A 144,179-nucleotide genomic window follows, 5' to 3' on the forward strand; every position below is an offset into this window, starting at 1 on the left:
AGCCTATTTAATGAGCCTAAGTTGCTGAAATGTCTATTTAATAAGTCGATTTAATAAGTCAAAGTTGCTCAAATAAGCCTATTTAATAAGGCTATTTAATAAGCCTAAGTTGCTGAAATAAGCCTATTTAATGAGGCTATTTAATGAGCCTAAGTTGCTGAAAATAGCCGATTTAATAAGCCTAAGTTTCTGAACTAAGCCTATTTAAAGAGGTCTATTTAATAAGTCTAATTTGCTGAAATAAACCTATTTAAAAATGGTATTTAATACGCCCAAGTTGCTGAAATAAACCTTATTAATAAGGCTATTTAATAAGCCTAAGTTGCTGAAATAAGCCTATTTAATGAGGCTATTTAATAAGTCAATTTAATAAGCCTATTTAATAAGCCTATTTAATACGCCTATTTAATAAGCCTATTTAATACGCCTATTTAATAAACCTATTTAATAAGTATTAATGAGCCTATTTATTAAGTCTATTTAATAAGCCTTTTTAATAAGCATATTTAATAAGTCTATTTAATAAGCCTATTTAATAGGCCTATTTAAAAAGTCTAAGTTGCTGAAATAAGCCTATTTAATAAGCCTAAGTTGCTGAATAAACCAATTTAATAAGTCTAAGTTGCTGAAATAAGGCTATTTAATAAGCCTAAGTTGCTGAAATAAGCCTATTTAATAAGCCTACGTTGCTGAAATAAGCCTATTTAATAGGCCTATCTAATAAGTCTAAGTTGCAGAAATAAGCATATTTCATAAGCCTATTTAATGAGCCTAAGTTGCTGAAATGTCTATTTAATAAGTCGATTTAAGAAGTCAAAGTTTCTAAAATAAGCCTATTAATTAAGGCTATTTAATAAGCCTAAGTTGCTGAAATAAGCCTATTTAATGAGGCTATTTAATGAGCCTAAGTTGCTGAAATAAGCCGATTTAATAAGCCTAAGTTTCTGAACTAAGCCTATTTAAAAAGGTCTATTTAATAAGTCTAAGTTGCTGAAATAAACCTATTTAAAAATGGTATTTAATACGCCCAAGTTGCTGAAATAAACCTGATTAATAAGGCTATTTAATAAGCGTAAGTTGCTGAAATAAGCCTATTTAATAAGCCTAAGTTGCTGAAATAAGCCTATTTAATAAGGCTATTTAATAAGTCTAAGTTGCTGACATAAACCTATTTAATAAGCCTAAGTTGCTAAAATAAGCCTATTTAATGAGGCTATTTAATAAGTCCATTTAATAAGAATTTTTAATAAGCCTATTTAATACGCCTATTTAATAAGCCTATTTAATACGCCTAAGTTGCTGAAAAAAGCCTATTTAATAAGTCTAAGTTGCTGAAATAAGGCTATTTAATAAACCTAAGTTGCTGAAATAAGCCTATTTAATAAGCCTAAGTTGCTGAATAAGCCTATTTAATAAGCCTAAGTTGCTGAAATAAGCCTATTGAATAAGTCTAAGTTGCTGAAATAAGGCTATTTAATAAGCCTAAGTTGCTGAAATAAGCCTATTTAATAAGCCTAAGTTGCTGAAATAAGGCTATTTAATAAGTCCAAGTTGCTGAAATAAGCCTATTTAATAAGTCTAAGTTGCTGAAATAAGCCTATTTAATAAGTCTAAGTTGCTGAAATAAGGCTATTTAATAAGTCTAAGTTGCTGAAATAAACCTATTTAAACAGCGTTAGTAGCTAAAATAAGCCTATTTAATAAGCCCAAGTTGCTGAAATAAGCCTATTTAATAAGGCTATTTAATAAGCCTAAGTTGCTGAAAGAAGCCTATTTAATAAGCGTAAGTTGCTGAAATAAGGCTATTTAATAAGTCTAAGTTGCTGAAATAGGCCTATTTAATAAGCCTAAGTTGCTGAAATAAGCCTATTTAATAAGCCTAAGTTGCTGAAATAAGCCTATTTAATAGGCCTATCTAATAATCTAAGTTGCAGAAATAAGCATATTTCATAAGCCTATTTAATGAGCCTAAGTTGCTGAAATGTATATTTAATAAGTCGATTTAATAAGTCAAAGTTGCTCAAATAAGCCTATTTAATAAGGCTATTTAATAAGCCTAAGTTGCTGAAATAAGCCTATTTAATGAGGCTATTTAATGAGCCTAAGTTGCTGAAATAAGCCGATTTAATAAGCCTAAGTTTCTGAACTAAGCCTATTTAAAAAGGTCTACTTAATAAGTCTAAGTTGCTGAAATAAACCTATTTCAAAATGGTATTTAATACGCCCAAGTTGCTGAAATAAACCTGATTAATAAGGCTATTTAATAAGCGTAAGTTGCTGAAATAAGCCTATTTAATAAGCCTAAGTTGCTGAAATAAGCCTATTTAATAAGGCTATTTAATAAGTCTAAGTTGCTGAAATAAACCTATTTAAAAAGCCTAAGTTGCTAAAATAAGCCTATTTAATAAGCCTTTTTAATAAGCCTAAGTTGCTGAATAAGCCTATTTAATAAGCCTAAGTTGCTGAAATAAGCCTATTTAATAAGTCTAAGTTGCTGAAATAAGGCTATTTAATAAGCCTAAGTTGCTGAAATAAGCCTATTTAATAAGCCTAAGTTGCTGAAATAAGGCTATTTAATAAGTCCAAGTTGCTGAAATAAGCCTATTTAATAAGTCTAAGTTGCTGAAATAAGCCTATTTAATAAGTCTAAGTTGCTGAAATAAGGCTATTTAATAAGTCTAAGTTGCTGAAATAAACCTATTTAAACAGCATTAGTTGCTAAAATAAGCCTATTTAATAAGCCCAAGTTGCTGAAATAAGCCTATTTAATAAGGCTATTTAATAAGCCTAAGTTGCTGAAAGAAGCCTATTTAATAAGCGTAAGTTGCTGAAATAAGGCTATTTAATAAGTCTAAGTTGCTGAAATAAGCCTATTTAATAAGCGTAAGTTGCTGAAATAAGCCTATTTAATAAGCCTAAGTTGCTGAAATAAGCCTATTTAATAGGCCTATCTAATAATCTAAGTTGCAGAAATAAGCATATTTCATAAGCCTATTTAATGAGCCTAAGTTGCTGAAATGTCTATTTAATAAGTCGATTTAATAAGTCAAAGTTGCTCAAATAAGCCTATTTAATAAGGCTATTTAATAAGCCTAAGTTGCTGAAATAAGCCTATTTAATGAGGCTATTTAATGAGCCTAAGTTGCTGAAATAAGCCGATTTAATAAGCCTAAGTTTCTGAACTAAGCCTATTTAAAAAGGTCTATTTAATAAGTCTAAGTTGCTGAAATAAACCTATTTAAAAATGGTATTTAATACGCCCAAGTTGCTGAAATAAACCTGATTAATAATGCTATTTAATAAGCGTAAGTTGCTGAAATAAGCCTATTTAATAAGGCTATTTAATAAGTCTAAGTTGCTGACATAAACCTATTTAATAAGCCTAAGTTGCTAAAATAAGCCTATTTAATGAGGCTATTTAATAAGTCCATTTAATAAGAATTTTTAATAAGCCTATTTAATACGCCTATTTAATAAGCCTATTTAATACGCCTAAGTTGCTGAAAAAAGCCTATTTAATAAGTCTAAGTTGCTGAAATAAGGCTATTTAATAAACCTAAGTTGCTGAAATAAGCCTATTTAATAAGCCTAAGTTGCTGAATAAGCCTATTTAATAAGCCTAAGTTGCAGAAATAAGCCTATTGAATAAGTCTAAGTTGCTGAAATAAGGCTATTTAATAAGCCTAAGTTGCTGAAATAAGCCTATTTAATAAGCCTAAGTTGCTGAAATAAGGCTATTTAATAAGTCCAAGTTGCTGAAATAAGCCTATTTAATAAGTCTAAGTTGTGAAAAATAAGCCTATTTAATAAGTCTAAGTTGCTGAAATAAGGCTATTTAATAAGTCTAATTTGCTGAAATAAACCTATTTAAAAATGGTATTTAATACGCCCAAGTTGCTGAAATAAACCTTATTAATAAGGCTATTTAATAAGCCTAAGTTGCTGAAATAAGCCTATTTAATGAGGCTATTTAATAAGTCAATTTAATAAGCCTATTTAATAAGCCTATTTAATACGCCTATTTAATAAGCCTATTTAATACGCCTATTTAATAAACCTATTTAATAAGTATTAATGAGCCTATTTATTAAGTCTATTTAATAAGCCTTTTTAATAAGCATATTTAATAAGTCTATTTAATAAGCCTATTTAATAGGCCTATTTAAAAAGTCTAAGTTGCTGAAATAAGCCTATTTAATAAGCCTAAGTTGCTGAATAAACCAATTTAATAAGTCTAAGTTGCTGAAATAAGGCTATTTAATAAGCCTAAGTTGCTGAAATAAGCCTATTTAATAAGCCTACGTTGCTGAAATAAGCCTATTTAATAGGCCTATCTAATAAGTCTAAGTTGCAGAAATAAGCATATTTCATAAGCCTATTTAATGAGCCTAAGTTGCTGAAATGTCTATTTAATAAGTCGATTTAAGAAGTCAAAGTTTCTAAAATAAGCCTATTAATTAAGGCTATTTAATAAGCCTAAGTTGCTGAAATAAGCCTATTTAATGAGGCTATTTAATGAGCCTAAGTTGCTGAAATAAGCCGATTTAATAAGCCTAAGTTTCTGAACTAAGCCTATTTAAAAAGGTCTATTTAATAAGTCTAAGTTGCTGAAATAAACCTATTTAAAAATGGTATTTAATACGCCCAAGTTGCTGAAATAAACCTGATTAATAAGGCTATTTAATAAGCGTAAGTTGCTGAAATAAGCCTATTTAATAAGCCTAAGTTGCTGAAATAAGCCTATTTAATAAGGCTATTTAATAAGTCTAAGTTGCTGACATAAACCTATTTAATAAGCCTAAGTTGCTAAAATAAGCCTATTTAATGAGGCTATTTAATAAGTCCATTTAATAAGAATTTTTAATAAGCCTATTTAATACGCCTATTTAATAAGCCTATTTAATACGCCTAAGTTGCTGAAAAAAGCCTATTTAATAAGTCTAAGTTGCTGAAATAAGGCTATTTAATAAACCTAAGTTGCTGAAATAAGCCTATTTAATAAGCCTAAGTTGCTGAATAAGCCTATTTAATAAGCCTAAGTTGCTGAAATAAGCCTATTGAATAAGTCTAAGTTGCTGAAATAAGGCTATTTAATAAGCCTAAGTTGCTGAAATAAGCCTATTTAATAAGCCTAAGTTGCTGAAATAAGGCTATTTAATAAGTCCAAGTTGCTGAAATAAGCCTATTTAATAAGTCTAAGTTGCTGAAATAAGCCTATTTAATAAGTCTAAGTTGCTGAAATAAGGCTATTTAATAAGTCTAAGTTGCTGAAATAAACCTATTTAAACAGCGTTAGTAGCTAAAATAAGCCTATTTAATAAGCCCAAGTTGCTGAAATAAGCCTATTTAATAAGGCTATTTAATAAGCCTAAGTTGCTGAAAGAAGCCTATTTAATAAGCGTAAGTTGCTGAAATAAGGCTATTTAATAAGTCTAAGTTGCTGAAATAGGCCTATTTAATAAGCCTAAGTTGCTGAAATAAGCCTATTTAATAAGCCTAAGTTGCTGAAATAAGCCTATTTAATAGGCCTATCTAATAATCTAAGTTGCAGAAATAAGCATATTTCATAAGCCTATTTAATGAGCCTAAGTTGCTGAAATGTATATTTAATAAGTCGATTTAATAAGTCAAAGTTGCTCAAATAAGCCTATTTAATAAGGCTATTTAATAAGCCTAAGTTGCTGAAATAAGCCTATTTAATGAGGCTATTTAATGAGCCTAAGTTGCTGAAATAAGCCGATTTAATAAGCCTAAGTTTCTGAACTAAGCCTATTTAAAAAGGTCTACTTAATAAGTCTAAGTTGCTGAAATAAACCTATTTCAAAATGGTATTTAATACGCCCAAGTTGCTGAAATAAACCTGATTAATAAGGCTATTTAATAAGCGTAAGTTGCTGAAATAAGCCTATTTAATAAGCCTAAGTTGCTGAAATAAGCCTATTTAATAAGGCTATTTAATAAGTCTAAGTTGCTGAAATAAACCTATTTAAAAAGCCTAAGTTGCTAAAATAAGCCTATTTAATAAGCCTTTTTAATAAGCCTAAGTTGCTGAATAAGCCTATTTAATAAGCCTAAGTTGCTGAAATAAGCCTATTTAATAAGTCTAAGTTGCTGAAATAAGGCTATTTAATAAGCCTAAGTTGCTGAAATAAGCCTATTTAATAAGCCTAAGTTGCTGAAATAAGGCTATTTAATAAGTCCAAGTTGCTGAAATAAGCCTATTTAATAAGTCTAAGTTGCTGAAATAAGCCTATTTAATAAGTCTAAGTTGCTGAAATAAGGCTATTTAATAAGTCTAAGTTGCTGAAATAAACCTATTTAAACAGCATTAGTTGCTAAAATAAGCCTATTTAATAAGCCCAAGTTGCTGAAATAAGCCTATTTAATAAGGCTATTTAATAAGCCTAAGTTGCTGAAAGAAGCCTATTTAATAAGCGTAAGTTGCTGAAATAAGGCTATTTAATAAGTCTAAGTTGCTGAAATAAGCCTATTTAATAAGCGTAAGTTGCTGAAATAAGCCTATTTAATAAGCCTAAGTTGCTGAAATAAGCCTATTTAATAGGCCTATCTAATAATCTAAGTTGCAGAAATAAGCATATTTCATAAGCCTATTTAATGAGCCTAAGTTGCTGAAATGTCTATTTAATAAGTCGATTTAATAAGTCAAAGTTGCTCAAATAAGCCTATTTAATAAGGCTATTTAATAAGCCTAAGTTGCTGAAATAAGCCTATTTAATGAGGCTATTTAATGAGCCTAAGTTGCTGAAATAAGCCGATTTAATAAGCCTAAGTTTCTGAACTAAGCCTATTTAAAGAGGTCTATTTAATAAGTCTAATTTGCTGAAATAAACCTATTTAAAAATGGTATTTAATACGCCCAAGTTGCTGAAATAAACCTGATTAATAAGGCTATTTAATAAGCCTAAGTTGCTGAAATAAGCCTATTTAATAAGGCTATTTAATAAGTCTAAGTTGCTGACATAAACCTATTTAATAAGCCTAAGTTGCTAAAATAAGCCTATTTAATGAGGCTATTTAATAAGTCAATTTAATAAGCCTATTTAATAAGCCTATTTAATACGCCTATTTAATAAGCCTATTTAATACGCCTATTTAATAAACCTATTTAATAAGTATTAATGAGCCTATTTATTAAGTCTATTTAATAAGCCTTTTTAATAAGCATATTTAATAAGTCTATTTAATAAGCCTATTTAATAGGCCTATTTAATAAGTCTAAGTTGCTGAAATAAGCCTATTTAATAAGCCTAAGTTGCTGAATAAACCAATTTAATAAGTCTAAGTTGCTGAAATAAGGCTATTTAATAAGCCTAAGTTGCTGAAATAAGCCTATTTAATAAGCCTACGTTGCTGAAATAAGCCTATTTAATAGGCCTATCTAATAAGTCTAAGTTGCAGAAATAAGCATATTTCATAAGCCTATTTAATGAGCCTAAGTTGCTGAAATGTCTATTTAATAAGTCGATTTAATAAGTCAAAGTTTCTAAAATAAGCCTATTTAATAAGGCTATTTAATAAGCCTAAGTTGCTGAAATAAGCCTATTTAATGAGGCTATTTAATGAGCCTAAGTTGCTGAAATAAGCCGATTTAATAAGCCTAAGTTTCTGAACTAAGCCTATTTAAAAAGGTCTATTTAATAAGTCTAAGTTGCTGAAATAAACCTATTTAAAAATGGTATTTAATACGCCCAAGTTGCTGAAATAAACCTGATTAATAAGGCTATTTAATAAGCGTAAGTTGCTGAAATAAGCCTATTTAATAAGGCTATTTAATAAGTCTAAGTTGCTGACATAAACCTATTTAATAAGCCTAAGTTGCTAAAATAAGCCTATTTAATGAGGCTATTTAATAAGTCCATTTAATAAGAATTTTTAATAAGCCTATTTAATACGCCTATTTAATAAGCCTATTTAATACGCCTAAGTTGCTGAAAAAAGCCTATTTAATAAGTCTAAGTTGCTGAAATAAGGCTATTTAATAAACCTAAGTTGCTGAAATAAGCCTATTTAATAAGCCTAAGTTGCTGAATAAGCCTATTTAATAAGCCTAAGTTGCAGAAATAAGCCTATTGAATAAGTCTAAGTTGCTGAAATAAGGCTATTTAATAAGCCTAAGTTGCTGAAATAAGCCTATTTAATAAGCCTAAGTTGCTGAAATAAGGCTATTTAATAAGTCCAAGTTGCTGAAATAAGCCTATTTAATAAGTCTAAGTTGCTGAAATAAGCCTATTTAATAAGTCTAAGTTGCTGAAATAAGGCTATTTAATAAGTCTAAGTTGCTGAAATAAACCTATTTAAACAGCGTTAGTAGCTAAAATAAGCCTATTTAATAAGCCCAAGTTGCTGAAATAAGCCTATTTAATAAGGCTATTTAATAAGCCTAAGTTGCTGAAAGAAGCCTATTTAATAAGCGTAAGTTGCTGAAATAAGGCTATTTAATAAGTCTAAGTTGCTGAAATAGGCCTATTTAATAAGCCTAAGTTGCTGAAATAAGCCTATTTAATAAGCCTAAGTTGCTGAAATAAGCCTATTTAATAGGCCTATCTAATAATCTAAGTTGCAGAAATAAGCATATTTCATAAGCCTATTTAATGAGCCTAAGTTGCTGAAATGTATATTTAATAAGTCGATTTAATAAGTCAAAGTTGCTCAAATAAGCCTATTTAATAAGGCTATTTAATAAGCCTAAGTTGCTGAAATAAGCCTATTTAATGAGGCTATTTAATGAGCCTAAGTTGCTGAAATAAGCCGATTTAATAAGCCTAAGTTTCTGAACTAAGCCTATTTAAAAAGGTCTACTTAATAAGTCTAAGTTGCTGAAATAAACCTATTTAAAAATGGTATTTAATACGCCCAAGTTGCTGAAATAAACCTGATTAATAAGGCTATTTAATAAGCGTAAGTTGCTGAAATAAGCCTATTTAATAAGCCTAAGTTGCTGAAATAAGCCTATTTAATAAGGCTATTTAATAAGTCTAAGTTGCTGAAATAAACCTATTTAAAAAGCCTAAGTTGCTAAAATAAGCCTATTTAATAAGCCTTTTTAATAAGCCTAAGTTGCTGAATAAGCCTATTTAATAAGCCTAAGTTGCTGAAATAAGCCTATTTAATAAGTCTAAGTTGCTGAAATAAGGCTATTTAATAAGCCTAAGTTGCTGAAATAAGCCTATTTAATAAGCCTAAGTTGCTGAAATAACGCTATTTAATAAGTCCAAGTTGCTGAAATAAGCCTATTTAATAAGTCTAAGTTGCTGAAATAAGCCTATTTAATAAGTCTAAGTTGCTGAAATAAGGCTATTTAATAAGTCTAAGTTGCTGAAATAAACCTATTTAAACAGCATTAGTTGCTAAAATAAGCCTATTTAATAAGCCCAAGTTGCTGAAATAAGCCTATTTAATAAGGCTATTTAATAAGCCTAAGTTGCTGAAAGAAGCCTATTTAATAAGCGTAAGTTGCTGAAATAAGGCTATTTAATAAGTCTAAGTTGCTGAAATAAGCCTATTTAATAAGCGTAAGTTGCTGAAATAAGCCTATTTAATAAGCCTAAGTTGCTGAAATAAGCCTATTTAATAGGCCTATCTAATAATCTAAGTTGCAGAAATAAGCATATTTCATAAGCCTATTTAATGAGCCTAAGTTGCTGAAATGTCTATTTAATAAGTCGATTTAATAAGTCAAAGTTGCTCAAATAAGCCTATTTAATAAGGCTATTTAATAAGCCTAAGTTGCTGAAATAAGCCTATTTAATGAGGCTATTTAATGAGCCTAAGTTGCTGAAATAAGCCGATTTAATAAGCCTAAGTTTCTGAACTAAGCCTATTTAAAGAGGTCTATTTAATAAGTCTAATTTGCTGAAATAAACCTATTTAAAAATGGTATTTAATACGCCCAAGTTGCTGAAATAAACCTGATTAATAAGGCTATTTAATAAGCCTAAGTTGCTGAAATAAGCCTATTTAATAAGGCTATTTAATAAGTCTAAGTTGCTGACATAAACCTATTTAATAAGCCTAAGTTGCTAAAATAAGCCTATTTAATGAGGCTATTTAATAAGTCAATTTAATAAGCCTATTTAATAAGCCTATTTAATACGCCTATTTAATAAGCCTATTTAATACGCCTATTTAATAAACCTATTTAATAAGTATTAATGAGCCTATTTATTAAGTCTATTTAATAAGCCTTTTTAATAAGCATATTTAATAAGTCTATTTAATAAGCCTATTTAATAGGCCTATTTAATAAGTCTAAGTTGCTGAAATAAGCCTATTTAATAAGCCTAAGTTGCTGAATAAACCAATTTAATAAGTCTAAGTTGCTGAAATAAGGCTATTTAATAAGCCTAAGTTGCTGAAATAAGCCTATTTAATAAGCCTACGTTGCTGAAATAAGCCTATTTAATAGGCCTATCTAATAAGTCTAAGTTGCAGAAATAAGCATATTTCATAAGCCTATTTAATGAGCCTAAGTTGCTGAAATGTCTATTTAATAAGTCGATTTAATAAGTCAAAGTTTCTAAAATAAGCCTATTTAATAAGGCTATTTAATAAGCCTAAGTTGCTGAAATAAGCCTATTTAATGAGGCTATTTAATGAGCCTAAGTTGCTGAAATAAGCCGATTTAATAAGCCTAAGTTTCTGAACTAAGCCTATTTAAAAAGGTCTATTTAATAAGTCTAAGTTGCTGAAATAAACCTATTTAAAAATGGTATTTAATACGCCCAAGTTGCTGAAATAAACCTGATTAATAAGGCTATTTAATAAGCGTAAGTTGCTGAAATAAGCCTATTTAATAAGGCTATTTAATAAGTCTAAGTTGCTGACATAAACCTATTTAATAAGCCTAAGTTGCTAAAATAAGCCTATTTAATGAGGCTATTTAATAAGTCCATTTAATAAGAATTTTTAATAAGCCTATTTAATACGCCTATTTAATAAGCCTATTTAATACGCCTAAGTTGCTGAAAAAAGCCTATTTAATAAGTCTAAGTTGCTGAAATAAGGCTATTTAATAAACCTAAGTTGCTGAAATAAGCCTATTTAATAAGCCTAAGTTGCTGAATAAGCCTATTTAATAAGCCTAAGTTGCTGAAATAAGCCTATTGAATAAGTCTAAGTTGCTGAAATAAGGCTATTTAATAAGCCTAAGTTGCTGAAATAAGCCTATTTAATAAGCCTAAGTTGCTGAAATAAGGCTATTTAATAAGTCCAAGTTGCTGAAATAAGCCTATTTAATAAGTCTAAGTTGCTGAAATAAGCCTATTTAATAAGTCTAAGTTGCTGAAATAAGGCTATTTAATAAGTCTAAGTTGCTGAAATAAACCTATTTAAACAGCGTTAGTAGCTAAAATAAGCCTATTTAATAAGCCCAAGTTGCTGAAATAAGCCTATTTAATAAGGCTATTTAATAAGCCTAAGTTGCTGAAAGAAGCCTATTTAATAAGCGTAAGTTGCTGAAATAAGGCTATTTAATAAGTCTAAGTTGCTGAAATAGGCCTATTTAATAAGCCTAAGTTGCTGAAATAAGCCAATTTAATAAGCCTAAGTTGCTGAAATAAGCCTATTTAATAGGCCTATCTAATAATCTAAGTTGCAGAAATAAGCATATTTCATAAGCCTATTTAATGAGCCTAAGTTGCTGAAATGTATATTTAATAAGTCGATTTAATAAGTCAAAGTTGCTCAAATAAGCCTATTTAATAAGGCTATTTAATAAGCCTAAGTTGCTGAAATAAGCCTATTTAATGAGGCTATTTAATGAGCCTAAGTTGCTGAAATAAGCCGATTTAATAAGCCTAAGTTTCTGAACTAAGCCTATTTAAAAAGGTCTACTTAATAAGTCTAAGTTGCTGAAATAAACCTATTTAAAAATGGTATTTAATACGCCCAAGTTGCTGAAATAAACCTGATTAATAAGGCTATTTAATAAGCGTAAGTTGCTGAAATAAGCCTATTTAATAAGCCTAAGTTGCTGAAATAAGCCTATTTAATAAGGCTATTTAATAAGTCTAAGTTGCTGAAATAAACCTATTTAAAAAGCCTAAGTTGCTAAAATAAGCCTATTTAATAAGCCTTTTTAATAAGCCTAAGTTGCTGAATAAGCCTATTTAATAAGCCTAAGTTGCTGAAATAAGCCTATTTAATAAGTCTAAGTTGCTGAAATAAGGCTATTTAATAAGCCTAAGTTGCTGAAATAAGCCTATTTAATAAGCCTAAGTTGCTGAAATAAGGCTATTTAATAAGTCCAAGTTGCTGAAATAAGCCTATTTAATAAGTCTAAGTTGCTGAAATAAGCCTATTTAATAAGTCTAAGTTGCTGAAATAAGGCTATTTAATAAGTCTAAGTTGCTGAAATAAACCTATTTAAACAGCATTAGTTGCTAAAATAAGCCTATTTAATAAGCCCAAGTTGCTGAAATAAGCCTATTTAATAAGGCTATTTAATAAGCCTAAGTTGCTGAAAGAAGCCTATTTAATAAGCGTAAGTTGCTGAAATAAGGCTATTTAATAAGTCTAAGTTGCTGAAATAAGCCTATTTAATAAGCGTAAGTTGCTGAAATAAGCCTATTTAATAAGCCTAAGTTGCTGAAATAAGCCTATTTAATAGGCCTATCTAATAATCTAAGTTGCAGAAATAAGCATATTTCATAAGCCTATTTAATGAGCCTAAGTTGCTGAAATGTCTATTTAATAAGTCGATTTAATAAGTCAAAGTTGCTCAAATAAGCCTATTTAATAAGGCTATTTAATACGCCTAAGTTGCTGAAATAAGCCGATTTAATGAGGCTATTTAATGAGCCTAAGTTGCTGAAATAAGCCGATTTAATAAGCCTAAGTTTCTGAACTAAGCCTATTTAAAGAGGTCTATTTAATAAGTCTAATTTGCTGAAATAAACCTATTTAAAAATGGTATTTAATACGCCCAAGTTGCTGAAATAAACCTGATTAATAAGGCTATTTAATAAGCCTAAGTTGCTGAAATAAGCCTATTTAATAAGGCTATTTAATAAGTCTAAGTTGCTGACATAAACCTATTTAATAAGCCTAAGTTGCTAAAATAAGCCTATTTAATGAGGCTATTTAATAAGTCAATTTAATAAGCCTATTTAATAAGCCTATTTAATACGCCTATTTAATAAGCCTATTTAATACGCCTATTTAATAAACCTATTTAATAAGTATTAATGAGCCTATTTATTAAGTCTATTTAATAAGCCTTTTTAATAAGCATATTTAATAAGTCTATTTAATAAGCCTATTTAATAGGCCTATTTAATAAGTCTAAGTTGCTGAAATAAGCCTATTTAATAAGCCTAAGTTGCTGAATAAACCAATTTAATAAGTCTAAGTTGCTGAAATAAGGCTATTTAATAAGCCTAAGTTGCTGAAATAAGCCTATTTAATAAGCCTACGTTGCTGAAATAAGCCTATTTAATAGGCCTATCTAATAAGTCTAAGTTGCAGAAATAAGCATATTTCATAAGCCTATTTAATGAGCCTAAGTTGCTGAAATGTCTATTTAATAAGTCGATTTAATAAGTCAAAGTTTCTAAAATAAGCCTATTTAATAAGGCTATTTAATAAGCCTAAGTTGCTGAAATAAGCCTATTTAATGAGGCTATTTAATGAGCCTAAGTTGCTGAAATAAGCCGATTTAATAAGCCTAAGTTTCTGAACTAAGCCTATTTAAAAAGGTCTATTTAATAAGTCTAACTTGCTGAAATAAACCTATTTAAAAATGGTATTTAATATGCCCAAGTTGCTGAAATAAACCTGATTAATAAGGCTATTTAATAAGCGTAAGTTGCTGAAATAAGCCTATTTAATAAGCCTAAGTTGCTGAAATAAGCCTATTTAATAAGGCTATTTAATAAGTCTAAGTTGCTGACATAAACCTATTTAATAAGCCTAAGTTGCTAAAATAAGCCTATTTAATGAGGCTATTTAATAAGTCCATTTAATAAGAATTTTTAATAAGCCTATTTAATACGCCTATTTAATAAGCCTATTTAATACGCCTAAGTTGCTGAAAAAAGCCTATTTAATAAGTCTAAGTTGCTGAAATAAGGCTATTTAATAAACCTAAGTTGCTGAAATAAGCCTATTTAATAAGCCTAAGTTGCTGAATAAGCCTATTTAATAAGCCTAAGTTGCTGAAATAAGCCTATTGAATAAGTCTAAGTTGCTGAAATAAGGCTATTTAATAAGCCTAAGTTGCTGAAATAAGCCTATTTAATAAGGCTATTTAATACGCCTAAGTTGCTGAAATAAGGCTATTTAATGCGCCTAAGTTGCTAAAATAAGCCTATTTAATAAGCCGAAGTTTCTGAACTAAGCCTATTTAAAAAGGTATATTTAATAAGTCTAAGTTGCTGAAATAAACCTATTTAAAATGCTATTTAATAAGCCTAAGTTGCTGAAATAAACCTGTTTAATAAGGCTATTTAATAAGCATAAATTGCTGAAATAAGCCTATTTAATAAGCCTAAGTTGCTGAAATAATCCTATTTAATAAGGCTATTTAATAAGTCTAAGTTGCTGAAATAAACCTATTTAAAAAGCCTAAGTTGCTAAAATAAGCCTATTTAATAAGCCTTTTTAATAAGCCTAAGTTGCTGAATAAGCCTATTTAATAAGCCTAAGTTGCTGAAATAAGCCTATTTAATAAGTCTAAGTTGCTGAAATAAGGCTATTTAATAAGCCTAAGTTGCTGAAATAAGCCTATTTAATAAGCCTAAGTTGCTGAAATAAGGCTATTTAATAAGTCCAAGTTGCTGAAATAAGCCTATTTAATAAGTCTAAGTTGCTGAAATAAGCCTATTTAATAAGTCTAAGTTGCTGAAATAAGGCTATTTAATAAGTCTAAGTTGCTGAAATAAACCTATTTAAACAGCGTTAGTTGCTAAAATAAGCCTATTTAATAAGCCCAAGTTGCTGAAATAAGCCTATTTAATAAGGCTATTTAATAAGCCTAAGTTGCTGAAAGAAGCCTATTTAATAAGCGTAAGTTGCTGAAATAAGGCTATTTAATAAGTCTAAGTTGCTGAAATAGGCCTATTTAATAAGCCTAAGTTGCTGAAATAAGCCTATTTAATAAGCCTAAGTTGCTGAAATAAGCCTATTTAATAGGCCTATCTAATAATCTAAGTTGCAGAAATAAGCATATTTCATAAGCCTATTTAATGAGCCTAAGTTGCTGAAATGTCTATTTAATAAGTCGATTTAATAAGTCAAAGTTGCTCAAATAAGCCTATTTAATAAGGCTATTTAATAAGCCTAAGTTGCTGAAATAAGCCGATTTAATGAGGCTATTTAATGAGCCTAAGTTGCTGAAATAAGCCGATTTAATAAGCCTAAGTTTCTGAACTAAGCCTATTTAAAAAGGTCTACTTAATAAGTCTAAGTTGCTGAAATAAACCTATTTAAAAATGGTATTTAATACGCCCAAGTTGCTGAAATAAACCTGATTAATAAGGCTATTTAATAAGCGTAAGTTGCTGAAATAAGCCTATTTAATAAGCCTAAGTTGCTGAAATAAGCCTATTTAATAAGGCTATTTAATAAGTCTAAGTTGCTGAAATAAACCTATTTAATAAGCCTAAGTTGCTAAAATAAGCCTATTTAATGAGGCTATTTAATAAGTCCATTTAATAAGCCTATTTAATAAGCCTATTTAATACGCCTATTTAATAAGCCTATTTAATAGGCCTATTTAATAAACCTATTTAATAAGTATTTAATGAGCCTATTTATTAAGTCTATTTAATAAGCCTTTTTAATAAGCCTATTTAATAAGTCTATTTAATAAGCCTATTTAATAGGCCTATTTAATAAGTCTAAGTTGCTGAAATAAGCCGATTTAATAAGCCTAAGTTTCTGAACTAAGCCTATTTAAAGAGGTCTATTTAATAAGTCTAATTTGCTGAAATAAACCTATTTAAAAATGGTATTTAATACACCCAAGTTGCTGAAATAAACCTGATTAATAAGGCTATTTAATAAGCCTAAGTTGCTGAAATAAGCCTATTTAATAAGGCTATTTAATAAGTCTAAGTTGCTGACATAAACCTATTTAATAAGCCTAAGTTGCTAAAATAAGCCTATTTAATGAGGCTATTTAATAAGTCAATTTAATAAGCCTATTTAATAAGCCTATTTAATACGCCTATTTAATAAGCCTATTTAATACGCCTATTTAATAAACCTATTTAATAAGTATTAATGAGCCTATTTATTAAGTCTATTTAATAAGCCTTTTTAATAAGCATATTTAATAAGTCTATTTAATAAGCCTATTTAATAGGCCTATTTAATAAGTCTAAGTTGCTGAAATAAGCCTTTTTAATAAGCCTAAGTTGCTGAATAAACCAATTTAATAAGTCTAAGTTGCTGAAATAAGGCTATTTAATAAGCCTAAGTTGCTGAAATAAGCCTATTTAATAAGCCTACGTTGCTGAAATAAGCCTATTTAATAGGCCTATCTAATAAGTCTAAGTTGCAGAAATAAGCATATTTCATAAGCCTATTTAATGAGCCTAAGTTGCTGAAATGTCTATTTAATAAGTCGATTTAATAAGTCAAAGTTTCTAAAATAAGCCTATTTAATAAGGCTATTTAATAAGCCTAAGTTGCTGAAATAAGCCTATTTAATGAGGCTATTTAATGAGCCTAAGTTGCTGAAATAAGCCGATTTAATAAGCCTAAGTTTCTGAACTAAGCCTATTTAAAAAGGTCTATTTAATAAGTCTAAGTTGCTGAAATAAACCTATTTAAAAATGGTATTTAATACGCCCAAGTTGCTGAAATAATCCTATTTAATAAGGCTATTTAATAAGCGTAAGTTGCTGACATAAACCTATTTAATAAGCCTAAGTTGCTAAAATAAGCCTATTTAATGAGGCTATTTAATAAGTCCATTTAATAAGAATTTTTAATAAGCCTATTTAATACGCCTATTTAATAAGCCTATTTAATACGCCTAAGTTGCTGAAAAAAGCCTATTTAATAAGTCTAAGTTGCTGAAATAAGGCTATTTAATAAACCTAAGTTGCTGAAATAAGCCTATTTAATAAGCCTAAGTTGCTGAATAAGCCTATTTAATAAGCCTAAGTTGCTGAAATAAGCCTATTGAATAAGTCTAAGTTGCTGAAATAAGGCTATTTAATAAGCCTAAGTTGCTGAAATAAGCCTATTTAATAAGGCTATTTAATACGCCTAAGTTGCTGAAATAAGGCTATTTAATGCGCCTAAGTTGCTAAAATAAGCCTATTTAATAAGCCGAAGTTTCTGAACTAAGCCTATTTAAAAAGGTATATTTAATAAGTCTAAGTTGCTGAAATAAACCTATTTAAAATGCTATTTAATAAGCCTAAGTTGCTGAAATAAACCTGTTTAATAAGGCTATTTAATAAGCATAAATTGCTGAAATAAGCCTATTTAATAAGCCTAAGTTGCTGAAATAATCCTATTTAATAAGGCTATTTAATAAGTCTAAGTTGCTGAAATAAACCTATTTAAAAAGCCTAAGTTGCTAAAATAAGCCTATTTAATAAGCCTTTTTAATAAGCCTAAGTTGCTGAATAAGCCTATTTAATAAGCCTAAGTTGCTGAAATAAGCCTATTTAATAAGTCTAAGTTGCTGAAATAAGGCTATTTAATAAGCCTAAGTTGCTGAAATAAGCCTATTTAATAAGCCTAAGTTGCTGAAATAAGGCTATTTAATAAGTCTAAGTTGCTGAAATAAGCCTATTTAATAAGTCTAAGTTGCTGAAATAAGCCTATTTAATAAGTCTAAGTTGCTGAAATAAGGCTATTTAATAAGTCTAAGTTGCTGAAATAAGCCTATTTAAACAGCGTTAGTTGCTAAAATAAGCCTATTTAATAAGCCCAAGTTGCTGAAATAAGCCTATTTAATAAGGCTATTTAATAAGCCTAAGTTGCTGAAAGAAGCCTATTTAATAAGCGTAAGTTGCTGAAATAAGGCTATTTAATAAGTCTAAGTTGCTGAAATAGGCCTATTTAATACGCCTAAGTTGCTGAAATAAGCCTATTTAATAAGCCTAAGTTGCTGAAATAAGCCTATTTAATAGGCCTATCTAATAAGTCTAAGTTGCAGAAATAAGCATATTTCATAAGCCTATTTAATGAGCCTAAGTTGCTGAAATGTCTATTTAATAAGTCGATTTAATAAGTCAAAGTTGCTCAAATAAGCCTATTTAATAAGGCTATTTAATAAGCCTAAGTTGCTGAAATAAGCCTATTTAATGAGGCTATTTAATGGGCCTAAGTTGCTGAAATAAGCCGATTAAATAAGCCTAAGTTTCTGAACTAAGCCTATTTAAAACGGTCAATTTAATAAGTCTAAGTTGCTGAAATAAACCTATTTAAAAATGGTATTTAATACGCCCAAGTTGCTGAAATAAACCTGATTAATAAGGCTATTTAATAAGTGTAAGTTGCTAAAATAAGCCTATTTAATAAGCCTAAGTTGCTGAAATAAGCCTATTTAATAAGGCTATTTAATAAGTCTAAGTTGCTGAAATAAACCTATTTAATAAGCCTAAGTTGCTAAAATAAGCCTATTTAATGAGGCTATTTAATAAGTCCATTTAATAAGAATTTTTAATAAGCCTATTTAATACGCCTATTTAATAAGCCTATTTAATACGCCTAAGTTGCTGAAAAAAGCCTATTTAATAAGTCTAAGTTGCTGAAATAAGGCTATTTAATAAACCTAAGTTGCAGAAATAAGCCTATTTAATAAGCCTAAGTTGCTGAATAAGCCTATTTAATAAGCCTAAGTTGCTGAAATAAGCCTATTGAATAAGTCTAAGTTGCTGAAATAAGGCTATTTAATAAGCCTAAGTTGCTGAAATAAGCCTATTTAATAAGGCTATTTAATACGCCTAAGTTGCTGAAATAAGGCTATTTAATGCGCCTAAGTTGCTAAAATAAGCCTATTTAATAAGCCGAAGTTTCTGAACTAAGCCTATTTAAAAAGGTATATTTAATAAGTCTAAGTTGCTGAAATAAACCTATTTAAAATGCTATTTAATAAGCCTAAGTTGCTGAAATAAACCTGTTTAATAAGGCTATTTAATAAGCATAAATTGCTGAAATAAGCCTATTTAATAAGCCTAAGTTGCTGAAATAATCCTATTTAATAAGGCTATTTAATAAGTCTAAGTTGCTGAAATAAACCTATTTAAAAAGCCTAAGTTGCTAAAATAAGCCTATTTAATAAGCCTTTTTAATAAGCCTAAGTTGCTGAATAAGCCTATTTAATAAGCCTAAGTTGCTGAAATAAGCCTATTTAATAAGTCTAAGTTGCTGAAATAAGGCTATTTAATAAGCCTAAGTTGCTGAAATAAGCCTATTTAATAAGCCTAAGTTGCTGAAATAAGGCTATTTAATAAGTCCAAGTTGCTGAAATAAGCCTATTTAATAAGTCTAAGTTGCTGAAATAAGCCTATTTAATAAGTCTAAGTTGCTGAAATAAGGCTATTTAATAAGTCTAAGTTGCTGAAATAAACCTATTTAAACAGCGTTAGTAGCTAAAATAAGCCTATTTAATAAGCCCAAGTTGCTGAAATAAGCCTATTTAATAAGGCTATTTAATAAGCCTAAGTTGCTGAAAGAAGCCTATTTAATAAGCGTAAGTTGCTGAAACAAGGCTATTTAATAAGTCTAAGTTGCTGAAATAGGCCTATTTAATAAGCCTAAGTTGCTGAAATAAGCCTATTTAATAAGCCTAAGTTGCTGAAATAAGCCTATTTAATAGGCCTATCTAATAATCTAAGTTGCAGAAATAAGCATATTTCATAAGCCTATTTAATGAGCCTAAGTTGCTGAAATGTCTATTTAATAAGTCGATTTAATAAGTCAAAGTTGCTCAAATAAGCCTATTTAATAAGGCTATTTAATAAGCCTAAGTTGCTGAAATAAACCTATTTAATGAGGCTATTTAATGAGCCTAAGTTGCTGAAATAAGCCGATTTAATAAGCCTAAGTTTCTGAACTAAGCCTATTTAAAAAGGTCTACTTAATAAGTCTAAGTTGCTGAAATAAACCTATTTAAAAATGGTATTTAATACGCCCAAGTTGCTGAAATAAACCTGATTAATAAGGCTATTTAATAAGCGTAAGTTGCTGAAATAAGCCTATTTAATAAGCCTAAGTTGCTGAAATAAGCCTATTTAATAAGGCTTTTTAATAAGTCTAAGTTGCTGAAATAAACCTATTTAATAAGCCTAAGTTGCTAAAATAAGCCTATTTAATGAGGCTATTTAATAAGTCCATTTAATAAGCCGATTTAATAAGCCTATTTAATACGCCTATTTAATAAGCCTATTTAATAGGCCTATTTAATAAACCTATTTAATAAGTATTTAATGAGCCTATTTATTAAGTCTATTTAATAAGCCTTTTTAATAAGCCTATTTAATAAGTCTATTTAATAAGCCTATTTAATAGGCCTATTTAATAAGTCTAAGTTGCTGAAATAAGCCGATTTAATAAGCCTAAGTTTCTGAACTAAGCCTATTTAAAGAGGTCTATTTAATAAGTCTAATTTGCTGAAATAAACCTATTTAAAAATGGTATTTAATACACCCAAGTTGCTGAAATAAACCTGATTAATAAGGCTATTTAATAAGCCTAAGTTGCTGAAATAAGCCTATTTAATAAGGCTATTTAATAAGTCTAAGTTGCTGACATAAACCTATTTAATAAGCCTAAGTTGCTAAAATAAGCCTATTTAATGAGGCTATTTAATAAGTCAATTTAATAAGCCTATTTAATACGCCTATTTAATACGCCTATTTAATAAGCCTATTTAATACGCCTATTTAATAAACCTATTTAATAAGTATTAATGAGCCTATTTATTAAGTCTATTTAATAAGCCTTTTTAATAAGCATATTTAATAAGTCTATTTAATAAGCCTATTTAATAGGCCTATTTAATAAGTCTAAGTTGCTGAAATAAGCCTTTTTAATAAGCCTAAGTTGCTGAATAAACCAATTTAATAAGTCTAAGTTGCTGAAATAAGGCTATTTAATAAGCCTAAGTTGCTGAAATAAGCCTATTTAATAAGCCTACGTTGCTGAAATAAGCCTATTTAATAGGCCTATCTAATAAGTCTAAGTTGCAGAAATAAGCATATTTCATAAGCCTATTTAATGAGCCTAAGTTGCTGAAATGTCTATTTAATAAGTCGATTTAATAAGTCAAAGTTTCTAAAATAAGCCTATTTAATAAGGCTATTTAATAAGCCTAAGTTGCTGAAATAAGCCTATTTAATGAGGCTATTTAATGAGCCTAAGTTGCTGAAATAAGCCGATTTAATAAGCCTAAGTTTCTGAACTAAGCCTATTTAAAAAGGTCTATTTAATAAGTCTAAGTTGCTGAAATAAACCTATTTAAAAATGGTATTTAATACGCCCAAGTTGCTGAAATAATCCTATTTAATAAGGCTATTTAATAAGCGTAAGTTGCTGACATAAACCTATTTAATAAGCCTAAGTTGCTAAAATAAGCCTATTTAATGAGGCTATTTAATAAGTCCATTTAATAAGAATTTTTAATAAGCCTATTTAATACGCCTATTTGATAAGCCTATTTAATACGCCTAAGTTGCTGAAAAAAGCCTATTTAATAAGTCTAAGTTGCTGAAATAAGGCTATTTAATAAACCTAAGTTGCTGAAATAAGCCTATTTAATAAGCCTAAGTTGCTGAATAAGCCTATTTAATAAGCCTAAGTTGCTGAAATAAGCCTATTGAATAAGTCTAAGTTGCTGAAATAAGGCTATTTAATAAGCCTAAGTTGCTGAAATAAGCCTATTTAATAAGGCTATTTAATACGCCTAAGTTGCTGAAATAAGGCTATTTAATGCGCCTAAGTTGCTAAAATAAGCCTATTTAATAAGCCGAAGTTTCTGAACTAAGCCTATTTAAAAAGGTATATTTAATAAGTCTAAGTTGCTGAAATAAACCTATTTAAAATGCTATTTAATAAGCCTAAGTTGCTGAAATAAACCTGTTTAATAAGGCTATTTAATAAGCATAAATTGCTGAAATAAGCCTATTTAATAAGCCTAAGTTGCTGAAATAATCCTATTTAATAAGGCTATTTAATAAGTCTAAGTTGCTGAAATAAACCTATTTAAAAAGCCTAAGTTGCTAAAATAAGCCTATTTAATAAGCCTTTTTAATAAGCCTAAGTTGCTGAATAAGCCTATTTAATAAGCCTAAGTTGCTGAAATAAGCCTATTTAATAAGTCTAAGTTGCTGAAATAAGGCTATTTAATAAGCCTAAGTTGCTGAAATAAGCCTATTTAATAAGCCTAAGTTGCTGAAATAAGGCTATTTAATAAGTCCAAGTTGCTGAAATAAGCCTATTTAATAAGTCTAAGTTGCTGAAATAAGCCTATTTAATAAGTCTAAGTTGCTGAAATAAGGCTATTTAATAAGTCTAAGTTGCTGAAATAAACCTATTTAAACAGCGTTAGTAGCTAAAATAAGCCTATTTAATAAGCCCAAGTTGCTGAAATAAGCCTATTTAATAAGGCTATTTAATAAGCCTAAGTTGCTGAAAGAAGCCTATTTAATAAGCGTAAGTTGCTGAAATAAGGCTATTTAATAAGTCTAAGTTGCTGAAATAGGCCTATTTAATAAGCCTAAGTTGCTGAAATAAGCCTATTTAATAAGCCTAAGTTGCTGAAATAAGCCTATTTAATAGGCCTATCTAATAATCTAAGTTGCAGAAATAAGCATATTTCATAAGCCTATTTAATGAGCCTAAGTTGCTGAAATGTCTATTTAATAAGTCGATTTAATAAGTCAAAGTTGCTCAAATAAGCCTATTTAATAAGGCTATTTAATAAGCCTAAGTTGCTGAAATAAACCTATTTAATGAGGCTATTTAATGAGCCTAAGTTGCTGAAATAAGCCGATTTAATAAGCCTAAGTTTCTGAACTAAGCCTATTTAAAAAGGTCTACTTAATAAGTCTAAGTTGCTGAAATAAACCTATTTAAAAATGGTATTTAATACGCCCAAGTTGCTGAAATAAACCTGATTAATAAGGCTATTTAATAAGCGTAAGTTGCTGAAATAAGCCTATTTAATAAGGCTTTTTAATAAGTCTAAGTTGCTGAAATAAACCTATTTAATAAGCCTAAGTTGCTAAAATAAGCCTATTTAATGAGGCTATTTAATAAGTCCATTTAATAAGCCTATTTAATAAGCCTATTTAATACGCCTATTTAATAAGCCTATTTAATAGGCCTATTTAATAAACCTATTTAATAAGTATTTAATGAGCCTATTTATTAAGTCTATTTAATAAGCCTTTTTAATAAGCCTATTTAATAAGTCTATTTAATAAGCCTATTTAATAGGCCTATTTAATAAGTCTAAGTTGCTGAAATAAGCCGATTTAATAAGCCTAAGTTTCTGAACTAAGCCTATTTAAAGAGGTCTATTTAATAAGTCTAATTTGCTGAAATAAACCTATTTAAAAATGGTATTTAATACACCCAAGTTGCTGAAATAAACCTGATTAATAAGGCTATTTAATAAGCCTAAGTTGCTGAAATAAGCCTATTTAATAAGGCTATTTAATAAGTCTAAGTTGCTGACATAAACCTATTTAATAAGCCTAAGTTGCTAAAATAAGCCTATTTAATGAGGCTATTTAATAAGTCAATTTAATAAGCCTATTTAATAAGCCTATTTAATACGCCTATTTAATAAGCCTATTTAATACGCCTATTTAATAAACCTATTTAATAAGTATTAATGAGCCTATTTATTAAGTCTATTTAATAAGCCTTTTTAATAAGCATATTTAATAAGTCTATTTAATAAGCCTATTTAATAGGCCTATTTAATAAGTCTAAGTTGCTGAAATAAGCCTTTTTAATAAGCCTAAGTTGCTGAATAAACCAATTTAATAAGTCTAAGTTGCTGAAATAAGGCTATTTAATAAGCCTAAGTTGCTGAAATAAGCCTATTTAATAAGCCTACGTTGCTGAAATAAGCCTATTTAATAGGCCTATCTAATAAGTCTAAGTTGCAGAAATAAGCATATTTCATAAGCCTATTTAATGAGCCTAAGTTGCTGAAATGTCTATTTAATAAGTCGATTTAATAAGTCAAAGTTTCTAAAATAAGCCTATTTAATAAGGCTATTTAATAAGCCTAAGTTGCTGAAATAAGCCTATTTAATGAGGCTATTTAATGAGCCTAAGTTGCTGAAATAAGCCGATTTAATAAGCCTAAGTTTCTGAACTAAGCCTATTTAAAAAGGTCTATTTAATAAGTCTAAGTTGCTGAAATAAACCTATTTAAAAATGGTATTTAATACGCCCAAGTTGCTGAAATAATCCTATTTAATAAGGCTATTTAATAAGCGTAAGTTGCTGACATAAACCTATTTAATAAGCCTAAGTTGCTAAAATAAGCCTATTTAATGAGGCTATTTAATAAGTCCATTTAATAAGAATTTTTAATAAGCCTATTTAATACGCCTATTTAATAAGCCTATTTAATACGCCTAAGTTGCTGAAAAAAGCCTATTTAATAAGTCTAAGTTGCTGAAATAAGGCTATTTAATAAACCTAAGTTGCTGAAATAAGCCTATTTAATAAGCCTAAGTTGCTGAATAAGCCTATTTAATAAGCCTAAGTTGCTGAAATAAGCCTATTGAATAAGTCTAAGTTGCTGAAATAAGGCTATTTAATAAGCCTAAGTTGCTGAAATAAGCCTATTTAATAAGGCTATTTAATACGCCTAAGTTGCTGAAATAAGGCTATTTAATGCGCCTAAGTTGCTAAAATAAGCCTATTTAATAAGCCGAAGTTTCTGAACTAAGCCTATTTAAAAAGGTATATTTAATAAGTCTAAGTTGCTGAAATAAACCTATTTAAAATGCTATTTAATAAGCCTAAGTTGCTGAAATAAACCTGTTTAATAAGGCTATTTAATAAGCATAAATTGCTGAAATAAGCCTATTTAATAAGCCTAAGTTGCTGAAATAATCCTATTTAATAAGGCTATTTAATAAGTCTAAGTTGCTGAAATAAACCTATTTAAAAAGCCTAAGTTGCTAAAATAAGCCTATTTAATAAGCCTTTTTAATAAGCCTAAGTTGCTGAATAAGCCTATTTAATAAGCCTAAGTTGCTGAAATAAGCCTATTTAATAAGTCTAAGTTGCTGAAATAAGGCTATTTAATAAGCCTAAGTTGCTGAAATAAGCCTATTTAATAAGCCTAAGTTGCTGAAATAAGGCTATTTAATAAGTCTAAGTTGCTGAAATAAGCCTATTTAATAAGTCTAAGTTGCTGAAATAAGCCTATTTAATAAGTCTAAGTTGCTGAAATAAGGCTATTTAATAAGTCTAAGTTGCTGAAATAAGCCTATTTAAACAGCGTTAGTTGCTAAAATAAGCCTATTTAATAAGCCCAAGTTGCTGAAATAAGCCTATTTAATAAGGCTATTTAATAAGCCTAAGTTGCTGAAAGAAGCCTATTTAATAAGCGTAAGTTGCTGAAATAAGGCTATTTAATAAGTCTAAGTTGCTGAAATAGGCCTATTTAATAAGCCTAAGTTGCTGAAATAAGCCTATTTAATAAGCCTAAGTTGCTGAAATAAGCCTATTTAATAGGCCTATCTAATAAGTCTAAGTTGCAGAAATAAGCATATTTCATAAGCCTATTTAATGAGCCTAAGTTGCTGAAATGTCTATTTAATAAGCCGATTTAATAAGTCAAAGTTGCTCAAATAAGCCTATTTAATAAGGCTATTTAATAAGCCTAAGTTGCTGAAATAAGCCTATTTAATGAGGCTATTTAATGGGCCTAAGTTGCTGAAATAAGCCGATTAAATAAGCCTAAGTTTCTGAACTAAGCCTATTTAAAACGGTCAATTTAATAAGTCTAAGTTGCTGAAATAAACCTATTTAAAAATGGTATTTAATACGCCCAAGTTGCTGAAATAAACCTGATTAATAAGGCTATTTAATAAGTGTAAGTTGCTAAAATAAGCCTATTTAATAAGCCTAAGTTGCTGAAATAAGCCTATTTAATAAGGCTATTTAATAAGTCTAAGTTGCTGAAATAAACCTATTTAATAAGCCTAAGTTGCTAAAATAAGCCTATTTAATGAGGCTATTTAATAAGTCCATTTAATAAGAATTTTTAATAAGCCTATTTAATACGCCTATTTAATAAGCCTATTTAATACGCCTAAGTTGCTGAAAAAAGCCTATTTAATAAGTCTAAGTTGCTGAAATAAGGCTATTTAATAAACCTAAGTTGCTGAAATAAGCCTATTTAATAAGCCTAAGTTGCTGAATAAGCCTATTTAATAAGCCTAAGTTGCTGAAATAAGCCTATTGAATAAGTCTAAGTTGCTGAAATAAGGCTATTTAATAAGCCTAAGTTGCTGAAATAAGCCTATTTAATAAGGCTATTTAATACGCCTAAGTTGCTGAAATAAGGCTATTTAATGCGCCTAAGTTGCTAAAATAAGCCTATTTAATAAGCCGAAGTTTCTGAACTAAGCCTATTTAAAAAGGTATATTTAATAAGTCTAAGTTGCTGAAATAAACCTATTTAAAATGCTATTTAATAAGCCTAAGTTGCTGAAATAAACCTGTTTAATAAGGCTATTTAATAAGCATAAATTGCTGAAATAAGCCTATTTACTAAGCCTAAGTTGCTGAAATAATCCTATTTAATAAGGCTATTTAATAAGTCTAAGTTGCTGAAATAAACCTATTTAAAAAGCCTAAGTTGCTAAAATAAGCCTATTTAATAAGCCTTTTTAATAAGCCTAAGTTGCTGAATAAGCCTATTTAATAAGCCTAAGTTGCTGAAATAAGCCTATTTAATAAGTCTAAGTTGCTGAAATAAGGCTATTTAATAAGCCTAAGTTGCTGAAATAAGCCTATTTAATAAGCCTAAGTTGCTGAAATAAGGCTATTTAATAAGTCCAAGTTGCTGAAATAAGCCTATTTAATAAGTCTAAGTTGCTGAAATAAGCCTATTTAATAAGTCTAAGTTGCTGAAATAAGGCTATTTAATAAGTCTAAGTTGCTGAAATAAACCTATTTAAACAGCGTTAGTAGCTAAAATAAGCCTATTTAATAAGCCCAAGTTGCTGAAATAAGCCTATTTAATAAGGCTATTTAATAAGCCTAAGTTGCTGAAAGAAGCCTATTTAATAAGCGTAAGTTGCTGAAATAAGGCTATTTAATAAGTCTAAGTTGCTGAAATAGGCCTATTTAATAAGCCTACGTTGCTGAAATAAGCCTATTTAATAAGCCTAAGTTGCTGAAATAAGCCTATTTAATAGGCCTATCTAATAATCTAAGTTGCAGAAATAAGCATATTTCATAAGCCTATTTAATGAGCCTAAGTTGCTGAAATGTCTATTTAATAAGTCGATTTAATAAGTCAAAGTTGCTCAAATAAGCCTATTTAATAAGGCTATTTAATAAGCCTAAGTTGCTGAAATAAGCCTATTTAATGAGGCTATTTAATGAGCCTAAGTTGCTGAAATAAGCCGATTTAATAAGCCTAAGTTTCTGAACTAAGCCTATTTAAAAAGGTCTATTTAATAAGTCTAATTTGCTGAAATAAACCTATTTAAAAATGGTATTTAATACACCCAAGTTGCTGAAATAAACCTGATTAATAAGGCTATTTAATAAGCCTAAGTTGCTGAAATAAGCCTATTTAATAAGGCTATTTAATAAGTCTAAGTTGCTGACATAAACCTATTTAATAAGCCTAAGTTGCTAAAATAAGCCTATTTAATGAGGCTATTTAATAAGTCAATTTAATAAGCCTATTTAATAAGCCTATTTAATACGCCTATTTAATAAGCCTATTTAATACGCCTATTTAATAAACCTATTTAATAAGTATTAATGAGCCTATTTATTAAGTCTATTTAATAAGCCTTTTTAATAAGCATATTTAATAAGTCTATTTAATAAGCCTATTTAATAGGCCTATTTAATAAGTCTAAGTTGCTGAAATAAGCCTATTTAATAAGCCTAAGTTGCTGAATAAACCAATTTAATAAGTCTAAGTTGCTGAAATAAGGCTATTTAATAAGCCTAAGTTGCTGAAATAAGCCTATTTAATAAGCCTACGTTGCTGAAATAAGCCTATTTAATAGGCCTATCTAATAAGTCTAAGTTGCAGAAATAAGCATATTTCATAAGCCTATTTAATGAGCCTAAGTTGCTGAAATGTCTATTTAATAAGTCGATTTAATAAGTCAAAGTTTCTAAAATAAGCCTATTTAATAAGGCTATTTAATAAGCCTAAGTTGCTGAAATAAGCCTATTTAATGAGGCTATTTAATGGGCCTAAGTTGCTGAAATAAGCCGATTAAATAAGCCTAAGTTTCTGAACTAAGCCTATTTAAAACGGTCAATTTAATAAGTCTAAGTTCCTGAAATAAACCTATTTAAAAATGGTATTTAATACGCCCAAGTTGCTGAAATAAACCTGATTAATAAGGCTATTTAATAAGTGTAAGTTGCTAAAATAAGCCTATTTAATAAGCCTAAGTTGCTGAAATAAGCCTATTTAATAAGGCTATTTAATAAGTCTAAGTTGCTGAAATAAACCTATTTAATAAGCCTAAGTTGCTAAAATAAGCCTATTTAATGAGGCTATTTAATAAGTCCATTTAATAAGAATTTTTAATAAGCCTATTTAATACGCCTATTTAATAAGCCTATTTAATACGCCTAAGTTGCTGAAAAAAGCCTATTTAATAAGTCTAAGTTGCTGAAATAAGGCTATTTAATAAACCTAAGTTGCTGAAATAAGCCTATTTAATAAGCCTAAGTTGCTGAATAAGCCTATTTAATAAGCCTAAGTTGCTGAAATAAGCCTATTGAATAAGTCTAAGTTGCTGAAATAAGGCTATTTAATAAGCCTAAGTTGCTGAAATAAGCCTATTTAATAAGGCTATTTAATACGCCTAAGTTGCTGAAATAAGGCTATTTAATGCGCCTAAGTTGCTAAAATAAGCCTATTTAATAAGCCGAAGTTTCTGAACTAAGCCTATTTAAAAAGGTATATTTAATAAGTCTAAGTTGCTGAAATAAACCTATTTAAAATGCTATTTAATAAGCCTAAGTTGCTGAAATAAACCTGTTTAATAAGGCTATTTAATAAGCATAAATTGCTGAAATAAGCCTATTTAATAAGCCTAAGTTGCTGAAATAATCCTATTTAATAAGGCTATTTAATAAGTCTAAGTTGCTGAAATAAACCTATTTAAAAAGCCTAAGTTGCTAAAATAAGCCTATTTAATAAGCCTTTTTAATAAGCCTAAGTTGCTGAATAAGCCTATTTAATAAGCTTAAGTTGCTGAAATAAGACTATTTAATAAGTCTAAATTGCTGAAATAAGGCTATTTAATAAGCCTAAGTTGCTGAAATAAGCCTATTTAATAAGCCTAAGTTGCTGAAATAAGGCTATTTAATAAGTCTAAGTTGCTGAAATAAGCCTATTTAATAAGTCTAAGTTGCTGAAATAAGCCTATTTAATAAGTCTAAGTTGCTGAAATAAGGCTAATTAATAAGTCTAAGTTGCTGAAATAAGCCTATTTAAACAGCGTTAGTTGCTAAAATAAGCCTATTTAATAAGCCCAAGTTGCTGAAATAAGCCTATTTAATAAGGCTATTTAATAAGCCTAAGTTGCTGAAAGAAGCCTATTTAATAAGCGTAAGTTGCTGAAATAAGGCTATTTAATAAGTCTAAGTTGCTGAAATAGGCCTATTTAATAAGCCTAAGTTGCTGAAATAAGCCTATTTAATAAGCCTAAGTTGCTGAAATAAGCCTATTTAATAGGCCTATCTAATAAGTCTAAGTTGCAGAAATAAGCATATTTCATAAGCCTATTTAATGAGCCTAAGTTGCTGAAATGTCTATTTAATAAGTCGATTTAATAAGTCAAAGTTGCTCAAATAAGCCTATTTAATAAGGCTATTTAATAAGCCTAAGTTGCTGAAATAAGCCTATTTAATGAGGCTATTTAATGGGCCTAAGTTGCTGAAATAAGCCGATTAAATAAGCCTAAGTTTCTGAACTAAGCCTATTTAAAACGGTCAATTTAATAAGTCTAAGTTGCTGAAATAAACCTATTTAAAAATGGTATTTAATACGCCCAAGTTGCTGAAATAAACCTGATTAATAAGGCTATTTAATAAGTGTAAGTTGCTAAAATAAGCCTATTTAATAAGCCTAAGTTGCTAAAATAAGCCTATTTAATGAGGCTATTTAATAAGTCCATTTAATAAGAATTTTTAATAAGCCTATTTAATACGCCTATTTAATAAGCCTATTTAATACGCCTAAGTTGCTGAAAAAAGCCTATTTAATAAGTCTAAGTTGCTGAAATAAGGCTATTTAATAAACCTAAGTTGCTGAAATAAGCCTATTTAATAAGCCTAAGTTGCTGAATAAGCCTATTTAATAAGCCTAAGTTGCTGAAATAAGCCTATTGAATAAGTCTAAGTTGCTGAAATAAGGCTATTTAATAAGCCTAAGTTGCTGAAATAAGCCTATTTAATAAGGCTATTTAATACGCCTAAGTTGCTGAAATAAGGCTATTTAATGCGCCTAAGTTGCTAAAATAAGCCTATTTAATAAGCTGAAGTTTCTGAACTAAGCCTATTTAAAAAGGTATATTTAATAAGTCTAAGTTGCTGAAATAAACCTATTTAAAATGCTATTTAATAAGCCTAAGTTGCTGAAATAAACCTGTTTAATAAGGCTATTTAATAAGCATAAATTGCTGAAATTAGCCTATTTAATAAGCCTAAGTTGCTGAAATAATCCTATTTAATAATGCTATTTAATAAGTCTAAGTTGCTGAAATAAACCTATTTAAAAAGCCTAAGTTGCTAAAATAAGCCTATTTAATAAGCCTTTTTAATAAGCCTAAGTTGCTGAATAAGCCTATTTAATAAGCCTAAGTTGCTGAAATAAGCCTATTTAATAAGTCTAAGTTGCTGAAATAAGGCTATTTAATAAGCCTAAGTTGCTGAAATAAGCCTATTTAATAAGCCTAAGTTGCTGAAATAAGGCTATTTAATAAGTCCAAGTTGCTGAAATAAGCCTATTTAATAAGTCTAAGTTGCTGAAATAAGCCTATTTAATAAGTCTAAGTTGCTGAAATAAGGCTATTTAATAAGTCTAAGTTGCTGAAATAAACCTATTTAAACAGCGTTAGTAGCTAAAATAAGCCTATTTAATAAGCCCAAGTTGCTGAAATAAGCCTATTTAATAAGGCTATTTAATAAGCCTAAGTTGCTGAAAGAAGCCTATTTAATAAGCGTAAGTTGCTGAAATAAGGCTATTTAATAAGTCTAAGTTGCTGAAATAGGCCTATTTAATAAGCCTAAGTTGCTGAAATAAGCATATTTAATAAGCCTAAGTTGCTGAAATAAGCCTATTTAATAGGCCTATCTAATAATCTAAGTTGCAGAAATTAGCATATTTCATAAGCCTATTTAATGAGCCTAAGTTGCTGAAATGTCTATTTAATAAGTCGATTTAATAAGTCAAAGTTGCTCAAATAAGCCTATTTAATAAGGCTATTTAATAAGCCTAAGTTGCTGAAATAAGCCTATTTAATGAGGCTATTTAATGAGCCTAAGTTGCTGAAATAAGCCGATTTAATAAGCCTAAGTTTCTGAACTAAGCCTATTTAAAAAGGTCTACTTAATAAGTCTAAGTTGCTGAAATAAACCTATTTAAAAATGATATTTAATACGCCCAAGTTGCTGAAATAAACCTGATTAATAAGGCTATTTAATAAGCGTAAGTTGCTGAAATAAGCCTATTTAATAAGCCTAAGTTGCTGAAATAAGCCTATTTAATAAGGCAATTTAATAAGTCTAAGTTGCTGAAATAAACCTATTTAAAAAGCCTAAGTTGCTAAAATAAGCCTATTTAATAAGCCTTTTTAATAAGCCTAAGTTGCTGAATAAGCCTATTTAATAAGCCTAAGTTGCTGAAATAAGCCTATTTAATAAGTCTAAGTTGCTGAAATAAGGCTATTTAATAAGCCTAAGTTGCTGAAATAAGCCTATTTAATAAGCCTAAGTTGCTGAAATAAGGCTATTTAATAAGTCCAAGTTGCTGAAATAAGCCTATTTAATAAGTCTAAGTTGCTGAAATAAGCCTATTTAATAAGTCTAAGTTGCTGAAATAAGGCGATTTAAACAGCGTTAGTTGCTAAAATAAGCCTATTTAATAAGCCCAAGTTGCTGAAATAAGCCTATTTAATAAGGCTATTTAATAAGCCTAAGTTGCTGAAAGAAGCCTATTTAATAAGCGTAAGTTGCTGAAATAAGGCTATTTAATAAGTCTAAGTTGCTGAAATAGGCCTATTTAATAAGCCTAAGTTGCTGAAATAAGCCTATTTAATAAGCCTAATTTGCTGAAATAAGCCTATTTAATAGGCCTATCTAATAATCTAAGTTGCAGAAATAAGCATATTTCATAAGCCTATTTAATGAGCCTAAGTTGCTGAAATGTCTATTTAATAAGTCGATTTAATAAGTCAAATTTGCTCAAATAAGCCTATTTAATAAGGCTATTTAATAAGCCTAAGTTGCTGAAATAAGCCTATTTAATGAGGCTATTTAATGAGCCTAAGTTGCTGAAATAAGCCGATTTAATAAGCCTAAGTTTCTGAACTAAGCCTATTTAAAGAGGTCTATTTAATAAGTCTAATTTGCTGAAATAAACCTATTTAAAAATGGTATTTAATACGCCCAAGTTGCTGAAATAAACCTGATTAATAAGGCTATTTAATAAGCCTAAGTTGCTGAAATAAGCCTATTTAATAAGGCTATTTAATAAGTCTAAGTTGCTGACATAAACCTATTTAATAAGCCTAAGTTGCTAAAATAAGCCTATTTAATGAGGCTATTTAATAAGTCAATTTAATAAGCCTATTTAATAAGCCTATTTAATACGCCTATTTAATAAGCCTATTTAATACGCCTATTTAATAAACCTATTTAATAAGTATTAATGAGCCTATTTATTAAGTCTATTTAATAAGCCTTTTTAATAAGCATATTTAATAAGTCTATTTAATAAGCCTATTTAATAGGCCTATTTAATAAGTCTAAGTTGCTGAAATAAGCCTATTTAATAAGCCTAAGTTGCTGAATAAACCAATTTAATAAGTCTAAGTTGCTGAAATAAGGCTATTTAATAAGCCTAAGTTGCTGAAATAAGCCTATTTAATAAGCCTACGTTGCTGAAATAAGCCTATTTAATAGGCCTATCTAATAAGTCTAAGTTGCAGAAATAAGCATATTTCATAAGCCTATTTAATGAGCCTAAGTTGCTGAAATGTCTATTTAATAAGTCGATTTAATAAGTCAAAGTTTCTAAAATAAGCCTATTTAATAAGGCTATTTAATAAGCCTAAGTTGCTGAAATAAGCCTATTTAATGAGGCTATTTAATGAGCCTAAGTTGCTGAAATAAGCCGATTTAATAAGCCTAAGTTTCTGAACTAAGCCTATTTAAAAAGGTCTATTTAATAAGTCTAAGTTGCTGAAATAAACCTATTTAAAAATGGTATTTAATACGCCCAAGTTGCTGAAATAAACCTGATTAATAAGGCTATTTAATAAGCGTAAGTTGCTGAAATAAGCCTATTTAATAAGCCTAAGTTGCTGAAATAAGCCTATTTAATAAGGCTATTTAATAAGTCTAAGTTGCTGACATAAACCTATTTAATAAGCCTAAGTTGCTAAAATAAGCCTATTTAATGAGGCTATTTAATAAGTCCATTTAATAAGAATTTTTAATAAGCCTATTTAATACGCCTATTTAATAAGCCTATTTAATACGCCTAAGTTGCTGAAAAAAGCCTATTTAATAAGTCTAAGTTGCTGAAAAAAGGCTATTTAATAAACCTAAGTTGCTGAAATAAGCCTATTTAATACGCCTAAGTTGCTGAATAAGCCTATTTAATAAGCCTAAGTTGCTGAAATAAGCCTATTGAATAAGTCTAAGTTGCTGAAATAAGGCTATTTAATAAGCCTAAGTTGCTGAAATAAGCCTATTTAATAAGGCTATTTAATACGCCTAAGTTGCTGAAATAAGGCTATTTAATGCGCCTAAGTTGCTAAAATAAGCCTATTTAATAAGCCGAAGTTTCTGAACTAAGCCTATTTAAAAAGGTATATTTAATAAGTCTAAGTTGCTGAAATAAACCTATTTAAAATGCTATTTAATAAGCCTAAGTTGCTGAAATAAACCTGTTTAATAAGGCTATTTAATAAGCATAAATTGCTGAAATAAGCCTATTTAATAAGCCTAAGTTGCTGAAATAATCCTATTTAATAAGGCTATTTAATAAGTCTAAGTTGCTGAAATAAACCTATTTAAAAAGCCTAAGTTGCTAAAATAAGCCTATTTAATAAGCCTTTTTAATAAGCCTAAGTTGCTGAATAAGCCTATTTAATAAGCCTAAGTTGCTGAAATAAGCCTATTTAATAAGTCTAAGTTGCTGAAATAAGGCTATTTAATAAGCCTAAGTTGCTGAAATAAGCCTATTTAATAAGCCTAAGTTGCTGAAATAAGGCTATTTAATAAGTCCAAGTTGCTGAAATAAGCCTATTTAATAAGTCTAAGTTGCTGAAATAAGCCTATTTAATAAGTCTAAGTTGCTGAAATAAGGCTATTTAATAAGTCTAAGTTGCTGAAATAAACCTATTTAAACAGCGTTAGTTGCTAAAATAAGCCTATTTAATAAGCCCAAGTTGCTGAAATAAGCCTATTTAATAAGGGTATTTAATAAGCCTAAGTTGCTGAAAGAAGCCTATTTAATAAGCCTAAGTTGCTAAAATAAGCCTATTTAATGAGGCTATTTAATAAGTCCATTTAATAAGCCTATTTAATAAGCCTATTTAATACGCCTATTTAATAAGCCTATTTAATACGCCTATTTAATAAGCCTATTTATTGAGCCTATTTAATAAGCCTATTTAATAAGCCTATTTAATAAGGCTATTTAATGAGCCTAAGTTGCTGAAATAAGCCTATGTAAAAAGCCTAAGTTTCTGAACTAAGCCTATTTAAAAAGGTATATTTAATAAGTCTAAGTTGCTGAAATAAACCTATTTAAAAATGCTATTTAAAAAGCCTAAGTTGCTGAAATAAACCTGTTTAATAAGGCTATTTAATAAGCGTAAGTTGCTGGAAAAAGCCTATTTAATATGCCTAAGTTGCTGAAATAAGCCTATTTAATAAGGCTATTTAATAAGTCTAAGTTGCTGAAATAAACCTATTTAATAAGCCTAAGTTGCTAAAATAAGCCTATTTAATGAGGCTATTTAATAAGTCCATTTAATAAGCCTATTTAATAAGCCTATTTAATACGCCTATTTAATAAGCCTATTTAATACGCCTATTTAATAAGCCTATTTATTGAGCCTATTTAATAAGCCTATTTAATAAGCCTATTTAATAAGCCTATTTATTGAGCCTATTTAATAAGCCTATTTATTGAGCCTATTTAATAAGTCTATTTAATAAGCCTATTTAATAAGCCTATTTAATAAGCCTATCTATTGAGCCTATTTAATAAGCCTATTTAATAAGCCTATTTATTGAGCCTATTTAATAAGTCTATTTAATAAGCCTATTGAATAAGCCTATTTAATAAGTATTTAATGAGCCTATTTAATAAGTCTATTTAATAAGCCTATTTAATAGGCCTATTTAATAAGTCTAAGTTGCTGAAATAAGCCTATTTAATAAGCCTAAGTTTCTGAATGAGCCTATTTAATAAGCCTAAGTTGCTGAAATAAGCCTATTTAATAAGCCTAAGTTGCTGAATAAGCCTATTTAATAAGCCTAAGTTGCTGAAATAAGCCTATTTAATAAGTCTAAGTTGCTCAAATGAGGCTATTTAATAAGCCTAAGTTGCTGAAATAAGCCTATTTAATAAGCCTAAGTTGCTGAAATAAGGCTATTTAATAAGTCTAAGTCGCTGAAATAAATCTATTTAAAAATGCTATTTAATAAGCCTAAGTTGCTGAAATAAACCTGTTTAATAAGGCTATTTAATAAGCATAAGTTGCTGAAATAAGCTTATTTAATAAGTCTAAGTTGCTAAAATAAGCCTATTTAATGAGGCTATTTAATAAGTCTATTTTATAAGCCTATTTAATAAGCCTATTTAATAATCCTATTTAATACGCCTATTTAAGAAAACTATTTAATAAGTATTTAATGAGCCTATTTAATAAGTCTATTTAATAAGCCTTTTTAATAAGCTTATTTAATAAGCCTATATAATAAGCCTATTTAATAAGTCTATTTAATAAGCCTATTTAATAAGTATTTAATGAGCCTATTTAATAAGCCTATTTATTGAGCATATTTAATAAGCCTATTTATTGAGCCTATTTAATAAGCCTATTTATTGAGCCTATTTAATAAGCCTATTTATTGAGCCTATTTAATAAGTCTATTTAATAAGCCTTTTTAATAAGCCTATTTAATAATCCTATCTATTGAGCCTATTTAATAAGCCTATTTAATAAGCCTATTTATTGAGCCTATTTAATAAGTCTATTTAATAAGCCTATTGAATAAGCCTATTTAATAAGTATTTAATGAGCCTATTTAATAAGTCTATTTAATAAGCCTATTTAATAGGCCTATTTAATAAGTCTAAGTTGCTGAAATAAGCCTATTTAATAAGCCTAAGTTTCTGAATGAGCCTATTTAATAAGCCTAAGTTGCTGAAATAAGCCTATTTAATAAGCCTAAGTTGCTGAATAAGCCTATTTAATAAGCCTAAGTTGCTGAAATAAGCCTATTTAATAAGTCTAAGTTGCTGAAATGAGGCTATTTAATAAGCCTAAGTTGCTGAAATAAGCCTATTTAATAAGCCTAAGTTGCTGAAATAAGGCTATTTAATAAGTCTAAGTCGCTGAAATAAATCTATTTAAAAATGCTATTTAATAAGCCTAAGTTGCTGAAATAAACCTGTTTAATAAGGCTATTTAATAAGCATAAGTTGCTGAAATAAGCTTATTTAATAAGCCTAAGTTGCTGAAATAAGCCTATTTAATGAGGCTATTTAATAAGCCTATTTAATGAGCCTATTTAATACGTCTATTTAATAAGCCTATTTAATAAAGCTATTTAATGAGCCTAAGTTGCTGAAATAAGCCTATTTAATAAGACTATTTGATAGGCCTATTTAATAAGTCTAAATTGCTGAAATAAGCCTATTTAATAAGCCTAAGTTTCTGAATGAGCCTATTTAATAAGCCTAAGTTGCTGAATAAACCTATTTAATAAGACTAAGTTGCTGAATAAGCCTTTTTAATAAGCCTAAGTTGCTGAAATAAGGCTATTTAATAAGTCTAAGTTGCTGAAATAAGCCTATTTAATAAGCCTAAGTTGCTAAAATACGCCTATTTAATGAGGCTATTTAATAAGTCTATTTTATAAGCCTATTTAATAAGCCTATTTAATAATCCTATTTAATACGCCTATTTAAGAAAACTATTTAATAAGTATTTAATGAGCCTATTTAATAAGTCTATTTAATAAGCCTTTTTAATAAGCTTATTTAATACGCCTATATAATAAGCCTATTTAATAAGTCTATTTAATAAGCCTATTTAATAAGTATTTAATGAGCCTATTTAATAAGCCTATTTATTGAGCATATTTAATAAGCCTATTTATTGAGCCTATTTAATAAGCCTATTTATTGAGCCTATTTAATAAGCCTATTTATTGAGCCTATTTAATAAGTCTATTTAATAAGCCTATTTAATAAGCCTATTTAATAAGCCTATCTATTGAGCCTATTTAATAAGCCTATTTAATAAGCCTATTTATTGAGCCTATTTAATAAGTCTATTTAATAAGCCTATTGAATAAGCCTATTTAATAAGTATTTAATGAGCCTATTTAATAAGTCTATTTAATAAGCCTATTTAATAGGCCTATTTAATAAGTCTAAGTTGCTGAAATAAGCCTATTTAATAAGCCTAAGTTGCTGAAATAAGCCTATTTAATAAGCCTAAGTTGCTGAATAAGCCTATTTAATAAGCCTAAGTTGCTGAAATAAGCCTATTTAATAAGTCTAAGTTGCTGAAATGAGGCTATTTAATAAGCCTAAGTTGCTGAAATAAGCCTATTTAATAAGCCTAAGTTGCTGAAATAAGGCTATTTAATAAGTCTAAGTTGCTGAAATAAGCCTATTTAATAAGCCTAAGTTGCTAAAATAAGCCTATTTAATGAGGCTATTTAATAAGTCTATTTTATAAGCCTATTTAATAAGCCTATTTAATAATCCTATTTAATACGCCTATTTAAGAAAACTATTTAATAAGTATTTAATGAGCCTATTTAATAAGTCTATTTAATAAGCCTTTTTAATAAGCTTATTTAATAAGCCTATATAATAAGCCTATTTAATAAGTCTATTTAATAAGCCTATTTAATAAGTATTTAATGAGCCTATTTAATAAGCCTATTTATTGAGCATATTTAATAAGCCTATTTATTGAGCCTATTTAATAAGCCTATTTATTGAGCCTATTTAATAAGCCTATTTATTGAGCCTATTTAATAAGTCTATTTAATAAGCCTATTTAATAAGCCTATTTAATAAGCCTATCTATTGAGCCTATTTAATAAGCCTATTTAATAAGCCTATTTATTGAGCCTATTTAATAAGTCTATTTAATAAGCCTATTGAATAAGCCTATTTAATAAGTATTTAATGAGCCTATTTAATAAGTCTATTTAATAAGCCTATTTAATAGGCCTATTTAATAAGTCTAAGTTGCTGAAATAAGCCTATTTAATAAGCCTAAGTTTCTGAATGAGCCTATTTAATAAGCCTAAGTTGCTGAAATAAGCCTATTTAATAAGCCTAAGTTGCTGAATAAGCCTATTTAATAAGCCTAAGTTGCTGAAATAAGCCTATTTAATAAGTCTAAGTTGCTGAAATGAGGCTATTTAATAAGCCTAAGTTGCTGAAATAAGCCTATTTAATAAGCCTAAGTTGCTGAAATAAAGCTATTTAATAAGTCTAAGTCGCTGAAATAAACCTATTTAAAAATGCTATTTAATAAGCCTAAGTTGCTGAAATAAACCTGTTTAATAAGGCTATTTAATAAGCATAAGTTGCTGAAATAAGCTTATTTAATAAGCCTAAGTTGCTGAAATAAGCCTATTTAATAAGGCTATTTAATAAGCCTATTTAATGAGCCTATTTAATAAGTCTATTTAATAAGCCTATTTAATAAAGCTGTTTAATGAGCCTAAGTTGCTGAAATAAGCCTATTTAATAAGACTATTTGATAGGCCTATTTAATAAGTCTAAATTGCTGAAATAAGCCTATTTAATAAGCCTAAGTTGCTGAATAAGCCTATTTAATAAGCCTAAGTTGCTGAATAAACCTATTTAATAAGACTAAGTTGCTGAATAAGCCTTTTTAATAAGCCTAAGTTGCTGAAATAAGGCTATTTAATAAGTCTAAGTTGCTGAAATAAGCCTATTTAATAAGCCTAAGTTGCTAAAATAAGCCTATTTAATGAGGCTATTTAATAAGTCTATTTTATAAGCCTATTTAATAAGCCTATTTAATAATCCTATTTAATACGCCTATTTAAGAAAACTATTTAATAAGTATTTAATGAGCCTATTTAATAAGTCTATTTAATAAGCCTTTTTAATAAGCTTATTTAATAAGCCTATATAATAAGCCTATTTAATGAGTCTATTTTATAAGCCTATTTAATAAGTATTTAATGAGCCTATTTAATAAGCCTATTTATTGAGCATATTTAATAAGCCTATTTATTGAGCCTATTTAATAAGCCTATTTATTGAGCCTATTTAATAAGCCTATTTATTGAGCCTATTTAATAAGTCTATTTAATAAGCCTATTTAATAAGCCTATTTAATAAGCCTATCTATTGAGCCTATTTAATAAGCCTATTTAATAAGCCTATTTATTGAGCCTATGTAATAAGTCTATTTAATAAGCCTATTGAATAAGCCTATTTAATAAGTATTTAATGAGCCTATTTAATAAGTCTATTTAATAAGCCTATTTAATAGGCCTATTTAATAAGTCTAAGTTGCTGAAATAAGCCTATTTAATAAGCCTAAGTTTCTGAATGAGCCTATTTAATAAGCCTAAGTTGCTGAAATAAGCCTATTTAATAAGCCTAAGTTGCTGAATAAGCCTATTTAATAAGCCTAAGTTGCTGAATAAACCTATTTAATAAGACTAAGTTGCTGAATAAGCCTTTTTAATAAGCCTAAGTTGCTGAAATAAGGCTATTTAATAAGTCTAAGTTGCTGAAATAAGCCTATTTAATAAGCCTAAGTTGCTAAAATAAGCCTATTTAATGAGGCTATTTAATAAGTCTATTTTATAAGCCTATTTAATAAGCCTATTTAATAATCCTATTTAATACGCCTATTTAAGAAAACTATTTAATAAGTATTTAATGAGCCTATTTAATAAGTCTATTTAATAAGCCTTTTTGATAAGCTTATTTAATAAGCCTATATAATAAGCCTATTTAATAAGTCTATTTAATAAGCCTATTTAATAAGTATTTAATGAGCCTATTTAATAAGCCTATTTTTTGAGCATATTTAATAAGCCTATTTATTGAGCCTATTTAATAAGCCTATTTATTGAGCCTATTTAATAAGCCTATTTATTGAGCCTATTTAATAAGTCTATTTAATAAGCCTATTTAATAAGCCTATTTAATAAGCCTATCTATTGAGCCTATTTAATAAGCCTATTTAATAAGCCTATTTATTGAGCCTATTTAATAAGTCTATTTAATAAGCCTATTGAATAAGCCTATTTAATAAGTATTTAATGAGCCTATTTAATAAGTCTATTTAATAAGCCTATTTAATAGGCCTATTTAATGAGTCTAAGTTGCTGAAATAAGCCTATTTAATAAGCCTAAGTTTCTGAATGAGCCTATTTAATAAGCCTAAGTTGCTGAAATAAGCCTATTTAATAAGCCTAAGTTGCTGAATAAGCCTATTTAATAAGCCTAAGTTGCTGAAATAAGCCTATTTAATAAGTCTAAGTTGCTGAAATGAGGCTATTTAATAAGCCTAAGTTGCTGAAATAAGCCTATTTAATAAGCCTAAGTTGCTGAAATAAGGCTATTTAATAAGTCTAAGTTCCTGAAATAAGCCTATTTAATAAGCCTAAGTTGCTGAAATAAGCCTATTTAATGAGTATAAGTTGCTAAAATAAGGCTATTTAATAAGTCTAAGTTGCTGAAATAAGCCTTTTTAATCAGCGTAAGTTGCTGAAATAAGCCTATTTAATAAGCCCAAGTTGCTGAAATAAGCCTATTTAATAAGCGTGAGTTGCTGAAATAAGGCTATTTAATAAGTCTAAGTTGCTGAAATAAGCCTATTTAATAAGCCTATTTACTAAGCCTAAGTTGCTGAAATAAGCCTATTTAATAAGCCTATTTAATAAGCCTATTTAATAGGCCTATTTAATAAGTCTAAGTTGCTGAAATAAGCCTATTTAATAAGCCTATTTAATAGGCCTATTTAATAAGTCTAAGTTGCTGAAATAAGCCTATTTAATAAGCCTAAGTTGCTGAATGAGCCTATTTAATAAGCCTAAGTTGCTGAAGAAGCCTATTTAATAAGTCTAAGTTGCTGAAATAAGGCTATTTAATAAGCCTAAGTTGCTGAAATAAGGCTATTTAATAAGTTTAAGTTGCTGAAATAAGCCTATTTAATAAGCCTAAGTTGCTGAAATAAGCCTATTTAATAAGGCTACTTAATGAGCCTAAGTTGCTGAAATAAGCCTATTTAATAAGGCTGTTTAATAAGTCTAAGTTGCTGAAATAAACCTATTTAATAAGCCTAAGTTGCTAAAATAAGCCTATTTAATGAGGCTATTTAATAAGCCTAAGTTGCTGAAATAAGACTATTTAATAAGCCTAAGTTGCTGAAATAAGGCTATTTAATAAGTCTAAGTTCCTGAAATAAGCCTATTTAATAAGCCTAAGTTGCTGAAATAAGCCTATTTAATGAGTCTAAGTTGCTGAAATAAGCCTATTTAATAAGTCTAAGTTGCTGAAATAAGCCTATTTAATAAGCGTGAGTTGCTGAAATAAGGCTATTTAATAAGTCTAAGTTGCTGAAATAAGCCTATTTAATAAGCCTAAGTTGCTGAAATAAGCCTATTTAATAAGCCTATTTACTAAGCCTAAGTTGCTGAAATAAGCCTATTTAATAAGCCTATTTAATAGGCCTATTTAATAAGTCTAAGTTGCTGAAATAAGCCTATTTAATAAGCCTAAGTTGCTGAATGAGCCTATTTAATAAGCCTAAGTTGCTGAAGAAGCCTATTTAATAAGTCTAAGTTGCTGAAATAAGGCTATTTAATAAGCCTAAGTTGCTGAAATAAGGCTATTTAATAAGTTTAAGTTGCTGAAATAAGCCTATTTAATAAGCCTAAGTTGCTGAAATAAGCCTATTTAATAAGGCTACTTAATGAGCCTAAGTTGCTGAAATAAGCCTATTTAATAAGCATAAGTTTCTGAACTAAGCCTATTTAAAAAGGTATATTTAATAAGTCTAAGTCGCTGAAATAAACCTATTTAAAATGCTATTTAATAAGCCTAAGTTGCTGAAATAAACCTGTTTAATAAGGCTATTTAATAAGCATAAGTTGCTGAAATAAGCTTATTTAATAAACCTAAGTTGCTGAAATAAGCCTATTTAATAAGGCTATTTAATAAGTCTAAGTTGCTGAAATAAACCTATTTAATGAGCCTAAGTTGCTAAAATAAGCCTATTTAATGAGGCTATTTAATAAGTCTATTTAATAAGCCTATTTATTAAGCCTATTTAATAAGCCTATTTAATAAGCCTATTTAATACGCCTATTTAATAAACATATATAATAAGTATTTAATGAGCCTATTTAATAAGTCTATTTATTAAGCCTTTTTAATAAGCCTATTTAATAAGCCTATTTAATAAGCCTATTTAATAAGTCTATTTAATAAGTCTATTTAATAAGCCTATTTAATAAGTATTTAATGAGCCTATTTAATAAGCCTATTTATTGAGCCTATTTAATAAGCCTATTTATTGAGCCTATTTAATAAGCCTATTTAATGAGCATATTTAATAAGCCTATTTATTGAGCCTATTTAATAAGCCTATTTAATAAGTCTATTTAATACGCCTATTTAATAAGCCTATTTAATACGCCTATTTATTGAGCCTATTTAATAAGCCTATTTAACAAGCCTATTTATTGAGCCTATTTAATAAGTCTATTTAATAAGCCTATTTAATAAGTATTTAATGAGCCTATTTAATAAGTCTATTTAATAAGCCTATTTAATAAGGCTATTTAATGAGCCTAAGTTGCTGAAATAAGCCTATTTAATAAGCCTATTTGATAGGCCTATTTAATAAGTCTAAGTTGCTGAAATAAGCCTATTTAATAAGCCTAAGTTTCTGAATGAGCCTATTTAATAAGCCTAAGTTGCTGAAATAAGCCTATTTAATAAGCCTAAGTTGCTGAATAAGCCTATTTAATAAGCCTAAGTTGCTGAAATAAGGCTATTTAATAAGTCTAAGTTGCTGAAATAAGCCTATTTAATAAGCCTAAGTTGCTAAAATAAGCCTATTTAATGAGGCTATTTAATAAGTCTATTTTATAAGCCTATTTAATAAGCCTATTTAATACGCCTATTTAAGAAAACTATTTAATAAGTATTTAATGAGCCTATTTAATAAGCCTATTTAATAAGTCTATTTAATAAGCCTATTTAATAAGTATTTAATGAGCCTATTTAATAAGCCTATTTATTGAGCCTATTTAATAAGCCTATTTATTGAGCCTATTTAATAAACCTATTTATTGAGCCTATTTAATAAGCCTATTTATTGAGCCTATTTAATAAGTCTATTTAATAAGCCTATTTAATAAGCCTATTTAATAAGCCTATCTATTGAGCCAATTTAATAAGCCTATTTAATAAGCCTATTTATTGAGCCTATTTAATAAGTCTATTTAATAAGCCTATTTAATAAGCCTATTTAATAAGTATTTAATGAGCCTATTTAATAAGTCTATTTAATAAGCCTATTTAATAGGCCTATTTAATAAGTCTAAGTTGCTGAAATAAGCCTATTTAATAAACCTAAGTTTCTGAATGAGCATATTTAATAAGCCTAAGTTGCTGAAATAAGCCTATTTAATAAGGCTGTTTAATAAGTCTAAGTTGCTGAAATAAACCTATTTAATAAGCCTAAGTTGCTGAAATAAGCCTATTTAATAAGGCTACTTAATGAGCCTAAGTTGCTGAAATAAGCCTATTTAATAAGGCTGTTTAATAAGTCTAAGTTGCTGAAATAAACCTATTTAATAAGCCTAAGTTGCTAAAATAAGCCTATTTAATGAGGCTATTTAATAAGCCTAAGTTGCTGAAATAAGACTATTTAATAAGCCTAAGTTGCTGAAATAAGGCTATTTAATAAGTCTAAGTTCCTGAAATAAGCCTATTTAATAAGCCTAAGTTGCTGAAATAAGCCTATTTAATGAGTCTAAGTTGCTGAAATAAGCCTATTTAATAAGTCTAAGTTGCTGAAATAAGCCTATTTATTAAGCGTGAGTTGCTGAAATAAGGCTATTTAATAAGTCTAAGTTGCTGAAATAAGCCTATTTAATAAGCCTAAGTTGCTGAAATAAGCCTATTTAATAAGCCTATTTACTAAGCCTAAGTTGCTGAAATAAGCCTATTTAATAAGCCTATTTAATAGGCCTATTTAATAAGTCTAAGTTGCTGAAATAAGCCTATTTAATAAGCCTAAGTTGCTGAATGAGCCTATTTAATAAGCCTAAGTTGCTGAAGAAGCCTATTTAATAAGTCTAAGTTGCTGAAATAAGGCTATTTAATAAGCCTAAGTTGCTGAAATAAGGCTATTTAATAAGTTTAAGTTGCTGAAATAAGCCTATTTAATAAGCCTAAGTTGCTGAAATAAGCCTATTTAATAAGGCTACTTAATGAGCCTAAGTTGCTGAAATAAGCCTATTTAATAAGCATAAGTTTCTGAACTAAGCCTATTTAAAAAGGTATATTTAATAAGTCTAAGTCGCTGAAATAAACCTATTTAAAATGCTATTTAATAAGCCTAAGTTGCTGAAATAAACCTGTTTAATAAGGCTATTTAATAAGCATAAGTTGCTGAAATAAGCTTATTTAATAAACCTAAGTTGCTGAAATAAGCCTATTTAATAAGGCTATTTAATAAGTCTAAGTTGCTGAAATAAACCTATTTAATGAGCCTAAGTTGCTAAAATAAGCCTATTTAATGAGGCTATTTAATAAGTCTATTTAATAAGCCTATTTATTAAGCCTATTTAATAAGCCTATTTAATAAGCCTATTTAATACGCCTATTTAATAAACATATATAATAAGTATTTAATGAGCCTATTTAATAAGTCTATTTATTAAGCCTTTTTAATAAGCCTATTTAATAAGCCTATTTAATAAGCCTATTTAATAAGTCTATTTAATAAGTCTATTTAATAAGCCTATTTAATAAGTATTTAATGAGCCTATTTAATAAGCCTATTTATTGAGCCTATTTAATAAGCCTATTTATTGAGCCTATTTAATAAGCCTATTTAATGAGCATATTTAATAAGCCTATTTATTGAGCCTATTTAATAAGCCTATTTAATAAGTCTATTTAATACGCCTATTTAATAAGCCTATTTAATACGCCTATTTATTGAGCCTATTTAATAAGCCTATTTAACAAGCCTATTTATTGAGCCTATTTAATAAGTCTATTTAATAAGCCTATTTAATAAGTATTTAATGAGCCTATTTAATAAGTCTATTTAATAAGCCTATTTAATAAGGCTATTTAATGAGCCTAAGTTGCTGAAATAAGCCTATTTAATAAGCCTAAGTTGCTGAATAAGCCTATTTAATAAGCCTAAGTTGCTGAAATAAGGCTATTTAATAAGTCTAAGTTGCTGAAATAAGCCTATTTAATAAGCCTAAGTTGCTAAAATAAGCCTATTTAATGAGGCTATTTAATAAGTCTATTTTATAAGCCTATTTAATAAGCCTATTTAATACGCCTATTTAAGAAAACTATTTAATAAGTATTTAATGAGCCTATTTAATAAGCCTATTTAATAAGTCTATTTAATAAGCCTATTTAATAAGTATTTAATGAGCCTATTTAATAAGCCTATTTATTGAGCCTATTTAATAAGCCTATTTATTGAGCCTATTTAATAAACCTATTTATTGAGCCTATTTAATAAGCCTATTTATTGAGCCTATTTAATAAGCCTATTGAATAAGCCTATTTAATAAGTATTTAATGAGCCTATTTAATAAGTCTATTTAATAAGCCTATTTAATAGGCCTATTTAATAAGTCTAAGTTGCTGAAATAAGCCTATTTAATAAGCCTAAGTTTCTGAATGAGCCTATTTAATAAGCCTAAGTTGCTGAAATAAGCCTATTTAATAAGCCTAAGTTGCTGAATAAGCCTATTTAATAAGCCTAAGTTGCTGAAATAAGCCTATTTAATAAGTCTAAGTTGCTGAAATGAGGCTATTTAATAAGCCTAAGTTGCTGAAATAAGCCTATTTAATAAGCCTAAGTTGCTGAAATAAGGCTATTTAATAAGTCTAAGTCGCTGACATAAACCTATTTAAAAATGCTATTTAATAAGCCTAAGTTGCTGAAATAAACCTGTTTAATAAGGCTATTTAATAAGCATAAGTTGCTGAAATAAGCTTATTTAATAAGCCTAAGTTGCTGAAATAAGCCTATTTAATAAGGCTATTTAATAAGCCTATTTAATGAGCCTATTTAATAAGTCTATTTAATAAGCCTATTTAATAAAGCTGTTTAATGAGCCTAAGTTGCTGAAATAAGCCTATTTAATAAGACTATTTGATAGGCCTATTTAATAAGTCTAAATTGCTGAAATAAGCCTATTTAATAAGCCTAAGTTGCTGAATAAGCCTATTTAATAAGCCTAAGTTGCTGAATAAACCTATTTAATAAGTCTAAGTTGCTGAAATAAGCCTATTTAATAAGCCTAAGTTGCTAAAATAAGCCTATTTAATGAGGCTATTTAATAAGTCTATTTTATAAGCCTATTTAATAAGCCTATTTAATAATCCTATTTAATACGCCTATTTAAGAAAACTATTTAATAAGTATTTAATGAGCCTATTTAATAAGTCTATTTAATAAGCCTTTTTAATAAGCTTATTTAATAAGCCTATATAATAAGCCTATTTAATGAGTCTATTTTATAAGCCTATTTAATAATTATTTAATGAGCCTATTTAATAAGCCTATTTATTGAGCATATTTAATAAGCCTATTTATTGAGCCTATTTAATAAGCCTATTTATTGAGCCTATTTAATAAGCCTATTTATTGAGCCTATTTAATAAGTCTATTTAATAAGCCTATTTAATAAGCCTATTTAATAAGCCTATCTATTGAGCCTATTTAATAAGCCTATTTAATAAGCCTATTTATTGAGCCTATTTAATAAGTCTATTTAATAAGCCTATTGAATAAGCCTATTTAATAAGTATTTAATGAGCCTATTTAATAAGTCTATTTAATAAGCCTATTTAATAGGCCTATTTAATAAGTCTAAGTTGCTGAAATAAGCCTATTTAATAAGCCTAAGTTTCTGAATGAGCCTATTTAATAAGCCTAAGTTGCTGAAATAAGCCTATTTAATAAGCCTAAGTTGCTGAATAAGCCTATTTAATAAGCCTAAGTTGCTGAATAAACCTATTTAATAAGACTAAGTTGCTGAATAAGCCTTTTTAATAAGCCTAAGTTGCTGAAATAAGGCTATTTAATAAGTCTAAGTTGCTGAAATAAGCCTATTTAATAAGCCTAAGTTGCTAAAATAAGCCTATTTAATGAGGCTATTTAATAAGTCTATTTTATAAGCCTATTTAATAAGCCTATTTAATAATCCTATTTAATACGCCTATTTAAGAAAACTATTTAATAAGTATTTAATGAGCCTATTTAATAAGTCTATTTAATAAGCCTTTTTGATAAGCTTATTTAATAAGCCTATATAATAAGCCTATTTAATAAGTCTATTTAATAAGCCTATTTAATAAGTATTTAATGAGCCTATTTAATAAGCCTATTTTTTGAGCATATTTAATAAGCCTATTTATTGAGCCTATTTAATAAGCCTATTTATTGAGCCTATTTAATAAGCCTATTTATTGAGCCTATTTAATAAGTCTATTTAATAAGCCTATTTAATAAGCCTATTTAATAAGCCTATCTATTGAGCCTATTTAATAAGCCTATTTAATAAGCCTATTTATTGAGCCTATTTAATAAGTCTATTTAATAAGCCTATTGAATAAGCCTATTTAATAAGTATTTAATGAGCCTATTTAATAAGTCTATTTAATAAGCCTATTTAATAGGCCTATTTAATGAGTCTAAGTTGCTGAAATAAGCCTATTTAATAAGCCTAAGTTTCTGAATGAGCCTATTTAATAAGCCTAAGTTGCTGAAATAAGCCTATTTAATAAGCCTAAGTTGCTGAATAAGCCTATTTAATAAGCCTAAGTTGCTGAAATAAGCCTATTTAATAAGTCTAAGTTGCTGAAATGAGGCTATTTAATAAGCCTAAGTTGCTGAAATAAGCCTATTTAATAAGCCTAAGTTGCTGAAATAAGGCTATTTAATAAGTCTAAGTTCCTGAAATAAGCCTATTTAATAAGCCTAAGTTGCTGAAATAAGCCTATTTAATGAGTATAAGTTGCTAAAATAAGGCTATTTAATAAGTCTAAGTTGCTGAAATAAGCCTTTTTAATCAGCGTAAGTTGCTGAAATAAGCCTATTTAATAAGCCCAAGTTGCTGAAATAAGCCTATTTAATAAGCGTGAGTTGCTGAAATAAGGCTATTTAATAAGTCTAAGTTGCTGAAATAAGCCTATTTAATAAGCCTATTTACTAAGCCTAAGTTGCTGAAATAAGCCTATTTAATAAGCCTATTTAATAAGCCTATTTAATAGGCCTATTTAATAAGTCTAAGTTGCTGAAATAAGCCTATTTAATAAGCCTATTTAATAGGCCTATTTAATAAGTCTAAGTTGCTGAAATAAGCCTATTTAATAAGCCTAAGTTGCTGAATGAGCCTATTTAATAAGCCTAAGTTGCTGAAGAAGCCTATTTAATAAGTCTAAGTTGCTGAAATAAGGCTATTTAATAAGCCTAAGTTGCTGAAATAAGGCTATTTAATAAGTTTAAGTTGCTGAAATAAGCCTATTTAATAAGCCTAAGTTGCTGAAATAAGCCTATTTAATAAGGCTACTTAATGAGCCTAAGTTGCTGAAATAAGCCTATTTAATAAGGCTGTTTAATAAGTCTAAGTTGCTGAAATAAACCTATTTAATAAGCCTAAGTTGCTAAAATAAGCCTATTTAATGAGGCTATTTAATAAGCCTAAGTTGCTGAAATAAGACTATTTAATAAGCCTAAGTTGCTGAAATAAGGCTATTTAATAAGTCTAAGTTCCTGAAATAAGCCTATTTAATAAGCCTAAGTTGCTGAAATAAGCCTATTTAATGAGTCTAAGTTGCTGAAATAAGCCTATTTAATAAGTCTAAGTTGCTGAAATAAGCCTATTTAATAAGCGTGAGTTGCTGAAATAAGGCTATTTAATAAGTCTAAGTTGCTGAAATAAGCCTATTTAATAAGCCTAAGTTGCTGAAATAAGCCTATTTAATAAGCCTATTTACTAAGCCTAAGTTGCTGAAATAAGCCTATTTAATAAGCCTATTTAATAGGCCTATTTAATAAGTCTAAGTTGCTGAAATAAGCCTATTTAATAAGCCTAAGTTGCTGAATGAGCCTATTTAATAAGCCTAAGTTGCTGAAGAAGCCTATTTAATAAGTCTAAGTTGCTGAAATAAGGCTATTTAATAAGCCTAAGTTGCTGAAATAAGGCTATTTAATAAGTTTAAGTTGCTGAAATAAGCCTATTTAATAAGCCTAAGTTGCTGAAATAAGCCTATTTAATAAGGCTACTTAATGAGCCTAAGTTGCTGAAATAAGCCTATTTAATAAGCATAAGTTTCTGAACTAAGCCTATTTAAAAAGGTATATTTAATAAGTCTAAGTCGCTGAAATAAACCTATTTAAAATGCTATTTAATAAGCCTAAGTTGCTGAAATAAACCTGTTTAATAAGGCTATTTAATAAGCATAAGTTGCTGAAATAAGCTTATTTAATAAACCTAAGTTGCTGAAATAAGCCTATTTAATAAGGCTATTTAATAAGTCTAAGTTGCTGAAATAAACCTATTTAATGAGCCTAAGTTGCTAAAATAAGCCTATTTAATGAGGCTATTTAATAAGTCTATTTAATAAGCCTATTTATTAAGCCTATTTAATAAGCCTATTTAATAAGCCTATTTAATACGCCTATTTAATAAACATATATAATAAGTATTTAATGAGCCTATTTAATAAGTCTATTTATTAAGCCTTTTTAATAAGCCTATTTAATAAGCCTATTTAATAAGCCTATTTAATAAGTCTATTTAATAAGTCTATTTAATAAGCCTATTTAATAAGTATTTAATGAGCCTATTTAATAAGCCTATTTATTGAGCCTATTTAATAAGCCTATTTATTGAGCCTATTTAATAAGCCTATTTAATGAGCATATTTAATAAGCCTATTTATTGAGCCTATTTAATAAGCCTATTTAATAAGTCTATTTAATACGCCTATTTAATAAGCCTATTTAATACGCCTATTTATTGAGCCTATTTAATAAGCCTATTTAACAAGCCTATTTATTGAGCCTATTTAATAAGTCTATTTAATAAGCCTATTTAATAAGTATTTAATGAGCCTATTTAATAAGCCTATTTGATAGGCCTATTTAATAAGTCTAAGTTGCTGAAATAAGCCTATTTAATAAGCCTAAGTTTCTGAATGAGCCTATTTAATAAGCCTAAGTTGCTGAAATAAGCCTATTTAATAAGCCTAAGTTGCTGAATAAGCCTATTTAATAAGCCTAAGTTGCTGAAATAAGGCTATTTAATAAGTCTAAGTTGCTGAAATAAGCCTATTTAATAAGCCTAAGTTGCTAAAATAAGCCTATTTAATGAGGCTATTTAATAAGTCTATTTTATAAGCCTATTTAATAAGCCTATTTAATACGCCTATTTAAGAAAACTATTTAATAAGTATTTAATGAGCCTATTTAATAAGCCTATTTAATAAGTCTATTTAATAAGCCTATTTAATAAGTATTTAATGAGCCTATTTAATAAGCCTATTTATTGAGCCTATTTAATAAGCCTATTTATTGAGCCTATTTAATAAACCTATTTATTGAGCCTATTTAATAAGCCTATTTATTGAGCCTATTTAATAAGTCTATTTAATAAGCCTATTTAATAAGTATTTAATGAGCCTATTTAATAAGTCTATTTAATAAGCCTATTTAATAAGGCTATTTAATGAGCCTAAGTTGCTGAAATAAGCCTATTTAATAAGTCTAAGTTGCTGAAATAAGCCTATTTAATAAGCGTGAGTTGCTGAAATAAGGCTATTTAATAAGTCTAAGTTGCTGAAATAAGCCTATTTAATAAGCCTAAGTTGCTGAAATAAGCCTATTTAATAAGCCTATTTACTAAGCCTAAGTTGCTGAAATAAGCCTATTTAATAAGCCTATTTAATAGGCCTATTTAATAAGTCTAAGTTGCTGAAATAAGCCTATTTAATAAGCCTAAGTTGCTGAATGAGCCTATTTAATAAGCCTAAGTTGCTGAAGAAGCCTATTTAATAAGTCTAAGTTGCTGAAATAAGGCTATTTAATAAGCCTAAGTTGCTGAAATAAGGCTATTTAATAAGTTTAAGTTGCTGAAATAAGCCTATTTAATAAGCCTAAGTTGCTGAAATAAGCCTATTTAATAAGGCTACTTAATGAGCCTAAGTTGCTGAAATAAGCCTATTTAATAAGCATAAGTTTCTGAACTAAGCCTATTTAAAAAGGTATATTTAATAAGTCTAAGTCGCTGAAATAAACCTATTTAAAATGCTATTTAATAAGCCTAAGTTGCTGAAATAAACCTGTTTAATAAGGCTATTTAATAAGCATAAGTTGCTGAAATAAGCTTATTTAATAAACCTAAGTTGCTGAAATAAGCCTATTTAATAAGGCTATTTAATAAGTCTAAGTTGCTGAAATAAACCTATTTAATGAGCCTAAGTTGCTAAAATAAGCCTATTTAATGAGGCTATTTAATAAGTCTATTTAATAAGCCTATTTATTAAGCCTATTTAATAAGCCTATTTAATAAGCCTATTTAATACGCCTATTTAATAAACATATATAATAAGTATTTAATGAGCCTATTTAATAAGTCTATTTATTAAGCCTTTTTAATAAGCCTATTTAATAAGCCTATTTAATAAGCCTATTTAATAAGTCTATTTAATAAGTCTATTTAATAAGCCTATTTAATAAGTATTTAATGAGCCTATTTAATAAGCCTATTTATTGAGCCTATTTAATAAGCCTATTTATTGAGCCTATTTAATAAGCCTATTTAATGAGCATATTTAATAAGCCTATTTATTGAGCCTATTTAATAAGCCTATTTAATAAGTCTATTTAATACGCCTATTTAATAAGCCTATTTAATACGCCTATTTATTGAGCCTATTTAATAAGCCTATTTAACAAGCCTATTTATTGAGCCTATTTAATAAGTCTATTTAATAAGCCTATTTAATAAGTATTTAATGAGCCTATTTAATAAGTCTATTTAATAAGCCTATTTAATAAGGCTATTTAATGAGCCTAAGTTGCTGAAATAAGCCTATTTAATAAGCCTATTTGATAGGCCTATTTAATAAGTCTAAGTTGCTGAAATAAGCCTATTTAATAAGCCTAAGTTTCTGAATGAGCCTATTTAATAAGCCTAAGTTGCTGAAATAAGCCTATTTAATAAGCCTAAGTTGCTGAATAAGCCTATTTAATAAGCCTAAGTTGCTGAAATAAGGCTATTTAATAAGTCTAAGTTGCTGAAATAAGCCTATTTAATAAGCCTAAGTTGCTAAAATAAGCCTATTTAATGAGGCTATTTAATAAGTCTATTTTATAAGCCTATTTAATAAGCCTATTTAATACGCCTATTTAAGAAAACTATTTAATAAGTATTTAATGAGCCTATTTAATAAGCCTATTTAATAAGTCTATTTAATAAGCCTATTTAATAAGTATTTAATGAGCCTATTTAATAAGCCTATTTATTGAGCCTATTTAATAAGCCTATTTATTGAGCCTATTTAATAAACCTATTTATTGAGCCTATTTAATAAGCCTATTTATTGAGCCTATTTAATAAGTCTATTTAATAAGCCTATTTAATAAGCCTATTTAATAAGCCTATCTATTGAGCCAATTTAATAAGCCTATTTAATAAGCCTATTTATTGAGCCTATTTAATAAGTCTATTTAATAAGCCTATTTAATAAGCCTATTTAATAAGTATTTAATGAGCCTATTTAATAAGTCTATTTAATAAGCCTATTTAATAGGCCTATTTAATAAGTCTAAGTTGCTGAAATAAGCCTATTTAATAAACCTAAGTTTCTGAATGAGCATATTTAATAAGCCTAAGTTGCTGAAATAAGCCTATTTAATAAGGCTGTTTAATAAGTCTAAGTTGCTGAAATAAACCTATTTAATAAGCCTAAGTTGCTGAAATAAGCCTATTTAATAAGGCTACTTAATGAGCCTAAGTTGCTGAAATAAGCCTATTTAATAAGGCTGTTTAATAAGTCTAAGTTGCTGAAATAAACCTATTTAATAAGCCTAAGTTGCTAAAATAAGCCTATTTAATGAGGCTATTTAATAAGCCTAAGTTGCTGAAATAAGACTATTTAATAAGCCTAAGTTGCTGAAATAAGGCTATTTAATAAGTCTAAGTTCCTGAAATAAGCCTATTTAATAAGCCTAAGTTGCTGAAATAAGCCTATTTAATGAGTCTAAGTTGCTGAAATAAGCCTATTTAATAAGTCTAAGTTGCTGAAATAAGCCTATTTATTAAGCGTGAGTTGCTGAAATAAGGCTATTTAATAAGTCTAAGTTGCTGAAATAAGCCTATTTAATAAGCCTAAGTTGCTGAAATAAGCCTATTTAATAAGCCTATTTACTAAGCCTAAGTTGCTGAAATAAGCCTATTTAATAAGCCTATTTAATAGGCCTATTTAATAAGTCTAAGTTGCTGAAATAAGCCTATTTAATAAGCCTAAGTTGCTGAATGAGCCTATTTAATAAGCCTAAGTTGCTGAAGAAGCCTATTTAATAAGTCTAAGTTGCTGAAATAAGGCTATTTAATAAGCCTAAGTTGCTGAAATAAGGCTATTTAATAAGTTTAAGTTGCTGAAATAAGCCTATTTAATAAGCCTAAGTTGCTGAAATAAGCCTATTTAATAAGGCTACTTAATGAGCCTAAGTTGCTGAAATAAGCCTATTTAATAAGCATAAGTTTCTGAACTAAGCCTATTTAAAAAGGTATATTTAATAAGTCTAAGTCGCTGAAATAAACCTATTTAAAATGCTATTTAATAAGCCTAAGTTGCTGAAATAAACCTGTTTAATAAGGCTATTTAATAAGCATAAGTTGCTGAAATAAGCTTATTTAATAAACCTAAGTTGCTGAAATAAGCCTATTTAATAAGGCTATTTAATAAGTCTAAGTTGCTGAAATAAACCTATTTAATGAGCCTAAGTTGCTAAAATAAGCCTATTTAATGAGGCTATTTAATAAGTCTATTTAATAAGCCTATTTATTAAGCCTATTTAATAAGCCTATTTAATAAGCCTATTTAATACGCCTATTTAATAAACATATATAATAAGTATTTAATGAGCCTATTTAATAAGTCTATTTATTAAGCCTTTTTAATAAGCCTATTTAATAAGCCTATTTAATAAGCCTATTTAATAAGTCTATTTAATAAGTCTATTTAATAAGCCTATTTAATAAGTATTTAATGAGCCTATTTAATAAGCCTATTTATTGAGCCTATTTAATAAGCCTATTTATTGAGCCTATTTAATAAGCCTATTTAATGAGCATATTTAATAAGCCTATTTATTGAGCCTATTTAATAAGCCTATTTAATAAGTCTATTTAATACGCCTATTTAATAAGCCTATTTAATACGCCTATTTATTGAGCCTATTTAATAAGCCTATTTAACAAGCCTATTTATTGAGCCTATTTAATAAGTCTATTTAATAAGCCTATTTAATAAGTATTTAATGAGCCTATTTAATAAGTCTATTTAATAAGCCTATTTAATAAGGCTATTTAATGAGCCTAAGTTGCTGAAATAAGCCTATTTAATAAGCCTAAGTTGCTGAATAAGCCTATTTAATAAGCCTAAGTTGCTGAAATAAGGCTATTTAATAAGTCTAAGTTGCTGAAATAAGCCTATTTAATAAGCCTAAGTTGCTAAAATAAGCCTATTTAATGAGGCTATTTAATAAGTCTATTTTATAAGCCTATTTAATAAGCCTATTTAATACGCCTATTTAAGAAAACTATTTAATAAGTATTTAATGAGCCTATTTAATAAGCCTATTTAATAAGTCTATTTAATAAGCCTATTTAATAAGTATTTAATGAGCCTATTTAATAAGCCTATTTATTGAGCCTATTTAATAAGCCTATTTATTGAGCCTATTTAATAAACCTATTTATTGAGCCTATTTAATAAGCCTATTTATTGAGCCTATTTAATAAGCCTATTGAATAAGCCTATTTAATAAGTATTTAATGAGCCTATTTAATAAGTCTATTTAATAAGCCTATTTAATAGGCCTATTTAATAAGTCTAAGTTGCTGAAATAAGCCTATTTAATAAGCCTAAGTTTCTGAATGAGCCTATTTAATAAGCCTAAGTTGCTGAAATAAGCCTATTTAATAAGCCTAAGTTGCTGAATAAGCCTATTTAATAAGCCTAAGTTGCTGAAATAAGCCTATTTAATAAGTCTAAGTTGCTGAAATGAGGCTATTTAATAAGCCTAAGTTGCTGAAATAAGCCTATTTAATAAGCCTAAGTTGCTGAAATAAGGCTATTTAATAAGTCTAAGTCGCTGACATAAACCTATTTAAAAATGCTATTTAATAAGCCTAAGTTGCTGAAATAAACCTGTTTAATAAGGCTATTTAATAAGCATAAGTTGCTGAAATAAGCTTATTTAATAAGCCTAAGTTGCTGAAATAAGCCTATTTAATAAGGCTATTTAATAAGCCTATTTAATGAGCCTATTTAATAAGTCTATTTAATAAGCCTATTTAATAAAGCTGTTTAATGAGCCTAAGTTGCTGAAATAAGCCTATTTAATAAGACTATTTGATAGGCCTATTTAATAAGTCTAAATTGCTGAAATAAGCCTATTTAATAAGCCTAAGTTGCTGAATAAGCCTATTTAATAAGCCTAAGTTGCTGAATAAACCTATTTAATAAGTCTAAGTTGCTGAAATAAGCCTATTTAATAAGCCTAAGTTGCTAAAATAAGCCTATTTAATGAGGCTATTTAATAAGTCTATTTTATAAGCCTATTTAATAAGCCTATTTAATAATCCTATTTAATACGCCTATTTAAGAAAACTATTTAATAAGTATTTAATGAGCCTATTTAATAAGTCTATTTAATAAGCCTTTTTAATAAGCTTATTTAATAAGCCTATATAATAAGCCTATTTAATGAGTCTATTTTATAAGCCTATTTAATAATTATTTAATGAGCCTATTTAATAAGCCTATTTATTGAGCATATTTAATAAGCCTATTTATTGAGCCTATTTAATAAGCCTATTTATTGAGCCTATTTAATAAGCCTATTTATTGAGCCTATTTAATAAGTCTATTTAATAAGCCTATTTAATAAGCCTATTTAATAAGCCTATCTATTGAGCCTATTTAATAAGCCTATTTAATAAGCCTATTTATTGAGCCTATTTAATAAGTCTATTTAATAAGCCTATTGAATAAGCCTATTTAATAAGTATTTAATGAGCCTATTTAATAAGTCTATTTAATAAGCCTATTTAATAGGCCTATTTAATAAGTCTAAGTTGCTGAAATAAGCCTATTTAATAAGCCTAAGTTTCTGAATGAGCCTATTTAATAAGCCTAAGTTGCTGAAATAAGCCTATTTAATAAGCCTAAGTTGCTGAATAAGCCTATTTAATAAGCCTAAGTTGCTGAATAAACCTATTTAATAAGACTAAGTTGCTGAATAAGCCTTTTTAATAAGCCTAAGTTGCTGAAATAAGGCTATTTAATAAGTCTAAGTTGCTGAAATAAGCCTATTTAATAAGCCTAAGTTGCTAAAATAAGCCTATTTAATGAGGCTATTTAATAAGTCTATTTTATAAGCCTATTTAATAAGCCTATTTAATAATCCTATTTAATACGCCTATTTAAGAAAACTATTTAATAAGTATTTAATGAGCCTATTTAATAAGTCTATTTAATAAGCCTTTTTGATAAGCTTATTTAATAAGCCTATATAATAAGCCTATTTAATAAGTCTATTTAATAAGCCTATTTAATAAGTATTTAATGAGCCTATTTAATAAGCCTATTTTTTGAGCATATTTAATAAGCCTATTTATTGAGCCTATTTAATAAGCCTATTTATTGAGCCTATTTAATAAGCCTATTTATTGAGCCTATTTAATAAGTCTATTTAATAAGCCTATTTAATAAGCCTATTTAATAAGCCTATCTATTGAGCCTATTTAATAAGCCTATTTAATAAGCCTATTTATTGAGCCTATTTAATAAGTCTATTTAATAAGCCTATTGAATAAGCCTATTTAATAAGTATTTAATGAGCCTATTTAATAAGTCTATTTAATAAGCCTATTTAATAGGCCTATTTAATGAGTCTAAGTTGCTGAAATAAGCCTATTTAATAAGCCTAAGTTTCTGAATGAGCCTATTTAATAAGCCTAAGTTGCTGAAATAAGCCTATTTAATAAGCCTAAGTTGCTGAATAAGCCTATTTAATAAGCCTAAGTTGCTGAAATAAGCCTATTTAATAAGTCTAAGTTGCTGAAATGAGGCTATTTAATAAGCCTAAGTTGCTGAAATAAGCCTATTTAATAAGCCTAAGTTGCTGAAATAAGGCTATTTAATAAGTCTAAGTTCCTGAAATAAGCCTATTTAATAAGCCTAAGTTGCTGAAATAAGCCTATTTAATGAGTATAAGTTGCTAAAATAAGGCTATTTAATAAGTCTAAGTTGCTGAAATAAGCCTTTTTAATCAGCGTAAGTTGCTGAAATAAGCCTATTTAATAAGCCCAAGTTGCTGAAATAAGCCTATTTAATAAGCGTGAGTTGCTGAAATAAGGCTATTTAATAAGTCTAAGTTGCTGAAATAAGCCTATTTAATAAGCCTATTTACTAAGCCTAAGTTGCTGAAATAAGCCTATTTAATAAGCCTATTTAATAAGCCTATTTAATAGGCCTATTTAATAAGTCTAAGTTGCTGAAATAAGCCTATTTAATAAGCCTATTTAATAGGCCTATTTAATAAGTCTAAGTTGCTGAAATAAGCCTATTTAATAAGCCTAAGTTGCTGAATGAGCCTATTTAATAAGCCTAAGTTGCTGAAGAAGCCTATTTAATAAGTCTAAGTTGCTGAAATAAGGCTATTTAATAAGCCTAAGTTGCTGAAATAAGGCTATTTAATAAGTTTAAGTTGCTGAAATAAGCCTATTTAATAAGCCTAAGTTGCTGAAATAAGCCTATTTAATAAGGCTACTTAATGAGCCTAAGTTGCTGAAATAAGCCTATTTAATAAGGCTGTTTAATAAGTCTAAGTTGCTGAAATAAACCTATTTAATAAGCCTAAGTTGCTAAAATAAGCCTATTTAATGAGGCTATTTAATAAGCCTAAGTTGCTGAAATAAGACTATTTAATAAGCCTAAGTTGCTGAAATAAGGCTATTTAATAAGTCTAAGTTCCTGAAATAAGCCTATTTAATAAGCCTAAGTTGCTGAAATAAGCCTATTTAATGAGTCTAAGTTGCTGAAATAAGCCTATTTAATAAGTCTAAGTTGCTGAAATAAGCCTATTTAATAAGCGTGAGTTGCTGAAATAAGGCTATTTAATAAGTCTAAGTTGCTGAAATAAGCCTATTTAATAAGCCTAAGTTGCTGAAATAAGCCTATTTAATAAGCCTATTTACTAAGCCTAAGTTGCTGAAATAAGCCTATTTAATAAGCCTATTTAATAGGCCTATTTAATAAGTCTAAGTTGCTGAAATAAGCCTATTTAATAAGCCTAAGTTGCTGAATGAGCCTATTTAATAAGCCTAAGTTGCTGAAGAAGCCTATTTAATAAGTCTAAGTTGCTGAAATAAGGCTATTTAATAAGCCTAAGTTGCTGAAATAAGGCTATTTAATAAGTTTAAGTTGCTGAAATAAGCCTATTTAATAAGCCTAAGTTGCTGAAATAAGCCTATTTAATAAGGCTACTTAATGAGCCTAAGTTGCTGAAATAAGCCTATTTAATAAGCATAAGTTTCTGAACTAAGCCTATTTAAAAAGGTATATTTAATAAGTCTAAGTCGCTGAAATAAACCTATTTAAAATGCTATTTAATAAGCCTAAGTTGCTGAAATAAACCTGTTTAATAAGGCTATTTAATAAGCATAAGTTGCTGAAATAAGCTTATTTAATAAACCTAAGTTGCTGAAATAAGCCTATTTAATAAGGCTATTTAATAAGTCTAAGTTGCTGAAATAAACCTATTTAATGAGCCTAAGTTGCTAAAATAAGCCTATTTAATGAGGCTATTTAATAAGTCTATTTAATAAGCCTATTTATTAAGCCTATTTAATAAGCCTATTTAATAAGCCTATTTAATACGCCTATTTAATAAACATATATAATAAGTATTTAATGAGCCTATTTAATAAGTCTATTTATTAAGCCTTTTTAATAAGCCTATTTAATAAGCCTATTTAATAAGCCTATTTAATAAGTCTATTTAATAAGTCTATTTAATAAGCCTATTTAATAAGTATTTAATGAGCCTATTTAATAAGCCTATTTATTGAGCCTATTTAATAAGCCTATTTATTGAGCCTATTTAATAAGCCTATTTAATGAGCATATTTAATAAGCCTATTTATTGAGCCTATTTAATAAGCCTATTTAATAAGTCTATTTAATACGCCTATTTAATAAGCCTATTTAATACGCCTATTTATTGAGCCTATTTAATAAGCCTATTTAACAAGCCTATTTATTGAGCCTATTTAATAAGTCTATTTAATAAGCCTATTTAATAAGTATTTAATGAGCCTATTTAATAAGTCTATTTAATAAGCCTATTTAATAAGGCTATTTAATGAGCCTAAGTTGCTGAAATAAGCCTATTTAATAAGCCTATTTGATAGGCCTATTTAATAAGTCTAAGTTGCTGAAATAAGCCTATTTAATAAGCCTAAGTTTCTGAATGAGCCTATTTAATAAGCCTAAGTTGCTGAAATAAGCCTATTTAATAAGCCTAAGTTGCTGAATAAGCCTATTTAATAAGCCTAAGTTGCTGAAATAAGGCTATTTAATAAGTCTAAGTTGCTGAAATAAGCCTATTTAATAAGCCTAAGTTGCTAAAATAAGCCTATTTAATGAGGCTATTTAATAAGTCTATTTTATAAGCCTATTTAATAAGCCTATTTAATACGCCTATTTAAGAAAACTATTTAATAAGTATTTAATGAGCCTATTTAATAAGCCTATTTAATAAGTCTATTTAATAAGCCTATTTAATAAGTATTTAATGAGCCTATTTAATAAGCCTATTTATTGAGCCTATTTAATAAGCCTATTTATTGAGCCTATTTAATAAACCTATTTATTGAGCCTATTTAATAAGCCTATTTATTGAGCCTATTTAATAAGTCTATTTAATAAGCCTATTTAATAAGTATTTAATGAGCCTATTTAATAAGTCTATTTAATAAGCCTATTTAATAAGGCTATTTAATGAGCCTAAGTTGCTGAAATAAGCCTATTTAATAAGTCTAAGTTGCTGAAATAAGCCTATTTAATAAGCGTGAGTTGCTGAAATAAGGCTATTTAATAAGTCTAAGTTGCTGAAATAAGCCTATTTAATAAGCCTAAGTTGCTGAAATAAGCCTATTTAATAAGCCTATTTACTAAGCCTAAGTTGCTGAAATAAGCCTATTTAATAAGCCTATTTAATAGGCCTATTTAATAAGTCTAAGTTGCTGAAATAAGCCTATTTAATAAGCCTAAGTTGCTGAATGAGCCTATTTAATAAGCCTAAGTTGCTGAAGAAGCCTATTTAATAAGTCTAAGTTGCTGAAATAAGGCTATTTAATAAGCCTAAGTTGCTGAAATAAGGCTATTTAATAAGTTTAAGTTGCTGAAATAAGCCTATTTAATAAGCCTAAGTTGCTGAAATAAGCCTATTTAATAAGGCTACTTAATGAGCCTAAGTTGCTGAAATAAGCCTATTTAATAAGCATAAGTTTCTGAACTAAGCCTATTTAAAAAGGTATATTTAATAAGTCTAAGTCGCTGAAATAAACCTATTTAAAATGCTATTTAATAAGCCTAAGTTGCTGAAATAAACCTGTTTAATAAGGCTATTTAATAAGCATAAGTTGCTGAAATAAGCTTATTTAATAAACCTAAGTTGCTGAAATAAGCCTATTTAATAAGGCTATTTAATAAGTCTAAGTTGCTGAAATAAACCTATTTAATGAGCCTAAGTTGCTAAAATAAGCCTATTTAATGAGGCTATTTAATAAGTCTATTTAATAAGCCTATTTATTAAGCCTATTTAATAAGCCTATTTAATAAGCCTATTTAATACGCCTATTTAATAAACATATATAATAAGTATTTAATGAGCCTATTTAATAAGTCTATTTATTAAGCCTTTTTAATAAGCCTATTTAATAAGCCTATTTAATAAGCCTATTTAATAAGTCTATTTAATAAGTCTATTTAATAAGCCTATTTAATAAGTATTTAATGAGCCTATTTAATAAGCCTATTTATTGAGCCTATTTAATAAGCCTATTTATTGAGCCTATTTAATAAGCCTATTTAATGAGCATATTTAATAAGCCTATTTATTGAGCCTATTTAATAAGCCTATTTAATAAGTCTATTTAATACGCCTATTTAATAAGCCTATTTAATACGCCTATTTATTGAGCCTATTTAATAAGCCTATTTAACAAGCCTATTTATTGAGCCTATTTAATAAGTCTATTTAATAAGCCTATTTAATAAGTATTTAATGAGCCTATTTAATAAGTCTATTTAATAAGCCTATTTAATAAGGCTATTTAATGAGCCTAAGTTGCTGAAATAAGCCTATTTAATAAGCCTATTTGATAGGCCTATTTAATAAGTCTAAGTTGCTGAAATAAGCCTATTTAATAAGCCTAAGTTTCTGAATGAGCCTATTTAATAAGCCTAAGTTGCTGAAATAAGCCTATTTAATAAGCCTAAGTTGCTGAATAAGCCTATTTAATAAGCCTAAGTTGCTGAAATAAGGCTATTTAATAAGTCTAAGTTGCTGAAATAAGCCTATTTAATAAGCCTAAGTTGCTAAAATAAGCCTATTTAATGAGGCTATTTAATAAGTCTATTTTATAAGCCTATTTAATAAGCCTATTTAATACGCCTATTTAAGAAAACTATTTAATAAGTATTTAATGAGCCTATTTAATAAGCCTATTTAATAAGTCTATTTAATAAGCCTATTTAATAAGTATTTAATGAGCATATTTAATAAGCCTATTTATTGAGCCTATTTAATAAGCCTATTTATTGAGCCTATTTAATAAACCTATTTATTGAGCCTATTTAATAAGCCTATTTATTGAGCCTATTTAATAAGTCTATTTAATAAGCCTATTTAATAAGCCTATTTAATAAGCCTATCTATTGAGCCAATTTAATAAGCCTATTTAATAAGCCTATTTATTGAGCCTATTTAATAAGTCTATTTAATAAGCCTATTTAATAAGCCTATTTAATAAGTATTTAATGAGCCTATTTAATAAGTCTATTTAATAAGCCTATTTAATAGGCCTATTTAATAAGTCTAAGTTGCTGAAATAAGCCTATTTAATAAACCTAAGTTTCTGAATGAGCATATTTAATAAGCCTAAGTTGCTGAAATAAGCCTATTTAATAAGGCTGTTTAATAAGTCTAAGTTGCTGAAATAAACCTATTTAATAAGCCTAAGTTGCTGAAATAAGCCTATTTAATAAGGCTACTTAATGAGCCTAAGTTGCTGAAATAAGCCTATTTAATAAGGCTGTTTAATAAGTCTAAGTTGCTGAAATAAACCTATTTAATAAGCCTAAGTTGCTAAAATAAGCCTATTTAATGAGGCTATTTAATAAGCCTAAGTTGCTGAAATAAGACTATTTAATAAGCCTAAGTTGCTGAAATAAGGCTATTTAATAAGTCTAAGTTCCTGAAATAAGCCTATTTAATAAGCCTAAGTTGCTGAAATAAGCCTATTTAATGAGTCTAAGTTGCTGAAATAAGCCTATTTAATAAGTCTAAGTTGCTGAAATAAGCCTATTTATTAAGCGTGAGTTGCTGAAATAAGGCTATTTAATAAGTCTAAGTTGCTGAAATAAGCCTATTTAATAAGCCTAAGTTGCTGAAATAAGCCTATTTAATAAGCCTATTTACTAAGCCTAAGTTGCTGAAATAAGCCTATTTAATAAGCCTATTTAATAGGCCTATTTAATAAGTCTAAGTTGCTGAAATAAGCCTATTTAATAAGCCTAAGTTGCTGAATGAGCCTATTTAATAAGCCTAAGTTGCTGAAGAAGCCTATTTAATAAGTCTAAGTTGCTGAAATAAGGCTATTTAATAAGCCTAAGTTGCTGAAATAAGGCTATTTAATAAGTTTAAGTTGCTGAAATAAGCCTATTTAATAAGCCTAAGTTGCTGAAATAAGCCTATTTAATAAGGCTACTTAATGAGCCTAAGTTGCTGAAATAAGCCTATTTAATAAGCATAAGTTTCTGAACTAAGCCTATTTAAAAAGGTATATTTAATAAGTCTAAGTCGCTGAAATAAACCTATTTTAAATGCTATTTAATAAGCCTAAGTTGCTGAAATAAACCTGTTTAATAAGGCTATTTAATAAGCATAAGTTGCTGAAATAAGCTTATTTAATAAACCTAAGTTGCTGAAATAAGCCTATTTAATAAGGCTATTTAATAAGTCTAAGTTGCTGAAATAAACCTATTTAATGAGCCTAAGTTGCTAAAATAAGCCTATTTAATGAGGCTATTTAATAAGTCTATTTAATAAGCCTATTTATTAAGCCTATTTAATAAGCCTATTTAATAAGCCTATTTAATACGCCTATTTAATAAACATATATAATAAGTATTTAATGAGCCTATTTAATAAGTCTATTTATTAAGCCTTTTTAATAAGCCTATTTAATAAGCCTATTTAATAAGCCTATTTAATAAGTCTATTTAATAAGTCTATTTAATAAGCCTATTTAATAAGTATTTAATGAGCCTATTTAATAAGCCTATTTATTGAGCCTATTTAATAAGCCTATTTATTGAGCCTATTTAATAAGCCTATTTAATGAGCATATTTAATAAGCCTATTTATTGAGCCTATTTAATAAGCCTATTTAATAAGTCTATTTAATACGCCTATTTAATAAGCCTATTTAATACGCCTATTTATTGAGCCTATTTAATAAGCCTATTTAACAAGCCTATTTATTGAGCCTATTTAATAAGTCTATTTAATAAGCCTATTTAATAAGTATTTAATGAGCCTATTTAATAAGTCTATTTAATAAGCCTATTTAATAAGGCTATTTAATGAGCCTAAGTTGCTGAAATAAGCCTATTTAATAAGCCTATTTGATAGGCCTATTTAATAAGTCTAAGTTGCTGAAATAAGCCTATTTAATAAGCCTAAGTTTCTGAATGAGCCTATTTAATAAGCCTAAGTTGCTGAAATAAGCCTATTTAATAAGCCTAAGTTGCTGAATAAGCCTATTTAATAAGCCTAAGTTGCTGAAATAAGGCTATTTAATAAGTCTAAGTTGCTGAAATAAGCCTATTTAATAAGCCTAAGTTGCTAAAATAAGCCTATTTAATGAGGCTATTTAATAAGTCTATTTTATAAGCCTATTTAATAAGCCTATTTAATACGCCTATTTAAGAAAACTATTTAATAAGTATTTAATGAGCCTATTTAATAAGCCTATTTAATAAGTCTATTTAATAAGCCTATTTAATAAGTATTTAATGAGCCTATTTAATAAGCCTATTTATTGAGCCTATTTAATAAGCCTATTTATTGAGCCTATTTAATAAACCTATTTATTGAGCCTATTTAATAAGCCTATTTATTGAGCCTATTTAATAAGCCTATTGAATAAGCCTATTTAATAAGTATTTAATGAGCCTATTTAATAAGTCTATTTAATAAGCCTATTTAATAGGCCTATTTAATAAGTCTAAGTTGCTGAAATAAGCCTATTTAATAAGCCTAAGTTTCTGAATGAGCCTATTTAATAAGCCTAAGTTGCTGAAATAAGCCTATTTAATAAGCCTAAGTTGCTGAATAAGCCTATTTAATAAGCCTAAGTTGCTGAAATAAGCCTATTTAATAAGTCTAAGTTGCTGAAATGAGGCTATTTAATAAGCCTAAGTTGCTGAAATAAGCCTATTTAATAAGCCTAAGTTGCTGAAATAAGGCTATTTAATAAGTCTAAGTCGCTGACATAAACCTATTTAAAAATGCTATTTAATAAGCCTAAGTTGCTGAAATAAACCTGTTTAATAAGGCTATTTAATAAGCATAAGTTGCTGAAATAAGCTTATTTAATAAGCCTAAGTTGCTGAAATAAGCCTATTTAATAAGGCTATTTAATAAGCCTATTTAATGAGCCTATTTAATAAGTCTATTTAATAAGCCTATTTAATAAAGCTGTTTAATGAGCCTAAGTTGCTGAAATAAGCCTATTTAATAAGACTATTTGATAGGCCTATTTAATAAGTCTAAATTGCTGAAATAAGCCTATTTAATAAGCCTAAGTTGCTGAATAAGCCTATTTAATAAGCCTAAGTTGCTGAATAAACCTATTTAATAAGACTAAGTTGCTGAATAAGCCTTTTTAATAAGCCTAAGTTGCTGAAATAAGGCTATTTAATAAGTCTAAGTTGCTGAAATAAGCCTATTTAATAAGCCTAAGTTGCTAAAATAAGCCTATTTAATGAGGCTATTTAATAAGTCTATTTTATAAGCCTATTTAATAAGCCTATTTAATAATCCTATTTAATACGCCTATTTAAGAAAACTATTTAATAAGTATTTAATGAGCCTATTTAATAAGTCTATTTAATAAGCCTTTTTAATAAGCTTATTTAATAAGCCTATATAATAAGCCTATTTAATGAGTCTATTTTATAAGCCTATTTAATAATTATTTAATGAGCCTATTTAATAAGCCTATTTATTGAGCATATTTAATAAGCCTATTTATTGAGCCTATTTAATAAGCCTATTTATTGAGCCTATTTAATAAGCCTATTTATTGAGCCTATTTAATAAGTCTATTTAATAAGCCTATTTAATAAGCCTATTTAATAAGCCTATCTATTGAGCCTATTTAATAAGCCTATTTAATAAGCCTATTTATTGAGCCTATTTAATAAGTCTATTTAATAAGCCTATTGAATAAGCCTATTTAATAAGTATTTAATGAGCCTATTTAATAAGTCTATTTAATAAGCCTATTTAATAGGCCTATTTAATAAGTCTAAGTTGCTGAAATAAGCCTATTTAATAAGCCTAAGTTTCTGAATGAGCCTATTTAATAAGCCTAAGTTGCTGAAATAAGCCTATTTAATAAGCCTAAGTTGCTGAATAAGCCTATTTAATAAGCCTAAGTTGCTGAATAAACCTATTTAATAAGACTAAGTTGCTGAATAAGCCTTTTTAATAAGCCTAAGTTGCTGAAATAAGGCTATTTAATAAGTCTAAGTTGCTGAAATAAGCCTATTTAATAAGCCTAAGTTGCTAAAATAAGCCTATTTAATGAGGCTATTTAATAAGTCTATTTTATAAGCCTATTTAATAAGCCTATTTAATAATCCTATTTAATACGCCTATTTAAGAAAACTATTTAATAAGTATTTAATGAGCCTATTTAATAAGTCTATTTAATAAGCCTTTTTGATAAGCTTATTTAATAAGCCTATATAATAAGCCTATTTAATAAGTCTATTTAATAAGCCTATTTAATAAGTATTTAATGAGCCTATTTAATAAGCCTATTTTTTGAGCATATTTAATAAGCCTATTTATTGAGCCTATTTAATAAGCCTATTTATTGAGCCTATTTAATAAGCCTATTTATTGAGCCTATTTAATAAGTCTATTTAATAAGCCTATTTAATAAGCCTATTTAATAAGCCTATCTATTGAGCCTATTTAATAAGCCTATTTAATAAGCCTATTTATTGAGCCTATTTAATAAGTCTATTTAATAAGCCTATTGAATAAACCTATTTAATAAGTATTTAATGAGCCTATTTAATAAGTCTATTTAATAAGCCTATTTAATAGGCCTATTTAATAAGTCTAAGTTGCTGAAATAAGCCTATTTAATAAGCCTAAGTTTCTGAATGAGCCTATTTAATAAGCCTAAGTTGCTGAAATAAGCCTATTTAATAAGCCTAAGTTGCTGAATAAGCCTATTTAATAAGCCTAAGTTGCTGAATAAACCTATTTAATAAGACTAAGTTGCTGAATAAGCCTTTTTAATAAGCCTAAGTTGCTGAAATAAGGCTATTTAATAAGTCTAAGTTGCTGAAATAAGCCTATTTAATAAGCCTAAGTTGCTAAAATAAGCCTATTTAATGAGGCTATTTAATAAGTCTATTTTATAAGCCTATTTAATAAGCCTATTTAATAATCCTATTTAATACGCCTATTTAAGAAAACTATTTAATAAGTATTTAATGAGCCTATTTAATAAGTCTATTTAATAAGCCTTTTTGATAAGCTTATTTAATAAGCCTATATAATAAGCCTATTTAATAAGTCTATTTAATAAGCCTATTTAATAAGTATTTAATGAGCCTATTTAATAAGCCTATTTTTTGAGCATATTTAATAAGCCTATTTATTGAGCCTATTTAATAAGCCTATTTATTGAGCCTATTTAATAAGCCTATTTATTGAGCCTATTTAATAAGTCTATTTAATAAGCCTATTTAATAAGCCTATTTAATAAGCCTATCTATTGAGCCTATTTAATAAGCCTATTTAATAAGCCTATTTATTGAGCCTATTTAATAAGTCTATTTAATAAGCCTATTGAATAAGCCTATTTAATAAGTATTTAATGAGCCTATTTAATAAGTCTATTTAATAAGCCTATTTAATAGGCCTATTTAATGAGTCTAAGTTGCTGAAATAAGCCTATTTAATAAGCCTAAGTTTCTGAATGAGCCTATTTAATAAGCCTAAGTTGCTGAAATAAGCCTATTTAATAAGCCTAAGTTGCTGAATAAGCCTATTTAATAAGCCTAAGTTGCTGAAATAAGCCTATTTAATAAGTCTAAGTTGCTGAAATGAGGCTATTTAATAAGCCTAAGTTGCTGAAATAAGCCTATTTAATAAGCCTAAGTTGCTGAAATAAGGCTATTTAATAAGTCTAAGTTCCTGAAATAAGCCTATTTAATAAGCCTAAGTTGCTGAAATAAGCCTATTTAATGAGTATAAGTTGCTAAAATAAGGCTATTTAATAAGTCTAAGTTGCTGAAATAAGCCTTTTTAATCAGCGTAAGTTGCTGAAATAAGCCTATTTAATAAGCCCAAGTTGCTGAAATAAGCCTATTTAATAAGCGTGAGTTGCTGAAATAAGGCTATTTAATAAGTCTAAGTTGCTGAAATAAGCCTATTTAATAAGCCTATTTACTAAGCCTAAGTTGCTGAAATAAGCCTATTTAATAAGCCTATTTAATAAGCCTATTTAATAGGCCTATTTAATAAGTCTAAGTTGCTGAAATAAGCCTATTTAATAAGCCTATTTAATAGGCCTATTTAATAAGTCTAAGTTGCTGAAATAAGCCTATTTAATAAGCCTAAGTTGCTGAATGAGCCTATTTAATAAGCCTAAGTTGCTGAAGAAGCCTATTTAATAAGTCTAAGTTGCTGAAATAAGGCTATTTAATAAGCCTAAGTTGCTGAAATAAGGCTATTTAATAAGTTTAAGTTGCTGAAATAAGCCTATTTAATAAGCCTAAGTTGCTGAAATAAGCCTATTTAATAAGGCTACTTAATGAGCCTAAGTTGCTGAAATAAGCCTATTTAATAAGGCTGTTTAATAAGTCTAAGTTGCTGAAATAAACCTATTTAATAAGCCTAAGTTGCTAAAATAAGCCTATTTAATGAGGCTATTTAATAAGCCTAAGTTGCTGAAATAAGACTATTTAATAAGCCTAAGTTGCTGAAATAAGGCTATTTAATAAGTCTAAGTTCCTGAAATAAGCCTATTTAATAAGCCTAAGTTGCTGAAATAAGCCTATTTAATGAGTCTAAGTTGCTGAAATAAGCCTATTTAATAAGTCTAAGTTGCTGAAATAAGCCTATTTAATAAGCGTGAGTTGCTGAAATAAGGCTATTTAATAAGTCTAAGTTGCTGAAATAAGCCTATTTAATAAGCCTAAGTTGCTGAAATAAGCCTATTTAATAAGCCTATTTACTAAGCCTAAGTTGCTGAAATAAGCCTATTTAATAAGCCTATTTAATAGGCCTATTTAATAAGTCTAAGTTGCTGAAATAAGCCTATTTAATAAGCCTAAGTTGCTGAATGAGCCTATTTAATAAGCCTAAGTTGCTGAAGAAGCCTATTTAATAAGTCTAAGTTGCTGAAATAAGGCTATTTAATAAGCCTAAGTTGCTGAAATAAGGCTATTTAATAAGTTTAAGTTGCTGAAATAAGCCTATTTAATAAGCCTAAGTTGCTGAAATAAGCCTATTTAATAAGGCTACTTAATGAGCCTAAGTTGCTGAAATAAGCCTATTTAATAAGCATAAGTTTCTGAACTAAGCCTATTTAAAAAGGTATATTTAATAAGTCTAAGTCGCTGAAATAAACCTATTTAAAATGCTATTTAATAAGCCTAAGTTGCTGAAATAAACCTGTTTAATAAGGCTATTTAATAAGCATAAGTTGCTGAAATAAGCTTATTTAATAAACCTAAGTTGCTGAAATAAGCCTATTTAATAAGGCTATTTAATAAGTCTAAGTTGCTGAAATAAACCTATTTAATGAGCCTAAGTTGCTAAAATAAGCCTATTTAATGAGGCTATTTAATAAGTCTATTTAATAAGCCTATTTATTAAGCCTATTTAATAAGCCTATTTAATAAGCCTATTTAATACGCCTATTTAATAAACATATATAATAAGTATTTAATGAGCCTATTTAATAAGTCTATTTATTAAGCCTTTTTAATAAGCCTATTTAATAAGCCTATTTAATAAGCCTATTTAATAAGTCTATTTAATAAGTCTATTTAATAAGCCTATTTAATAAGTATTTAATGAGCCTATTTAATAAGCCTATTTATTGAGCCTATTTAATAAGCCTATTTATTGAGCCTATTTAATAAGCCTATTTAATGAGCATATTTAATAAGCCTATTTATTGAGCCTATTTAATAAGCCTATTTAATAAGTCTATTTAATACGCCTATTTAATAAGCCTATTTAATACGCCTATTTATTGAGCCTATTTAATAAGCCTATTTAACAAGCCTATTTATTGAGCCTATTTAATAAGTCTATTTAATAAGCCTATTAAATAAGTATTTAATGAGCCTATTTAATAAGTCTATTTAATAAGCCTATTTAATAAGGCTATTTAATGAGCCTAAGTTGCTGAAATAAGCCTATTTAATAAGCCTATTTGATAGGCCTATTTAATAAGTCTAAGTTGCTGAAATAAGCCTATTTAATAAGCCTAAGTTTCTGAATGAGCCTATTTAATAAGCCTAAGTTGCTGAAATAAGCCTATTTAATAAGCCTAAGTTGCTGAATAAGCCTATTTAATAAGCCTAAGTTGCTGAAATAAGGCTATTTAATAAGTCTAAGTTGCTGAAATAAGCCTATTTAATAAGCCTAAGTTGCTAAAATAAGCCTATTTAATGAGGCTATTTAATAAGTCTATTTTATAAGCCTATTTAATAAGCCTATTTAATACGCCTATTTAAGAAAACTATTTAATAAGTATTTAATGAGCCTATTTAATAAGCCTATTTAATAAGTCTATTTAATAAGCCTATTTAATAAGTATTTAATGAGCCTATTTAATAAGCCTATTTATTGAGCCTATTTAATAAGCCTATTTATTGAGCCTATTTAATAAACCTATTTATTGAGCCTATTTAATAAGCCTATTTATTGAGCCTATTTAATAAGTCTATTTAATAAGCCTATTTAATAAGTATTTAATGAGCCTATTTAATAAGTCTATTTAATAAGCCTATTTAATAAGGCTATTTAATGAGCCTAAGTTGCTGAAATAAGCCTATTTAATAAGCCTATTTGATAGGCCTATTTAATAAGTCTAAGTTGCTGAAATAAGCCTATTTAATAAGCCTAAGTTTCTGAATGAGCCTATTTAATAAGCCTAAGTTGCTGAAATAAGCCTATTTAATAAGCCTAAGTTGCTGAATAAGCCTATTTAATAAGCCTAAGTTGCTGAAATAAGGCTATTTAATAAGTCTAAGTTGCTGAAATAAGCCTATTTAATAAGCCTAAGTTGCTAAAATAAGCCTATTTAATGAGGCTATTTAATAAGTCTATTTTATAAGCCTATTTAATAAGCCTATTTAATACGCCTATTTAAGAAAACTATTTAATAAGTATTTAATGAGCCTATTTAATAAGCCTATTTAATAAGTCTATTTAATAAGCCTATTTAATAAGTATTTAATGAGCCTATTTAATAAGCCTATTTATTGAGCCTATTTAATAAGCCTATTTATTGAGCCTATTTAATAAACCTATTTATTGAGCCTATTTAATAAGCCTATTTATTGAGCCTATTTAATAAGCCTATTGAATAAGCCTATTTAATAAGTATTTAATGAGCCTATTTAATAAGTCTATTTAATAAGCCTATTTAATAGGCCTATTTAATAAGTCTAAGTTGCTGAAATAAGCCTATTTAATAAGCCTAAGTTTCTGAATGAGCCTATTTAATAAGCCTAAGTTGCTGAAATAAGCCTATTTAATAAGCCTAAGTTGCTGAATAAGCCTATTTAATAAGCCTAAGTTGCTGAAATAAGCCTATTTAATAAGTCTAAGTTGCTGAAATGAGGCTATTTAATAAGCCTAAGTTGCTGAAATAAGCCTATTTAATAAGCCTAAGTTGCTGAAATAAGGCTATTTAATAAGTCTAAGTCGCTGACATAAACCTATTTAAAAATGCTATTTAATAAGCCTAAGTTGCTGAAATAAACCTGTTTAATAAGGCTATTTAATAAGCATAAGTTGCTGAAATAAGCTTATTTAATAAGCCTAAGTTGCTGAAATAAGCCTATTTAATAAGGCTATTTAATAAGCCTATTTAATGAGCCTATTTAATAAGTCTATTTAATAAGCCTATTTAATAAAGCTGTTTAATGAGCCTAAGTTGCTGAAATAAGCCTATTTAATAAGACTATTTGATAGGCCTATTTAATAAGTCTAAATTGCTGAAATAAGCCTATTTAATAAGCCTAAGTTGCTGAATAAGCCTATTTAATAAGCCTAAGTTGCTGAATAAACCTATTTAATAAGACTAAGTTGCTGAATAAGCCTTTTTAATAAGCCTAAGTTGCTGAAATAAGGCTATTTAATAAGTCTAAGTTGCTGAAATAAGCCTATTTAATAAGCCTAAGTTGCTAAAATAAGCCTATTTAATGAGGCTATTTAATAAGTCTATTTTATAAGCCTATTTAATAAGCCTATTTAATAATCCTATTTAATACGCCTATTTAAGAAAACTATTTAATAAGTATTTAATGAGCCTATTTAATAAGTCTATTTAATAAGCCTTTTTAATAAGCTTATTTAATAAGCCTATATAATAAGCCTATTTAATGAGTCTATTTTATAAGCCTATTTAATAATTATTTAATGAGCCTATTTAATAAGCCTATTTATTGAGCATATTTAATAAGCCTATTTATTGAGCCTATTTAATAAGCCTATTTATTGAGCCTATTTAATAAGCCTATTTATTGAGCCTATTTAATAAGTCTATTTAATAAGCCTATTTAATAAGCCTATTTAATAAGCCTATCTATTGAGCCTATTTAATAAGCCTATTTAATAAGCCTATTTATTGAGCCTATTTAATAAGTCTATTTAATAAGCCTATTGAATAAGCCTATTTAATAAGTATTTAATGAGCCTATTTAATAAGTCTATTTAATAAGCCTATTTAATAGGCCTATTTAATAAGTCTAAGTTGCTGAAATAAGCCTATTTAATAAGCCTAAGTTTCTGAATGAGCCTATTTAATAAGCCTAAGTTGCTGAAATAAGCCTATTTAATAAGCCTAAGTTGCTGAATAAGCCTATTTAATAAGCCTAAGTTGCTGAATAAACCTATTTAATAAGACTAAGTTGCTGAATAAGCCTTTTTAATAAGCCTAAGTTGCTGAAATAAGCCTATTTAATAAGTCTAAGTTGCTGAAATAAGCCTATTTAATAAGCCTAAGTTGCTAAAATAAGCCTATTTAATGAGGCTATTTAATAAGTCTATTTTATAAGCCTATTTAATAAGCCTATTTAATAATCCTATTTAATACGCCTATTTAAGAAAACTATTTAATAAGTATTTAATGAGCCTATTTAATAAGTCTATTTAATAAGCCTTTTTGATAAGCTTATTTAATAAGCCTATATAATAAGCCTATTTAATAAGTCTATTTAATAAGCCTATTTAATAAGTATTTAATGAGCCTATTTAATAAGCCTATTTTTTGAGCATATTTAATAAGCCTATTTATTGAGCCTATTTAATAAGCCTATTTATTGAGCCTATTTAATAAGCCTATTTATTGAGCCTATTTAATAAGTCTATTTAATAAGCCTATTTAATAAGCCTATTTAATAAGCCTATCTATTGAGCCTATTTAATAAGCCTATTTAATAAGCCTATTTATTGAGCCTATTTAATAAGTCTATTTAATAAGCCTATTGAATAAGCCTATTTAATAAGTATTTAATGAGCCTATTTAATAAGTCTATTTAATAAGCCTATTTAATAGGCCTATTTAATGAGTCTAAGTTGCTGAAATAAGCCTATTTAATAAGCCTAAGTTTCTGAATGAGCCTATTTAATAAGCCTAAGTTGCTGAAATAAGCCTATTTAATAAGCCTAAGTTGCTGAATAAGCCTATTTAATAAGCCTAAGTTGCTGAAATAAGCCTATTTAATAAGTCTAAGTTGCTGAAATGAGGCTATTTAATAAGCCTAAGTTGCTGAAATAAGCCTATTTAATAAGCCTAAGTTGCTGAAATAAGGCTATTTAATAAGTCTAAGTTCCTGAAATAAGCCTATTTAATAAGCCTAAGTTGCTGAAATAAGCCTATTTAATGAGTATAAGTTGCTAAAATAAGGCTATTTAATAAGCCTAAGTTGCTGAATAAGCCTATTTAATAAGCCTAAGTTGCTGAATAAACCTATTTAATAAGACTAAGTTGCTGAATAAGCCTTTTTAATAAGCCTAAGTTGCTGAAATAAGGCTATTTAATAAGTCTAAGTTGCTGAAATAAGCCTATTTAATAAGCCTAAGTTGCTAAAATAAGCCTATTTAATGAGGCTATTTAATAAGTCTATTTTATAAGCCTATTTAATAAGCCTATTTAATAATCCTATTTAATACGCCTATTTAAGAAAACTATTTAATAAGTATTTAATGAGCCTATTTAATAAGTCTATTTAATAAGCCTTTTTAATAAGCTTATTTAATAAGCCTATATAATAAGCCTATTTAATGAGTCTATTTTATAAGCCTATTTAATAATTATTTAATGAGCCTATTTAATAAGCCTATTTATTGAGCATATTTAATAAGCCTATTTATTGAGCCTATTTAATAAGCCTATTTATTGAGCCTATTTAATAAGCCTATTTATTGAGCCTATTTAATAAGTCTATTTAATAAGCCTATTTAATAAGCCTATTTAATAAGCCTATCTATTGAGCCTATTTAATAAGCCTATTTAATAAGCCTATTTATTGAGCCTATTTAATAAGTCTATTTAATAAGCCTATTGAATAAGCCTATTTAATAAGTATTTAATGAGCCTATTTAATAAGTCTATTTAATAAGCCTATTTAATAGGCCTATTTAATAAGTCTAAGTTGCTGAAATAAGCCTATTTAATAAGCCTAAGTTTCTGAATGAGCCTATTTAATAAGCCTAAGTTGCTGAAATAAGCCTATTTAATAAGCCTAAGTTGCTGAATAAGCCTATTTAATAAGCCTAAGTTGCTGAATAAACCTATTTAATAAGACTAAGTTGCTGAATAAGCCTTTTTAATAAGCCTAAGTTGCTGAAATAAGCCTATTTAATAAGTCTAAGTTGCTGAAATAAGCCTATTTAATAAGCCTAAGTTGCTAAAATAAGCCTATTTAATGAGGCTATTTAATAAGTCTATTTTATAAGCCTATTTAATAAGCCTATTTAATAATCCTATTTAATACGCCTATTTAAGAAAACTATTTAATAAGTATTTAATGAGCCTATTTAATAAGTCTATTTAATAAGCCTTTTTGATAAGCTTATTTAATAAGCCTATATAATAAGCCTATTTAATAAGTCTATTTAATAAGCCTATTTAATAAGTATTTAATGAGCCTATTTAATAAGCCTATTTTTTGAGCATATTTAATAAGCCTATTTATTGAGCCTATTTAATAAGCCTATTTATTGAGCCTATTTAATAAGCCTATTTATTGAGCCTATTTAATAAGTCTATTTAATAAGCCTATTTAATAAGCCTATTTAATAAGCCTATCTATTGAGCCTATTTAATAAGCCTATTTAATAAGCCTATTTATTGAGCCTATTTAATAAGTCTATTTAATAAGCCTATTGAATAAGCCTATTTAATAAGTATTTAATGAGCCTATTTAATAAGTCTATTTAATAAGCCTATTTAATAGGCCTATTTAATGAGTCTAAGTTGCTGAAATAAGCCTATTTAATAAGCCTAAGTTTCTGAATGAGCCTATTTAATAAGCCTAAGTTGCTGAAATAAGCCTATTTAATAAGCCTAAGTTGCTGAATAAGCCTATTTAATAAGCCTAAGTTGCTGAAATAAGCCTATTTAATAAGTCTAAGTTGCTGAAATGAGGCTATTTAATAAGCCTAAGTTGCTGAAATAAGCCTATTTAATAAGCCTAAGTTGCTGAAATAAGGCTATTTAATAAGTCTAAGTTCCTGAAATAAGCCTATTTAATAAGCCTAAGTTGCTGAAATAAGCCTATTTAATGAGTATAAGTTGCTAAAATAAGGCTATTTAATAAGTCTAAGTTGCTGAAATAAGCCTTTTTAATCAGCGTAAGTTGCTGAAATAAGCCTATTTAATAAGCCCAAGTTGCTGAAATAAGCCTATTTAATAAGCGTGAGTTGCTGAAATAAGGCTATTTAATAAGTCTAAGTTGCTGAAATAAGCCTATTTAATAAGCCTATTTACTAAGCCTAAGTTGCTGAAATAAGCCTATTTAATAAGCCTATTTAATAAGCCTATTTAATAGGCCTATTTAATAAGTCTAAGTTGCTGAAATAAGCCTATTTAATAAGCCTATTTAATAGGCCTATTTAATAAGTCTAAGTTGCTGAAATAAGCCTATTTAATAAGCCTAAGTTGCTGAATGAGCCTATTTAATAAGCCTAAGTTGCTGAAGAAGCCTATTTAATAAGTCTAAGTTGCTGAAATAAGGCTATTTAATAAGCCTAAGTTGCTGAAATAAGGCTATTTAATAAGTTTAAGTTGCTGAAATAAGCCTATTTAATAAGCCTAAGTTGCTGAAATAAGCCTATTTAATAAGGCTACTTAATGAGCCTAAGTTGCTGAAATAAGCCTATTTAATAAGGCTGTTTAATAAGTCTAAGTTGCTGAAATAAACCTATTTAATAAGCCTAAGTTGCTAAAATAAGCCTATTTAATGAGGCTATTTAATAAGCCTAAGTTGCTGAAATAAGACTATTTAATAAGCCTAAGTTGCTGAAATAAGGCTATTTAATAAGTCTAAGTTCCTGAAATAAGCCTATTTAATAAGCCTAAGTTGCTGAAATAAGCCTATTTAATGAGTCTAAGTTGCTGAAATAAGCCTATTTAATAAGTCTAAGTTGCTGAAATAAGCCTATTTAATAAGCGTGAGTTGCTGAAATAAGGCTATTTAATAAGTCTAAGTTGCTGAAATAAGCCTATTTAATAAGCCTAAGTTGCTGAAATAAGCCTATTTAATAAGCCTATTTACTAAGCCTAAGTTGCTGAAATAAGCCTATTTAATAAGCCTATTTAATAGGCCTATTTAATAAGTCTAAGTTGCTGAAATAAGCCTATTTAATAAGCCTAAGTTGCTGAATGAGCCTATTTAATAAGCCTAAGTTGCTGAAGAAGCCTATTTAATAAGTCTAAGTTGCTGAAATAAGGCTATTTAATAAGCCTAAGTTGCTGAAATAAGGCTATTTAATAAGTTTAAGTTGCTGAAATAAGCCTATTTAATAAGCCTAAGTTGCTGAAATAAGCCTATTTAATAAGGCTACTTAATGAGCCTAAGTTGCTGAAATAAGCCTATTTAATAAGCATAAGTTTCTGAACTAAGCCTATTTAAAAAGGTATATTTAATAAGTCTAAGTCGCTGAAATAAACCTATTTAAAATGCTATTTAATAAGCCTAAGTTGCTGAAATAAACCTGTTTAATAAGGCTATTTAATAAGCATAAGTTGCTGAAATAAGCTTATTTAATAAACCTAAGTTGCTGAAATAAGCCTATTTAATAAGGCTATTTAATAAGTCTAAGTTGCTGAAATAAACCTATTTAATGAGCCTAAGTTGCTAAAATAAGCCTATTTAATGAGGCTATTTAATAAGTCTATTTAATAAGCCTATTTATTAAGCCTATTTAATAAGCCTATTTAATAAGCCTATTTAATACGCCTATTTAATAAACATATATAATAAGTATTTAATGAGCCTATTTAATAAGTCTATTTATTAAGCCTTTTTAATAAGCCTATTTAATAAGCCTATTTAATAAGCCTATTTAATAAGTCTATTTAATAAGTCTATTTAATAAGCCTATTTAATAAGTATTTAATGAGCCTATTTAATAAGCCTATTTATTGAGCCTATTTAATAAGCCTATTTATTGAGCCTATTTAATAAGCCTATTTAATGAGCATATTTAATAAGCCTATTTATTGAGCCTATTTAATAAGCCTATTTAATAAGTCTATTTAATACGCCTATTTAATAAGCCTATTTAATACGCCTATTTATTGAGCCTATTTAATAAGCCTATTTAACAAGCCTATTTATTGAGCCTATTTAATAAGTCTATTTAATAAGCCTATTTAATAAGTATTTAATGAGCCTATTTAATAAGTCTATTTAATAAGCCTATTTAATAAGGCTATTTAATGAGCCTAAGTTGCTGAAATAAGCCTATTTAATAAGCCTATTTGATAGGCCTATTTAATAAGTCTAAGTTGCTGAAATAAGCCTATTTAATAAGCCTAAGTTTCTGAATGAGCCTATTTAATAAGCCTAAGTTGCTGAAATAAGCCTATTTAATAAGCCTAAGTTGCTGAATAAGCCTATTTAATAAGCCTAAGTTGCTGAAATAAGGCTATTTAATAAGTCTAAGTTGCTGAAATAAGCCTATTTAATAAGCCTAAGTTGCTAAATTAAGCCTATTTAATGAGGCTATTTAATAAGTCTATTTTATAAGCCTATTTAATAAGCCTATTTAATACGCCTATTTAAGAAAACTATTTAATAAGTATTTAATGAGCCTATTTAATAAGCCTATTTAATAAGTCTATTTAATAAGCCTATTTAATAAGTATTTAATGAGCCTATTTAATAAGCCTATTTATTGAGCCTATTTAATAAGCCTATTTATTGAGCCTATTTAATAAACCTATTTATTGAGCCTATTTAATAAGCCTATTTATTGAGCCTATTTAATAAGTCTATTTAATAAGCCTATTTAATAAGCCTATTTAATAAGCCTATCTATTGAGCCAATTTAATAAGCCTATTTAATAAGCCTATTTATTGAGCCTATTTAATAAGTCTATTTAATAAGCCTATTTAATAAGCCTATTTAATAAGTATTTAATGAGCCTATTTAATAAGTCTATTTAATAAGCCTATTTAATAGGCCTATTTAATAAGTCTAAGTTGCTGAAATAAGCCTATTTAATAAACCTAAGTTTCTGAATGAGCATATTTAATAAGCCTAAGTTGCTGAAATAAGCCTATTTAATAAGCCTAAGTTGCTGAATAAGCCTATTTAATAAGCCTAAGTTGCTGAAATAAGCCTATTTAATAAGTCTAAGTTGCTGAAATGAGGCTATTTAATAAGCCTAAGTTGCTGAAATAAGCCTATTTAATAAGCCTAAGTTGCTGAAATAAGGCTATTTAATAAGTCTAAGTTCCTGAAATAAGCCTATTTAATAAGCCTAAGTTGCTGAAATAAGTATATTTAATAAGCATAAGTTGCTGAAATAAGCCTTTTTAATGAGTCTAAGTTGCTGAAATAAGGCAATTTAATAAGTCTAAGTTGCTGAAATCAGCCTTTTTAATCAGCGTAAGTTGCTGAAATAAGCCTATTTAATAAGCCCAAGTTGCTGAAATAAGCCTACTTAATTAGGCTATTTAATAAGCCTAAGTTGCTGAAATAAGCCTATTTAATAAGCGTAAGTTGCTGAAATAAGGCTATTTAATAAGTCTAAGTTGCTGAAATAAGCCTATTTAATAAGCCTAAGTTGCTGAAATAAGCCTATTTAATAAGCCTATTTACTAAGCCTAAGTTGCTAAAAAATAAGCCTATTTAATAAGCCTATTTATTAAGCCAATTTAATAGGCCTATTTAATAAGTCTAAGTTGCTGAAATAAGCCTATTTAATAAGCCTATTTAATAGGCCTATTTAATAAGTCTAAGTTACTGAAATAAGCCTATTTAATAAGCCTAAGTTGCTGAATGAGCCTATTTAATAAGCCTAAGTTGCTGAAATAAGCCTATTTAATAAGCCTAAGTTGCTGAATAAGCCTATTTAATAAGTCTAAGTTGCTGAAATAAGCCTATTTAATAAGGCTATTTAATAAGCCTAAGTTGCTGAATAAGCCTATTTAATAAGTCTAAGTTGCTGAAATAAGGCTATTTAATAAGCCTACGTTGCTGAAATAAGGCTATTTAATAAGTTTAAGTTGCTGAAATAAGCCTATTTAATAAGCCTAAGTTGCTGAAATAAGCCTATTTAATGAGGCGATTTAATGAGCCTAAGTTTCTGAAATAAGCCTATTTAATAAGCCTAAGTTTCTGAACTAAGCCTATTTAAAAAGGTATATTTAATAAGTCTAAGTTGCTGAAATAAGCCTATTTAATAAGCCTAAGTTTCTGAATGAGCCTATTTAATAAGCCTAAGTTGCTGAAATACGCCTATTTAATAAGCCTAAGTTGCTGAATAAGCCTATTTAATAAGCCTAAGTTGCTGAAATAAGTCTATTTAATAAGTCTAAGTTGCTGAAATGAGGATATTTAATAAGCCTAAGTTGCTGAAATAAGCCTATTTAATAAGCCTAAGTTGCTGAAATAAGGCTATTTAATAAGTCTAAGTTCCTGAAATAAGCCTATTTAATAAGCCTAAGTTGCTGAAATAAGCCTATTTAATGAGTCTAAGTTGCTGAAATAAGGCTATTTAATAAGTCTAAGTTGCTGAAATAAGCCTTTTTAATCAGCGTAAGTTGCTGAAATAAGCCTATTTAATAAGCCCAAGTTGCTGAAATAAGCCTATTTAATAAGCGTGAGTTGAAGAAATAAGGCTATTTAATAAGTCTAAGTTGCTGAAATAAGCCTATTTAATAAGCCTAAGTTGCTGAAATAAGCCTATTTACTAAGCCTAAGTTGCTGAAATAAGCCTATTTAATAAGCCTATTTAATAAGTCTAAGTTGCTGAAATAAGCCTATTTAATAAGCCTATTTAATAGGCCTATTTAATAAGTCTAAGTTGCTGAAATAAGCCTATTTAATAAGCCTAAGTTGCTGAATGAGCCTATTTAATAAGCCTAAGTTGCTGAAGAAGCCTATTTAATAAGTCTAAGTTGCTGAAATAAGGCTATTTAATAAGCCTAAGTTGCTGAAATAAGCCTATTTAATAAGGCTACTTAATGAGCCTAAGTTGCTGAAATAAGCCTATTTAATAAGCATAAGTTTCTGAACTAAGCCTATTTAAAAAGGTATATTTAATAAGTCTAAGTCGCTGAAATAAACCTATTTAAAATGCTATTTAATAAGCCTAAGTTGCTGAAATAAACCTGTTTAATAAGGCTATTTAATAAGCATAAGTTGCTGAAATAAGCTTATTTAATAAGCCTAAGTTGCCGAAATAAGCCTATTTAATAAGGCTATTTAATAAGTCTAAGTTGCTGAAATAAACCTATTTAATAAGCCTAAGTTGCTAAAATAAGCCTATTTAATGAGGCTATTTAATAAGTCTATTTAATAAGCCTATTTATTAAGCCTATTTAATAAGCCTATTTAATAAGCCTATTTAATACGCCTATTTAATAAACATATATAATAAGTATTTAATGAGCCTATTTAATAAGTCTATTTATTAAGCCTTTTTAATAAGCCTATTTAATAAGCCTATTTAATAAGCCTATTTAATAAGTCTATTTAATAAGTCTATTTAATAAGCCTATTTAATAAGTATTTAATGAGCCTATTTAATAAGCCTATTTATTGAGCCTATTTAATAAGCCTATTTATTGAGCCTATTTAATAAGCCTATTTAATGAGCCTATTTAATAAGCCTATTTATTGAGCCTATTTAATAAGCCTATTTAATAAGTCTATTTAATAAGCCTATTTAATAAGCCTATTTAATACGCCTATTTATTGAGCCTATTTAATAAGCCTATTTAACAAGCCTATTTATTGAGCCTATTTAATAAGTCTATTTAATAAGCCTATTTAATAAGTATTTAATGAGCCTATTTAATAAGTCTATTTAATAAGCCTATTTAATAAGGCTATTTAATGAGCCTAAGTTGCTGAAATAAGCCTATTTAATAAGACTATTTGATAGGCCTATTTAATAAGTCTAAGTTGCTGAAATAAGCCTATTTAATAAGCCTAAGTTTCTGAATGAGCCTATTTAATAAGCCTAAGTTGCTGAAATAAGCCTATTTAATAAGCCTAAGTTGCTGAATAAGCCTATTTAATAAGCCTAAGTTGCTGAATAAACCTATTTAATAAGTCTAAGTTGCTGAATAAGCCTATTTAATAAGCCTAAGTTGCTGAAATAAGGCTATTTAATAAGTCTAAGTTGCTGAAATAGGCCTATTTAATAAGCCTAAGTTGCTAAAATAAGCCTATTTAATGAGGCTATTTAATAAGTCTATTTTATAAGCCTATTTAATAAGCCTATTTAATAAGCCTATTTAATACGCCTATTTAAGAAAAATATTTAATAAGTATTTAATGAGCCTATTTAATAAGTGTATTTAATAAGCCTTTTTAATAAGCTTATTTAATAAGCCTATTTAATAAGCCTATTTAATAAGTCTATTTAATAAGCCTATTTAATAAGTATTTAATGAGCCTATTTAATAAGCCTATTTATTGAGCCTATTTAATAAGCCTATTTATTGAGCCTATTTAATAAACCTATTTATTGAGCCTATTTAATAAGCCTATTTATTGAGCCTATTTAATAAGTCTATTTAATAAGCCTATTTAATAAGCCTATTTAATAAGCCTATCTATTGAGCCAATTTAATAAGCCTATTTAATAAGCCTATTTATTGAGCCTATTTAATAAGTCTATTTAATAAGCCTATTTAATAAGCCTATTTAATAAGTATTTAATGAGCCTATTTAATAAGTCTATTTAATAAGCCTATTTAATAGGCCTATTTAATAAGTCTAAGTTGCTGAAATAAGCCTATTTAATAAGCCTAAGTTTCTGAATGAGCATATTTAATAAGCCTAAGTTGCTGAAATAAGCCTATTTAATAAGCCTAAGTTGCTGAATAAGCCTATTTAATAAGCCTAAGTTGCTGAAATAAGCCTATTTAATAAGTCTAAGTTGCTGAAATGAGGCTATTTAATAAGCCTAAGTTGCTGAAATAAGCCTATTTAATAAGCCTAAGTTGCTTAAATAAGGCTATTTAATAAGTCTAAGTTCCTGAAATAAGCCTATTTAATAAGCCTAAGTTGCTGAAATAAGTATGTTTAATAAGCATAAGTTGCTGAAATAAGCCTATTTAATGAGTCTAAGTTGCTGAAATAAGGCAATTTAATAAGTCTAAGTTGCTGAAATCAGCCTTTTTAATCAGCGTAAGTTGCTGAAATAAGCCTATTTAATAAGCCCAAGTTGCTGAAATAAGCCTACTTAATTAGGCTATTTAATAAGCCTAAGTTGCTGAAATAAGCCTATTTAATAAGCGTAAGTTGCTGAAATAAGGCTATTTAATAAGTCTAAGTTGCTGAAATAAGCCTATTTAATAAGCCTAAGTTGCTGAAATAAGCCTATTTAATAAGCCTATTTACTAAGCCTAAGTTGCTGAAATAAGCCTATTTAATAAGCCTATTTAATAGGCCTATTTAATAAGTCTAAGTTGCTGAAATAAGCCTATTTAATAAGCCTATTTAATAGGCCTATTTAATAAGTCTAAGTTGCTGAAATAAGCCTATTTAATAAGCCTAAGTTGCTGAATGAGCCTATTTAATAAGCCTAAGTTGCTGAAATAAGCCTATTTAATAAGCCTAAGTTGCTGAATAAGCCTATTTAATAAGTCTAAGTTGCTGAAATAAGCCTATTTAATAAGGCTATTTAATAAGCCTAAGTTGCTGAATAAGCCTATTTAATAAGTCTAAGTTGCTGAAATAAGGCTATTTAATAAGCCTACGTTGCTGAAATAAGGCTATTTAATAAGTTTAAGTTGCTGAATAAGCCTATTTAATAAGCCTAAGTTGCTGAAATAAGCCTATTTAATAAGTCTAAGTTGCTGAAATGAGGCTATTTAATAAGCCTAAGTTGCTGAAATAAGCCTATTTAATAAGCCTAAGTTGCTGAAATAAGGCTATTTAATAAGTCTAAGTTCCTGAAATAAGCCTATTTAATAAGCCTAAGTTGCTGAAATAAGCCTATTTAATGAGTCTAAGTTGCTGAAATAAGGCTATTTAATAAGTCTAAGTTGCTGAAATAAGCCTTTTTAATCAGCGTAAGTTGCTGAAATAAGCCTATTTAATAAGCCCAAGTTGCTGAAATAAGCCTATTTAATAAGCGTGAGTTGCTGAAATAAGGCTATTTAATAAGTCTAAGTTGCTGAAATAAGCCTATTTAATGAGCCTAAGTTGCTGAAATAAGCCTATTTACTAAGCCTAAGTTGCTGAAATAAGCCTATTTAATAAGCCTATTTAATAAGCCTATTTAATAGGCCTATTTAATAAGTCTAAGTTGCTGAAATAAGCCTATTTAATAAGCCTATTTAATAGGCCTATTTAATAAGTCTAAGTTGCTGAAATAAGCCTATTTAATAAGCCTAAGTTGCTGAATGAGCCTATTTAATAAGCCTAAGTTGCTGAAGAAGCCTATTTAATAAGTCTAAGTTGCTGAAATAAGGCTATTTAATAAGCCTAAGTTGCTGAAATAAGCCTATTTAATAAGCCAAAGTTGCTGAAATAAGCCTATTTAATAAGGCTACTTAATGAGCCTAAGTTGCTGAAATAAGCCTATTTAATAAGCATAAGTTTCTGAACTAAGCCTATTTAAAAAGGTATATTTAATAAGTCTAAGTCGCTGAAATAAACCTATTTAAAATGCTATTTAATAAGCCTAAGTTGCTGAAATAAACCTGTTTAATAAGGCTATTTAATAAGCATAAGTTGCTGAAATAAGCTTATTTAATAAGCCTAAGTTGCTGAAATAAGCCTATTTAATAAGGCTATTTAATAAGTCTAAGTTGCTGAAATAAACCTATTTAATAAGCCTAAGTTGCTAAAATAAGCCTATTTAATGAGGCTATTTAATAAGTCTATTTAATAAGCCTATTTATTAAGCCTATTTAATAAGCCTATTTAATAAGCCTATTTAATACGCCTATTTAATAAACATATATAATAAGTATTTAATGAGCCTATTTAATAAGTCTATTTATTAAGCCTTTTTAATAAGCCTATTTAATAAGCCTATTTAATAAGCCTATTTAATAAGTCTATTTAATAAGTCTATTTAATAAGCCTATTTAATAAGTATTTAATGAGCCTATTTAATAAGCCTATTTATTGAGCCTATTTAATAAGCCTATTTATTGAGCCTATTTAATAAGCCTATTTAATGAGCCTATTTAATAAGCCTATTTATTGAGCCTATTTAATAAGCCTATTTAATAAGTCTATTTAATAAGCCTATTTAATAAGCCTATTTAATACGCCTATTTATTGAGCCTATTTAATAAGCCTATTTAACAAGCCTATTTATTGAGCCTATTTAATAAGTTTATTTAATAAGCCTATTTAATAAGTATTTAATGAGCCTATTTAATAAGTCTATTTAATAAGCCTATTTAATAAGGCTATTTAATGAGCCTAAGTTGCTGAAATAAGCCTATTTAATAAGCCTATTTGATAGGCCTATTTAATAAGTCTAAGTTGCTGAAATAAGCCTATTTAATAAGCCTAAGATTCTGAATGAGCCTATTTAATAAGCCTAAGTTGCTGAAATAAGCCTATTTAATAAGCCTAAGTTGCTGAATAAGCCTATTTAATAAGCCTAAGTTGCTGAATAAACCTATTTAATAAGTCTAAGTTGCTGAATAAGCCTATTTAATAAGCCTAAGTTGCTGAAATAAGGCTATTTAATAAGTCTAAGTTGCTGAAATAGGCCTATTTAATAAGCCTAAGTTGCTAAAATAAGCCTATTTAATGAGGCTATTTAATAAGTCTATTTTATAAGCCTATTTAATAAGCCTATTTAATAATCCTATTTAATACGCCTATTTAAGAAAAATATTTAATAAGTATTTAATGAGCCTATTTAATAAGTGTATTTAATAAGCCTTTTTAATAAGCTTATTTAATAAGCCTATTTAATAAGCCTATTTAATAAGTCTATTTAATAAGCCTATTTAATAAGTATTTAATGAGCCTATTTAATAAGCATATTTATTGAGCCTATTTAATAAGCCTATTTATTGAGCCTATTTAATAAACCTATTTATTGAGCCTATTTAATAAGCCTATTTATTGAGCCTATTTAATAAGTCTATTTAATAAGCCTATTTAATAAGCCTATTTAATAAGCCTATCTATTGAGCCAATTTAATAAGCCTATTTAATAAGCCTATTTATTGAGCCTATTTAATAAGTCTATTTAATAAGCCTATTTAATAAGCCTATTTAATAAGTATTTAATGAGCCTATTTAATAAGTCTATTTAATAAGCCTATTTAATAGGCCTATTTAATGAGTCTAAGTTGCTGAAATAAGCCTATTTAATAAGTCTAAGTTGCTGAAATAAGCCTATTTAATAAGCCTAAGTTGCTGAATGAGCCTATTTAATAAGCCTAAGTTGCTGAAATAAGCCTATTTAATAAGCCTAAGTTGCTGAATAACCTATTTAATAAGTCTAAGTTGCTGAAATAAGCCTATTTAATAAGGCTATTTAATAAGCCTAAGTTGCTGAATAAGCCTATTTAATAAGTCTAAGTTGCTGAAATAAGGCTATTTAATAAGCCTACGTTGCTGAAATAAGGCTATTTAATAAGTTTAAGTTGCTGAATAAGCCTATTTAATAAGCCTAAGTTGCTGAAATAAGCCTATTTAATAAGTCTAAGTTGCTGAAATGAGGCTATTTAATAAGCCTAAGTTGCTGAAATAAGCCTATTTAATAAGCCTAAGTTGCTGAATGAGCCTATTTAATAAGCCTAAGTTGCTGAAATAAGCCTATTTAATAAGCCTAAGTTGCTGAAGAAGCCTATTTAATAAGTCTAAGTTGCTGAAATAAGCCTATTTAATAAGGCTATTTAATAAGCCTAAGTTGCTGAATAAGCCTATTTAATAAGTCTAAGTTGCTGAAATAAGGCTATTTAATAAGCCTACGTTGCTGAAATAAGGCTATTTAATAAGTTTAAGTTGCTGAATAAGCCTATTTAATAAGCCTAAGTTGCTGAAATAAGCCTATTTAATAAGTCTAAGTTGCTGAAATGAGGCTATTTAATAAGCCTAAGTTGCTGAAATAAGCCTATTTAATGAGTCTAAGTTGCTGAAATAAGGCAATTTAATAAGTCTAAGTTGCTGAAATCAGCCTTTTTAATCAGCGTAAGTTGCTGAAATAAGCCTATTTAATAAGCCCAAGTTGCTGAAATAAGCCTACTTAATTAGGCTATTTAATAAGCCTAAGTTGCTGAAATAAGCCTATTTAATAAGCGTAAGTTGCTGAAATAAGGCTATTTAATAAGTCTAAGTTGCTGAAATAAGCCTATTTAATAAGCCTAAGTTGCTGAAATAAGCCTATTTAATAAGCCTATTTACTAAGCCTAAGTTGCTGAAATAAGCCTATTTAATAAGCCTATTTAATAAGCCTATTTAATAGGCCTATTTAATAAGTCTAAGTTGCTGAAATAAGCCTATTTAATAAGCCTATTTAATAGGCCTATTTAATAAGTCTAAGTTGCTGAAATAAGCCTATTTAATAAGCCTAAGTTGCTGAATGAGCCTATTTAATAAGCCTAAGTTGCTGAAATAAGCCTATTTAATAAGCCTAAGTTGCTGAAAAAAGCCTATTTAATAAGCCTATTTACTAAGCCTAAGTTGCTGAAATAAGCCTATTTAATAAGCCTATTTAATAAGCCTATTTAATAGGCCTATTTAATAAGTATAAGTTGCTGAAATAAGCCTATTTAATGAGTCTAAGTTGCTGAAATAAGGCAATTTAATAAGTCTAAGTTGCTGAAATCAGCCTTTTTAATCAGCGTAAGTTGCTGAAATAAGCCTATTTAATAAGCCCAAGTTGCTGAAATAAGCCTACTTAATTAGGCTATTTAATAAGCCTAAGTTGCTGAAATATGCCTATTTAATAAGCGTAAGTTGCTGAAATAAGGCTATTTAATAAGTCTAAGTTGCTGAAATAAGCCTATTTAATAAGCCTAAGTTGCTGAAATAAGCCTATTTAATAAGCCTATTTACTAAGCCTAAGTTGCTGAAATAAGCCTATTTAATAAGCCTATTTAATAAGCCTATTTAATAGGCCTATTTAATAAGTCTAATTTGCTGAAATAAGCCTATTTAATAAGCCTATTTAATAGGCCTATTTAATAAGTCTAAGTTGCTGAAATAAGCCTATTTAATAAGCCTAAGTTGCTGAATGAGCCTATTTAATAAGCCTAAGTTGCTGAAATAAGCCTATTTAATAAGCCTAAGTTGCTGAAATAAGCCTATTTAATAAGCCTATTTACTAAGCCTAAGTTGCTGAAATAAGCCTATTTAATAAGCCTATTTAATAAGCCTATTTAATAGGCCTATTTAATAAGTCTAAGTTGCTGAAATAAGCCTATTTAATAAGCCTATTTAATAGGCCTATTTAATAAGTGTAAGTTGCTGAAATAAGCCTATTTAATAAGCCTAAGTTGCTGAATGAGCCTATTTAATAAGCCTAAGTTGCTGAAATAAGCCTATTTAATAAGCCTAAGTTGCTGAATAAGCCTATTTAATAAGTCTAAGTTGCTGAAATAAGCCTATTTAATAAGGCTATTTAATAAGCCTAAGTTGCTGAATAAGCCTATTTAATAAGACTAAGTTGCTGAAATAAGGCTATTTAATAAGCCTATGTTGCTGAAATAAGGCTATTTAATAAGTTTAAGTTGCTGAATAAGCCTATTTAATAAGCCTAAGTTGCTGAAATAAGCCTATTTAATAAGTCTAAGTTGCTGAAATGAGGCTATTTAATAAGCCTAAGTTGCTGAAATAAGCCTATTTAATAAGCCTAAGTTGCTGAAATAAGGCTATTTAATAAGTCTAAGTTCCTGAAATAAGCCTATTTAATAAGCCTAAGTTGCTGAAATAAGTATATTTAATAAGCATAAGTTGCTGAAATAAGCCTATTTAATGAGTCTAAGTTGCTGAAATAAGGCAATTTAATAAGTCTAAGTTGCTGAAATCAGCCTTTTTAATCAGCGTAAGTTGCTGAAATAAGCCTATTTAATAAGCCCAAGTTGCTGAAATAAGCCTACTTAATTAGGCTATTTAATAAGCCTAAGTTGCTGAAATAAGCCTATTTAATAAGCGTAAGTTGCTGAAATAAGGCTATTTAATAAGTCTAAGTTGCTGAAATAAGCCTATTTAATAAGCCTAAGTTGCTGAAATAAGCCTATTTAATAAGCCTATTTACTAAGCCTAAGTTGCTGAAATAAGCCTATTTAATAAGCCTATTTAATAAGCCTATTTAATAGGCCTATTAAATAAGTCTAAGTTGCTGAAATAAGCCTATTTAATAAGCCTATTTAATAGGCCTATTTAATAAGTCTAAGTTGCTGAAATAAGCCTATTTAATAAGCCTAAGTTGCTGAATGAGCCTATTTAATAAGCCTAAGTTGCTGAAATAAGCCTATTTAATAAGCCTAAGTTGCTGAATAAGCCTATTTAATAAGTCTAAGTTGCTGAAATAAGCCTATTTAATAAGGCTATTTAATAAGCCTAAGTTGCTGAATAAGCCTATTTAATAAGTCTAAGTTGCTGAAATAAGGCTATTTAATAAGCCTACGTTGCTGAAATAAGGCTCTTTAATAAGTTTAAGTTGCTGAAATAAGCCTATTTAATACGCCTAAGTTGCTGAAATAAGCCTATTTAATGAGGCTATTTAATGAGCCTAAGTTGCTGAAATAAGCCTATTTAATAAGGCTATTTAATAAGCCTAAGTTGTTGAATAAGCCTATTTAATAAGTCTAAGTTGCTGAAATAAGGCTATTTAATAAGCCTACGTTGCTGAAATAAGGCTATTTAATAAGTTTAAGTTGCTGAATAAGCCTATTTAATAAGCCTAAGTTGCTGAAATAAGCCTATTTAATAAGTCTAAGTTGCTGAAATGAGGCTATTTAATAAGCCTAAGTTGCTGAAATAAGCCTATTTAATAAGCCTAAGTTGCTTAAATAAGGCTATTTAATAAGTCTAAGTTCCTGAAATAAGCCTATTTAATAAGCCTAAGTTGCTGAAATAAGTATATTTAATAAGCATAAGTTGCTGAAATAAGCCTATTTAATGAGTCTAAGTTGCTGAAATAAGGCAATTTAATAAGTCTAAGTTGCTGAAATCAGCCTTTTTAATCAGCGTAAGTTGCTGAAATAAGCCTATTTAATAAGCCCAAGTTGCTGAAATAAGCCTACTTAATTAGGCTATTTAATAAGCCTAAGTTGCTGAAATGAGCCTATTTAATAAGCGTAAGTTGCTGAAATAAGGCTATTTAATAAGTCTAAGTTGCTGAAATAAGCCTATTTAATAAGCCTAAGTTGCTGAAATAAGTCTATTTAATAAGCCTATTTACTAAGCCTAAGTTGCTGAAATAAGCCTATTTAATAAGCCTATTTAATAGGCCTATTTAATAAGTCTAAGTTGCTGAAATAAGCCTATTTAATAAGCCTATTTAATAGGCCTATTTAATAAGTCTAAGTTGCTGAAATAAGCCTATTTAATAAGCCTAAGTTGCTGAATGAGCCTATTTAATAAGCCTAAGTTGCTGAAATAAGCCTATTTAATAAGCCTAAGTTGCTGAATAAGCCTATTTAATAAGTCTAAGTTGCTGAAATAAGCCTATTTAATAAGGCTATTTAATAAGCCTAAGTTGCTGAATAAGCCTATTTAATAAGTCTAAGTTGCTGAAATAAGGCTATTTAATAAGCCTACGTTGCTGAAATAAGGCTATTTAATAAGTTTAAGTTGCTGAATAAGCCTATTTAATAAGCCTAAGTTGCTGAAATAAGCCTATTTAATAAGTCTAAGTTGCTGAAATGAGGCTATTTAATAAGCCTAAGTTGCTGAAATAAGCCTATTTAATAAGCCTAAGTTGCTGAAATAAGGCTATTTAATAAGTCTAAGTTCCTGAAATAAGCCTATTTAATAAGCCTAAGTTGCTTAAATAAGTATATTTAATAAGCATAAGTTGCTGAAATAAGCCTATTTAATGAGTCTAAGTTGCTGAAATAAGGCAATTTAATAAGTCTAAGTTGCTGAAATCAGCCTTTTTAATCAGCGTAAGTTCCTGAAATAAGCCTATTTAATAAGCCCAAGTTGCTGAAATAAGCCTACTTAATTAGGCTATTTAATAAGCCTAAGTTGCTGAAATAAGCCTATTTAATAAGCGTAAGTTGCTGAAATAAGGCTATTTAATAAGTCTAAGTTGCTGAAATAAGCCTATTTAATAAGCCTAAGTTGCTGAAATAAGCCTATTTAATAAGCCTATTTACTAAGCCTAAGTTGCTGAAATAAGCCTATTTATTAAGCCTATTTAATAAGCCTATTTAATAGGCCTATTTAATAAGTCTAAGTTGCTGAAATAAGCCTATTTAATAAGCCTATTTAATAGGCCTATTTAATAAGTCTAAGTTGCTGAAATAAGCCTATTTAATAAGCCTAAGTTGCTGAATGAGCCTATTTAATAAGCCTAAGTTGCTGAAATAAGCCTATTTAATAAGCCTAAGTTGCTGAAATAAGCCTATTTAATAAGCCTATTTACTAAGCCTAAGTTGCTGAAATAAGCCTATTTAATAAGCCTATTTAATAAGCCTATTTAATAGGCCTATTTAATAAGTATAACTTGCTGAAATAAGCCTATTTAATGAGTCTAAGTTGCTGAAATAAGGCAATTTAATAAGTCTAAGTTGCTGAAATCAGCCTTTTTAATCAGCGTAAGTTGCTGAAATAAGCCTATTTAATAAGCCCAAGTTGCTGAAATAAGCCTACTTAATTAGGCTATTTAATAAGCCTAAGTTGCTGAAATAAGCCTATTTAATAAGCGTAAGTTGCTGAAATAAGGCTATTTAATAAGTCTAAGTTGCTGAAATAAGCCTATTTAAAAAGCCTAAGTTGCTGAAATAAGCCTATTTAATAAGCCTATTTACTAAGCCTAAGTTGCTGAAATAAGCCTATTTAATAAGCCTATTTAATAAGCCTATTTAATAGGCCTATTTAATAAGTCTAAGTTGCTGAAATAAGCCTATTTAATAAGCCTATTTAATAGGCCTATTTAATAAGTCTAAGTTGCTGAAATAAGCCTATTTAATAAGCCTAAGTTGCTGAATGAGCCTATTTAATAAGCCTAAGTTGCTGAAATAAGCCTATTTAATAAGCCTAAGTTGCTGAAATAAGCCTATTTAATAAGCCTATTTACTAAGCCTAAGTTGCTGAAATAAGCCTATTTAATAAGCCTATTTAATAAGCCTATTTAATAGGCCTATTTAATAAGTCTAAGTTGCTGAAATAAGCCTATTTAATAAGCCTATTTAATAGGCCTATTTAATAAGTCTAAGTTGCTGAAATAAGCCTATTTAATAAGCCTAAGTTGCTGAATGAGCCTATTTAATAAGCCTAAGTTGCTGAAATAAGCCTATTTAATAAGCCTAAGTTGCTGAATAAGCCTATTTAATAAGTCTAAGTTGCTGAAATAAGCCTATTTAATAAGGCTATTTAATAAGCCTAAGTTGCTGAATAAGCCTATTTAATAAGTCTAAGTTGCTGAAATAAGGCTATTTAATAAGCCTACGTTGCTGAAATAAGGCTATTTAATAAGTTTAAGTTGCTGAATAAGCCTATTTAATAAGCCTAAGTTGCTGAAATAAGCCTATTTAATAAGTCTAAGTTGCTGTAATGAGGCTATTTAATAAGCCTAAGTTGCTGAAATAAGCCTATTTAATAAGCCTAAGTTGCTGAAATAAGGCTATTTAATAAGTCTAAGTTCCTGAAATAAGCCTATTTAATAAGCCTAAGTTGCTGAAATAAGTATATTTAATAAGCATAAGTTGCTGAAATAAGCCTATTTAATGAGTCTAAGTTGCTGAAATAAGGCAATTTAATAAGTCTAAGTTGCTGAAATCAGCCTTTTTAATCAGCGTAAGTTGCTGAAATAAGCCTATTTAATAAGCCCAAGTTGCTGAAATAAGCCTACTTAATTAGGCTATTTAATAAGCCTAAGTTGCTGAAATAAGCCTATTTAATAAGCGTAAGTTGCTGAAATAAGGCTATTTAATAAGTCTAAGTTGCTGAAATAAGCCTATTTAATAAGCCTGAGTTGCTGAAATAAGCCTATTTAATAAGCCTATTTACTAAGCCTAAGTTGCTGAAATAAGCCTATTTAATAAGCCTATTTAATAAGCCTATTTAATAGGCCTATTAAATAAGTCTAAGTTGCTGAAATAAGCCTATTTAATAAGCCTATTTAATAGGCCTATTTAATAAGTCTAAGTTGCTGAAATAAGCCTATTTAATAAGCCTAAGTTGCTGAATGAGCCTATTTAATAAGCCTAAGTTGCTGAAATAAGCCTATTTAATAAGCCTAAGTTGCTGAATAAGCCTATTTAATAAGTCTAAGTTGCTGAAATAAGCCTATTTAATAAGGCTATTTAATAAGCCTAAGTTGCTGAATAAGCCTATTTAATAAGTCTAAGTTGCTGAAATAAGGCTATTTAATAAGCCTACGTTGCTGAAATAAGGCTATTTAATAAGTTTAAGTTGCTGAAATAAGCCTATTTAATACGCCTAAGTTGCTGAAATAATCCTATTTAATGAGGCTATTTAATGAGCCTAAGTTGCTGAAATAAGCCTATTTAATAAGGCTATTTAATAAGCCTAAGTTGCTGAATAAGCCTATTTAATAAGTCTAAGTTGCTGAAATGAGGCTATTTAATAAGCCTAAGTTGCTGAAATAAGCCTATTTAATAAGCCTAAGTTGCTGAAATAAGGCTATTTAATAAGTCTAAGTTCCTGAAATAAGCCTATTTAATAAGCCTAAGTTGCTGAAATAAGTATATTTAATAAGCATAAGTTGCTGAAATAAGCCTATTTAATGAGTCTAAGTTGCTGAAATAAGGCAATTTAATAAGTCTAAGTTGCTGAAATCAGCCTTTTTAATCAGCGTAAGTTGCTGAAATAAGCCTATTTAATAAGCCCAAGTTGCTGAAATAAGCCTACTTAATTAGGCTATTTAATAAGCCTAAGTTGCTGAAATAAGCCTATTTAATAAGCGTAAGTTGCTGAAATAAGGCTATTTAATAAGTCTAAGTTGCTGAAATAAGCCTATTTAATAAGCCTAAGTTGCTGAAATAAGCCTATTTAATAAGCCTATTTACTAAGCCTAAGTTGCTGAAATAAGACTATTTAATAAGCCTATTTAATAAGCCTATTTAATAGGCCTATTTAATGAGTCTAAGTTGCTGAAATAAGCCTATTTAATAAGCCTAAGTTGCTGAATAAGCCTATTTAATAAGCCTAAGTTGCTGAAATAAGCCTATTTAATAAGCCTAAGTTGCTGAAAAAGCCTATTTAATAAGTCTAAGTTGCTGAAATAAGCCTATTTAATAAGGCTATTTAATAAGCCTAAGTTGCTGAATAAGCCTATTTAATAAGTCTAAGTTGCTGAAATAAGGCTATTTAATAAGCCTACGTTGCTGAAATAAGGCTATTTAATAAGTTTAAGTTGCTGAAATAAGCCTATTTAATAAGCCTAAGTTGCTGAAATAAGCCTATTTAATGAGGCTATTTAATGAGCCTAAGTTGCTGAAATAAGCCGATTTAATAAGGCTATTTAATAAGCCTAAGTTGCTGAATAAGCCTATTTAATAAGTCTAAGTTGCTGAAATAAGGCTATTTAATAAGCCTACGTTGCTGAAATAAGGCTATTTAATAAGTTTAAGTTGCTGAAATAAGCCTATTTAATAAGCCTAAGTTGCTGAAATAACCCTATTTAATGAGGCTATTTAATGAGCCTAAGTTGCTGAAATAAGCCTATTTAATAAGCCTAAGTTTCTGAACTAAGCCTATTTAAAAAGATATATTTAATAAGTCTAAGTTGCTGAAATAAACCTATTTAAAAATGCTATTTAATAAGCCTAAGTTGCTGAAATAAACCTGTTTAATAAGGCTATTTAATAAGCATAAGTTGCTGAAATAAGCTTATTTAATAAGCCTAAGTTGCTGAAATAAGCCTATTTAATAAGGCTATTTAATAAGTCTAAGTTGCTGAAATAAACCTATTTAATAAGCCTAAGTTGCTAAAATAAGCCTATTTAATTATTCTATTTAATAAGTCTATTTAATAAGCCTATTTAATAAGCCTATTTAATAAGCCTAATTAATAAGCCTATTTAATACGCCTATTTAATAAACATATTTAATAAGTATTTAATGAGCCTATTTAATACGTCTATTTAATAAGCCTTTTTAAAAAGCCTATTTAATAAGTCTATTTAATAATCCTATTTAATACGTCTATTTAATAAGTCTATTTAATAAGCCTATTTAATAATATTTAATGAGCCTATTTAATAAGCCTATTTTTTGAGCCTATTTAATAAGCCTATTTATTGAGCCTATTTAATAAGCCTATTTATTGAGCCTATTTAATAAGCCTATTTATTGAGCCTATTTAATAAGCCTATTTAATACGTCTTTTTAATAAGCCTATTTAATAAGCCTATTTAATAAGCCTATTTATTGAGCCTATTTAATAAGCCTATTTAATATGCCTATTTATTGAGCCTATTTAATAAGTCTATTTAATAAGCCTATTTAATAAGCCTATTTAATAAGTATTTAATGAGCCTATTTAATAAGTCTATTTAATAAGCCTATTTAATAGGCCTATTTAATAAGTCTAAGTTGCTGAAATAAGCCTATTTAATCAGCCTATTTAATACGCCTATTTAATAAGCCTAAGTTGCTGAAATAAGCCTATTTAATATGCGTAAGTTGCTGAAATAAGGCTATTTAATAAGTCTAAGTTGCTGAAATAAGCCTATTTAATAAGCCTAAGTTGCTGAAATAAGCCTATTTAATAAGCCTATTTAATAAGCCTAAGTTGCTGAAATAAGCCTATTTAATAAGCCTATTTAATAGGCCTATTTAATAAGTCTAATTTGCTGAAATAAGCCTATTTAATAAGCCTATTTAATAGGCCTATTTAATAAGTCTAAGTTGCTGAAATAAGGCTATTTAATAAGCCTAAGTTGCTGAAATAAGGCTATTTAATAAGTTTAAGTTGCTGAAATAAGCCTATTTAATAAGCCTAAGTTGCTGAAATAAGCTTATTTAATAAGGCTATTTAATGAGCCTAAGTTGCTGAAATAAGCCTATTTAATAAGCCTAAGTTTCTGAACTAAGCCTATTTAAAAAGGTATATTTAATAAGTCTAAGTTGCTGAAATAAACCTATTTAAAAATGCTATTTAATAAGCCTAAGTTGCTGAAATAAACCTGTTTAATAAGGATATTTAATAAGCATAAGTTGCTGAAATAAGCTTATTTAATAAGCCTAAGTTGCTGAAATAAGCCTATTTAATAAGGCTATTTAATAAGTCTAAGTTGCTGAAATAAACCTATTTAATAAGCCTAAGTTGCTAAAATAAGCATATTTAATGAGGCTATTTAATAAGTCTATTTAATAAGCCTATTTATTAAGCCTATTTAATAAGCCTATTTAATATACATATTTAATAAGTATTTAATGAGCCTATTTAATAAGTCTATTTAATAAGCCTTTTTAATAAGCCTATTTAACACGCCTATTTATTCAGCCTATTTAATACGTCTTTTTAATAAGCCTATTTAATAAGCCTATTTAATAAGCCTATTTATTGAGCCTATTTAATAAGCCTATTTAATATGCCTATTTATTGAGCCTATTTAATAAGTCTATTTAATAAGACTATTTAATAAGCCTATTTAATAAGTATTTAAAGAGCCTATTTAATAAGTCTATTTAATAAGCCTATTTAATAGGCCTATTTAATAAGTCTAAGTTGCTGAAATAAGCCTATTTAATCAGCCTATTTAATACGCCTATTTAATAAGTCTAAGTTGCTGAAATAAGCCTTTTTAATCAGCGTAAGTTGCTGAAATAAGCCTATTTAATAAGCCCAAGTTGCTGAAATAAGCCTACTTAATTAGGCTATTTAATAAGCCTAAGTTGCTGAAATAAGCCTATTTAATAAGCGTAAGTTGCTGAAATAAGGCTATTTAATAAGTCTAAGTTGCTGAAATAAGCCTATTTAATAAGCCTAAGTTGCTGAAATAAGCCTATTTAATAAGCCTATTTAATAAGCCTAAGTTGCTGAAATAAGCCTATTTAATAAGCCTATTTAATAGGCCTATTTAATAAGTCTAATTTGCTGAAATAAGCCTATTTAATAAGGCTATTTAATAGGCCTATTTAATAAGTCTAAGTTGCTGAAATAAGCCTATTTAATACGCCTAAGTTGCTGAATGAGCCTATTTAATAAGCCTAAGTTGCTGAAATAAGCCTATTTAATAAGCCTAAGTTGCTGAATAAGCCTATTTAATAAGCCTAAGTTGCTGAATAAACCTATTTAATAAGTCTAAGTTGCTAAAATAAGCCTATTTAATAAGGCTATTTAATAAGCCTAAGTTGCTGAATAAGCCTATTTAATAAGTCTAAGTTGCAGAAATAAGGCTATTTAATAAGCCAAAGTTGCTGAAATAAGGCTATTTAATAAGTTTAAGTTGCTGAAATAAGCCTATTTAATAAGCCTATTTAATAAGCCTAAGTTTCTGAATTAAGCCTATTTAAAAAGGTATATTTAATAAGTCTAAGTTGCTGAAATAAACCTATTTAAAAATGCTATTTAATAAGCGTAAGTTGCTGAAATAAACCTGTTTAATAAGGCTATTTAATAAGCATAAGTTGCTGAAATAAGCTTATTTAATAAGCCTAAGTTACTGAAATAAGCCTATTTAATAAGGCTATTTAATAAGTCTAAGTTGCTGAAATAAACCTATTTAATAAGCCTAAGTTGCTAAAATAGGCATATTTAATGAGGCTATTTAATAAGTCTATTTAATAAGCCTATTTAATAAGCCTATTTAACACGCCTATTTATTGAGCATATTTAATAAGCCTATTTAATAAGTATTTAATGAGCCTATTTAATAAGTCTATTTAATAAGCCTATTTAATAAGGCTATTTAATGAGCCTAAGTTGGTGAAATAAGCCTATTTAATAAGCCTACGTTTCTGAATGAGCCTATTTAATAAGCCTAAGTTGCTGAAAAAAGCCTATTTAATAAGCCTAAGTTGCTGAATAAGCCTATTTAATAAGCCTAAGTTGCTGAATAAACCTATTTACTAAGTCTAAGTTGCTGAAATAAGCTTATTTAATAAGGCTATTTAATAAGCCTAAGTTGCTGAATAAGCCTATTTAATAAGGCTATTTAATGAGCCTAAGTTGCTGAAATAAGACTATTTAATAAGCCTAAGTTTCTGAACTAAGCCTATTTAAAAAGGTATATTTAATAAGTCTAAGTTGCTGAAATAAACCTATCTAAAAATGCTATTTAATAAGCCTAAGTTGCTGAAATAAACCTGTTTAGTAAGGCTATTTAATAAGCATAAGTTGCTGAAATAAGCTTATTTAATAAGCCTAAGTTGCTGAAATAAGCCTATTTAATAAGGCTATTTAATAAGTCTAAGTTGCTGAAATAAACCTATTTAATAAGCCTAAGTTGCTAAAATAAGCATATTTAATGAGGCTATTTAATAAGTCTATTTAATAAGCCTATTTATTAAGCCTATTTAATAAGCCTATTTAATATGCGTATTTATTGAGCCTATTTAATAAGTCTATTTAATAAGCCTATTTAATAAGCCTATTTAATAAGTATTTAATGAGCCTATTTAATAAGTCTATTTAATAAGCCTATTTAATAGGCCTATTTAATAAGTCTAAGTTGCTGAAATAAACCTATTTAATCAGCCTATTTAATACGCCTATTTAATAAGCCTAAGTTGCTGAAATAAGCCTATTTAATAAGCGTAAGTTGCTGAAATAAGGCTATTTAATAAGTCTAAGTTGCTGAAATAGGCCTATTTAATAAGCCTAAGTTGCTGAAATAAACCTATTTAATAAGCCTATTTAATAAGCCTAAGTTGCTGAAATAAGCCTATTTAATAAGCCTATTTAATAGGCCTATTTAATAAGTCTAATTTGCTGAAATAAGCCTATTTAATAAGCCTATTTAATAGGCCTATTTAATAAGTCTAAGTTGCTGAAATAAGCCTATTTAATACGCCTAAGTTGCTGAATGAGCCTATTTAATAAGCCTAAGTTGCTGAAATAAGCCTATTTAATAAGCCTAAGTTGCTGAATAAGCCTATTTAATAAGCCTAAGTTGCTGAATAAACCTATTTAATAAGTCTAAGTTGCTGAAATAAGCCTATTTAATAAGGCTATTTAATAAGCCTAAGTTGCTGAATAAGCCTATTTAATAAGTCTAAGTTGCTGAAATAAGGCTATTTAATAAGCCTAAGTTGCTGAAATAAGGCTATTTAATAAGTTTAAGTTGCTGAAATAAGCCTATTTAATAAGCCTAAGTTGCTGAAATAAGCCTATTTAATAAGGCTATTTAATGAGCCTAAGTTGCTGAAATAAGTATATTTAATAAGCATAAGTTGCTGAAATAAGCCTATTTAATGAGTCTAAGTTGCTGAAATAAGGCAATTTAATAAGTCTAAGTTGCTGAAATCAGCCTTTTTAATCAGTGTAAGTTGCTGAAATAAGCCTATTTAATAAGCCCAAGTTGCTGAAATAAGCCTACTTAATTAGGCTATTTAATAAGCCTAAGTTGCTGAAATAAGCCTATTTAATAAGCGTAAGTTGCTGAAATAAGGCTATTTAATAAGTCTAAGTTGCTGAAATAAGCCTATTTAATAAGCCTAAGTTGCTGAAATAAGCCTATTTAATAAGCCTATTTACTAAGCCTAAGTTGCTGAAATAAGCCTATTTAATAAGCCTATTTAATAAGCCTATTTAATAGGCCTATTAAATAAGTCTAAGTTGCTGAAATAAGCCTATTTAATAAGCCTATTTAATAGGCCTATTTAATAAGTCTAAGTTGCTGAAATAAGCCTATTTAATAAGCCTAAGTTGCTGAATGAGCCTATTTAATAAGCCTAAGTTGCTGAAATATGCCTATTTAATAAGCCTAAGTTGCTGAATAAGCCTATTTAATAAGTCTAAGTTGCTGAAATAAGCCTATTTAATAAGGCTATTTAATAAGCCTAAGTTGCTGAATAAGCCTATTTAATAAGTCTAAGTTGCAGAAATAAGGCTATTTAATAAGCCAAAGTTGCTGAAATAAGGCTATTTAATAAGTTTAAGTTGCTGAAATAAGCCTATTTAATAAGCCTATTTAATAAGCCTAAGTTTCTGAACTAAGCCTATTTAAAAAGGTATATTTAATAAGTCTAAGTTGCTGAAATAAACCTATTTAAAAATGCTATTTAATAAGCGTAAGTTGCTGAAATAAACCTGTTTAATAAGGCTATTTAATAAGCATAAGTTGCTGAAATAAGCTTATTTAATAAGCCTAAGTTACTGAAATAAGCCTATTTAATAAGGCTATTTAATAAGTCTAAGTTGCTGAAATAAACCTATTTAATAAGCCTAAGTTGCTAAAATAGGCATATTTAATGAGGCTATTTAATAAGTCTATTTAATAAGCCTATTTAATAAGCCTATTTAACACGCCTATTTATTGAGCATATTTAATAAGCCTATTTAATAAGTATTTAATGAGCCTATTTAATAAGTCTATTTAATAAGCCTATTTAATAAGGCTATTTAATGAGCCTAAGTTGGTGAAATAAGCCTATTTAATAAGCCTACGTTTCTGAATGAGCCTATTTAATAAGCCTAAGTTGCTGAAAAAAGCCTATTTAATAAGCCTAAGTTGCTGAATAAGCCTATTTAATAAGCCTAAGTTGCTGAATAAACCTATTTACTAAGTCTAAGTTGCTGAAATAAGCTTATTTAATAAGGCTATTTAATAAGCCTAAGTTGCTGAATAAGCCTATTTAATAAGGCTATTTAATGAGCCTAAGTTGCTGAAATAAGACTATTTAATAAGCCTAAGTTTCTGAACTAAGCCTATTTAAAAAGGTATATTTAATAAGTCTAAGTTGCTGAAATAAACCTATCTAAAAATGCTATTTAATAAGCCTAAGTTGCTGAAATAAACCTGTTTAGTAAGGCTATTTAATAAGCATAAGTTGCTGAAATAAGCTTATTTAATAAGCCTAAGTTGCTGAAATAAGCCTATTTAATAAGGCTATTTAATAAGTCTAAGTTGCTGAAATAAACCTATTTAATAAGCCTAAGTTGCTAAAATAAGCATATTTAATGAGGCTATTTAATAAGTCTATTTAATAAGCCTATTTATTAAGCCTATTTAATAAGCCTATTTAATATGCGTATTTATTGAGCCTATTTAATAAGTCTATTTAATAAGCCTATTTAATAAGCCTATTTAATAAGTATTTAATGAGCCTATTTAATAAGTCTATTTAATAAGCCTATTTAATAGGCCTATTTAATAAGTCTAAGTTGCTGAAATAAACCTATTTAATCAGCCTATTTAATACGCCTATTTAATAAGCCTAAGTTGCTGAAATAAGCCTATTTAATAAGCGTAAGTTGCTGAAATAAGGCTATTTAATAAGTCTAAGTTGCTGAAATAGGCCTATTTAATAAGCCTAAGTTGCTGAAATAAACCTATTTAATAAGCCTATTTAATAAGCCTAAGTTGCTGAAATAAGCCTATTTAATAAGCCTATTTAATAGGCCTATTTAATAAGTCTAATTTGCTGAAATAAGCCTATTTAATAAGCCTATTTAATAGGCCTATTTAATAAGTCTAAGTTGCTGAAATAAGCCTATTTAATACGCCTAAGTTGCTGAATGAGCCTATTTAATAAGCCTAAGTTGCTGAAATAAGCCTATTTAATAAGCCTAAGTTGCTGAATAAGCCTATTTAATAAGCCTAAGTTGCTGAATAAACCTATTTAATAAGTCTAAGTTGCTGAAATAAGCCTATTTAATAAGGCTATTTAATAAGCCTAAGTTGCTGAATAAGCCTATTTAATAAGTCTAAGTTGCTGAAATAAGGCTATTTAATAAGCCTAAGTTGCTGAAATAAGGCTATTTAATAAGTTTAAGTTGCTGAAATAAGCCTATTTAATAAGCCTAAGTTGCTGAAATAAGCCTATTTAATAAGGCTATTTAATGAGCCTAAGTTGCTGAAATAAGTATATTTAATAAGCATAAGTTGCTGAAATAAGCCTATTTAATGAGTCTAAGTTGCTGAAATAAGGCAATTTAATAAGTCTAAGTTGCTGAAATCAGCCTTTTTAATCAGTGTAAGTTGCTGAAATAAGCCTATTTAATAAGCCCAAGTTGCTGAAATAAGCCTACTTAATTAGGCTATTTAATAAGCCTAAGTTGCTGAAATAAGCCTATTTAATAAGCGTAAGTTGCTGAAATAAGGCTATTTAATAAGTCTAAGTTGCTGAAATAAGCCTATTTAATAAGCCTAAGTTGCTGAAATAAGCCTATTTAATAAGCCTATTTACTAAGCCTAAGTTGCTGAAATAAGCCTATTTAATAAGCCTATTTAATAAGCCTATTTAATAGGCCTATTAAATAAGTCTAAGTTGCTGAAATAAGCCTATTTAATAAGCCTATTTAATAGGCCTATTTAATAAGTCTAAGTTGCTGAAATAAGCCTATTTAATAAGCCTAAGTTGCTGAATGAGCCTATTTAATAAGCCTAAGTTGCTGAAATATGCCTATTTAATAAGCCTAAGTTGCTGAATAAGCCTATTTAATAAGTCTAAGTTGCTGAAATAAGCCTATTTAATAAGGCTATTTAATAAGCCTAAGTTGCTGAATAAGCCTATTTAATAAGTCTAAGTTGCTGAAATAAGGCTATTTAATAAGCCTACGTTGCTGAAATAAGGCTATTTAATAAGTTTAAGTTGCTGAAATAAGCCTATTTAATACGCCTAAGTTGCTGAAATAAGCCTATTTAATGAGGCTATTTAATGAGCCTAAGTTGCTGAAATAAGCCTTTTTAATAAGGCTATTTAATAAGCCTAAGTTGCTGAATAAGCCTATTTAATTAGTCTAAGTTGCTGAAATAAGGCTATTTAATAAGCCTACGTTGCTGAAATAAGGCTATTTAATAAGTTTAAGTTGCTGAATAAGCCTATTTAATAAGCCTAAGTTGCTGAAATAAGCCTATTTAATAAGTCTAAGTTGCTGAAATGAGGCTATTTAATAAGCCTAAGTTGCTGAAATAAGCCTATTTAATAAGCCTAAGTTGCTGAAATAAGGCTATTTAATAAGTCTAAGTTCCTGAAATAAGCCTATTTAATAAGCCTAAGTTGCTGAAATAAGTATATTTAATAAGCATAAGTTGCTGAAATAAGCCTATTTAATGAGTCTAAGTTGCTGAAATAAGGCAATTTAATAAGTCTAAGTTGCTGAAATCAGCCTTTTTAATCAGCGTAAGTTGCTGAAATAAGCCTATTTAATAAGCCCAAGTTGCTGAAATAAGCCTACTTAATTAGGCTATTTAATAAGCCTAAGTTGCTGAAATAAGCCTATTTAATAAGCCTAAGTTTCTGAACTAAGCCTATTTAAAAAGGTATATTTAATAAGTCTAAGTTGCTGAAATAAACCTATTTAAAAATGCTATTTAATAAGCCTAAGTTGCTGAAATAAACCTGTTTAATAAGGCTATTTAATAAGCATAAGTTGCTGAAATAAGCTTATTTAATAAGCCTAAGTTGCTGAAATAAGCCTATTTAATAAGGCTATTTAATAAGTCTAAGTTGCTGAAATAAACCTATTTAATAAGCCTAAGTTGCTAAAATAAGCCTATTTAATTATTCTATTTAATAAGTCTATTTAATAATCCTATTTAATACGTCTATTTAATAAGTCTATTTAATAAGCCTATTTAATAAGTATTTAATGAGCCTATTTAATAAGCCTATTTTTTGAGCCTATTTATTGAGCCTATTTAATAAGCCTATTTATTGAGCCTATTTAATAAGCCTATTTATTGAGCCTATTTATTAAGCCTATTTAATACGTCTTTTTAATAAGCCTATTTAATAAGCCTATTTAATAAGCCTATTTATTGAGCCTATTTAATAAGCCTATTTAATATGCCTATTTATTGAGCCTATTTAATAAGTCTATTTAATAAGCCTATTTAATAAGCCTATTTAATAAGTATTTAATGAGCCTATTTAATAAGTCTATTTAATAAGCCTATTTAATAGGCCTATTTAATAAGTCTAAGTTGCTGAAATAAGCCTATTTAATCAGCCTATTTAATACGCCTATTTAATAAGCCTAAGTTGCTGAAATAAGCCTATTTAATATGCGTAAGTTGCTGAAATAAGGCTATTTAATAAGTATAAGTTGCTGAAATAAGCCTATTTAATAAGCCTAAGTTGCTGAAATAAGCCTATTTAATAAGCCTATTTAATAAGCCTACGTTGCTGAAATAAGCCTATTTAATAAGCCTATTTAATAAGCCTATTTAATAAGTCTAATTTGCTGAAATAAGCCTATTTAATAAGCCTATTCAATAGGCCTATTTAATAAGTCTAAGTTGCTGAAATAAGGCTATTTAATAAGCCTAAGTTGCTGAAATAAGGCTATTTAATAAGTTTAAGTTGCTGAAATAAGCCTATTTAATAAGCCTAAGTTGCTGAAATAAGCTTATTTAATAAGGCTATTTAATGAGCCTAAGTTGCTGAAATAAGCCTATTTAATAAGCCTAAGTTTCTGAACTAAGCCTATTTAAAAAGCTATATTTAATAAGTCTAAGTTGCTGAAATAAACCTATTTAAAAATGCTATTTAATAAGCCTAAGTTGCTGAAATAAACCTGTTTAATAAGGATATTTAATAAGCATAAGTTGCTGAAATAAGCTTATTTAATAAGCCTAAGTTGCTGAAATAAGCCTATTTAATAAGGCTATTTAATAAGTCTAAGTTGCTGAAATAAACCTATTTAATAAGCCTAAGTTGCTAAAATAAGCCTATTTAATTATTCTATTTAATAAGTCTATTTAATAAGCCTATTTAATAAGCCTATTTAATAAGCCTAATTAATAAGCCTATTTAATACGCCTATTTAATAAACATATTTAATAAGTATTTAATGAGCCTATTTAATACGTCTATTTAATAAGCCTTTTTAAAAAGCCTATTTAATAAGTCTATTTAATAATCCTATTTAATACGTCTATTTAATAAGTCTATTTAATAAGCCTATTTAATAAGTATTTAATGAGCCTATTTAATAAGCCTATTTTTTGAGCCTATTTAATAAGCCTATTTATTGAGCCTATTTAATAAGCCTATTTATTGAGCCTATTTAATAAGCCTATTTATTGAGCCTATTTATTAAGCCTATTTAATACATCTTTTTAATAAGCCTATTTAATAAGCCTATTTAATAAGCCTATTTATTGAGCCTATTTAATAAGCCTATTTAATATGCCTATTTATTGAGCCTATTTAATAAGTCTATTTAATAAGCCTATTTAATAAGCCTATTTAATAAGTATTTAATGAGCCTATTTAATAAGTCTATTTAATAAGCCTATTTAATAGGCCTATTTAATAAGTCTAAGTTGCTGAAATAAGCCTATTTAATCAGCCTATTTAATACGCCTATTTAATAAGCCTAAGTTGCTGAAATAAGCCTATTTAATATGCGTAAGTTGCTGAAATAAGGCTATTTAATAAGTATAAGTTGCTGAAATAAGCCTATTTAATAAGCCTAAGTTGCTGAAATAAGCCTATTTAATAAGCCTATTTAATAAGCCTAAGTTGCTGAAATAAGCCTATTTAATAAGCCTATTTAATAGGCCTATTTAATAAGTCTAATTTGCTGAAATAAGCCTATTTAATAAGCCTATTTAATAGGCCTATTTAATAAGTCTAAGTTGCTGAAATAAGGCTATTTAATAAGCCTAAGTTGCTGAAATAAGGCTATTTAATAAGTTTAAGTTGCTGAAATAAGCCTATTTAATAAGCCTAAGTTGCTGAAATAAGCTTATTTAATAAGGCTATTTAATGAGCCTAAGTTGCTGAAATAAGCCTATTTAATAAGCCTAAGTTTCTGAACTAAGCCTATTTAAAAAGGTATATTTAATAAGTCTAAGTTGCTGAAATAAACCTATTTAAAAATGCTATTTAATAAGCCTAAGTTGCTGAAATAAACCTGTTTAATAAGGATATTTAATAAGCATAAGTTGCTGAAATAAGCTTATTTAATAAGCCTAAGTTGCTGAAATAAGCCTATTTAATAAGGCTATTTAATAAGTCTAAGTTGCTGAAATAAACCTATTTAATAAGCCTAAGTTGCTAAAATAAGCATATTTAATGAGGCTATTTAATAAGTCTATTTAATAAGCCTATTTATTAAGCCTATTTAATAAGCCTATTTAATAAACATATTTAATAAGTATTTAATGAGCCTATTTAATAAGTCTATTTAATAAGCCTTTTTAATAAGCCTATTTAATAAGTATTTAATGAGCCTATTTAATGAGCCTATTTATTGAGCCTATTTAATAAGCCTATGTATTGAGCCTATTTAATAAGCCTATTTAATAAGTCTATTTAATAAGCCTATTTAATAAGCCTATTTAACATGCCTATTTATTGAGCCTATTTAATAAGCCTATTTAATACGTCTTTTTAATAAGCCTATTTAATAAGCCTATTTAATAAGCCTATTTATTGAGCCTATTTAATAAGCCTATTTAATATGCCTATTTATTGAGCCTATTTAATAAGTCTATTTAATAAGCCTATTTAATAAGTATTTAAAGAGCCTATTTAATAAGTCTATTTAATAAGCCTATTTAATAGGCCTATTTAATAAGTCTAAGTTGCTGAAATAAGCCTATTTAATCAGCCTATTTAATACGCCTATTTAATAAGTCTAAGTTGCTGAAATAAGCCTTTTTAATCAGCGTAAGTTGCTGAAATAAGCCTATTTAATAAGCCCAAGTTGCTGAAATAAGCCTACTTAATTAGGCTATTTAATAAGCCTAAGTTGCTGAAATAAGCCTATTTAATAAGCGTAAGTTGCTGAAATAAGGCTATTTAATAAGTCTAAGTTGCTGAAATAAGCCTATTTAATAAGCCTAAGTTGCTGAAATAAGCCTATTTAATAAGCCTATTTAATAAGCCTAAGTTGCTGAAATAAGCCTATTTAATAAGCCTATTTAATAGGCCTATTTAATAAGTCTAATTTGCTGAAATAAGCCTATTTAATAAGGCTATTTAATAGGCCTATTTAATAAGTCTAAGTTGCTGAAATAAGCCTATTTAATACGCCTAAGTTGCTGAATGAGCCTATTTAATAAGCCTAAGTTGCTGAAATAAGCTTATTTAATAAGCCTAAGTTGCTGAATAAGCCTATTTAATAAGCCTAAGTTGCTGAATAAACCTATTTAATAAGTCTAAGTTGCTGAAATAAGCCTATTTAATAAGGCTATTTAATAAGCCTAAGTTGCTGAATAAGCCTATTTAATAAGTCTAAGTTGCAGAAATAAGGCTATTTAATAAGCCTAAGTTGCTGAAATAAGGCTATTTAATAAGTTTAAGTTGCTGAAATAAGCCTATTTAATAAGCCTATTTAATAAGCCTAAGTTTCTGAACTAAGCCTATTTAAAAAGGTATATTTAATAAGTCTAAGTTGCTGAAATAAACCTATTTAAAAATGCTATTTAATAAGCGTAGGTTGCTGAAATAAACCTGTTTAATAAGGCTATTTAATAAGCATAAGTTGCTGAAATAAGCTTATTTAATAAGCCTAAGTTACTGAAATAAGCCTATTTAATAAGGCTATTTAATAAGTCTAAGTTGCTGAAATAAACCTATTTAATAAGCCTAAGTTGCTAAAATAGGCATATTTAATGAGGCTATTTAATAAGTCTATTTAATAAGTCTATTTAATAAGCCTATTTAATAAGCCTATTTAACACGCCTATTTATTGAGCATATTTAATAAGCCTATTTAATAAGTATTTAATGAGCCTATTTAATAAGTCTATTTAATAAGCCTATTTAATAAGGCTATTTAATGAGCCTAAGTTGGTGAAATAAGCCTATTTAATAAGCCTACGTTTCTGAATGAGCCTATTTAATAAGCCTAAGTTGCTGAATAAGCCTATTTAATAAGCCTAAGTTGCTGAATAAACCTATTTACTAAGTCTAAGTTGCTGAAATAAGCTTATTTAATAAGGCTATTTAATAAGCCTAAGTTGCTGAATAAGCCTATTTAATAAGGCTATTTAATGAGCCTAAGTTGCTGAAATAAGACTATTTAATAAGCCTAAGTTTCTGAACTAAGCCTATTTAAAAAGGTATATTTAATAAGTCTAAGTTGCTGAAATAAACCTATCTAAAAATGTAATTTAATAAGCCTAAGTTGCTGAAATAAACCTGTTTAATAAGGCTATTTAATAAGCATAAGTTGCTGAAATAAGCTTATTTAATAAGCCTAAGTTGCTGAAATAAGCCTATTTAATAAGGCTATTTAATAAGTCTAAGTTGCTGAAATAAACCTATTTAATAAGCCTAAGTTGCTAAAATAAGCATATTTAATGAGGCTATTTAATAAGTCTATTTAATAAGCCTATTTATTAAGCCTATTTAATAAGCCTATTTAATATGCCTATTTATTGAGCCTATTTAATAAGTCTATTTAATAAGCCTATTTAATAAGCCTATTTAATAAGTATTTAATGAGCCTATTTAATAAGTCTATTTAATAAGCCTATTTAATAGGCCTATTTAATAAGTCTAAGTTGCTGAAATAAGCCTATTTAATCAGCCTATTTAATACGCCTATTTAATAAGCATAAGTTGCTGAAATAAGCCTATTTAATAAGCGTAAGTTGCTGAAATAAGGCTATTTAATAAGTCTAAGTTGCTGAAATAAGCCTATTTAATAAGCCTAAGTTGCTGAAATAAACCTATTTAATAAGCCTATTTAATAAGCCTAAGTTGCTGAAATAAGCCTATTTAATAAGCCTATTTAATAGGCCTATTTAATAAGTCCATTTGCTGAAATAAGCCTATTCAATAAGCCTATTTAATAGGCCTATTTAATAAGTCTAAGTTGCTGAAATAAGCCTATTTAATACGCCTAAGTTGCTGAATGAGCCTATTTAATAAGCCTAAGTTGCTGAAATAAGCCTATTTAATAAGCCTAAGTTGCTGAATAAGCCTATTTAATAAGCCTAAGTTGCTGAATAAACCTATTTAATAAGTCTAAGTTGCTGAAATAAGCCTATTTAATAAGGCTATTTAATAAGCCTAAGTTGCTGAATAAGCCTATTTAATAAGTCTAAGTTGCTGAAATAAGGCTATTTAATAAGCCTAAGTTGCTGAAATAAGGCTATTTAATAAGTTTAAGTTGCTGAAATAAGCCTATTTAATAAGCCTAAGTTGCTGAAATAAGCCTATTTAATAAGGCTATTTAATGAGCCTAAGTTGCTGAAATAAGCCTATTTAATAAGCCTAAGTTTCTGAACTAAGCCTATTTAAAAAGGTATTTTTAATAAGTCTAAGTTGCTGAAATAAACCTATTTAAAAATGCAATTTAATAAGCCTAAGTTGCTGAAATAAACCTGTTTAATAAGGATATTTAATAAGCATAAGTTGCTGAAATAAGCTTATTTAATAAGCCTAAGTTGCTGAAATAAGCCTATTTAATAAGGCTATTTAATAAGTCTAAGTTGCTGAAATAAACCTATTTAATAAGCCTAAGTTGCTAAAATAAGCATATTTAATGAGGCTATTTAATAAGTCTATTTAATAAGCCTATTTATTAAGCCTATTTAATAAGCCTATTTAATAAACATATTTAATAAGTATTTAATGAGCCTATTTAATAAGTCTATTTAATAAGCCATTTTAATAAGCCTATTTAATAAGTCTATTTAATAAGCCTATTTAATAAGTATTTAATGAGCCTATTTAATGAGCCTATTTATTGAGCCTATTAATAAGCCTATTTAATACGTCTTTTTAATAAGCCTATTTAATAAGCCTATTTAATAAGCCTATTTATTGAGCCTATTTAATAAGCCTATTTAATATGCCTATTTATTGAGCCTATTTAATAAGTCTATTTAATAAGCCTATTTAATAAGCCTATTTAATAAGTATTTAAAGAGCCTATTTAATAAGTCTATTTAATAAGCCTATTTGATAGGCCTATTTAATAAGTCTAAGTTGCTGAAATAAGCCTATTTAATCAGCCTATTTAATACGCCTATTTAATAAGTCTAAGTTGCTGAAATAAGCCTTTTTAATCAGCGTAAGTTAGCTGAAATAAGGCTATTTAATAAGTCTAAGTTGCTGAAATAAGCCTACTTAATTAGGCTATTTAATAAGCCTAAGTTCCTGAAATAAGCCTATTAAATAAGCGTAAGTTGCTGAAATAAGGCTATTTAATAAGTCTAAGTTGCTGAAATAAGCCTATTTAATAAGCCTAAGTTGCTGAAATAAGCCTATTTAATAAGCCTATTTAATAAGCCTAAGTTGCTGAAATAAGCCTATTTAATAAGCCTATTTAATAGGCCTATTTAATAAGTCTAATTTGCTGAAATAAGCCTATTTAATAAGGCTATTTAATAGGCCTATTTAATAAGTCTAAGTTGCTGAAATAAGCCTATTTAATACGCCTAAGATGCTGAATGAGCCTATTTAATAAGCCTAAGTTGCTGAAAAAAGCCTATTTAATAAGCCTAAGTTGCTGAAAAAGCCTATTTAATAAGCGTAAGTTGCTGAAATAAGGCTATTTAATAAGTCTAAGTTGCTGAAATAAGCCTATTTAATAAGCCTAAGTTGCTGAAATAAGCCTATTTAATAAGCCTATTTAATAAGCCTAAGTTGCTGAAATAAGCCTATTTAATAAGCCTATTTAATAGGCCTATTTAATAAGTCTAATTTGCTGAAATAAGCCTATTTAATAAGGCTATTTAATAGGCCTATTTAATAAGTCTAAGTTGCTGAAATAAGCCTATTTAATACGCCTAAGTTGCTGAATGAGCCTATTTAATAAGCCTAAGTTGCTGAAATAAGCTTATTTAATAAGCCTAAGTTGCTGAATAAGCCTATTTAATAAGCCTAAGTTGCTGAATAAACCTATTTAATAAGTCTAAGTTGCTGAAATAAGCCTATTTAATAAGGCTATTTAATAAGCCTAAGTTGCTGAATAAGCCTATTTAATAAGTCTAAGTTGCAGAAATAAGGCTATTTAATAAGCCTAAGTTGCTGAAATAAGGCTATTTAATAAGTTTAAGTTGCTGAAATAAGCCTATTTAATAAGCCTATTTAATAAGCCTAAGTTTCTGAACTAAGCCTATTTAAAAAGGTATATTTAATAAGTCTAAGTTGCTGAAATAAACCTATTTAAAAATGCTATTTAATAAGCGTAGGTTGCTGAAATAAACCTGTTTAATAAGGCTATTTAATAAGCATAAGTTGCTGAAATAAGCTTATTTAATAAGCCTAAGTTACTGAAATAAGCCTATTTAATAAGGCTATTTAATAAGTCTAAGTTGCTGAAATAAACCTATTTAATAAGCCTAAGTTGCTAAAATAGGCATATTTAATGAGGCTATTTAATAAGTCTATTTAATAAGTCTATTTAATAAGCCTATTTAATAAGCCTATTTAACACGCCTATTTATTGAGCATATTTAATAAGCCTATTTAATAAGTATTTAATGAGCCTATTTAATAAGTCTATTTAATAAGCCTATTTAATAAGGCTATTTAATGAGCCTAAGTTGGTGAAATAAGCCTATTTAATAAGCCTACGTTTCTGAATGAGCCTATTTAATAAGCCTAAGTTGCTGAATAAGCCTATTTAATAAGCCTAAGTTGCTGAATAAACCTATTTACTAAGTCTAAGTTGCTGAAATAAGCTTATTTAATAAGGCTATTTAATAAGCCTAAGTTGCTGAATAAGCCTATTTAATAAGGCTATTTAATGAGCCTAAGTTGCTGAAATAAGACTATTTAATAAGCCTAAGTTTCTGAACTAAGCCTATTTAAAAAGGTATATTTAATAAGTCTAAGTTGCTGAAATAAACCTATCTAAAAATGCTATTTAATAAGCCTAAGTTGCTGAAATAAACCTGTTTAATAAGGCTATTTAATAAGCATAAGTTGCTGAAATAAGCTTATTTAATAAGCCTAAGTTGCTGAAATAAGCCTATTTAATAAGGCTATTTAATAAGTCTAAGTTGCTGAAATAAACCTATTTAATAAGCCTAAGTTGCTAAAATAAGCATATTTAATGAGGCTATTTAATAAGTCTATTTAATAAGCCTATTTATTAAGCCTATTTAATAAGCCTATTTAATATGCCTATTTATTGAGCCTATTTAATAAGTCTATTTAATAAGCCTATTTAATAAGCCTATTTAATAAGTATTTAATGAGCCTATTTAATAAGTCTATTTAATAAGCCTATTTAATAGGCCTATTTAATAAGTCTAAGTTGCTGAAATAAGCCTATTTAATCAGCCTATTTAATACGCCTATTTAATAAGCATAAGTTGCTGAAATAAGCCTATTTAATAAGCGTAAGTTGCTGAAATAAGGCTATTTAATAAGTCTAAGTTGCTGAAATAAGCCTATTTAATAAGCCTAAGTTGCTGAAATAAACCTATTTAATAAGCCTATTTAATAAGCCTAAGTTGCTGAAATAAGCCTATTTAATAAGCCTATTTAATAGGCCTATTTAATAAGTCCATTTGCTGAAATAAGCCTATTCAATAAGCCTATTTAATAGGCCTATTTAATAAGTCTAAGTTGCTGAAATAAGCCTATTTAATACGCCTAAGTTGCTGAATGAGCCTATTTAATAAGCCTAAGTTGCTGAAATAAGCCTATTTAATAAGCCTAAGTTGCTGAATAAGCCTATTTAATAAGCCTAAGTTGCTGAATAAACCTATTTAATAAGTCTAAGTTGCTGAAATAAGCCTATTTAATAAGGCTATTTAATAAGCCTAAGTTGCTGAATAAGCCTATTTAATAAGTCTAAGTTGCTGAAATAAGGCTATTTAATAAGCCTAAGTTGCTGAAATAAGGCTATTTAATAAGTTTAAGTTGCTGAAATAAGCCTATTTAATAAGCCTAAGTTGCTGAAATAAGCCTATTTAATAAGGCTATTTAATGAGCCTAAGTTGCTGAAATAAGCCTATTTAATAAGCCTAAGTTTCTGAACTAAGCCTATTTAAAAAGGTATTTTTAATAAGTCTAAGTTGCTGAAATAAACCTATTTAAAAATGCAATTTAATAAGCCTAAGTTGCTGAAATAAACCTGTTTAATAAGGATATTTAATAAGCATAAGTTGCTGAAATAAGCTTATTTAATAAGCCTAAGTTGCTGAAATAAGCCTATTTAATAAGGCTATTTAATAAGTCTAAGTTGCTGAAATAAACCTATTTAATAAGCCTAAGTTGCTAAAATAAGCATATTTAATGAGGCTATTTAATAAGTCTATTTAATAAGCCTATTTATTAAGCCTATTTAATAAGCCTATTTAATAAACATATTTAATAAGTATTTAATGAGCCTATTTAATAAGTCTATTTAATAAGCCATTTTAATAAGCCTATTTAATAAGTCTATTTAATAAGCCTATTTAATAAGTATTTAATGAGCCTATTTAATGAGCCTATTTATTGAGCCTATTAATAAGCCTATTTAATACGTCTTTTTAATAAGCCTATTTAATAAGCCTATTTAATAAGCCTATTTATTGAGCCTATTTAATAAGCCTATTTAATATGCCTATTTATTGAGCCTATTTAATAAGTCTATTTAATAAGCCTATTTAATAAGCCTATTTAATAAGTATTTAAAGAGCCTATTTAATAAGTCTATTTAATAAGCCTATTTGATAGGCCTATTTAATAAGTCTAAGTTGCTGAAATAAGCCTATTTAATCAGCCTATTTAATACGCCTATTTAATAAGTCTAAGTTGCTGAAATAAGCCTTTTTAATCAGCGTAAGTTAGCTGAAATAAGGCTATTTAATAAGTCTAAGTTGCTGAAATAAGCCTACTTAATTAGGCTATTTAATAAGCCTAAGTTCCTGAAATAAGCCTATTAAATAAGCGTAAGTTGCTGAAATAAGGCTATTTAATAAGTCTAAGTTGCTGAAATAAGCCTATTTAATAAGCCTAAGTTGCTGAAATAAGCCTATTTAATAAGCCTATTTAATAAGCCTAAGTTGCTGAAATAAGCCTATTTAATAAGCCTATTTAATAGGCCTATTTAATAAGTCTAATTTGCTGAAATAAGCCTATTTAATAAGGCTATTTAATAGGCCTATTTAATAAGTCTAAGTTGCTGAAATAAGCCTATTTAATACGCCTAAGATGCTGAATGAGCCTATTTAATAAGCCTAAGTTCCTGAAATAAGCCTATTTAATTAGCCTAAGTTGCTGAATAAGCCTATTTAATAAGCCTAAGTTGCTGAATAAACCTATTTAATAAGTCTAAGTTGCTGAAATAAGCCTATTTAATAAGGCTATTTAATAAGCCTAAGTTGCTGAATAAGCCTATTTAATAAGTCTAAGTTGCAGAAATAAGGCTATTTAATAAGCCTAAGTTGCTGAAATAAGGCTATTTAATAAGTTTAAGTTGCTGAAATAAGCCTATTTAATAAGCCTATTTAATAAGCCTAAGTTTCTGAACTAAGCCTATTTAAAAAGGTATATTTAATAAGTCTAAGTTGCTAAAATAAACCTATTTAAAAATGCTATTTAATAAGCGTAAGTTGCTGAAATAAACCTGTTTAAAAAGGCTATTTAATAAGCATAAGTTGCTGAAATAAGCTTATTTAATAAGCCTAAGTTACTGAAATAAGCCTATTTAATAAGGCTATTTAATAAGTCTAAGTTGCTGAAATAAACCTATTTAATAAGCCTAAGTTGCTAAAATAGGCATATTTAATGAGGCTATTTAATAAGTCTATTTAATAAGTCTATTTAATAAGCCTATTTAATAAGCCTATTTAACACGCCTATTTATTGAGCATATTTAATAAGCCTATTTAATAAGTATTTAATGAGCCTATTTAATAAGTCTATTTAATAAGCCTATTTAATAAGGCTATTTAATGAGCCTAAGTTGGTGAAATAAGCCTATTTAATAAGCCTACGTTTCTGAATGAGCCTATTTAATAAGCCTAAGTTACTGAAAAAAGTCTATTTAATAAGCCTAAGTTGCTGAATAAGCCTATTTAATAAGCCTAAGTTGCTGAATAAACCTATTTACTAAGTCTAAGTTGCTGAAATAAGCTTATTTAATAAGGCTATTTAATAAGCCTAAGTTGCTGAATAAGCCTATTTAATAAGGCTATTTAATGAGCCTAAGTTGCTGAAATAAGACTATTTAATAAGCCTAAGTTTCTGAACTAAGCCTATTTAAAAAGGTATATTTAATAAGTCTAAGTTGCTGAAATAAACCTATTTAAAAATGCTATTTAATAGGCCTAAGTTGCTGAAATAAACCTGTTTAATAAGGCTATTTAATAAGCAAAAGTTGCTGAAATAAGCTTATTTAATAAGCCTAAGTTGCTGAAATAAGCCTATTTAATAAGGCTATTTAATAAGTCTAAGTTGCTGAAATAAACCTATTTAATAAGCCTAAGTTGCTAAAATAAGCATATTTAATGAGGCTATTTAATAAGTCTATTTAATAAGCCTATTTATTAAGCCTATTTAATAAGCCTATTTAATAAACATATTTAATAAGTATTTAATGAGCCTATTTAATAAGTCTATTTAATAAGCCTTTTTAATAAGCCTATTTAATAAGTCTATTTAATAAGCCTATTTAATAAGTATTTAATGAGCCTATTTAATGAGCCTATTTATTGAGCCTATTTAATAAGTCTATGTATTGAGCCTATTTAATAAGCCTATTTAATAAGTCTATTTAATAAGCCTATTTAATAAGCCTATTTAACACGCCTATTTATTGAGCCTATTTAATAAGCCTATTTAATACGTCTTTTTAATAAGCCTATTTAATAAGCCTATTTAATAAGCCTATTTATTGAGCCTATTTAATAAGCCTATTTAATATGCCTATTTATTGAGCCTATTTAATAAGTCTATTTAATAAGCCTATTTAATAAGCCTATTTAATGAGTATTTAATGAGCCTATTTAATAAGTCTATTTAATAAACCTATTTAATAGGCCTATTTAATAAGTCTAAGTTGCTGAAATAAGCCTATTTAATCAGCCTATTTAATACGCCTATTTAATAAGTCTAAGTTGCTGAAATAAGCCTTTTAAATCAGCGTAAGTTGCTGAAATAAGCCTATTTAATAAGCCCAAGTTGCTGAAATAAGCCTACTTAATTAGGCTATTTAATAAGCCTAAGTTGCTGAAATAAGCCTATTTAATAAGCGTAAGTTGCTGAAATAAGGCTATTTAAAAAGTCTAAGTTGATGAAATAAGCCTATTTAATAAGCCTAAGTTGCTGAAATAAGCCTATTTAATAAGCCTATTTAATAAGCCTAAGTTGCTGAAATAAGCCTATTTAATAAGCCTATTTAATAGGCCTATTTAATAAGTCTAATTTGCTGAAATAAGCCTATTTAATAAGGCTATTTAATAGGCCTATTTAATAAGTCTAAGTTGCTGAAATAAGCCTATTTAATAAGCCTAAATTGCTGAATAAGCCTATTTAATAAGCCTAAGTTGCTGAATAAACCTATTTAATAAGTCTAAGTTGCTGAAATAAGCCTATTTAATAAGGCTATTTAATAAGCCTAAGTTGCTGAATAAGCCTATTTAATAAGTCTAAGTTGCTGAAATAAGGCTATTTAATAAGCCTAAGTTGCTGAATAAACCTATTTAATAAGTTTAAGTTGCTGAAATAAGCCTATTTAATAAGCCTATTAAATAAGCCTAAGTTTCTGAACTAAGCCTATTTAAAAAGGTATATTTAATAAGTCTAAGTTGCTGAAATAAACCTATTTAAAAATGCTATTTAATAAGCCTAAGTTGCTGAAATAAACCTGTTTAATAAGGCTATTTAATAAGCATAAGTTGCTGAAATAAGCTTATTTAATAAGCCTAAGTTACTGAAATAAGCCTATTTAATAAGGCTATTTATTAAGTCTAAGTTGCTGAAATAAACCTATTTAATAAGCCTAAGTTGCTAAAATAGGCATATTTAATGAGGCTATTTAATAAGTCTATTTAATAAGTCTATTTAATAAGCCTATTTAATAAGCCTATTTAACACGCCTATTTATTGAGCCTATTTAATAAGCCTATTTAATAAGCCTATTTATTGAGCCTATTTAATAAGTCTATTTAATAAGCCTATTTAATAAGCCTATTTAATAAGTATTTAATGAGCCTATTTAATAAGTCTATTTAATAAGCCTATTTAATAAGGCGATTTAATGAGCCTAAGTTGGTGAAATAAGCATATTTAATAAGCCTAAGTTGCTGAAAAAAGCCTATTTAATAAGCCTAAGTTGCTGAATAAGCCTATTTAATAAGCCTAAGTTGCTGAATAAACCTATTTAATAAGTCTAAGTTGCTGAAATAAGCTTATTTAATAAGGCTATTTAATAAGCCTAAGTTGCTGAATAAGCCTTTTAATAAGGCTATTTAATGAGCCTAAGTTGCTGAAATAAGACTATTTAATAAGCCTAAGTTTCTGAACTAAGCCTATTTAAAAAGGTATATTTAATAAGTCTAAGTTGCTGAAATAAACCTATTTAAAAATGCTATTTAATAAGCCTAAGTTGCTGAAATAAACCTGTTTAATAAGGCTATTTAATAAGCATAAGTTGCTGAAATAAGCTTATTTAATAAGCCTAAGTTGCTGAAATAAGCCTATTTAATAAGGCTATTTAATAAGTCTAAGTTGCTGAAATAAACCTATTTAATAAGCCTAAGTTGCTAAAATAAGCCTATTTAATGAAGCTATTTAATAAGTCTATTTAATAAGGCTATTTAATAAGCCTATTTAATAAGCCTATTTAATAAGCCTATTTAATAAGTATATTTAATAAGTCTATTTAATAAGCCTATTTAATAAGTATTTAATGAGCCTATTTAATAAGCCTATTTATTGAGCCTATTTAATAAGCCTATTTATTGAGCCTATTTAATAAGCCTATTTATTGAGCCTATTTAATAAGCCTATTTATTGAGCCTATTTAATAAGCCTATTTAATAAGTCTATTTTATAAGCCTATTTAATAAGCCAATTTAATAAGCCTATTCATTGAGCCTATTTAATAAGCCTATTTAATATGGCTATTTATTGAGCCTATTTAATAAGTCTATTTAATAAGCCTATTTAATAAGCCTATTTAATGAGTATTTAATGAGCCTATTTAATAAGTCTATTTAATAAGCCTATTTAATAGGCCTATTTAATAAGTCTAAGTTGCTGAAATAAGCCTATTTAATAAGCCTATTTAATAGGCCTATTTAATAAGTCTAAGTTGCTGAAATAAGCCTATTTAATAAGCCTAAGTTTCTGAATGAGCCTATTTATAAGCCTAAGTTGCTGAAATAAGCCTATTTAATAAGCCTAAGTTGCTGAATAAGCCTATTTAATAAGCCTAAGTTGCTGAAATAAGCCTTTTTAATAAGTCTAAGTTCCTGAAATAAGGCTATTTAATAAGCCTAAGTTGCTGAAATAAGCCTATTTAATAAGCCTAACTTGCTGAAATAAGGCTATTTAATAAGTCTAAGTTGCTGAAATAAGCCTATTTAATAAGCCTAAGTTGCTAAAATAAGCCTATTTAATGAGGCTATTTAATAAGTCTATTTAATAAGCCTATTGTTAATAAGCCTATTTAATAAGCCTATTTAATACGCTTATTTAATAAACCTATTTAATAAGTATTTAATGAGCCTATTTAATAAGTCTATTTAATAAGCCTTTTTAATAAGCTTATTTAATATGCCTATTTAATAAGCCTATTTAATAAGTGTATTTAATAAGGCTATTTAATGAGCATAATTTGCTGAAATAAGCCTATTTAATAAGCCTATTTAATAGGCCTATTTAATCAGCGTAAGTTGCTGAAATAAGCCTATTTAATAAGCCCAAGTTGCTGAAATAAGCCTACTTAATTATGCTATTTAATAAGCCTAAGTTGCTGAAATAAGCCTATTTAATAAGCGTAAGTTGCTGAAATAAGGCTATTTAATAAGTCTAAGTTGCTGAAATAAGCCTATTTAATGAGCCTAAGTTGCTGAAATAAGCCTATTTAATAAGCCTATTTAATAAGCCTAAGTTGCTGAAATAAGCCTATTTAATAAGCCTATTTAATAGGCCTATTTAATAAGTCTAATTTGCTGAAATAAGCCTATTTAATAAGCGTAAGTTGCTGAAATAAGGCTATTTAATAAGTCTAAGTTGCTGAAATAAGCCTATTTAATAAGCCTAAGTTGCTGAAATAAGCCTATTTAATAAGCCTATTTAATAAGCCTAAGTTGCTGAAATAAGCCTATTTAATAAGCCTATTTAATAGGCCTATTTAATAAGTCTAATTTGCTGAAATAAGCCTATTTAATAAGGCTATTTAATAGGCCTATTTAATAAGTCTAAGTTGCTGAAATAAGCCTATTTAATAAGCCTAAATTGCTGAATAAGCCTATTTAATAAGCCTAAGTTGCTGAATAAACCTATTTAATAAGTCTAAGTTGCTGAAATAAGCCTATTTAATAAGGCTATTTAATAAGCCTAAGTTGCTGAATAAGCCTATTTAATAAGTCTAAGTTGCTGAAATAAGGCTATTTAATAAGCCTAAGTTGCTGAATAAACCTATTTAATAAGTTTAAGTTGCTGAAATAAGCCTATTTAATAAGCCTATTAAATAAGCCTAAGTTTCTGAACTAAGCCTATTTAAAAAGGTATATTTAATAAGTCTAAGTTGCTGAAATAAACCTATTTAAAAATGCTATTTAATAAGCCTAAGTTGCTGAAATAAACCTGTTTAATAAGGCTATTTAATAAGCATAAGTTGCTGAAATAAGCTTATTTAATAAGCCTAAGTTACTGAAATAAGCCTATTTAATAAGGCTATTTATTAAGTCTAAGTTGCTGAAATAAACCTATTTAATAAGCCTAAGTTGCTAAAATAGGCATATTTAATGAGGCTATTTAATAAGTCTATTTAATAAGTCTATTTAATAAGCCTATTTAATAAGCCTATTTAACACGCCTATTTATTGAGCCTATTTAATAAGCCTATTTAATAAGCCTATTTATTGAGCCTATTTAATAAGTCTATTTAATAAGCCTATTTAATAAGCCTATTTAATAAGTATTTAATGAGCCTATTTAATAAGTCTATTTAATAAGCCTATTTAATAAGGTATTTAATGAGCCTAAGTTGGTGAAATAAGCCTATTTAATAAGCCTAAGTTGCTGAAAAAAGCCTATTTAATAGCCTAAGTTGCTGAATAAGCCTATTTAATAAGCCTAAGTTGCTGAATAAACCTATTTAATAAGTCTAAGTTGCTGAAATAAGCTTATTTAATAAGGCTATTTAATAAGCCTAAGTTGCTGAATAAGCCTTTTAATAAGGCTATTTAATGAGCCTAAGTTGCTGAAATAAGACTATTTAATAAGCCTAAGTTTCTGAACTAAGCCTATTTAAAAAGGTATATTTAATAAGTCTAAGTTGCTGAAATAAACCTATTTAAAAATGCTATTTAATAAGCCTAAGTTGCTGAAATAAACCTGTTTAATAAGGCTATTTAATAAGCATAAGTTGCTGAAATAAGCTTATTTAATAAGCCTAAGTTGCTGAAATAAGCCTATTTAATAAGGCTATTTAATAAGTCTAAGTTGCTGAAATAAACCTATTTAATAAGCCTAAGTTGCTAAAATAAGCCTATTTAATGAAGCTATTTAATAAGTCTATTTAATAAGGCTATTTAATAAGCCTATTTAATAAGCCTATTTAATAAGCCTATTTAATAAGTATATTTAATAAGTCTATTTAATAAGCCTATTTAATAAGTATTTAATGAGCCTATTTAATAAGCCTATTTATTGAGCCTATTTAATAAGCCTATTTATTGAGCCTATTTAATAAGCCTATTTATTGAGCCTATTTAATAAGCCTATTTATTGAGCCTATTTAATAAGCCTATTTAATAAGTCTATTTTATAAGCCTATTTAATAAGCCAATTTAATAAGCCTATTCATTGTGCCTATTTAATAAGCCTATTTAATATGGCTATTTATTGAGCCTATTTAATAAGTCTATTTAATAAGCCTATTTAATAAGCCTATTTAATGCGTATTTAATGAGCCTATTTAATAAGTCTATTTAATAAGCCTATTTAATAGGCCTATTTAATAAGTCTAAGTTGCTGAAATAAGCCTATTTAATAAGCCTATTTAATAGGCCTATTTAATAAGTCTAAGTTGCTGAAATAAGCCTATTTAATAAGCCTAAGTTTCTGAATGAGCCTATTTATAAGCCTAAGTTGCTGAAATAAGCCTATTTAATAAGCCTAAGTTGCTGAATAAGCCTATTTAATAAGCCTAAGTTGCTGAAATAAGCCTTTTTAATAAGTCTAAGTTCCTGAAATAAGGCTATTTAATAAGCCTAAGTTGCTGAAATAAGCCTATTTAATAAGCCTAACTTGCTGAAATAAGGCTATTTAATAAGTCTAAGTTGCTGAAATAAGCCTATTTAATAAGCCTAAGTTGCTAAAATAAGCCTATTTAATGAGGCTATTTAATAAGTCTATTTAATAAGCCTATTGTTAATAAGCCTATTTAATAAGCCTATTTAATACGCTTATTTAATAAACCTATTTAATAAGTATTTAATGAGCCTATTTAATAAGTCTATTTAATAAGCCTTTTTAATAAGCTTATTTAATATGCCTATTTAATAAGCCTATTTAATAAGTGTATTTAATAAGGCTATTTAATGAGCATAAGTTGCTGAAATAAGCCTATTTAATAAGCCTATTTAATAGGCCTATTTAATCAGCGTAAGTTGCTGAAATAAGCCTATTTAATAAGCCCAAGTTGCTGAAATAAGCCTACTTAATTATGCTATTTAATAAGCCTAAGTTGCTGAAATAAGCCTATTTAATAAGCGTAGGTTGCTGAAATAAGGCTATTTAATAAGTCTAAGTTGCTGAAATAAGCCTATTTAATGAGCCTAAGTTGCTGAAATAAGCCTATTTAATAAGCCTATTTAATAAGCCTAAGTTGCTGAAATAAGCCTATTTAATAAGCCTATTTAATAGGCCTATTTAATAAGTCTAATTTGCTGAAATAAGCCTATTTAATAAGCGTAAGTTGCTGAAATAAGGCTATTTAATAAGTCTAAGTTGCTGAAATAAGCCTATTTAATAAGCCTAAGTTGCTGAAATAAGCCTATTTAATAAGCCTATTTAATAAGCCTAAGTTGCTGAAATAAGCCTATTTAATAAGCCTATTTAATAGGCCTATTTAATAAGTCTAAGTTGCTGAAATAAGCTTATTTAATAAGGCTATTTAATAAGCCTAAGTTGCTGAATAAGCCTTTTAATAAGGCTATTTAATGAGCCTAAGTTGCTGAAATAAGACTATTTAATAAGCCTAAGTTTCTGAACTAAGCCTATTTAAAAAGGTATATTTAATAAGTCTAAGTTGCTGAAATAAACCTATTTAAAAATGCTATTTAATAAGCCTAAGTTGCTGAAATAAACCTGTTTAATAAGGCTATTTAATAAGCATAAGTTGCTGAAATAAGCTTATTTAATAAGCCTAAGTTGCTGAAATAAGCCTATTTAATAAGGCTATTTAATAAGTCTAAGTTGCTGAAATAAACCTATTTAATAAGCCTAAGTTGCTAAAATAAGCCTATTTAATGAAGCTATTTAATAAGTCTATTTAATAAGGCTATTTAATAAGCCTATTTAATAAGCCTATTTAATAAGCCTATTTAATAAGTATATTTAATAAGTCTATTTAATAAGCCTATTTAATAAGTATTTAATGAGCCTATTTAATAAGCCTATTTATTGAGCCTATTTAATAAGCCTATTTATTGAGCCTATTTAATAAGCCTATTTATTGAGCCTATTTAATAAGCCTATTTATTGAGCCTATTTAATAAGCCTATTTAATAAGTCTATTTTATAAGCCTATTTAATAAGCCAATTTAATAAGCCTATTCATTGAGCCTATTTAATAAGCCTATTTAATATGGCTATTTATTGAGCCTATTTAATAAGTCTATTTAATAAGCCTATTTAATAAGCCTATTTAATGAGTATTTAATGAGCCTATTTAATAAGTCTATTTAATAAGCCTATTTAATAGGCCTATTTAATAAGTCTAAGTTGCTGAAATAAGCCTATTTAATAAGCCTATTTAATAGGCCTATTTAATAAGTCTAAGTTGCTGAAATAAGCCTATTTAATAAGCCTAAGTTTCTGAATGAGCCTATTTATAAGCCTAAGTTGCTGAAATAAGCCTATTTAATAAGCCTAAGTTGCTGAATAAGCCTATTTAATAAGCCTAAGTTGCTGAAATAAGCCTTTTTAATAAGTCTAAGTTCCTGAAATAAGGCTATTTAATAAGCCTAAGTTGCTGAAATAAGCCTATTTAATAAGCCTAACTTGCTGAAATAAGGCTATTTAATAAGTCTAAGTTGCTGAAATAAGCCTATTTAATAAGCCTAAGTTGCTAAAATAAGCCTATTTAATGAGGCTATTTAATAAGTCTATTTAATAAGCCTATTGTTAATAAGCCTATTTAATAAGCCTATTTAATACGCTTATTTAATAAACCTATTTAATAAGTATTTAATGAGCCTATTTAATAAGTCTATTTAATAAGCCTTTTTAATAAGCTTATTTAATATGCCTATTTAATAAGCCTATTTAATAAGTGTATTTAATAAGGCTATTTAATGAGCATAATTTGCTGAAATAAGCCTATTTAATAAGCCTATTTAATAGGCCTATTTAATCAGCGTAAGTTGCTGAAATAAGCCTATTTAATAAGCCCAAGTTGCTGAAATAAGCCTACTTAATTATGCTATTTAATAAGCCTAAGTTGCTGAAATAAGCCTATTTAATAAGCGTAAGTTGCTGAAATAAGGCTATTTAATAAGTCTAAGTTGCTGAAATAAGCCTATTTAATGAGCCTAAGTTGCTGAAATAAGCCTATTTAATAAGCCTATTTAATAAGCCTAAGTTGCTGAAATAAGCCTATTTAATAAGCCTATTTAATAGGCCTATTTAATAAGTCTAATTTGCTGAAATAAGCCTATTTAATAAGCGTAAGTTGCTGAAATAAGGCTATTTAATAAGTCTAAGTTGCTGAAATAAGCCTATTTAATAAGCCTAAGTTGCTGAAATAAGCCTATTTAATAAGCCTATTTAATAAGCCTAAGTTGCTGAAATAAGCCTATTTAATAAGCCTATTTAATAGGCCTATTTAATAAGTCTAATTTGCTGAAATAAGCCTATTTAATAAGGCTATTTAATAGGCCTATTTAATAAGTCTAAGTTGCTGAAATAAGCCTATTTAATAAGCCTAAATTGCTGAATAAGCCTATTTAATAAGCCTAAGTTGCTGAATAAACCTATTTAATAAGTCTAAGTTGCTGAAATAAGCCTATTTAATAAGGCTATTTAATAAGCCTAAGTTGCTGAATAAGCCTATTTAATAAGTCTAAGTTGCTGAAATAAGGCTATTTAATAAGCCTAAGTTGCTGAATAAACCTATTTAATAAGTTTAAGTTGCTGAAATAAGCCTATTTAATAAGCCTATTAAATAAGCCTAAGTTTCTGAACTAAGCCTATTTAAAAAGGTATATTTAATAAGTCTAAGTTGCTGAAATAAACCTATTTAAAAATGCTATTTAATAAGCCTAAGTTGCTGAAATAAACCTGTTTAATAAGGCTATTTAATAAGCATAAGTTGCTGAAATAAGCTTATTTAATAAGCCTAAGTTACTGAAATAAGCCTATTTAATAAGGCTATTTATTAAGTCTAAGTTGCTGAAATAAACCTATTTAATAAGCCTAAGTTGCTAAAATAGGCATATTTAATGAGGCTATTTAATAAGTCTATTTAATAAGTCTATTTAATAAGCCTATTTAATAAGCCTATTTAACACGCCTATTTATTGAGCCTATTTAATAAGCCTATTTAATAAGCCTATTTATTGAGCCTATTTAATAAGTCTATTTAATAAGCCTATTTAATAAGCCTATTTAATAAGTATTTAATGAGCCTATTTAATAAGTCTATTTAATAAGCCTATTTAATAAGGTATTTAATGAGCCTAAGTTGGTGAAATAAGCCTATTTAATAAGCCTAAGTTGCTGAAAAAAGCCTATTTAATAAGCCTAAGTTGCTGAATAAGCCTATTTAATAAGCCTAAGTTGCTGAATAAACCTATTTAATAAGTCTAAGTTGCTGAAATAAGCTTATTTAATAAGGCTATTTAATAAGCCTAAGTTGCTGAATAAGCCTTTTAATAAGGCTATTTAATGAGCCTAAGTTGCTGAAATAAGACTATTTAATAAGCCTAAGTTTCTGAACTAAGCCTATTTAAAAAGGTATATTTAATAAGTCTAAGTTGCTGAAATAAACCTATTTAAAAATGCTATTTAATAAGCCTAAGTTGCTGAAATAAACCTGTTTAATAAGGCTATTTAATAAGCATAAGTTGCTGAAATAAGCTTATTTAATAAGCCTAAGTTGCTGAAATAAGCCTATTTAATAAGGCTATTTAATAAGTCTAAGTTGCTGAAATAAACCTATTTAATAAGCCTAAGTTGCTAAAATAAGCCTATTTAATGAAGCTATTTAATAAGTCTATTTAATAAGGCTATTTAATAAGCCTATTTAATAAGCCTATTTAATAAGCCTATTTAATAAGTATATTTAATAAGTCTATTTAATAAGCCTATTTAATAAGTATTTAATGAGCCTATTTAATAAGCCTATTTATTGAGCCTATTTAATAAGCCTATTTATTGAGCCTATTTAATAAGCCTATTTATTGAGCCTATTTAATAAGCCTATTTATTGAGCCTATTTAATAAGCCTATTTAATAAGTCTATTTTATAAGCCTATTTAATAAGCCAATTTAATAAGCCTATTCATTGAGCCTATTTAATAAGCCTATTTAATATGGCTATTTATTGAGCCTATTTAATAAGTCTATTTAATAAGCCTATTTAATAAGCCTATTTAATGCGTATTTAATGAGCCTATTTAATAAGTCTATTTAATAAGCCTATTTAATAGGCCTATTTAATAAGTCTAAGTTGCTGAAATAAGCCTATTTAATAAGCCTATTTAATAGGCCTATTTAATAAGTCTAAGTTGCTGAAATAAGCCTATTTAATAAGCCTAAGTTTCTGAATGAGCCTATTTATAAGCCTAAGTTGCTGAAATAAGCCTATTTAATAAGCCTAAGTTGCTGAATAAGCCTATTTAATAAGCCTAAGTTGCTGAAATAAGCCTTTTTAATAAGTCTAAGTTCCTGAAATAAGGCTATTTAATAAGCCTAAGTTGCTGAAATAAGCCTATTTAATAAGCCTAACTTGCTGAAATAAGGCTATTTAATAAGTCTAAGTTGCTGAAATAAGCCTATTTAATAAGCCTAAGTTGCTAAAATAAGCCTATTTAATGAGGCTATTTAATAAGTCTATTTAATAAGCCTATTGTTAATAAGCCTATTTAATAAGCCTATTTAATACGCTTATTAAATAAACCTATTTAATAAGTATTTAATGAGCCTATTTAATAAGTCTATTTAATAAGCCTTTTTAATAAGCTTATTTAATATGCCTATTTAATAAGCCTATTTAATAAGTGTATTTAATAAGGCTATTTAATGAGCATAAGTTGCTGAAATAAGCCTATTTAATAAGCCTATTTAATAGGCCTATTTAATCAGCGTAAGTTGCTGAAATAAGCCTATTTAATAAGCCCAAGTTGCTGAAATAAGCCTACTTAATTATGCTATTTAATAAGCCTAAGTTGCTGAAATAAGCCTATTTAATAAGCGTAGGTTGCTGAAATAAGGCTATTTAATAAGTCTAAGTTGCTGAAATAAGCCTATTTAATGAGCCTAAGTTGCTGAAATAAGCCTATTTAATAAGCCTATTTAATAAGCCTAAGTTGCTGAAATAAGCCTATTTAATAAGCCTATTTAATAGGCCTATTTAATAAGTCTAATTTGCTGAAATAAGCCTATTTAATAAGCGTAAGTTGCTGAAATAAGGCTATTTAATAAGTCTAAGTTGCTGAAATAAGCCTATTTAATAAGCCTAAGTTGCTGAAATAAGCCTATTTAATAAGCCTATTTAATAAGCCTAAGTTGCTGAAATAAGCCTATTTAATAAGCCTATTTAATAGGCCTATTTAATAAGTCTAATTTGCTGAAATAAGCCTATTTAATAAGGCTATTTAATAGGCCTATTTAATAAGTCTAAGTTGCTGAAATAAGCCTATTTAATAAGCCTAAATTGCTGAATAAGCCTATTTAATAAGCCTAAGTTGCTGAATAAACCTATTTAATAAGTCTAAGTTGCTGAAATAAGCCTATTTAATAAGGCTATTTAATAAGCCTAAGTTGCTGAATAAGCCTATTTAATAAGTCTAAGTTGCTGAAATAAGGCTATTTAATAAGCCTAAGTTGCTGAATAAACCTATTTAATAAGTTTAAGTTGCTGAAATAAGCCTATATAATAAGCCTATTAAATAAGCCTAAGTTTCTGAACTAAGCCTATTTAAAAAGGTATATTTAATAAGTCTAAGTTGCTGAAATAAACCTATTTAAAAATGCTATTTAATAAGCCTAAGTTGCTGAAATAAACCTGTTTAATAAGGCTATTTAATAAGCATAAGTTGCTGAAATAAGCTTATTTAATAAGCCTAAGTTACTGAAATAAGCCTATTTAATAAGGCTATTTATTAAGTCTAAGTTGCTGAAATAAACCTATTTAATAAGCCTAAGTTGCTAAAATAGGCATATTTAATGAGGCTATTTAATAAGTCTATTTAATAAGTCTATTTAATAAGCCTATTTAATAAGCCTATTTAACACGCCTATTTATTGAGCCTATTTAATAAGCCTATTTAATAAGCCTATTTATTGAGCCTATTTAATAAGTCTATTTAATAAGCCTATTTAATAAGCCTATTTAATAAGTATTTAATGAGCCTATTTAATAAGTCTATTTAATAAGCCTATTTAATAAGGCTATTTAATGAGCCTAAGTTGGTGAAATAAGCCTATTTAATAAGCCTAAGTTGCTGAAAAAAGCCTATTTAATAAGCCTAAGTTGCTGAATAAGCCTATTTAATAAGCCTAAGTTGCTGAAATAAGCTTATTTAATAAGGCTATTTAATAAGCCTAAGTTGCTGAATAAGCCTTTTAATAAGGCTATTTAATGAGCCTAAGTTGCTGAAATAAGACTATTTAATAAGCCTAAGTTTCTGAACTAAGCCTATTTAAAAAGGTATATTTAATAAGTCTAAGTTGCTGAAATAAACCTATTTAAAAATGCTATTTAATAAGCCTAAGTTGCTGAAATAAACCTGTTTAATAAGGCTATTTAATAAGCATAAGTTGCTGAAATAAGCTTATTTAATAAGCCTAAGTTGCTGAAATAAGCCTATTTAATAAGGCTATTTAATAAGTCTAAGTTGCTGAAATAAACCTATTTAATAAGCCTAAGTTGCTAAAATAAGCCTATTTAATGAAGCTATTTAATAAGTCTATTTAATAAGGCTATTTAATAAGCCTATTTAATCAGCCTATTTAATAAGCCTATTTAATAAGTATATTTAATAAGTCTATTTAATAAGCCTATTTAATAAGTATTTAATGAGCCTATTTAATAAGCCTATTTATTGAGCCTATTTAATAAGCCTATTTATTGAGCCTATTTAATAAGCCTATTTATTGAGCCTATTTAATAAGCCTATTTATTGAGCCTATTTAATAAGCCTATTTAATAAGTCTATTTTATAAGCCTATTTAATAAGCCAATTTAATAAGCCTATTCATTGAGCCTATTTAATAAGCCTATTTAATATGGCTATTTATTGAGCCTATTTAATAAGTCTATTTAATAAGCCTATTTAATAAGCCTATTTAATGAGTATTTAATGAGCCTATTTAATAAGTCTATTTAATAAGCCTATTTAATAGGCCTATTTAATAAGTCTAAGTTGCTGAAATAAGCCTATTTAATAAGCCTATTTAATAGGCCTATTTAATAAGTCTAAGTTGCTGAAATAAGCCTATTTAATAAGCCTAAGTTTCTGAATGAGCCTATTTATAAGCCTAAGTTGCTGAAATAAGCCTATTTAATAAGCCTAAGTTGCTGAATAAGCCTATTTAATAAGCCTAAGTTGCTGAAATAAGCCTTTTTAATAAGTCTAAGTTCCTGAAATAAGGCTATTTAATAAGTCTAAGTTGCTGAAATAAGCCTATTTAATAAGCCTAAGTTGCTAAAATAAGCCTATTTAATGAGGCTATTTAATAAGTCTATTTAATAAGCCTATTGTTAATAAGCCTATTTAATAAGCCTATTTAATACGCTTATTTAATAAACCTATTTAATAAGTATTTAATGAGCCTATTTAATAAGTCTATTTAATAAGCCTTTTTAATAAGCTTATTTAATATGCCTATTTAATAAGCCTATTTAATAAGTGTATTTAATAAGGCTATTTAATGAGCATAAGTTGCTGAAATAAGCCTATTTAATAAGCCTATTTAATAGGCCTATTTAATCAGCGTAAGTTGCTGAAATAAGCCTATTTAATAAGCCCAAGTTGCTGAAATAAGCCTACTTAATTATGCTATTTAATAAGCCTAAGTTGCTGAAATAAGCCTATTTAATAAGCGTAGGTTGCTGAAATAAGGCTATTTAATAAGTCTAAGTTGCTGAAATAAGCCTATTTAATGAGCCTAAGTTGCTGAAATAAGCCTATTTAATAAGCCTATTTAATAAGCCTAAGTTGCTGAAATAAGCCTATTTAATAAGCCTATTTAATAGGCCTATTTAATAAGTCTAATTTGCTGAAATAAGCCTATTTAATAAGCGTAAGTTGCTGAAATAAGGCTATTTAATAAGTCTAAGTTGCTGAAATAAGCCTATTTAATAAGCCTAAGTTGCTGAAATAAGCCTATTTAATAAGCCTATTTAATAAGCCTAAGTTGCTGAAATAAGCCTATTTAATAAGCCTATTTAATAGGCCTATTTAATAAGTCTATGTTGCTGAAATAAGCCTATTTAATAAGCCTAAGTTGCTGAATGAGCCTATTTAATAAGCCTAAGTTGCTGAAATAAGCCTATTTAATAAGCCTAAGTTGCTGAATAAGCCTATTTAATAAGCCTAAGTTGCTGAATAAACCTATTTAATAAGTCTAAGTTGCTGAAATAAGCCTATTTAATAAGGCTATTTAATAAGCCTAAGTTGCTGAATAAGCCTATTTAATAAGTCTAAGTTGCTGAAATAAGGCTATTTAATAAGCCTAAGTTGCTGAAATAAGGCTATTTAATAAGTTTAAGTTGCTGAAATAAGCCTATTTAATAAGCCTAAGTTGCTGAAATAAACCTATTTAATAAGGCTATTTAATGAGCCTAAGTTGCTGAAATAAGCCTATTTGATAAGTCTAAGTTTCTGAACTAAGCCTATTTAAAAAGGTATATTTAATAAGTCTAAGTTGCTGAAATAAACATATTTAAAAATGCTATTTAATAAGCCTAAGTTGCTGAAATAAACCTGTTTAATAAGGCTATTTAATAAGCATACGTTGCTGAAATAAGATTATTTAATAAGCCTAAGTTGCTGAAATAAGCCTATTTAATAAGGCTATTTAATAAGTCTAAGTTGCTGAAATAAACCTATTTAATAAGCCTAAGTTGCTAAAATAAGCCTATTTAATGAGGCTATTTAATAAGTCTATTTAATAAGCCTATTTATTAAGCCTATTTAATAAGCCTATTTAATATGCCTATTTAATACGCCTATTTAATAAACATATTTAATAAGTATTTAATGAGCCTATTTAATAAGTCTATTTAATAAGCCTTTTTAATAAGCCTATTTAATAAGTCAATTTAATACGCCTATTTAATAAGTATTTAATGAGCCTATTTAATGAGCCTATTTATTGAGCCTATTTAATAAGCCTATTTATTGAGCCTATTTAATAAGCCTATTTAATAAGTCTATTTAATAAGCCTATTTAATAAGCCTATTTAACACGCCTATTTATTGAGCCTATTTAATAAGCCTATTTAATAAGCCTATTTATTGAGCCTATTTAATAAGTCTATTTATTAAGCCTATTTAATAAGTATTTAATGAGCCTATTTAATAAGTCTATTTAATAAGCCTATTTAATAAGGCTATTTAATGAGCCTAAGTTGCTGAAATAAGCCTATTTAATAAGCCTATTTAATAGGCCTATTTAATAAGTCTAAGTTGCTGAAATAAGGCTATTTAATAAGCCTAAGTTGCTGAAATAAGGCTATTTAATAAGCCTAAGTTGCTGAAAAAAGCCTATTTAATAAGCCTAAGTTGCTGAATAAGCCTATTTTATAAGCCTAAGTTGCTGAATAAACCTATTTAATAAGTCTAAGTTGCTGAAATAAGCTTATTTAATAAGGCTATTTAATAAGCCTAAGTTGCTGAATAAGCCTATTTAATAAGGCTATTTAATGAGCCTAAGTTGCTGAAATAAGACTATTTAATAAGCCTAAGTTTCTGAAAAAAGCCTATTTAATAAGCCTAAGTTGCTGAATAAGCCTATTTTATAAGCCTAAGTTGCTGAATAAACCTATTTAATAAGTCTAAGTTGCTGAAATAAACCTATTTAAAAATGCTATTTAATAAGCCTAAGTTGCTGAAATAAACCTGTTTAATAAGGCTATTTAATAAGCATAAGTTGCTGAAATAAGCTTATTTAATAAGCCTAAGTTGCTGAAATAAGCCTATTTAATAAGGCTCTTTAATAAGTCTAAATTGCTGAAATAAACCTTTTTAATAAGCCTAAGTTGCTAAAATAAGCCTATTTAATGAGGCTATTTAATAAGTCTATTTAATAAGCCTATTTAATAAGCCTATTTAATAAGCCTATTTAATAAGTCTATTTTATAAGTCTATTTAATAAGCCTATTTAATAAGTATTTAATGAGCCTATTTAACAAGCCTATTTATTGAGCCTATTTAATAAGCCTATTTATTGAGCCTATTTAATAAGCCTATTTATTGAGCCTATTTAATGAGCCTATTTATTGAGCCTATTTAATAAGCCTATTTATTGAGCATATTTAATAAGCCTATTTAATAAGTATATTTAATAAGCCTATTTAATAAGCCTATTTAATATGCCTATTCATTGAGCCTATTTAATAAGCCTATTTAATATGCCTATTTATTGAGCATATTTAATAAGTCTATTTAATAAGCCTATTTAATAAGCCTATTTAATAGGCCTATTTAATAAGTCTAAGTTGCTGAAATAAGCCTATTTAATAAGCCTATTTAATAGGCATATTTAATAAGTCTAAGTTGCTGAAATAAGCCTATTTAATAAGCCTAAGTTTCTGAATGAGCCTATTTATAAGCCTAAGTTGCTGAAATAAGGCTATTTAATAAGCCTAAGTTGCTGAAATAAGCCTATTTAATAAGCCTTACTTGCTGAAATAAGGCTATTTAATAAGTCTAAGTTGCTGAAATAAGCCTATTTAATAAGCCTAAGTTGCTAAAATAAGCCTATTTAATGAGGCTATTTAATAAGTCTATTTAATAAGCCTATTTAATAAGCCTATTTAATAAGTATTTAATGAGCCTATTTAATAAGTCCATTTAATAAGCCTATTTAATAGGCCTATTTAATAAGTCTACGTTGCTGAAATAAGCCTATTTAATAGGCCTATTTAATAAGTCTAAGTTGCTGAAATAAGCCTTTTTAATCAGCGTAAGTTGCTGAAATAAGCCTATTTAATAAGCCCAAGTTGCTGAAATAAGCCTACTTAATTAGGCTATTTAATAAGCCTAAGTTGCTGAAATAAGCCTATTTAATAAGCGTAAGTTGCTGAAATAAGGCTATTTAATAAGTCTAAGTTGCTGAAATAAGCCTATTTAATAAGCCTAAGTTGATGAAATAAGCCTATTTAATAAGCCTATTTAATAAGCCTAAGTTGCTGAAATAAGCCTATTTAATAAGCCTATTTAATAGGCCTATTTAATAAGTCTTATTTGCTGAAATAAGCCTATTTAATAAGCCTATTTAATAGGCCTATTTAATAAGTCTAAGTTGCTGAAATAAGCCTATTTAATACGCCTAATTTGCTGAATGAGCCTATTTAATAAGCCTAAGTTGCTGAAATAAGCCTATTTAATAAGCCTAAGTTGCTGAATAAGCCTATTTAATAAGCCTAAGTTGCTGAATAAACCTATTTAATAAGTCTAACTTGCTGAAATAAGCCTATTTAATAAGGCTATTTAATAAGCCTAAGTTGCTGAATAAGCCTATTTAATAAGTCTAAGTTGCTGAAATAAGGCTATTTAATAAGCCTAAGTTGCTGAAATAAGGCTATTTAATAAGTTTAAGTTGCTGAAATAAGCCTATTTAATAAGCCTAAGTTGCTGAAATAAGCCTATTTAATAAGGCTATTTAATGAGCCTAAGTTGCTGAAATAAGCCTATTTAATAAGCCTAAGTTTCTGAACTAAGCCTATTTAAAAAGGTATATTTAATAAGTCTAAGTTGCTGAAATAAACCTATTTATAAATGCTATTTAATAAGCCTAAGTTGCTGAAATAAACCTGTTTAATAAGGCTATTTAATAAGTCTAAGTTGCTGAAATAAACCTATTTAATAAGCCTAAGTTGCTAAAATAAGCATATTTAATGAGGCTATTTAATAAGTCTATTTAATAAGCCTATTTATTAAGCCTATTTAATAAGCCTATTTAATAAACATATTTAATAAGTATTTAATGAGCCTATTTAATAAGTCTATTTAATAAGCCTTTTTAATAAGCCTATTTAATAAGTCTATTTAATAAGCCTATTTAATAAATATTTAATGAGCCTATTTAATGAGCCTATTTATTGAGTCTATTTAATAAGCCTATGTATTGAGCCTATTTAATAAGCCTATTTAATAAGTCTATTTAATAAGCCTATTTAATAAGCCTATTTAACACGCCTATTTATTGAGCCTATTTAATAAGCCTATTTAATACGTCTTTTTAATAAGCCTATTTAATAAGCCTATTTAATAAGCCTATTTATTGAGCCTATATAATAAGCCTATTTAATATGCCTATTTATTGAGCCTATTTAATAAGTCTATTTAATAAGCCTATTTAATAACCCTATTTAATAAGTATTTAATGAGCCTATTTAATAAGTCTATTTAATAAGCCTATTTAATAGGCCTATTTAATAAGTCTAAGTTGCTGAAATAAGCCTTTTTAATCAGCGTAAGTTGCTGAAATAAGCCTATTTAATAAGCCCAAGTTGCTGAAATAAGCCTACTTAATTAGGCTATTTAATAAGCCTAAGTTGCTGAAATAAGCCTATTTAATAAGCGTAAGTTGCTGAAATAAGGCTATTTAATAAGTCTAAGTTGCTGAAATAAGCCTATTTAATAAGCCTACGTTGCAGAAATAAGCCTATTTAATAAGCCTATTTAATAAGCCTAAGTTGCTGAAATAAGCCTATTTAATAAGCCTATTTAATAGGCCTATTTAATAAGTCTAATTTGGTGAAATAAGCCTATTTAATAAGGCTATGTAATAGGCCTATTTAATAAGTCTAAGTTGCTGAAATAAGCCTATTTAATACGCCTAAGTTGCTGAATGAGCCTATTTAATAAGTCTAAGTTGCTGAAATAAGCCTATTTAATAAGGCTATTTAATAAGCCTAAGTTGCTGAATAAGCCTATTTAATAAGTCTAAGTTGCTGAAATAAGGCTATTTAATAAGCCTAAGTTGCTGAAATAAGGCTATTTAATAAGTTTAAGTTGCTGAAATAAGCCTATTTAATAAGCCTATTTAATAAGCCTAAGTTTCTGAACTAAGCCTATTTAAAAAGGTATATTTAATAAGTCTAAGTTGCTGAAATAAACCTATTTAAAAATGCTATTTAATAAGCCTAAGTTACTGAAATAAGCCTATTTAATAAGGCTATTTAATAAATCTAAGTTGCTGAAATAAACCTATTTAATAAGCCTAAGTTGCTAAAATAGGCATATTTAATGAGGCTATTTAATAAGTCTATTTAATAAGTCTATTTAATAAGCCTATTTAATAAGCCTATTTAACACGCCTATTTATTGAGCCTATTTAATAAGCCTATTTAATAAGCCTATTTATTGAGCCTATTTAATAAGTCTATTTAATAAGCCTATTTAATAAGCCTATTTAATAAGTATTTAATGAGCCTATTTAATAAGTCTATTTAATAAGCCTATTTAATAAGGCTATTTAATGAGCCTAAGTTGGTGAAATAAGCCTATTTAATAAGCCTACGTTTCTGAATGAGCCTATTTAATAAGCCTAAGTTGCTGAAAAAAGCCTATTTAATAAGCCTAAGTTGCTGAATAAGCCTATTTAATAAGCCTAAGTTGCTGAAATAAGCCTATTTAATAAGGCTATTTAATAAGTCTAAGTTGCTGAAATAAACCTATTTAATAAGCCTAAGTTGCTAAAATAAGCCTATTTAATGAGGCTATTTAATAAGTCTATTTAATAAGGCTATTTAATAAGCCTATTTAATAAGCCTATTTAATAAGCCTATTTAATAAGTCTATTTAATAAGTCTATTTAATAAGCCTATTTAATAAGTATTTAATGAGCCTATTTAATAAGCCTATTTATTGAGCCTATTTAATAAACCTATTTATTGAGCCTATTTAATAAGCCTATTTATTGAGCCTATTTAATAAGCCTATTTATTGAGCCTATTTAATAAGCCTATTTAATAAGTCTATTTAATAAGCCTATTTAATAAGCCTATTTAATAAGCCTATTCATTGAGCCTATTTAATAAGCCTATTTAATATGGCTATTTATTGAGCCTATTTAATAAGTCTATTTAATAAGCCTATTTAATAAGCCTATTTAATGAGTATTTAATGAGCCTATTTAATAAGTCTATTTAATAAGCCTATTTAATAGGCCTATTTAATAAGTCTAAGTTGCTGAAATAAGCCTATTTAATACGCCTATTTAATAGGCCTATTTAATAAGTCTAAGTTGCTGAAATAAGCCTATTTAATAAGCCTAAGTTTCTGAATGAGCCTATTTATAAGCCTAATTTGCTGAAATAAGCCTATTTAATAAGCCTAAGTTGCTGAATAAGCCTATTTAATAAGCCTAAGTTGCTGAAATAAGCCTATTTAATAAGTCTAAGTTGCTGAAATAAGGCTATTTAATAAGCCTAAGTTGCTGAAATAAGCCTATTTAATAAGCCTTACTTGCTGAAATAAGGGTATTTAATAAGTCTAAGTTGCTGAAATAAGCCTATTTAATAAGCCTAAGTTGCTAAAATAAGCCTATTTAATGAGGCTATTTAATAAGTCTATTTAATAAGCCTATTTTTAATAAGCCTATTTAATAAGCCTATTTAATACGCTTATTTAATGAACCTATTTAATAAGTATTTAATGAGCCTATTTAATAAGTCTATTTAATAAGCCTTTTTAATAAGCTTATTTAATATGCCTATTTAATAAGCCTATTTAATAAGTGTATTTAATAAGGCTATTTAATGAGCCTAAGTTGCTGAAATAAGCCTATTTAATAAGCCTATTTAATAGGCCTATTTAATCAGCGTAAGTTGCTGAAATAAGCCTATTTAATAAGCCCAAGTTGCTGAAATAAGCCTACTTAATTATGCTATTTAATGAGCCTAAGTTGCTGAAATAAGCCTATTTAATAAGCGTAAGTTGCTGAAATAAGGCTATTTAATAAGTCTAAGTTGCTGAAATAAGCCTATTTAATAAGCCTAAGTTGCTGAAATAAGCCTATTTAATAAGCCTATTTAATAAGCCTAAGTTGCTGAAATAAGCCTATTTAATAAGCCTATTTAATAGGCCTATTTAATAAGTCTAATTTGCTGAAATAAGCCTATTTAATAAGCCTATTTAATGGGCCTATTTAATAAGTCTATGTTGCTGAAATAAGCCTATTTAATAAGCCTAAGTTGCTGAATGAGCCTATTTAATAAGCCTAAGTTGCTGAAATAAGCCTATTTAATAAGCCTAAGTTGCTGAATAAGCCTCTTTAATAAGCCTAAGTTGCTGAATAAACCTATTTAATAAGTTTAAGTTGCTGAAATAAGCCTATTTAATAAGGCTATTTAATAAGCCTAAGTTGCTGAATAAGCCTATTTAATAAGTCTAAGTTGCTGAAATAAGGCTATTTAATAAGCCTAAGTTGCTGAAATAAGGCTATTTAATAAGTTTAATTTGCTGAAATAAGCCTATTTAATAAGCCTAAGTTGCTGAAATAAACCTATTTAATAAGGCTATTTAATGAGCCTAAGTTGCTGAAATAAGCCTATTTAATAAGCCTAAGTTTCTGAACTAAGCCTATTTAAAAAGGTATATTTAATAAGTCTAAGTTGCTGAAATAAACCTATTTAAAAATGCTATTTAATAAGCCTAAGTTGCTGAAATAAACCTGTTTAATAAGGCTATTTAATAAGCATACGTTGCTGAAATAAGCTTATTTAATAAGCCTAAGTTGCTGAAATAAGCCTATTTAATAAGGCTATTTAATAAGTCTAAGTTGCTGAAATAAACCTATTTAATAAGCCTAAGTTGCTAAAATAAGCCTATTTAATGAGGCTATTTAATAAGTCTTTTTAATAAGCCTATTTATTAAGCCTATTTAATAAGCCTATTTAATATGCCTATTTAATACGCCTATTTAATAAACATATTTAATAAGTATTTAATGAGCCTATTTAATAAGTCTATTTAATAAGCCTTTTTAATAAGCCTATTTAATAAGTCAATTTAATAAGCCTATTTAATAAGTATTTAATGAGCCTATTTAATTAGCCTATTTATTGAGCCTATTTAATAAGCCTATTTATTGAGCCTATTTAATAAGCCTATTTAATAAGTCTATTTAATAAGCCTATTTAATAAGCCTATTTAATAAGTCTATTTAATAAGCCTATTTAATAAGCCTATTTAACACGCCTATTTATTGAGCCTATTTAATAAGCCTATTTAATAAGCCTATTTATTGAGTCTATTTAATAAGTCTATTTATTAAGCCTATTTAATAAGCCTATTTAATAAGTATTTAATGAGCCTATTTAATAAGTCTATTTAATAAGCCTATTTAATAAGGCTATTTAATGAGCCTAAGTTGCTGAAATAAGCCTATTTAATAAGCCTATTTAATAGGCCTATTTAATAAGTCTAAGTTGCTGAAATAAGCCTATTTAATAAGCCTAAGTTTCTGAATGAGCCTATTTAATAAGCCTAAGTTGCTGAAAAAAGCCTATTTAATAAGCCTAAGTTGCTGAAAAAGCCTATTTAATATTCTAAGTTGCTGAATAAGCCTATTTAATAAGCCTAAGTTGCTGAATAAACCTATTTAATAAGTCTAAGTTGCTGAAATAAGCTTATTTAATAAGGCTATTTAATAAGCCTAAGTTGCTGAATAAGCCTATTTAATAAGGCTATTTAATGAGCCTAAGTTGCTGAAATAAGACTATTTAATAAGCCTAAGTTTCTGAACTAAGCCTATTTAAAAAGGTATATATAATAAGTCTAAGTTGCTGAAATAAACCTATTTAAAAATGCTATTTAATAAGCCTAAGTTGCTGAAATAAACCTGTTTAATAAGGCTATTTAATAAGCATAAGTTGCTGAAATAAGCTTATTTAATAAGCCTAAGTTGCTGAAATAAGCCTATTTAATAAGGCTCTTTAATAAGTCTAAGTTGCTGAAATAAACCTATTTAATAAGCCTAAGTTGCTAAAATAAGCCTATTTAATGAGGCTATTTAATAAGTCTATTTAATAAGCCTATTTAATAAGCCTATTTAATAAGCCTATTTAATACATCTATTTAATAAGTCTATTTAATAAGCCTATTTAAAAAGTATTTAATGAGCCTATTTAACAAGCCTATTTATTGAGCCTATTTAATAAGCCTATTTATTGAGCCTATTTAATAAGCCTATTTATTGAGCCTATTTAATAAGCCTATTTAATAAGTATATTTAATAAGCCTATTTAATAAGCCTATTTAATAAGCCTATTCATTGAGCCTATTTAATAAGCCTATTTAATATGCCTATTTATTGAGCCTATTTAATAAGTCTATTTAATAAGCCTATTTAATAAGCCTATTTAATAAGTCTAAGTTGCTGAAATAAGCCTATTTAATAAGCCTATTTAATAGGCCTATTTAATAAGTCTAAGTTGCTGAAATAAGCCTATTTAATCAGCCTATTTAATACGCATATTTAATAAGTCTAAGTTGCTGAAATACGCCTTTTTAATCAGTGTTAGTTGCTGAAATAAGCCTATTTAATAATCCCAAGTTGCTGAAATAAGCCTAATTAATTAGGCTATTTAATAAGCCTAAGTTGCTGAAATAAGCCTATTTAATAAGCGTAAGTTGCTGAAATTAGGCTATTTAATAAGTCTAAGTTGCTGAAATAAGCCTATTCAATAAGCCTAAGTTGCTGAAATAAGCCTATTTAATAAGCCTATTTAATAAGCATAAGTTGCTGAAATAAGCCTATTTAATAAGCCTATTTAATAGGCCTATTTAATAAACCTAAGTTGCTGAAATAAGCCTATTTAATAAGCCTATTTAATAGGCCTATTTAATAAGTCTAATTTGCTGAAATAAGCCTATTTAACAAGCCTATTTAATAGGCCTATTTAATAAGTCTAAGTTGCTGAAATAAGCCTATTTAATAAGGCTATTTAATAAGCCTAAGTTGCTGAATAAGCCTATTTAATAAGTCTAAGTTGCAGAAATAAGGCTATTTAATAAGCCTAAGTTGCTGAAATAAGGCTATTTAATAAGTTTAAGTTGCTGAAATAAGCCTATTTAATAAGCCTATTTAATAAGCCTAAGTTTCTGAACTAAGCCTATTTAAAAAGGTATATTTAATAAGTCTAAGTTGCTAAAATAAACCTATTTAAAAATGCTATTTAATAAGCGTAAGTTGCTGAAATAAACCTGTTTAAAAAGGCTATTTAATAAGCATAAGTTGCTGAAATAAGCTTATTTAATAAGCCTAAGTTACTGAAATAAGCCTATTTAATAAGGCTATTTAATAAGTCTAAGTTGCTGAAATAAACCTATTTAATAAGCCTAAGTTGCTGAAATAAGCCTACTTAATTATGCTATTTAATGAGCCTAAGTTGCTGAAATAAGCCTATTTAATAAGCGTAAGTTGCTGAAATAAGGCTATTTAATAAGTCTAAGTTGCTGAAATAAGCCTATTTAATAATCCTATTTAATGGGCCTATTTAATAAGTCTATGTTGCTGAAATAAGCCTATTTAATAAGCATAAGTTGCTGAATGAGCCTATTTAATAAGCCTAAGTTGCTGAAATAAGCCTATTTAGTAAGCCTAAGTTGCTGAATAAGCCTATTTAATAAGCCTAAGTTGCTGAATAAACCTACTTAATAAGTCTAAGTTGCTGAAATAAGCCTATTTAATAAGGCTATTTAATAAGCCTAAGTTGCTGAATAAGCCTATTTAATAAGTCTAAGTTGCTGAAATAAGGCTATTTAATAAGCCTAAGTTGCTGAAATAAGGCTATTTAATAAGTTTAATTTGCTGAAATAAGCCTATTTAATAAGCCTAAGTTGCTGAAATAAACCTATTTAATAAGGCTATTTAATGAGCCTAAGTTGCTGAAATAAGCCTATTTAATAAGCCTAAGTTTCTGAACTAAGCCTATTTAAAAAGGTATATTTAATAAGTCTAAGTTGCTGAAATAAACCTATTTAAAAATTCTATTTAATAAGCCTAAGTTGCTGAAATAAACCTGTTTAATAAGGCTATTTAATAAGCATACGTTGCTGAAATAAGCTTATTTAATAAGCCTAAGTTGCTGAAATAAGCCTATTTAATAAGGCTATTTAATAAGTCTAAGTTGCTGAAATAAACCTATTTAATAAGCCTAAGTTGCTAAAATAAGCCTATTTAATGAGGCTATTTAATGTCTTTTTAATAAGCTTATTTATTAAGCCTATTTAATGAGCCTATTTAATTAGCCTATTTAATATGCCTATTCATTGAGCCTATTTAATAAGCCTATTTAATATGCCTATTTATTGAGCCTATTTAATAAGTCTATTTAATAAGCCTATTTAATAAGCCTATTTAATAGGCCTATTTAATAAGTCTAAGTTGCTGAAATAAGCCTATTTAATAAGCCTATTTAATAGGCCTATTTAATAAGTCCAAGTTGCTGAAATAAGCCTATTTAATAAGCCTAAGTTTCTGAATGAGCCTATTTATAAGCCTAAGTTGCTGAAATAAGCCTATTTAATAAGCCTAAGTTGCTGAATAAGCCTATTTAATAAGCCTAAGTTGCTGAAATAAGCCTATTTAATAAGTCTAAGTTGCTGAAATAAGGCTATTTAATAAGCCTAAGTTGCTGAAATAAGCCTATTTAATAAGCCTTACTTGCTGAAATAAGGATATTTAATAAGTCTAAGTTGCTGAAATAAGCCTAATTAATAAGCCTAAGTTGCTAAAATAAGCCTATTTAATGAGGCTATTTAATAAGTCTATTTAATAAGCCTATTTTTAATAAGCCTATTTAATAAGCCTATTTAATACGCTTATTTAATGAACCTATTTAATAAGTATTTAATGAGCCTATTTAATAAGTCTATTTAATAAGCCTTTTTAATAAGCTTATTTAATATGCCTATTTAATAAGCCTATTTAATAAGTGTATTTAATAAGGCTATTTAATGAGCCTAAGTTGCTGAAATAAGCCTATTTAATAAGCCTATTTAATAGGCCTATTTAATCAGCATAAGTTGCTGAAATAAGCCTATTTAATAAGCCCAAGTTGCTGAAATAAGCCTACTTAATTATGCTATTTAATAAGCCTAAGTTGCTGAAATAAGCCTATTTAATAAGCGTAAGTTGCTGAAATAAGGCTATTTAATAAGTCTAAGTTGCTGAAATAAGCCTATTTAATAAGCCTAAGTTGCTGAAATAAGCCTATTTAATAAGCCTATTTAATAAGCCTAAGTTGCTGAAATAAGCCTATTTAATAAGCCTATTTAATAGGCCTATTTAATAAGTCTAATTTGCTGAAATAAGCCTATTTAATAAGCCTATTTAATGGGCCTATTTAATAAGTCTATGTTGCTGAAATAAGCCTATTTAATAAGCCTAAGTTGCTGAATGAGCCTATTTAATAAGCCTAAGTTGTGAAATAAGCCTATTTAATAAGCCTAAGTTGCTGAATAAGCCTCTTTAATAAGCCTAAGTTGCTGAATAAACCTATTTAATAAGTTTAAGTTGCTGAAATAAGCCTATTTAATAAGGCTATTTAATAAGCCTAAGTTGCTGAATAAGCCTATTTAATAAGTCTAAGTTGCTGAAATAAGGCTATTTAATAAGCCTAAGTTGCTGAAATAAGGCTATTTAATAAGTTTAATTTGCTGAAATAAGCCTATTTAATAAGCCTAAGTTGCTGAAATAAACCTATTTAATAAGGCTATTTAATGAGCCTAAGTTGCTGAAATAAGCCTATTTAATAAGGCTAAGTTTCTGAACTAAGCCTATTTAAAAAGGTATATTTAATAAGTCTAAGTTGCTGAAATAAACCTATTTAAAAATGCTATTTAATAAGCCTAAGTTGCTGAAATAAACCTGTTTAATAAGGCTATTTAATAAGCATACGTTGCTGAAATAAGCTTATTTAATAAGCCTAAGTTGCTGAAATAAGCCTATTTAATAAGGCTATTTAATAAGTCTAAGTTGCTGAAATAAACCTATTTAATAAGCCTAAGTTGCTAAAATAAGCCTATTTAATGAGGCTATTTAATAAGTCTTTTTAATAAGCCTATTTATTAAGCCTATTTAATAAGCCTATTTAATATGCCTATTTAATACGCCTATTTAATAAACATATTTAATAAGTATTTAATGAGCCTATTTAATAAGTCTATTTAATAAGCCTTTTTAATAAGCCTATTTAATAAGTCAATTTAATAAGCCTATTTAATAAGTATTTAATGAGCCTATTTAATTAGCCTATTTATTGAGCCTATTTAATAAGCCTATTTATTGAGCCTATTTAATAAGCCTATTTAATAAGTCTATTTAATAAGCCTATTTAATAAGCCTATTTAACACGCCTATTTATTGAGCCTATTTAATAAGCCTATTTAATAAGCCTATTTATTGAGTCTATTTAATAAGTCTATTTATTAAGCCTATTTAATAAGCCTATTTAATAAGTATTTAATGAGCCTATTTAATAAGTCTATTTAATAA

The sequence above is a fragment of the Petromyzon marinus genome, unplaced genomic scaffold (assembly GCF_048934315.1).
Source record: "Petromyzon marinus isolate PM22_M1 ecotype Great Lakes invasive population unplaced genomic scaffold, UKy_Petmar_22M1.pri1.0 PM_G_Scaffold_13, whole genome shotgun sequence".
NCBI classification, from domain to species: domain Eukaryota; kingdom Metazoa; phylum Chordata; class Hyperoartia; order Petromyzontiformes; family Petromyzontidae; genus Petromyzon; species Petromyzon marinus.